Below are 144,179 nucleotides of genomic sequence, written 5' to 3' on the forward strand. Positions count from 1 at the left end.
GGTCTCCCTGGTTTCTGATGAGAAATCTGGTGTAATTGAAATTGTTTTTCTCCTGTAGGTAAGGTATCATCTCTTACTTGCTGCCCTCAAGAATTTTTGTCTTTAGTGTTCAGAAGTTTGATACAATGTGTCTGGTGTGGATTTCTTTGGGTTTGTTTGGAGTTCACTCAGATTTTTCTTTTCTTTTTAAATGTTAATTACTATTTATTAGACAACAGCTGTATACCAGCCATTGTGCTGGGCATTTTATGTACACTATTGCTAATCCCACCCACAAACTTGGGAGTTTTTATGTACACTATTGTTAATCCCACCCACAAACTTGGGAGTTAGGTGTTAGGTTAAACCATGTGAGACTGTCATGGCTTCATTAAACTTCTTTAATCTGTAGGTTTGTGGCTTTTGCCAAATTCAGAATGTTTAAACCATTATTTCTTTGGGCACTTTTTCAGCCTGTCCTCTCTCCTCTCCTTCTGAGACTCCTATGACACAAATGTTAGATCTTCTGTTATAGCCCCACAGGTCCCTAAGGCTCTGTTTTGTTTTGGGGGGTTTTTTTTTCAGTCTGTTTTCTCTCTGCTTTTCAGACCAGGTTAATTTCTATTGTTATGTCTCCCAGTTCACTGATTCTTTCCTCTGTTCCCTCCATTCTGCTGTTGGACCCATCCACTGAGTTTTTAAATTTCAGTTACTGTATTTTTCAGTCCTAAAATTTCCATCTAGTTCTTCTTTATATCTTGTTTCTTTACTGAGAATGTTTGTGCTTTCATTTGTTTCAAACACATTCCTCATTGCTCACGAAAGCATTTTTATGATGTCTGCTTTAAAATCTTTGTCAAATAATTTTAACATATCTGTCATTGTCTGTTTTGGCATCTACTGATTGTCTTTCTTCATTTAGTGTGAGATCTTCCTGGTTCTTGGAATGATGAATGATTTTTCAGTTGAAGCCTGGACATTTTGGAAATTATGAGACTCTGGATCTTATTGAAATCTCCTATTTTAGCCAGATTACTCTGAAACCATTCCAGCAGAGGAAGGCGTGGGCCACTGCCTCGATATTGCTAAATGGAGGTAGAAGTTCAGGTTCTCACCCAGCTTCTGGTGTCACCCAAGGGAGGGTCCACCTTGTCACTACTGAGGGGAGGTAGGAGTCTCAGCTTCCCACTAGGTCTCCACAGATACCTCCTTGGCTGGGAGGAGTAGGAATGCCTCATTACTGCCCCCTACATGGCCTTCACTGATACCACAGGGAAGGGTGGCTTTGTTACCACTGGGTGATAAAGTCCTACTGATCTGTCACTTGGCCTCTGACACCACCCAGCAGGGGCAGGGAGGGGCACCTTGTTACTGCCAGATGGGGTTTTAAGTACAGGCTCCTCACATGGTCTCCACTGATACTACTGGTGGGGAAGGGGAGTGATTGTTACTGCTGGACGGCTCCCTACTCAGCCTTTTCTGACACTACCCTGGCAATGGTGGTGGGGGACAGGGTGAGGGTGCCTTGCTACAACCTGGCAAGGGTGGAAGTCCAGGCTTCCCTCTCGACCTTTTGCTGGCTTGGGTGGAGGTGAGGGTTCCATAGTTTTTCTCTGTGGTGTTTGGCTGGGGTAAAGCACTTATTCTCTAAGTTTTATCTGGCTAGATTGTCTATTTCCCAGTCCTTTGGCTAGAGAGCAGCTTTTCTTGTTTTGTTTGTTTTTCATCTCTGCTCATGCTCATTGGTGCTTTCAGGTTGCTGGCTTCTTCAGCTAGAAGTCTGAGATGCATGAGGCAAAAGAAAATCCAGGGAATTCAGCACCATGTCATGCCTTGGGTCCTAAGGCCTCTAGCTGTTCTGCTTGTTTTATATATTATGTTCAGGGATTTTAGTTGTACTTAACTAAAGGAATAGGGAAGAATATGTCTATTCCATCTTCCCAGAAGTCAAAGTCTCCAAATATACTTACATTCTGTTTTTGATCATTTCAATATCCTAAAACCTTAGGGATGTAAATTTGTTTTTTCTGTTCTCATTCATAGTGTATCATTTTCCTTATTATTATCTTTTAAATTTTTAAGTGGAAAACCTGAGAACCTGAATTAGGATCGCTTTCTTCAGAGAGGATTTGCATCTATCTCTGCTGGGAGCCACCAGGCTTACTAACTGGGGACTGTTTTAGTTCTCTTCAAGGGTCCTGGTTTCATACAGAATTCTCAGGTTCAGTTTTCCTGTCCTGCAGCAGGAATGCTCAAGGGTTAGTCATCTAATTCTGGGGCTATTATTGGCAAGGACATCTGGGCCATTTGTTTACCATTACTGTCTAGCCTTTCAGCTCACTTTATCTTCTTTCTTTTTGTGGGAGAGGGATTGGTACAACTTCAAGATTTTCCTTATTTTCTCTCAAGCCCAGAAATGCTTTTCAAAAACTATGTTTGCTATAGTATATCCAGGAGCTGGTTGTATTGTGGTTAGAGGGCCAAAATCACTGGTAGAAATGGAAATTCCTTACATATGACATTTGCTAGTACTACCTTGAAAACAACCGGAAAAATAGGGATGATTAACAGATTTTTGTTAAAAGGCCAGACTTGAAGATTTTATTGTTAATGTTTTAAGTTCCTTAATGAAAGCTGCCATTTTAGGTAGGAGAGACAGATTTTGGAATAATATGCAATTTTTAGTACCTACAGCACAACTGAGCCTTGCTTACTATATTACCATAACTGTGTTCTGGGTCACAGACAAACTTGGTCTTTTTGGGAGGAGTTAACAACTATCGAAAACTGGAATACTGGAGGGTATACTTGAAAACAGTGAGGTGTAACAGCTATGAAACATGGTCAAACCTGTAGTCTATGGCTCAGCCTCACTACAGAATTGCAGCTGTAGCCGAGAAGTCCTTTGGTCCTTCTTCCCAAGAGTAAAAACCAAATCTTTGTTTTATGCCCCTGTGGCTTGTTCTCTCATTCTAATAAACTGTTTTGAAGGTCCAGCTCACTGCATCCCACAGAGACGTAAGAGATTTTTTGATAACCAGTGTTGTTTTATTCATGACTCTTCTTTCTTCCACTTATTCAGTAAGTAAATTTAAGAAGGTGACCATTTCTTAGTAAGCCAAGAATCAAATTTCAGCTTCCGGGAAACACTTTTCCCTCATAATCGTGACCCTTCTACTTTAAAATCTTGTTCCAAGGATAGCTCTGTACAAACTTAATTCTTCAGTAAGAACAATAATGATTGCTAATACTTATTATATGCCAGGCTCTGTTCTAAGCTTATATATATATATATACTCCTCAAAACAATCCTAAGGGCTTCCCTGGTGGCGCAGTGGTTGAAAGTCCGCCTGCCGATGCAGGGGACACGGGTTCGTGCCCCAGTCTGGGAAGATCCCACATGCCGCGGAGCGGCTAGGCCCGTGAGCCATGGCCGCTGAGCCTGCGCGTCCGGAGCCTGTGCTCTGCAACAGGAGAGGCCACAACAGTGAGAGGCCCACGTGCTGCAAAAAAAAAACAAAAAAAAACAATCCTAAGACATAGATATTTGGGCTGTCCTCAGCCTGCAGGCAAGGAAGATGAGGCACAGCCATATAACCCAGTTTCCCAGCTAGAAAGTGCTGGAACTGACAGTCAGTCCTCGGCTGTCTGGTTCCAGAGTCTTTGCAATTATCCTTTAGTATAGACTGGCTATAGACCAAGACCAGACCCAGTATGTGTGATGATATGAGTCTCTCTAACAAAATGAAATGTAGTATTTTAGTAGGGACTATAGGTTAAACCACAAATACATTTATTCCTCAAGGAACAGTATGCCATCTTTTAAATTTTGAAGTTGTTATAATCAATTGTCTCTGCAGTTTGCTTGCTCTTAGTAAGCTAAGAAAAAATCCCAGAGCAGAGTGATTTACCAGCACCATCCTTAAGTTGCAAATCTACCCTTTATCACAGAGCAAAAATACACTTCAGATCAACTCAATAAAATAACTTTAAGGGTTCAAAGAAGGAATACTCACATCTACTTGTCATGCATTCCAATGCCGCAAGGCCCCCTTTTCAATTGTCTAACTCCTATCCTGGTCTTTTTATAGCCTGAAAACAAGGAATCATCCAAGTGAGATACCCCTTCAGAACACTGTTGAAAATATATTAAACAGAGAGATATCCCAGATCCCTGCTCTAAATGTTAAAAATGTATTAGCATATAGAGAAAATATCTGTAGATGTATTCTATTAGGTTCTAATGAGTTTTTGCTTCCCCCTTTTTGATAATGTCTTCAATTTCTTCTGAGACCTTTCCTTTGTAGTCATTTGGTTCTATTGCGTTTAACTTCTTTTGATAGTCCAGTGGCAAACCATTCTCTTTTGCACCCAGGCAAATCACCTAGAAATGGGTAAAATAAACAAAAAGCCCTTTAGTTAGGAACATAATTTAATTTAGTATACCACAGCTTTATTTGTAGTATCAAAGTGTGAAATATTAGCTTTCAGATAACTCTAGAATAAACAATTCTAGAACAAAATGGAGGGATAGTCATTCCTCTCACAATGAGCATGAATGTGCAGGGAGTTTTCAAAGCCACAAGATCCACCCTTATGGAAGAGCAATTGTACTCAGTAATATGATTTAAAATTTTTTTTATATTAAGAGAAAAACTTATTGTACAGAATTTGCATGATTTTTTAAGAAACAAACACCATTCTCCAAAAAAATTTCCAGTTTACAGGTAGCAGCTGTAGTTGAATCCTGGAGTCTACTCTACCTCTGAATTAGACATGAGGGAATAAATAGCAAGTGTGTCCAGTGGTACTTCCCAGATCCATGCCAGACTTAATTCCTCTAGGTTCCTTTCTAGAAAATTCCAGATTAGGCCCAGGAACTGGGTCACCCTCTCCAGGTATCATGTCCTGATTGGGCCTGCCAACAGGTACCTAAGTTTGGGTTTCTGAAAAGGGATGTTGGACTCTCTATCCTGAATTCTTTTCTGGTGCTTGAGGGAGTGGTATCCCTGACTTTGAAAAGCAGTGTGACTTATTTTTCCCTCCATCTGGAAATGGAAAACATTTCAGCAGTAGTAAATATATTTTTTACCTACAAAAATGAATCCTGGTGTTCATGAAATACTGTTTTATGGAGGAAGAAAAAAATGATTACAAAAGCATGGGTATAGAATAATAAAATAATTAAGTTTTAGGGACATATTCTATCATTATAAATAAATCTGAACATTTAGTTATTTGGTAAATAAATACCATTTTTGTATTAAAAAACATTTTGCTTAAAATGAATTGTACACGTAGAATTTAAAACACACAAAGCCTTTTAAAAACAAGATATTCTTTAGTTTAGCTCAGTGAAAATTAACAAGGAATCACCAAAAGTCTTTGTAAGTAGTTAGTTGAAAGGATACCGTTTTATACTGGGGTGATGGGGGAACACGCTCATAATTTGTCATCTGATAACTTCGACAGGTTACTTCTTTTCCTTCTTGAGTAGAAACATGAACTTCTATTGGGACATACATTCCACTTTTAACCCCTTCTTGCCTGAAACCAGAACAGTCAAATTTTAATCATACTTGACTTAGCCAAGTTAGTTTACCAGATTAAAATTTTTAACTACTTATGGATGTACTTGCTCCCTGTATATTTTGGGATAGAACAGAAGTACCACCACATCAAAAGGAAGTTTAGCATTTCAATTAGAAAGCTGGAGACTTACTATTACTGGGTATGCTTCTAATAGATCTCTATATTTAGCCTATCTAAAAACATGCTTCAGTGTAGTTATTTCAAGCTTTGTAACCCTGAAACATTGCTCTCTAGGCTACAAAAATGACTATGTGTTCTGACAGCAAGAGAATATCCACCCAGAGAAAAGTAGAGAGGATGGCTCATTCCTGTCTGCAAGTGAAGTAAAGTATTAAGCATGTCAGATGCTTGTCTGCTCTTCTAAATCCTACTCTTTTCTGCCACTTTCTTTGCATTAAATGCTCTGCCACACAACTCTTGAGTTCTATTTATAAAGAGCATCAAAGCATTTCTAATATGTTTTGAAGTTTTTACAAATGATTATTACTGGTTTTACTGATTGAACTGCCACCTTAAAGAATTATTTTTTAAAAACTAATAAAAACTGAGCTGCTTTTGAAATCAATAAAAGTATGTAACAATTACAAAAATCTTCATGCCTTCTCACAATATGAAACTACAAAGACATTTTTATTAAAAAACAAATAGAATGAAAATAAGGACTTCCATCAATTATAGAAGAGATTACAAATGTCTCCCCAAATCTCAATCAGAGAGTGTGACCCTTCTAGGCTTTTCTTTTTAGGAATGAACATTATACCTTTTAGGTTAACTCTAAAGTATAAAGAATATGTCCATAGTATATCATTTTGAAAAACCAACACATATATACACATCCTTGCATATGATCCACTTTCTAAATTAGTAATTATTTAACTTATAATTAGAAGTCACCTACTTATCTAGAGAACTTAAATTGCTTTTGTTCATTTTCCATACTACTCCCCATACTTCATCACCAGGACTTTCAAAAATGGTGGCTGTACCTCCATGCCAAGTTTCACTAGTTTTGCCTTGGGGATTGCCAAAGTCAAGCTTAAAATCCTACAAAGGAAACCAAAGTGATATGATCAGTATCCACGTGAACCAAAATTTCCTTCCTCAAAATAAAGATTTACCTTGAACTCCATGCAACTAAAACAAACTTTGAGCTCCTTCTGTAAAAAATACAAAGATAAACAACCAAGGACCCAGATCTCAAGGACTATAATTTTTCATATTTTTCTTTAAAAATGAACTGTAGGGGCTTCCCTGGTGGCGCAGTGGTTGAGAGTCCGCCTGCCGATGCAGGGGACACGGGTTCGTGCCCCGGTCTGGGAGGATCCCACATGCCGCAGAATGGCTGGGCCCGTGAGCCATGGCCGCTGAGCCTGCGCGTCCAGAGCCTGTGCTCCGCAACGGGAGAGGCCACAACAGTGAGAGGCCCGCGTACCGCAAAAAAAAAAAAAAAAAAAGAACTGTATACTGAATATGTACACGTATCTTACCATAAACAAGAGACTTAAAAGGGAAAATAAATCCCATGATCCTGATGCCTTAACACAGCTATCTTTATTTTTGAAAACTACTTCCCAGCCCACTTACATACACATAGATTTTAACTTAGAGACAATCATAGTGTACATAACTGTTGAAGCTGGGTGATGGCTACATAAGGGTTATAACATTCTTTCCACTTTTATGTATGTAAGTGTATCCTATTAGCATATTTTTTTTGTCCTAAGGGAGCTGGCATTTTGAGGGTGATCTGTACACTTATAAATTTAATATTCCTGAATTGTATTAACATATTTATAATAATCATAAGAGCAGCTAACACTTACTGGAAAATTACTGGGTTCTATACACTGTGCTATGAGCTTTATATGGACTTTTTTTTAATCCTGTCAACAACTTTTTATACCCATTTAACAGAAAGGAAAACGATGGCTTAAAAAGATTAAGCAACTTGCCTAAGGTCTCACAACTATAAGTAATGGAGTCAAGGTTTCTAGTTTAGTTTCCTCCCTCACAGAGATGAGTAATCAAAGGACACAGCCAGGAAGATTAAAAATCCTTACTTGGCTATTTGGTCTAAGAAGATTTCTTTCCATCTTTCCAGAGCTTAGCTTCCTTAATGATAAAAAAAAAAAAAAGTTTAGACTAGATAATAAATCTAAGGTTTAAATTTTATCTCTATCACCTTTATTTTCTTAAAAACCTGTCAGAATTTCACAAAAAAGGTCGGTTTGAGTGACCAGTACCTTCAATTGGTATACTAGATGTTCTAGGACCAGGTATCCCTGACAGGACATCAGGAGATCTGATAAAAGTTATAACCACACTAGGAACTGGCTGTCTATTGTTAAATCCAATAGACAATTTTCATTTCTTGTCTTGCTCTACTTCTCAGCTGCTTCTGACATCGTTAACCATCCGGTCTTGATCTGTCTCCTTTCTTTTAGGCTGTTCCTTAATCTCAATTCCCTTTGCCAACTCCTTCTTCACTACCTGGTCTTTAAATGTTGGAGTTTCTGAGGGCTCAGTTTAGGCCCTTTTCTCTGTTCAGCAATTTGCTCAAGACAATCTCATCCCCTCCAATGGCTTCAAATACCATCCAATATTCCAGTCGTCTTCTAATCCAGCTCAGATCTCTCTTCTGAGCTTCAAAAGTGCTTAGAACATAATGAGTATTTAATGAATGTTCACTGATCTTTTCTGCTCACTTGAATTTACAACAAGCATCTCAAATAGTACAGCTGACCCTTGAATAACACGGGTTTGAACTACACAGGTCCACGTATACGTGAATTTTTTTCAATAAATACAGCATCTATATTTTCCTTTTACATATCATCAAATTAACTAAGTATGGGGAAAAGTTCGAGTAGAGATTAAAATAGAGAATATGTGGCATCAAAAGAACTAGGGTCTGAGTCCTGATTCTATCCAAACTTTTTCAGCTTCCTGCCCTTGGGTGAGTCATGTATCAATTCCTTTGTTTTTGAGGTAGAGATGGCAGTTCTGATTTTCCGCTGGGTGAAGGGTCGGCACCACTAACCCTGGCATTGTTTAAGGGCCAAATACATGTCCAAATTGAGCTTGATTTTCCCTCCCAAACTAATTCTCCTCTTCTTGTCACAAACATCACCGTCATCTACTCTGTTGCGTCAAAAACCTTAGTCATCCCCATTATCTCCTCTTCCTTTCACAAACAATCACCAAGGCCTAACAGTACTCACTCCTAAATATCTCCCAAACCCATCTACCCTCCACTGCTACCACTGCAGGGTACCATTATCTTTAGCATGAACTCCTGCAAAGGCTTCCTAACTGGGCTCCCTACATCCACTGCTGCCCCCACCCTTCCAATCCATTTTCCATAGCAACCAGAACCAGCTTTCAAAGATGTAAATCTGATGTTTCATTTGCTTAAATTTGGCAGAGGTCTTCTCATTGGTCTCAAGATAAAGACCCAAGCCTTCTCTGGCCTCTGTGGTCCTGTAAAATGTGGCCCTTCCCGACTTCTCTAGTCTTCATGCTACACCCTCCTCACACACTAGATTCCAGCCACACTAGCTGGAAGGTCCAGCCTTTTTCTTTCCTGAGGTCTTTTGTCCCTGCTGTTCATTCTATCTGTTTGCTATCCCCCTCCCCAGTCATTCAGGTCTCAGTTTAAAAGTCACATTTTCAGGAATGGCTTTACTGAGCATCCCAGTTAGGTCAGGTCCCCAAGTCATACATTTCCATAGCACCTTGAATGTCTCCTTTAAAAAAAAAAAAGATTTCACTTTTTTTTAGAGCAGTTTTAAGTTCAGAACAAAACAGAGAGTAAGGTATAATATGTCTCCTTTTAAGACTGACCATACCTGTGATGGAATAATCATTTGCTTGATAGCTCTTTGCTGCATTCCAGTTATAAACCATCTGAACTTCTTTCCCACGTTTGGGGAATTCCCTGCCTTATGAGTTTGGGGGTAGACAGTGTTCAGAGACTGACTCCCATTTTTGAAGTTTCAAATGCCAGAAGTTGGTTCTCCCAGCTTTTCTTTAAGTCAGGGCATGGGCACGTGGCCAAGACTTAGCCAATCAGGACACCCACCTAGGGCTTTGAATTAGAAACTAGTGACCCAGGGCAGCAAAAAGTCCACCTTGGTGGTGGCAACCATATTTGGGTTTCAGGAACTTGGAGATGTAGTGACAGTAGCAGGCAGGGTCCAGAGCAGGTGATGCACAATGCAACGTCCATGTTTACGAAGCTTAGCAGCGATGCAATAGTGGCCTCCTGGGCTGGTTCTGTTGGTGTGATATTGGTTGTTTTAGAGCTTCCCTTTTATGCCTGCTTGTTTTGTCAGCTTTGTGGTCCTACCTTCCTGGTCATTCTGTGAGCTCTTCAAACGGCCTTTCAACACAGTCTTTTTCTGCTTGAATCAGCCACTTCTGTTGCTTGCAACTAAGAACCCTGACAACGATAGCAGAGACCATGTTTGTTTGGTTCAACAATGTCAAAAGGCTTTGTACATAACTTGTTTGAGTGTCTCTCCTATAGACTGGGAGGTCCTGAAAGCAGCCAGCTTTACTCAATCATCTTTGTATCTCCAGGTAAGTGCTGGAAGAATACGCACTAAATGAATAAATGGACTGTACTAAGAGCAATGATTCTTACCAAGGCAAGCGAAGGTTCATCCAGCCACTTGATTTAACTGAGCACAGCCCTTACTGTGAATAAGACACGGCTCCAGCTTTCAGGACCTCTCAGATCGGGAGCAAAACGCAGGTAAATGGATTTTTACAAAACCAGGTGACAAGTCCTGGAGCAAAGTGGGGTACAAAACAGAAAGCAACCGATTCCCTGACTTGGGTCAGAGAAGGCTTCTCAGAGGGACCAACCGAATGGATTCTGTGATGATGCCTCTAAATCAGTGGCCATGGGAGAGGCGCTGGGATCTGGGCAGAACGCGCAGCTGGTGAGAACGTCAGGAGGGAGACCTCAGGGCAGCCTGGGAGACACAGGTGCCAGAGTAGCACAGCTCAGCAGGGGTCAAGCACAGGGCTGAGGGCGAGAGCGACCGGCCCGGGGTCGTGCAAGGAACCCTGATGTACTTTGAGCAGAAAGAGCTGCATTCCCGGCCCAGTGCTGCCAACAAGCGGCGCAGAGAAAGCGAGTTCTCGAAATCCTGGCTCCCTCGTCTGCAGAGGGGGGCAGAGGCCATCGCAGGGGCCGGGAGGAGAGCACTGACCTGCAGGCGGGCCACGCTGCAGAACACGGCCGAGGGGTTTCGGAGGTGGATCCGCTCCGTCAGCAGGTTGCTGCCATAGGCGAAGTAGAGAAAACTCTCCCCTTCCTGGCTCCGGAGGTCCTCGCCGCCCGAGTTCGCCATGTCCCACCGGACGCCTGCACGGACCTGGGATCTGTAGCAGGAGAGTGAGGAGAGGGCGAGGAGCATAGCGCGGTGGCCGACGACCCCAGCCCAGGAAGCGCGGCGCCGCGCAGCCTTAGAGGTTAGGGGAAAGGCGGGAAGCTAGGGCCGGGCGAGTCACTTCTGAGCACTCTTCTGACTGGCTGCCAGTACCCAACGCTGTGAGTTGCTCCCTCTGATTGGCCAGCCTACCGCCTCTTCTCCGCTCGCTGCTTGGACTTTGCAATACTCTGCCCTGAGGCGACCCGGGGCTGATTCCACATTGGACCCGCTCCTCTGTTGTCCCGCCCCCGTGTTCAAGGCTCCCTCTGATTGGCTCCCTCTACGCGGGGGCGGATCAGGTCCCCCATTTGTGGGTCGTAGCTCGCCGGTCCCGGCTAATTTTCTTGCCTTTGGGTGGCTCCTGCGTGGTTCACTGGCTGTGTGTGCTCTTTAGGGAATTTTCGGTCCATTTAAGATGAAACAGCAGCTCTGGCCATGCGCCCCACGGTCCATCACCCAGCAGGTCGCCCCTGTCCCGCTCTCTGCTTTTGGAGTCGGGACGTCTATTCACCCCCACACGCTGGTACCCGCACCCCTAGCTCTGATCACCTCCCTGATACCTTTTCTAAGAACCCTTGGCTTCCTGGAAAAGCTCCTCTGAGTGTCAGGGGCTCCCTTCCCTGGTGGAAGTAGCGTGCAGCGTTCAAATCACGACGCTTGCTGTTTACTTGGAAGCCTAACCTCCGGCACTTCTCGTCTCTGGTTCCTCCTTTTTTTTTTTTTTCTTTTTAAACATCTTTATTGGAGTATAATTGCTTTACAACGTTGTGTTAGTTGCTGCCGTATAACAAAGTGAATCAGCTATACGTGTACATATATCCCCATATCTCCTCCCTCTTGCATCTCCCTCCCTCCCACCCTCCCTATCCCACCCCTCTAGGTGGTCACAAAGCACCCAGCTGATCTCCCTGTGCCATGCGGCTGCTTCCCACTTGCTATCTGTTTTACATTTGGTAGTGTATATATGTCCATGCCACTCTCTCACTTCGTCCCAACTTCCCCTTCCCCCTCCCCGTGTCCTCAAGTCCATTCTCTACGTCTGTGTCTTTATTCCGGTCCTGCCCCTAGGTCCTTCAGACCATTTTTTCCTTTTTTTTTTTTTAAGATTCCATATATATGTGTTAGCATACGGTATTTGTTTTTCTCTTTCTGACTTACTTCACTCTGTATGACAGTCTCTAGGTCCATCCACCTCACTACAAGTAACTCAATTTCGTTTCTTGTTATGTCTGAGTAATAGTCCATTGTATGTATGTGCCACATCTTCTTTATCCATTCATCTGTCGATGGACACTTAGGTTGCTTCCATGTCCTGGCTATTGTAAATAGAGCTGCAATTATCTGGTTCCTCCTTTAAAATAGAGATTATAAGATGTTATGATCACAATTACATAAGTTATGATCACCTATCTCCTAGGGTTGGTGTAAGTATTAAAAGTAACTTTGTTAATGTTATTAGGTGCAAAAGCTCCAGTGTAAAGATATAGAAGTATTGTATAATAACAATGACATAAAAACTCTATATTGTTAACTTTGAAATGAAAATATGAACTCAGGGCCTAGAAGCAATGACTATCCTTGGCACTCAGATTTTGATCTCTAAATACCACTTTTCCACTAAAAGGTACCAGGGCTCCTTGGAGAAATGGCTGATGTCAGTCGGGTCAAGAGCTGAGAAATAATAGGAGCACTTAGAACATCATGTGACAGAAAGTCAGGAGGTATTAAAAAACGAGGTCCTTTGAAAAGAACACAGAAGCTAGCTTGAAGGAATGCCCACTGGCCAAAGTTAGAACAATTTGAGCATCAAAATTAATAACCGCAATTTATTTAAAATGTCAAACATAAAATTCATTTCCACTAAAGTGTAAAGCAAATCTTAAAAAACAACAGTGTTAAAAAACTTCCTTTGCCATACTACTGGCAGTGACTATTACACCAACTTTTTACTCTGAAAAGTGGTAATTTAAGAAAACTACCATTTATCCTGCTTTTCTAGTTGCAGCTGTATTTCAGGGTAATCAAATGGCCCCAGTTGATGAGGAAACAGTTCTCTTTACAAAAACATGCCACCTAAAAAATGTAAAATGAAGGATAGAATTAGAAATTCACCATTTTGCAGTCCCTAGTGGAATAATTGATTCATGCCAGGATCATCAATGAGACCAATTAGTGAAAGTGAGATAGGGAACAGGATATTCACATAGAGCCAGGGATTATGTGCCAGTCATCAGGGAAATCCATAATGACAATGGTGAAATCTGGCCCGCTCCCACCTTAACCTAGATCGATCTTATCATCAGTAAAATGGATCAACCTGACATTATGTGTCTCCTGATGTGATACAGTATGAAGCACCAGCATCATTTGAGAAGTATTGTTTCCAAAAATCTTTAACCTCAGTATAATCAAGCAGGAACTACAAGGATAGAAGTAGACAATCAGAAAAATCCAGAACAAATGGTGAAACATCCTGCAGAACAAATGGCTCAATTTCTTAAATTAACTCAGTGCCATAAAAAAAGAAAGAAAGAAAGAAGAAGAGAAATAAAGCAGTACTGAGGGAGGGCTGTTTTAGATTAAAAGAAACCTAAGAAACGTCATAACCAAATACAATGGCTTGTCCTCGGTTCTGATTTAATAAACCAGATATAAAAGGTATTTTGTGAGCAATTGGAGAATCTGAATACAGACTAAAACATTAGATGATATTAGACAGTTGTTTTTTTATTAGGTATGATAATGGCATTGTGCTTATGTAGAAAAATATCTCTTTTTAGATACACATATTGGTGTATTTGGGGTAAAATGTTTGCTATCTATACTTTTAAATAATTCAGAAAAATTAAAATATGGAAAGTGTTAAATGTTAAACTGAGTGCATATATGGATGCTTGTTTTATTATTCTTTTCTATATATTTGAATATTTTCATGTTAAAAATTCAAAACAGATAAATGGTGATATAGGTAAAGCACTTGACATAGTGAGCATTCAATAATAAATTTGTTGTTATATAATCTGCAAATAGGAAGGTTCATACCTTCTCCTGCCCCCCAAATATTAAGGCAGAACTTGACATACGTATTTGGTCATTTCAGTAAGAAAGTTGCCTTCCTTGACAAGATAGCCCTCTATTGCACCATGAATTCCCAAGGTCTCTGCTTCGGAGCACTACCATTTAAAACATGCTTCTGTGTTTTAAACTGCTTTCAACATTTAAAATGTATTTATTATTTAATTAATTATTTTTAAGGTATTTTACTTCTTTTCTCTTCCTACACTTCTCACTAATTGCTTAATTTTATGGTGACTGATTTTTATCAACACTATTCTGTGAAAATTTTCTGAAGTTAAACATTGATGTTTCCTCAGACACGGAAAATCTTTTCTTACCCCAGTGAAGCATTTTATTTAGCTTCCCCATGTTGGTTGCCATGTACTGACCCCTGTGAGCCAACAAGAGTCAGTAGGTAACAAGGGGTTTTGTCTTTTCAAATTTAACCAAAATAGATAACCAACAAGGAGCCACTGTATAGTACAAAGAACTATACTCAATATTTTGTAATAACCTATAAGGGAAAAGAATCTGAAAAAGAATAGATATATATGTATGTATAACTGAATCACTTTGCTGAACACCTGAAACTAACACAACATTATAAATCAACTATACTTCAATAAATATTTTTTTAATTTTAAAATTAAGAAAAGTTTTAAAACTTTTTTAAGAAAGCAAAGCACACTTAGAAAAAAAAGAACAAATTTAACCAAAGCCTGGTTAATATTAGTTAACATTCACTGAGTGCTTTAAAGTGCCAGTCTAAACTCTTACATATATTAGTTCATTTAATCCTGAAAGTGGCCCTTTGCAGAAATTACTAATATATCCTCATTTTACAGTTGAGGAAACAGATGTGCAGTAGGTCAACTAACTTGCCCCAGGCTGTAGTTAGCGATGACTGAAGCAGAGATTAAGCAATCTGATTCTAGAGTCATCACTGTGTGTTGCTTCCCAAATTTCTCATATTGTAAAGCCCTCGTGGTCTAGATATAACTGGTTATTAATAGCTTGCTTTCAAGTACAATCTCTATCATATCTATAAGGACACTATGAAATAACAGTACTAGCATTCAATTACTTGATAATAAAGGTAATGAGGTCAGATTTCTTCTAAATGCTATCTTTTAATCCAGTGGACTTAAAGTTTTTGGTTGTATCATTAAAATTTTTGAGCACATATTCTCTCTATATAATAATATATATAAAACTATATATATGATATAATATCCACAAAATAGAAATTTAAAAAATAACTATTTAACTGTCATATCAATACAAAACATACAAGTGGGCCAAAGTTAATTATAAATAATAGTGGATAAAAATCCATATTTCAAATAGTCCTCCTATAAATTTCCATTTTCTAGCTAACCTTGTCAAATCTTATTAGATCATCATTACTTTTATATCATTAGGTAGGTGATGAAGAGTTTGTCCCAGAAGTCAGAAATGTCAGCTCTGTCCCTTTCTTTTTTCTTTTCTTGTGCTTGCAATTTTAGTAAGAGCTTCAGTCCAGTTCTTGGCAGAAATCTTCTTTGTGAGAATTAGTTAGTTCTCTGGAAATCCACTTAACCAAGCAAATTACAGTAAATCACGAGCACAGAAAGTGAATGAAGGAGGGCTAGTGTCACTGTCAATCGCTCCTCAGGAAGGTACTCCCACCCCTCCCCCAGGGTACCTCATATCTCTTAAGAGACAGATGATGACTATCTGAAGGACTGTGGGTTCTAGTGTTAAAGGAAAATTCTTATATTAGTATAGATTTACTAAATATAGTAAAGGTAAAGCATAGTAAAAAATTCTAGGGAATTCCCTGGCATCCCAGTGGTTAGGACTCTGCGCTTTCACTGCTGAGGGCCTGGGTTCAATCCCTGGTAGGGGAACGAAGATTCCGCAAGCTGCAAGGCACGGCCACAGAATAAATAAATAAATGAATAAAAATTCTAACATTTCAGATTAAAAATAAAAATAGAATTTTAATCGTTTTCACACCTCAGTGGACCAACGCACTCATCCACTTTGAATACTGCTGTTGCCATCAATATCAGCGCTATCATTTTTAAAAGAACACTTCGAGGCAAAACATTTGCACCTCATGGCAAGTTTGAAGAGGTGTATGGTGAGAAGGCAGTGTGTCTGCTGAGGAAGGGCAGCTGGCTGCTTAGGCAAGGCCATTTGGGGCAGTAGAACTTCAGTGGGACAGAAAGGGACTGGGTGACATGAATCTATCTCTTAGTTCCGTGGGCTGAGAAATTTAATCTTGGCTCTGGGAGAAGATTCGCACAACCAGACTCATGAGAGTTGGATGTATACATCAGAAAGCCAATTTTTTGGTATAAGATGAGAACTGTAGCAGATAAACCAGATAGATACCTGTGTTCATTGATCAATGCATTTTCTTCCATGAGGAAAATAAAAGCCAAATGAGAAGGCTTCGGGTGTGAGTTTAGCATGTCTGAGGGACATCAAGGCGGTCAGCTGGTTAGAGTGGAAGGAATAAGAGAAGGAGTGGTAGGAGATGAGGTGGAGAAGTAGGCAAGGGCCAGCTCGTGTAACACCTTGAAGACCATGATATGGAGTCTGGATTTTATTCTAAGAAATCAAACGCTATTGGGGTGTTTTAGGCAGGCATATGATGTGACTTACTTTTTAATAGGATAATTCTGGATGCTGAGTGGAGAATCAATTCCAAAGGGATAAAAATGATAGTTAAGAGACAAAGAAGCTATTCCAGAAGTTTTGACAAGATGGTGGCTTTGGACTAGGGTGGTGAGAGTGAAGGTAGAAAGGACTGATACGGGTGCTTTTTTATGGCAGAGAAGACCGGACTGCTGAGGGATTGGAGGTGTGATTCCATGCCCACCAAACAACTTTCCAATTGTAATTTGCCTTTTGAGTAGATTTTCCTTCCAGAGAAGGAAGCACGGATCTGGGAACATAGGGATCTGGTTTTCCTGCTCATTGTCTTCCCTGAGAATTTGAACTTGAGTCTGAAAGGGTTAGGTTACTCTGTGGGTGCCAAGACTGTAGCTTGTAACACTCTGAGCTGGTCTCAGCCACGTTTACAACAGAAGGAATGAGAAGAGGAGGAAGGTGATCTGAGTGACAGAGAAGAGAGCAGACCACAGCCTAAGGGGAGAAGGGAGACAGAAAAATTTGAGTCCTGAGTTCTTTCCAGTGCCTGGCTCCAGCCTTACCAAGATCCAGTTGAGTTTCTCACTTCCGTTTTCACAAGGCAATCTCATCCACCGTGTACTCCAAACCACTCTGGTAATGAAATTAAAATTCTTATTAAATGCATATAGTTTATGGGAAAAGCAGCATATTTAATTCCACAACAATATTTTAGAGTGTATCTTGAAGACTTCTAGCTCCTTTGGGAGCTAAAGTATTTTGCCCTGCCTGTATTATGTTAAATAAATATATATTACTGACCTAAAGTATAGAGAAATCATGATTTTTTTTAAACAGGAGAAAATCAAACAAAAGTTTAATAACACGAATACATGGAAGAGACCCAGGAAAACTAAGAAACTTCAAGAAATTATTATTAATTATATGTGGTCCCAGGTTACACTGGCAGTATGAAATAAGTATGAACCTTCAACAACTACAAGGATGTGGAATAAGCAGTTACTGGGAAAGAATTCTATTCACTGCCTAAAACCTAAAATGAGTTACCTCTGACTGATCTCTGCTCTCCTTTGAAACCTATACCCAATCAGTCAGTAGATCTGTTACTATTCCCTTCGTTTCTGCCTTCCTCTGCATTCCCATGCTCCCCATCCTCGCCCTGGTGTCATCATCACACATCTGGACCCCTGCAACAGTTTCCTGGACTCTGCTTTTCTGTGGAGATGGGTTAAGGGTGCGAATCACATGAAGACAGCACAGACATGGGTTTGGGGAGTGGTGAGTAGTTCATTTTCAATAGCGCAATGGATTTCTATCAGGAAATGGGAGACAAGTCTGGAAGGAGATTAGCATAGTTGATGGGAGGGCCTTGAATTTTCACTCAGAAGTTCATACTATTTGGTGGTCAAAGGGGTGAATTTTTTTTACTTTTGAGCCCTCTCCTGCACCTTTGGAAACTCCTTGTGGCTGTATGTAGGATGGCCTGGGAGGGGGTAGGATGGGGAGATGGCTGAGTGCTGGATGTAAGTTCACTGCAGTAGGCAAGGTCATGAAAGCCTGAACTGAGGCAGTAATTATGGAGGGGAAATGAAGGGATGCAAGGGGGTAAAGACATAGTCTTTAAATTTTTTTTTTTTTAATTGTATCACTCCTTTGAGTAGAAACCTTCAGAGAATGCCTGCTATTTATCACTATCAAGTTCAAGCCCTTGTGCAAGCCTTTATTATCTGATTCCATTCTGTCTGGCTGGTCTGATTTCTCAGGTGATAGTAAATCCACTGGAGGTGGGGACCACACTTTGTATTTCTGTATACCTACAATGCTTACTACAGCAGAGATGAATAGTAAATACTTGCTGATTAATTGAACCAGAGTCAAAATCTCCCCTACCCTTTGCACAGGCTCCCAAATCTTTTTTTCTCTTTGATTTTTTCCAGCTTTCCTTGATTTACTGAGAGACACGTCAGCTCTGAGTTATTTTAAAATTTATACTAATGCTCTAACATATGGGATCCTGTGTAAATTTTATTAGCCATAGTAGTATTTATGTCTTCTCCCAGCTTATGGTCTGGCATATGACAGGGAAACATGTCAGAATATGTTAAACCCAAAATGTTTTTAGGGGTTTGTTTTTGTTTTTGTTTTTGTTTGTTTTTTACTTTTTGGCTGCACCTTGCAGCATGTGGGATCTTAGTTCCCTGACCAGGGATCGAACTCTCACCCCTTGCAGTGGAAGCTCAGAGTCCTAACTGCTGGACCGCCAGGGAAGTCCCCAAAATGGTTTTTTTGGGAAAAAAAGAATAGTAAAACTCCAGGAAGCAGTAATTTCTCAGTAATTTGATAGATTTGATTGATAGATTTGGTAGTTAATCTGTATTCTTGTTTTGAGATTAACCCTGAAAATTAGTTCCAATAAAGTTTATTATTTAGTGCTTGGGTAAATGGTCTCTTTTGATATCTATCTCTATGTCTATTTATATCTATAACAATACACTCTGGAAAGGCATCCACCAAACTGTTAACAGTGCTTACCTGTGGGAAGGGAAATGGCATTGGGAGGGGAGCAAGTTGAACAAAAAGCTTTCATCTTTTCATTCTGTATTCTTTTATTTTTTTTTGCATGTTTGAGCATGTATTCTTATATTTCTTTTATTATTTAAAAATACATATATTATTAATATTATTAAATTCACATCTTATGTAATTTTAGGTCAATATCTAGAGATCTCATGTCACAAGGATAAAAAGAGGGTAATGACTAAATAAATTGCCTAAAGAGAAAATTGATGCAGCAAATACATTTCCAAGTTGGCCTAACTCTCAACACATCAATCAGATAATTAGGCCAGATCAACTCAACCTTGCTCTATGGAAGGATATGATCTCATTCTGCAGGCCCCAAAGCTGTAGAATCTTACGATGCCTATCTGGATGTTCCCTCTTTGCTCTTTGAGATGTCAGTGGATACAAGAACAAGAATATTTCCCTAATCTGGCATTGAAGAAGGTCTCACATATGTTCTAGGATAATGATCTGTTAGATCCTACTGCCAACCTTAAATCAGTTACAGAAGGTCCTGGAAATATACAGCAATTCAGCTATCTCCATGTTATTTACTACAGGTATATTAGATCCAGAGGAACCATTCTCAAGATTTACTACTGTTAATGTTAAAGTCTGACAAACTGCATCATAATATATTCATTTTCTCAGCTTATATGTCCATGTTATTTCTAACACTTTAAATTCAGCTGAAATTAAAATGTAAAAAAAAATTTTGCTGCATGTTTTTACTGTTAATAACAGGAGTAATCTAAGTAATAACATTTTAGAATGTAGATTTACTTAAATGAAAATCCCAATATTTCCCTTGGTGATCGACCTCATTCTTTTCTTCCTAGAAAGAAATTTAAACTCAGAAAACTCTTAATACCATGCACAGTAATTAGATGAGAGACCAGCTTTTCTTAATGTCCCCATAAGAAGACTGACTTTGGACTGAGGCCTAGGTTAAGCATTTGGAAACATTTTTGGAAAGTGAGAACTATGCTTGGGTTCTCTGCTCCATTAATGTTCTTGGATTTCACGTTTTCAGTCTATTCAACAATATTTAATTGATAATTAACTCTTCTCAGAGACATATATGCAAGTGAAGCTGGTTTACCTGACTATAATACAACTCTGGATATTTCAAAATCTTTCCAGAAGAGCTGATCTAGTGCTGGTGTCAACCTTTTTTCTTCTTTATTATTTCTGCTTTCACATGGGTACCACACATTCCAATAATAGAGCTACCAAAAGGCATCTCTACTTATTGTCTTTGTTAAACGCTTATTGGCTGAGAAGACAACAGACACTCTATACAGCTGAGTAACACAAACTCAAATGGCTCACTGGAAATGAACGGTATTCATGGGAGAAATAGGTATGTTTTGTGTATAGAGAAGAAACTTGCTTCAGTAAGTCATTCTCTAAGCTTCCTGTGGGTAGTGCATTTTATATGCATGTTTTCCCAATGCATAAAAACTATGTCTCAAGCTAGCTAAATCATATGAACTGTTTGATTTGCCTTATGGTGCCACAAAATTGCAGTAGCAAAATTTTATTTCCATGACCCAACAATTCCACTCCAGGGTACATACCCAAATGAATTGAAAACAGATATTCAAATACATGAACATTCATAGCAGTACTATTCACAATAGTCAAAAGGTGGAAACAACCCAAAGTCCATCAAGGGATAAATGGATAAACACATGGTGATATATCCATACAGTAGGAAATCATTCAGGCACTACCAAATGTAAAACAGATAGCTAGTGGGAAGCAGCAGCATAGCACAGGGAGATCATGTTGGTGCTTTGCGACCACCTAGAGGGGTGGGGTAGGGAGGGTGGGAGGGAGGCTCAAGAGGGAAGGGACCTGGGGATATATGTATGCATATGGCTGATGTGCTGTTTTGTGCAACAGGAACTAACACAGTATTGTGAAGCAATTATACTACAATAAAGATGTATTTTAAAAAAGGAATGATGTAGATGCTACATCCACATGCTACAATGTGGGTAAATCTTAAAAAATATGATGGTGATTGAAAGAAGCCAGATACAAAAGGTCACGTATTGTATGATTCCATTTATATGAAATAGGTAAGTCCATAGAAACAGAAAGGTGATTGGTGGTTACCAGGGCTGCGGGGAGAGGGGAATGGGGAGTAACTTAATGGGTATGAGGTTTTGTTTTGGAACTGTCTTGTAACTAGAAAGAGGTGGCTGCACAACATTGTGAATGCACTGGATATTACATGCCACTGAAATGTTCATTTCGAATGGTTAATTATTATTATTATTATTTTTTTTTTGCAGTACACGGGCCTCTCACTCTTGTGGCCTCTCCCGTTGCGGAGCACAGGCTCCGGACGTGCAGGCTCAGCGGCCATGGCTCACGGGCCCAGCCGCTCCGCGGCATGTGGGATCTTCCTGGACCAGGGCACGAACCTGTGTCCCCCGCATCAGCAGGCGGACTCTCAACCACTGCGCCACCAGGGAAGCCCCTTGAATGGTTAATTTTATGTTGTGTGAATTTCACCTCAATAGAAAATATAGAAAATAAAAACTTTATTTCCAAGGGTTTCTAATTAGTGGTTGTGAGAGGTAACAGCAGAATATTGGTAGGTAACTTGGACATCAAATTCCTTTGATTTGAAGTGGGGGTGAAGAGGTTAAAGGATTTGACATGTCTCCCTAACAGGTCACTCCCATTCCCATATGCACTGTGCTCAAGGAGTGCAAGGCCCTTACTATTTTGAAAGGGATGGTGCCCCTAATAGGTAGTCAGTGGATGCTGTGGGAAGGGAAAGTCAGTCATTACTAATATGCTGCCCCTTCCTTGGAGTATCCTTCTTAGTGTGTCCACTGCTCTATTAACAATGTGGAGTGCTCGAGAATAACAAGTATACTTGAACAGCAATATTTCCCAAAGTATGCTCTGCGGGACACCAACCCCATCAGATGGTCTTGCATTCAAAAACAGCTTCTGGTGAGAGTAGCATCGACATATATACACTACCGAATGTAAAATAGCTGGCTGGTGGGAAGCAGCAGCACAGCACAGGGAGATCGGCTCAGTGCTTTGCCATGACCTAGAGGGGTGGGATAGGAAGGATGGGAGGGAGGCTCAAGCAGGAGGGGATATGGGGACATGTGTATGCATATGGCTGATTCACTTTGTTGTGCAACAGAAACTAACACAGTATTGTGAAGCAATTATACTCCAATACAGATTAAAAAACAAAAACAAAAACAAAAACAGCTTCTGTGGTCAAATGAGCTGGAAACCACTATATTCTATATTTCCTCCTGGAGATCCATGATGTCTGCTACCACACAAAGAAATCTGAGGGATGCCTGTAGTAAAGAAACCTTGTGAGCTCTGTTTACTCCTGACTTTCCCAAACCTTCTCTATCACAGAACCCCTTTGAAGTGGAGAGCATGGTACTGAGAGTGTGGGAAATGCTGCTCTGTGTTAATAATAGTCTGGCCTTGATTTGTTTAGGATGATTGTTCAGTTCTTGAAAAATCATATTAAATAAAATCCTAAATTATCCAGAAAATTGAAGACAAGCCATGGTATGTCAGCTAGAAAGGGAAGATTCTAAATCTTTGTACTGCTCTGGTTTCCCACTGCCTGGCTCAGCAGGTGATAATCCTTTCTCATGGGACTGACTCAGCGAAGCATTGCATGGCTTTGCTGGTTAAACACCTAAGAATCAGTCTGAAACCGCAGTTATGTATAAAAATACTCATCAACCATCAACCTCTATTAAATGCAGTAATGGTTGCAAGCTGTTGAAAATAAGAATTTGATGGCAAGGCTGAGTGCAAACGTGATAGAATCCAAAATTCTCAATTAAACTGGAAAAAGATTTGACTCCTTGGCTCTTTCTATTTCCCATCCTTCTTACTTTGTTCCTTGTTCATTCCTTTAAGATTGTCAAAGCAGTTCACAGGCTTAATAGAACAGGTTAGACCACTTCATGGAAATTATCTAATCAGCGTTGTAACAGTGGCAGGTGTTGTTAGGCCAGTAGCTTCTTGAGACAAAATGCTTGAGCTTAGTCATTAAAACATTTTACGAAGTGTCAGTATTGATTCATGTTTTCTGCTGCAAATAAGAGTTCTTTCTAAATTCCAATTTGGAGGACTCTGTGGGCTTAGCAAGTTCTACTCCCTGGTGTAATGTGATTTTCCATGCTGTCAAGTAATTAAAATTTTTCTCTATATATAATCACTAATGAATTGATGATGACCAATTTGGTTTTTATATTTGGCGGTTCCAAGTCCTTCTGCCAGTCTGGTGTACAATATCTGATGGGCTCCTAAGCTACTCCAAAGTGAGCAAATAACAGTAAACACTGGTCTGGCAAAGAACAAGGCGTGTTTTCTGGGTTCTCAGCCAGGTGTCAGAGAGGAAGGTTTAGCGGTAATAGACCATTTTTAGGAAGACTATCTTCCATCTGTCTTAGAAATTACAATAAATTAAAATATTTCTGAGGAAGAAACTTAAAATACATCTTTTTTTCCTTGAATTCATTTCAACCACTCTGTCAAAAATAATCTCTTCTGTATAATTGTTTTGCATCTAACTTTGCCAACCGATCATTGCCTAGGGAACAAAAGCAAAAATAAACTCAAAAGATTGAAACCCAGCAAAATATTGACTAATATGTATATTAGCAAATTAGGATTAGATTGGAGTGAAAAAAAATCCTGCTAAAAATAAGACCTGTGAATTTGGGGCTGCATGCAAAGACTTTTCCTACATTCCTTTCCTGGAAAAACTCTTATTTGTTCTTCAAGATCAAACAAATGTTACTTCCTTTATCAAACCATCCCTAACTTCCAGGTAGATACAGTCCTCTATATTTATAATACTGGAATTATTCCTTTACTATTGCACTAAAACCATTGTAATTGTTAACATGCTTCCCTCCCCCTACTAGACTAGGATGCCCATAGAGGGCAGGAATTATCATTCATTCAACACAAATTTATTGAGTGATACTCAATAAATATGATATATGTGCCAGCAGGCCATTTTGCTACTCCTCAGGAACATAGTATTCATCTTTTTATTCCCAACACTTAGTCCCATTATTGAGTAGGCACTCAATAATGAGTTGCTAAATAATTGAATAACTGAGTGAAAGGATGAATGAATGAATTGAATCAATTGTGTAATGTAGAAAAGGTACCAATTTTGCAGTACAGTTTAAGTTTCCCAATTTGCAAACAGAATCAGTACAAAGCGAAGTTAAGCTCCCAAGGAGAGCAGGAACTGTCACTCTGTAAGGAGACGCAGTGATTCAATTCCTGGTGGGCCTTTAGGGTTTAAAGAGACCCAGGCTATAAGGTGGTATAACTGGGAGAGGGCAGCCTTAACCTGGCCTCTTCTACGTGCTGGAGCTCCACCTTGTTCTGTGATAAAGATTGATAGCTGGCTCAATCAGGAGAATTCCCAGGGCTCCCTTGCTAATAACCAGAGAGGAGGGGTGGAGGGAAAATGGACCAAGGATGAAAGAATAATACAAATGAGATATTTAAAAGACTGTAGGGCTTTCCCTTTACTGCAATATGCTTGTAGCAGAATCCATAAGGCCTGTCGATTTTTCTCTTATATTTCCCTCTGATATTCTATCCCTCTTCATAAATAATATGCTAGGCTCTATATAGCTCTGGCTAATCATTCTTGACAGCAGGGAGTACTTTCCCAAGATGAGCCTGAGCCATACCTCAGTCCTGAACTCACTCATCAGCAGTTTGCCCACACAGGCAGTCTCTGGGGCTGGCTCAGGCTGCAATGCCTCTGAATTTCACACTTGAGATGAAGGCTCAGTGCATGGGGGCTGATCTAGTTCCAATATCAAGTGTGATTTCTGTGGTTGCATCTGGCATAAGGGAAGAGAGGCACGAAAGGGAATCATGAATCTTACTTGTGCTCCTAGTAGATTCCCTTGCCTATTTTCTGCCTGTCTCTTCTGCCAGTCTCATCAAGCTACCTCATGGTCAGCAAATAACATGTCCTGTATTTTAATCTTAAGAGAAAATAGAGACCATCAGGCACCTACCTTTTCTCCTTTCCATATCATGCCTGTCCTCACCTATCATTCTCCACTTTCTTTCTGTCTCAGAGAAAGAGGGAGTGTTCGTTTTCTATTGCTGTGTAACAAATCATCCTTAGATTTAGTAGCTTAAAAGTATGCTTATTATCTCAGAGGTCCCATGAGTCAGGAATTTTCAAGTAGCTTAATTGGGAGAGCCTGGCTCAGGGTCCTTCATGAGGTTTCAGTTAAGATGTCAGCTCAGGCTACACTCATGTGAAAGCTTAACTGGGGCTAGAAGACCACCTTCCAAGATGGATCACTCACCTGGCTGTTGGCAGAAGGCCTGAATCCCTTACCACATGGGCCTCTCCACTGAAATGCTTGCATGTTCTCATGAAATATCAGCTGGCTTCCCCCAGATTGAGTAATCCAAAGAACAAGTATGGAGGTCACAACACCTTTTTTTTTTTTTTTTTTTTTTTTTTTTGCAGTACGCGGGCCTCTCACTGTTGTGGCCACTCCCACTGCAGAGCACAGGCTCCGGACGCGCAGGCCCAGCGGCCATGGCTCACGGGCCCAGCCGCTCCGCGGCATGTGGGATCTTCCCAGACCGGGGCACGAACCCGTATCCCCTGCATCGGCAGGCGGACTCTCAACCACTGCGCCACCAGGGAAGCCCCACAACACCTTTTATAACTTACTCTCAAAGTTGCATACTGTCACTCCCACCACATTCTATTAGTTAGAGGTGATTCACCAAGTACTACCTACACTCAAGGGGAGGGTAATTAGGGTCCATTTTTTGAAGGAAAGGGGATCAAAGAATTTATGGACATCTTTTAGTACCACCACATAGGGATCCCTCCTCCTTTTCAGGGCTAATTCCTCCACCTATGAACTTGATTCCATCCTTTCCCACCTGCATTTGGCTAATCAATTATGTTCTTTCTTAATCTCTTTATAGTAGATCTCGTTTATTGAGCATTTAATACATCCTGGCCACTGTGCCAAACATTAAGTGGATAATCTCACTTAATACATACAACAACTTCATGAAGTAGGGGAATGATTACCCTGCTGTTACAAATGAGTAGACCAAGGCTCAGAAGGTCTAATTGAAATGTCCAGTGTCAGATAAATAGTAAGTAGGAAAGTGACTACTTAAACCCAGCCCCGACTGACTCCATAGCTGTACCCCCTCCACTAATCTACTCTATCCTGCCCAAACATGGACCTCTGATCTCTACCTCTCCATCAGCTGCTTCTTAGCTGTCAAAGAGGCTCAGTTCTTCTTCATACACAAATTACCTTCCTTTGTGTCCTGCCTCATTCAAGCTTCATCACATCTTCCCATTTGTAAAGTAGTGGTCAGCAGAGAGTTCCTACTTCCACACTCCCATTGGCTCCAACTCACAGCGATCCAGTTCTGCACTTACCAACTTAGTGAAATGGATTAACCAATGACTCCCTAATTTCCAAATCCAATGCCTCCTCTTCAGCCCACATTCTGCTGTATTTCATCAATGCTAAGATGCTCAATTTTCAACATTTCTGAAATAGAGATGTCTTAAAAGCAATGGCACTTCGTATGTGATCAAATAAATTGCTTTGCTCCTCTTTAATTTCATGGCATGGCCCAGTCCATCTTCTTTGCCTGTGCCTCTTCTTCAGACATCCCTCAGATGGTGGCATAGTTAATTGGTTGGTGTAGGAGAGCAAAATTGGCCACCCCAAAGTATCTCTTTGGCATGTGGATTATTTCGAGATGAAAACAATCAAGGCCCAAAAGACTCACGAAGAACCTTTGGCCGGTCCCCTAACTGCCTAAAGAATGTAGACAGAGGACCTGTTCCAGGAAAGGAACTATCACCATAGATAACTATAGTGTGAACTAGGTGTATAGACAGGGAGGAAGTTAACAAAGTCTGTTTGTTAGAATTTCTCTCTGTGTCCCAGTGTCTCTCTGTGGCCCAGCAAACATTTGTTTACCAAACACTTGCTTTCTCGTCTTCACGTAAATTGCCTTCTTCTCCTTTGAGGTCCGAAACAACAACCCCCAACATTCTCTTTTGTCTTTAGCTAAAAGTGGTATTTAAGGTGAGGGTTTCAGTCATTTTTGAGAGTTATTCAGTTTTCCTGGGCTCTCCCATGTATACATGTTATTAAACTTTTGTTTGATTTTCTCCTGTTAATCTGTCTCATGTCAATTTAATTCTTAGACCAACCAGAAGAACCTAGAGGGATAGAAGAAAATTTCTTCCTCTCAGACAGTGGTGACTCACCATTTTAACATTATGCACTACTGGGTAATCTATTACAAAATCTTCCGAACCACATCTGTGTTAATCACCTCTAATTTCTGCTTCAGCCTCCATCTTTCCTTTAATTAATTGTTTATCACCTGTATGTCCTTTACAAGTACCACAAACTCGGCATGTTCCAAACATTAACCCCTTTCCAGACTAACTTCCCTGCTTTTATTCCCTATCTTGGATGTTGACATCACCCTTGTTAAAGAACATCTCAGAGACATTAATTTAAAGCACAGCTGACATTTACTCATCTATTAGGGAGATTAGTTGTATACAGATTGCCATCCAATAGACAAAACAGGGTTTATGGAGGGAACACTCTCAGTCAGGGGAGAAATGACAAAACGTTTTGTTTTGTTTTGTCCTTGGGTGTGCTGATTAGCTAAAAACTATCAAGAGGGCAATTTGCATCCAAGCAGACTGCATTATTATCAGGGAAGGTAATTTTAGTTATTCGTCATTTTTCCAAGAAATCTTGTGACTCAGCTGTGGAGTAGGAAGGTGGTATGTTCTTCTTTCATATTTCCTGCTGATGTTCTTCCTTTGGTATCTACACCATAGTTGAGCTAGGACTTATTATAAATACTTACTCCCTTTTTGTGGTCAAATTCAGATCCAAGACCATGGTTGACCACGAAGAATTTTGTGTCTCTTGATGTGGTATCATCCACTAGATGTTGGTTTGAGATAACAGTTTATAGTAATATTTAAACACATATTGGAAGTGCTCAAGAAATAGAATAATTACAAATATAATTTAAAAATTTGGAACCATTTGTATCCAGTTTCCTAGTTGGTCTAAACCTAATCAGGAGAATTAGTCTCATGTCTCTTTATCCCTCAAATTCCTTGGATTCCTTTGAGGTCTTTGTACATTTTAGGAACAGCAGCTAACGGTTGGGGGCCTAGGTTCAGTGAAGACATATGAATATATGTTAGCAGGTCTTATTAGAGGAGTCTAAAGACAGATGGTAAAACCACTTGTTGGAAAAATTGGCAGCCATTACAATTGTTTGAGACAGGTAAATAAGGGAGTTCAGAGAGTTTATGGGAAAGAAGACAGCTGAGAGAAAGGCAAAAACAACTATGGCAGTTATTTTACAATCTAATACCTTGACCCATACAAAGGAAAGAAGTAATAAAAGGAGCCAAATGTTAAACTGTTATATCCTAATCACAGATCTTAATCTAAAAGTCTTATATAGGAAATTGAGTAGCTACCCACTTTCAGAGCTCTGTGATTCTAAAGCTTTTTACTGAGCCGTAGGTTTATACATCTCCATTGGGACTGGATGTCCAGGTTGTAGAATCCTTAGTGACTTCACACTGGGAATCATAAACCCATGAGTATATACCCTAGAGTTTAAGAGCATTATTTGTGGTTAAATATACCTGATATGACCTTTCCAAGGCTGACTTCTTGGCATCCTCAGTACATTTCTCTTTCTGACTTACTTCACTTAGTATGATGATCTCTAGTTGCATCCATTTTGCTGCAAATGGCATTATCTTTTTTTAATGGCTGAGTAGTATTCCATTACATATATATATATATATATATATATATATCTCACACCTTCTTTATGCATTCATCTGTCAATGGACATTTAGGTTGTTTCCATCTCTTGGCTATTGTAACTAGTACTGCTATGAACATTGGGGTTCATGTATCTTTTTGAATTACAGTTTTGTCTGGATATATGCACAGGGGTGGGATTGCTGGATCATATGGTAGTTCTATTTTTAGTTTTTTGAGGAACCCCCATACTGTTCTCCATAGTGGCTGTACCAATTTACATTCCCACCGACAGTGTAGGAGGGTTCCCTTTTCCCCACACCCTCTCCAGCCTTTATTATTTGTGGACTTTTTGATGATCGCCATTCTGATATATACCGGTGTGAGGTGGTACCTTATAGTTTTGATTTCCATTTCTCTAATAATTAGCGATGTTGAGCATCTTCAGCAAGTGGTTTTGAATCCTTAAATCTTTAACAAGGTGGCATGCTCTTGTTAAGAGGCAGAGAATTCAGAAGTTACAGCTTATGCAGCACAGAATGTACTTTATTTTAAAGATAAGAACTATGAAAAAATAATGTATCAGCATTGGCCAGGGGACAGAGAATGCTGAGTTTGAAGAGCTGTTCAGCAGTCGTGGGGTTCATTTTTATTAGGAGGGGGAGCTAGACTGGTTTCCTTAGGTTGGAAACTAAGGAAATAGATTACTATTTCCTAGGATGACTAGGAAAAAAAACCCTAGGATTACTTAGGTTGGAGTGGTTCTTGACAATTGTGTGGGAATTAGACAACGAAAAAATGCCATAGGTGAAATGTGACTATTGTGCATTGTTTTGAAGCAATTAGGTTTGAACAGCAAATCTTACGAGGGCAGTGAGTGAGAAGGGGAGCTAGAATAGTTCCCGCTGAGGCACCAACTAGCTTAATTGTTTCTGCCACAGCACCACGGCAATAAACAAGGTAGCTAAACCTACCTAAGGTAGACCGTAGGCTTGCAATGAGATTTTACCTTTTGCGTAAGCACTTTTAAAGCACAACTCGCCTTTTCTGTACGAACAATTATGAAGGATTCAGTATAGTCAGGCTGCCCAAAGTCAGGTGTTGCTCTTATGACTGAGTAGGAAAGAAAAAGGCCTATTTAACACTTGGCTCCCAAGGGAACATCTGTTTTAGTTTGCTTTTGTAGTGACTGAGCTAAAAGCAATATGGAAAAACCCAACATGCTAATGATCTCTAGGAGACAAACAGTGCTGCCCAGTGCCCTTCTGAGGAGGGTCAAGATTGCAAGAAGTATCTTAACAAATTTGCTATTTTCAAGTTAGGGCTTGAATATGGGAAAAGCAAAATAAAAGAGTTATCACAGGTGAGATATGAACATACATAAAGATCAGAGCATAAGTAATGGGTGTCTAAAGATAAGAAAATGGTTACAATCTTTGTAAGATGGACAATTTAAAATAAAATTTAAAAAGTAACAATAATTACCAGGAATCCTAACTTAGAAGTAAAGAATTTTTGTTTAAAAATGATTCAAATCATGACAAAAACCAAAAAAAAGAGGATATCCAAAGATCATTCTTTTTCTGAACTGTCATTCACAAACTCTTTTACTAATTCACATGCCATATATATATATATATATATACATACATACACACATGCACATATAATTAAATGATAAATTTATAGCTTTATAAGACATATATCACATTAAACTTACCATCTTAATAAAACTACAGCAATTTCCTTGAAAACCCAACAAAACATATCCATTACCTTACATATTTGTATGTCTTTGCAACTACTATTTGAGTACTCATTTAATTACAACTTTTAACCAAGGAAACTAACTTCTGTTCCCTCTCAGGCACAGAGAAAACTGGAAAGGAAGCAAAGGAGCACTGTCTACCATACTCAGGTACCTAGCAGCAGACCACAGCTCTACAAGGATGCCTGCTTGTGTACCACCAGCTCACATGCCACATTCATTCATTCTGCATGTCTGTAACATAGCAAATAGTACCCTCTATGCTAATATGACCCAAAGGCATTGGTATATCCTTATTAATTCACTAACTGATGGTCACTCTCTAAAGAATAAAAACAGGAGACAAGGGCAGATATATTAAAATTATGCTTGCTTGTTTTATATTCTTTTACTTTTTAGTTTTGATCTGCCAAGAAATTGGGCATCCAAAGGTTATTTATTAACTCAATTAGTCCAAGGTCTCTCTCAAAGCCAATTTAGGATCTTGGTATTATGATTTAAGTTGATGCTATAAAATAATAGTCACTGCTGATATCAAAAAGATTGCCAGACAGATGATATTATGAAATGTATATAGACAGTGGAAATAGAGTAACTAGTTTTTAACATTTTTTGAAATTCTTAAGAGCAAATACTTTTAAAAGATATAATTATAACTCAGTGTAGTTGGACATACAAATTTCTTACGCTTTTATGTTATTAAATAATTACTAATGTAAGCTTATCTGAAGAACAAGACTAGTAAAAGATTTAGGGAGTCCAGATTAATATGGATTTCTATGAATAAACAAATCCAGGTCTTGCAAAAGTTAGAATATTAGCTAACATTATTTTTTACCCTGTTAAAAACAGAGAAAACTTATTATTGTTTTCAAATCAAAATTGTCAAACCGATAGATTCAGAGTATATGGAATTAAATCTTTCTTTTCTTGAATTCTCTTCTATTTATATGAAAGAGGATTAGCTTCCTAAGTCAATCAAAATGGAAGCTCCTTTATTTTTAAAGGGCTTTATAATTTGTAAATTTATAAATTCTCTCTGGAGGTAGGCAAATATACACCAATCTATTTGTTTAGAAATTATTTATGCCCTAGATTTGTCAGAGTTCTCCAGAGAAACAGAGCCAATAGGATGTGGACCTATACGGAGATTTATTATATGGAATTGGCTCACACAATTATGGAAGCTGCAAGTACCAATCTGCAGTGTGGGGCAGCGGGCTGGAAACCCAGGAGAGCTGATTGTACAGACGAAGTCGGCAGACAGTCTGCTAGCAAACTTCCTCTTGCTCAGGGAGGCCAGTCTTTTGGCCTATTCAGGTCTTCAACTGATTGGATGTGGCCTACCCACATTATGATGGGCAATCCAGATTTAAATATTAATCTCATTCCAAAGCACCCTCCAAGACAACAGAAAATTAACCATTACATACCCATACAATGAGAAAATCTTACCAAACTCTCAGGAAAGCTAGGTAATTATAGAGGGATATAGAGCTGAATTTCTCCTTTATGATATGCTATTTTTCCATACTTTTCCATACATCTGTAAGTTGAGCTAGGGGTTCAGCTTTCAGATTTATTGACACCTTGCTGTTGGGTCACAAAGCTTTCCCTCATATCTTGATATTGCTCATTTGTATTTGTATGTTCTTCTGTAGAACTTCCCTATTTCTTTTACTAGAGAATGGAGGAATAGTCTTGTACTTAGAACCCTTTCAATTTCTTAGGATGTCATGAAGCTAAGGACAAGCCAGAAGCAATCATTCTTATTCCATCTGCGTTCCCAAAACACATGTTTAGATACATTTATACAATTGCTATACAATTAGAGTTCTTTATTTTTCAAGTCATAAAAAAAGTTTCAATTTTTTCTTTTTCTTTGCCAACGTTTCCCTCCCATTTGATAGCAGATGTGTCTGAGTTAGATATAACCTACGGTGTTCACAAATAACAAATTGCTGTGGCTAGTTAGTGTTCACAAATACCAAATTCCTGTGGCTAGTTAATCTCCAGTAATTAACAACAACAACCAAAGAAGCTGTCTGATGGGACTTCTGAGATGCTGGTGTGAGTAGCCAAATAAATTTGAAAAGAAGAACACAATTGGGAGAGTCACACTTTCTGATTTCAGAACTTATTACAAAGCATTAAGACAATGTGGTCCTGGCATAAAGAAAAACATACAGATCAATGAACTGAGAGTCTAGAAGCAAACCTTTGTGTTTATAGTCAATTGATTTTCAACAAAGGTAATTCAGAGGGGGAAAGAACAGGCTTTTCAACAAATGGTGCTGGGACAACTACGTATCGACATGCAAAAGAGTGTAGTTGGACTCTTCTCATATCATATACAAAAATTACCTCAAAATGGTCATAGACTGAAACATAAGGGTTAACACTATAAAATTCTTAGAAACATGGGGGTGAGTCTTCATTACCTTGGGTTAGACAAAACCTACTAAAATGTGACATTGAAAGCACAAGTGAAAAAGAAAAAAAGTAGATAAACTGAACTTTATCAAAATTAAGAACTTTTGTGCTTCAAAGGGCATCATCAAGAAAGTGAAAAGAAAACACACAGAGTGGGAGAAAGAAAAAAATCACGCAGTAGGTGAAACACTGAGCCTTGGATTTTGCCTTTGGACAAGTTGATTGCCTGAAAGCTACCAAGGAGAACAGTTTGCCCCAGAGGAGCAGAAGGGAATTTCAGTTATTTCTTGCTCTAGTTCAGGTCCCTATCATCGGCAGCCTCTTAACTGGGTGCCCCCATCCATCTGCCACATCAGTGCCAAAATTATCATAACAAAACACAGGTGTTTGCCATCCCTCTGTTTAGCAGGCTGGATGGACTCTATATTGCCAGTAGAATTAAATCCAAATGACTTATAAAAATGGCATTCAAGGCTCTTCACAATCTAGCCCCTATGAACTCAGGCAGCTACATCTCCACCAGAACTCCAGCCCCACCTGCCCTTCCCTGGATGCTATCACCTGAGCTCCTCCTCCTTCTATTACAGTTCCCTCTACCTGGATGCTCTCTCCTTCTCTGCAAGGAAAACCTCCACTCAGCCTTCAAATGTTACCTCTTCCGTGAAGCCTCCCCTGATTTGCTCATCAAAGCAAGTCACTTCCTTACTTGTGTTCCCAAAGCACTTCGTACTTACTTCCGTTCCATTACTTAGCACTTACCACATCGTATGGCAGTTATTTGGCTGCTTTGTTCTCACCCTGAGGCCAGGGGCAGTGACAGTTTTGTCTTTGTATCCTCTAGTGCCTATCTTCTGATTTGGCTCCGAGAAGCTTCTCAATAAGCATTTGGTGAATGAATGTGTCATCCATCACAGGGACACTGATCAGTGAGTGTTTTTCAGTGTCTATACTAACACTGCAGGTGATAAAAAAAAAAGACAGTTTATAGTCTGGCGGAGGTTAAAAGAAGTAAATATGAATATCATAAACTATACAGCAAGCTAAAAGCCATAAGAGAATTATGAACCAAATACTACAGGGGTCAGGTAAGGGAGAATGAATCCTAGAGAAAATTCTAAAGATTTCTACAGTTAGTGATGGGGGCCAGGTGATGGTAGGGAAGGGGCAGCTGAGGAGCTGTTTACAAATTTGACGCAAGCCAATGTTGACAAGTTCAATAACTTTCAGTGGCATACTCTATTGCTGAAGTTAAAAGTCGGGGTATTAGGGATTTTATAAAAGGGTTTCCCTCTCTGGGAACTCCCTCCACTTATACAGACGATATAACTGGAGTGCTTCCTTTGACGGTCAAGGTGACCTTCCACTTGTTGGGGAAGGGTTGTTCTCACTGAGACTCCTGAGTCTGTCCACACTGCAGCAGAGGCTTCCTCATTGTCCCCAAAACTTTCAGCTTTGGTAGTGGCAAAGCCTGGAACTTCTGGACCACTGTCCCCACCTTGATCTGATATGTCTATGACTACACTGGCCTGAGTAGAGGAAGGGAGCAAAGAAAGCTTCACTCCTACAGCTCCACCACCACTAGACTTTCAGGCTGAAACACCTCAAGCTTTTGTTGACTGAAATAAGGACGCACAGCATAAAAGTTGTGAGTCAAGTTTTATTTGGGGACCTTACGGAGGACTATAGCCTCAGAGACAGCCTCTCAGGTAGCCCTGAGGAACTGCTCTGAAGAAGTAAGGGAGGAACCAGGACGTATATGAATTTTTTTTGGCTGGAAAAAACATGTAGTTGAACTTCAAAAGATTACTGCAAATCACAAAGAACAGACATCTCAAGTTAATGATGTTAGTGCTTTTCTATATATGGGAATATGCAATAATCTAGGGTCATTTGAAATTCGTCCTTAGAGATGCATCTTAACTATCTAGGGGCCAGCACAGAATGCAGAATGCTTCCTGTTTTTCTCCATCTTGAATTCCTCTCAGGAATACAATAATAGTAGGAGACTTTAACACCCCACTCACATCAATGGACAGATCCTCTATACAGAAAATCAACAAGGCAACAGAGATCCTAAATGATACAATAGAACAGTTAGACTTAATTGATATTTTCAGGATGTTACATCCAAAAAAACCAGAATATACATTCTTTTCAAGTGCACATGAAACATTCTCTAGGACTGACCACAAAACAAACCTCAAGAAATTTAAGAGTATGGAAATTATTTCAAGCATCTTCTCTGACCACAACAACATGAAACGAGAAATCAACCACAGAAAAAGAAATGAGAAAAAAATGATTACATGGAGACTAAACAACATGCTACTAAAAAAAACAATGGGTCAATGAGGAAATCAAAAAGATAATTAAAAAATACCTTGAGACAAATGACAATGAAAACACAACCATACAAAATCTATGGGATGCAGCAAAAGCAGTTAGAGGGAAGTTCACAGTGAATTCCCCTCAGGTGCACTGTCAGTGGGCAACTCCAGTGGCTAATGGCTTTATCCTTGTAGAACTGGAATAGCAGGCAACATTTTTTTTGTTACAGTCTGGTAGTGAGAGACTGAATATACAAATGGACAATGGCCAGACCGTATGTAAAACAGAACTCTGACCCACAGTCTGCAGCAACCAGCCCAGGAAGCCAACCTACTATCTGCAAGTCAGACTTCTATCTCTAACAACTAGTCCAGGAAGTGAAACAATAACTCCTGTAACAATCGGTCCCAAATGGCCAGGACTTTATTAATATCTGATAGCCTCCCTAATTTTTGTTGCAGCTTCCAACTTGGGATCGACTGGAGAAAGCAAATATGTTCCCCTGACCAATCACATAGGATGCCATGCTTCTGGTTAGCCTGCCTGCAGCTTCCCATGTCAACAGCCTCCAATCAGGGCACACGTGCAGCCTTCCTCTTTGGCCAGTACAAAGCTTTCCCACTCCTCTGCCTGCCTTTGGGTGTCTGCCAAAACCTAAGTGATGTTGGCTGACTCTTGCTATAGCAAGCCCTGAATAAACAGCTTTTGCTTGATCTCAATCGGTTGGTATTTCTTTGCACAGTAGAAAAGGATTTTTAAAACCAGATGCTAAATATTATTCCCAGAATCAAAGTGGGGAAAATGGTAAATGATTTATAAGAGTTGTCTCATGGGATAACCAGCTTTCGCCTCACTTTTTTCTCAAATTTCACCACCTCGTCAATTCCCTAGGCTGTGTAGGGAAGCATACACAGGCTGATCTTGCCCTGGTATCTGTTCTTCCACCCTGAACAGCACAGTGGAGCGTGATAATCCACAGGAATCCCTTTCCCCAAGTATGAGTCTAGTTTAGAATCATATCACCAAGGAGCTCCAACAGAGGAGCATGGGGTAGGCATTGGCCCCCCACCCAGGGCAAGGTGAGGTCACAGCTCCTCATTTTCCCTATAATCTTCCTGCCCCTGAGGGTGACTCTTGGACGGAAGCCCACAGTTCGCATGATAAACAATGCTCAGAGACAGTACACTGGGGAGCCACATCAAGGAAGAAGAATATTTTCCTACAGCAGCATGATTGGAAAAGAATGTCCTCTTCCTTCTATATGACCTCGCAGGGAAGTTTTACTTGCACCGCCCCTCCTCCACTGCCCGGCCTGCCCTGGGTCCTCTTGCCCACAACGGTGTCCTGCTGTTTCCCCCTCCCAACAGCCGAGCCCCCTCACTCTGGGCGTCCTCACTAAAAGACACGGAGAATTAGAAGGAGATTTCTCAGTTGTTTTTCATTTCTAGTTTATATTCTGAGGCTCAGCTGTGTCTTCCTACCAGGCTGGATTAAGAAGAAAGGCAGGGGCTTCCCTGGTGGCGCAGTGGTTGAGAGTCCGCCTGCCGATGCAGGGGACACGGGTTCGTGCCCCGGTTCGGGAGGATCCCACATGCCGCAGAGCGGCTGGGCCCGTAAGCCATGGCCGCTGAGCCTGCGCGTCTGGAGCCCATGCTCCGCAACGGGAGAGGCCACAACAGTGAGAGGCCCACGTATGGGAAAAAAAAAAAAAAAGAAGAAAGGCAGTTGATAAGATTTGCTCTCCTTGTATCCAGAGCAAACCCCAGGGACTGGGGTGTGAGGAAGACGAAGGGGAGTTTTTCTTGTCAACCTTGTGTATGAACATACAATTTAAATGAATTAAATATTCCTGCTTTAAATTTTTTTTAATGTGGTAAAATACACATAAAATTTCCATCTTAACCATTTTAAGCATAGAGTTCAGTGGTGTTAAATACATTCACATCATTGTGCAAACAATGTCTAGAACTCTTTTCATCTTTTTTTTAGACATTCTTTTTTAATATTCTTTTCCATTATGGTTTATCACAGGATATTGAATAGAGTTCCCTGTACTATTGTTGTTTATCCGTCTTATATATAATAGTTTATATCTGCTAATCCCAAATTCCAGGTCCTTCCCTCCCCCAAACTCCTCCCCCTTGACAACCATAAGTCTGTTCTCTATGTCTATGAGTCTGTTTCTGTTTCATAGATAGGTTCACTTGTGCCATATTTTAGATTCCACATATAAGTGATATCATATGGTATTTGTCTTTCTCTTTCTGACTTACTTCACTTAGTATAATAATCTCTAGTTGCATCCATGTTGCTGCAAATGGCATTATTTCATTCCTTTTTATGGCTGAGTAGTATTCCACTGTATATATGTACCACCTCTTTATCCACTCATCTGTCAATGGACATTTAGGTTGTTCCCATATTTTGGCTATTGTGAATAGCACTGTGACGAACATAGGGAAACAATCCAGTGGGATTGATGGATCATATGGTAACTATTTTTAGTTTTCTGGGGAACCTCCACACTGTTTTCCATAGTGGCTGCACCAATTTACATTCCCACCAACAGTGTAGGAGGGTTCCCTTTTCTCCACACTCTCTCTAGTGTTTGTTATTTGTAGACTTTTTAATGATGGCCATTCTGACCGGTGTGAGGTGGTACCTCATTGTAGTTTTGATGTGCATTTCTCTAATAATTAGTGATGTTGAGCATCTTTTCATGTGCCTACTGGCCATCTGTATGTCTTCTTTGGAGAAATGTCTGTTTAGGTCTTCTGCCCATTGTTTGATTCGGTTGTTTGTTTTTTTGTTGTTGAGTTATATGAGCTGTTTGTATATTTTGGAGAAGAAGCCCTCGTCTGTCACATCATTTGCAAATATTTTCTCCCATTCTGTAGGTTGTTTTTTCATTTTTTTATGGTTTCCTTTGCTGTGCAAAAGGTTATAAGTTTGATTAGGTCCCATTTATTTTTGTTTTTATTGCTATTGCCTTGGGAGACTGACCTAAGAAAACATTGGTACGATTTATGTCAGAGAATGTTTTGTTTATGTTCTCTTCTAGGAGTAGAACTCTTTTCATCCTGAAAAACTGAAACCCGGTACCCAGGGTTAAACAACTCCCCATTCCCCCCACCCCTGCCCCTGGCAACCACCCTTCTACTTTCTGTCCCTGTGATTTTGACTACCCTAAGTACCACATATAAGTGCAGTGTCATACAGTATTTGTCTTTTTGAGACTGGCTTCTTTCACTCAGCATAATGTCCTAGAGGTCCATCCATGTTGTAGCATGTGTCAGAATCGCCTTCCTTTTTAAGGCTGAAAAATAGTCCATTGTATGTATTTACCACATTTGGTTTACCCATTCATCTGTCAATGGACACTAGGGTCGTTTCAGCCTTTTGGCTGTCGTGAATAATGCTGTTATGAATATGGATGTTATTTTCTTTATTCCTTTGTTCTTGACTCTGGCCAGAGATACTGATAGTACCTCAAGCAGTGTTATTAGGGTGAAAATAATCAATGTTCAGTTTTTAAACTTATTATATTGTTTTACTTCTGAAATACACTTTAAAGGAAAGTCTGAGGAGAACAGATCACAAGTTTATGCCAAACAATAGATTTTGAAAGAAAACAGAACAGAGCTTCTCGGCTCTGGCTGCACTGAGGAAATTTGAAAAAGCACCTATGCCCAGATCCTAGGCCCCTGAGAGTCTGCAAGAATTGATCTGGGCTTGTTAGAGTCACTGAGAGCTTTTAAATGGCACAATGCCCAGGCTCTACTTGAGACCCATTAAATTAGAACTTATGGGGGTGGGGTCCAGGCACTGATGTACTTTAAAGCTTCCCCAGGTGAGTTTATGCTAGCTGGGACTAAGAACCACTGGCATAGCCCACACCTTCACCCCTAGAGGGACTAAAGATGGGCCACTTGGACTGGAATGGAGTAGGGAGAGGGCTGGGGCATGAGCTTATAGAAAAGGGGACACCTGGGTGGGATTCAGGTGGAGGGAGGCCATCCCCTGAACCTATTCACGTCTGTATAAGTGTCCTTTCATTAAACTCTCCTCAATTACCTTGTTTGAGTGAGTCACCTTTTCCTGCTAGATCCTGACTGCTATAGTTGCCCTCACCTTGACAAGGTTGCAAAAATCACTGAAGGTCAGTTGGCCATGCGCAGATGCTCTAAGGCTACATCTGGAAAAGACCTGGGTCAGGAAAGCTGTCAAGAGCCAAGCATGTTGAGAGACAGCTACTCCAGCCACCCCCTCCCCTGAGCCTCTCTCACACTCTCATCTCTGCTGCTTCTGACTCTGCTCTCTCCTTGCTGCCCGCAAATCTGCAGCCCCAATGCCAGCAGAGGGCACCTGGTCAGCCTCCATCTCAGGTCCTGGCCGACCTGGTGCAGTGGCTGCCACCCCCCAACCCCACCCAGAGCAGCGCCTCGAGGTCCCCTGGGCAGAGGACTACAGGCAGGGCAGTGCCATCTAGAAGGGAGCACAAGACCAAACTGTGATTGACATTTCCGGGACACAGAGCCATCACTACCCGTTAGCCTGATGGATTTCAGACATTATTTTCTTTTTACTTTTTTGCAGATTAATAAATTACACAAAGTGCATAAAACTGGATGCAGATGAATACATTTTTACATATGTGTACACCTGTGTAACCACCACTCAGAAGATATCAAAATTTCCAGCGCCCCAGGAGGCTCTCTTATACCCCTCCCAGTCAACCTGCCCCCACAAGGGCAAACGCTATTTTGCCTTCTTTCACTAGAGATTAATTTTGCTTATTCTTGAACTCCACGTCAATGAAATCACACCCTATGTACTCTTTTGGGTCTGGCTTCTCTTGCTCAATATTACATCTGTGAGATTCAGCCACGTTAGTGAATGAAGCAGGAGTGTGTGTTTTTCATTGCTGTGTGGAATTTCATTTACAAATACGTCACAATTTATTTATCCATCCTACTCTTAATAGACGTTTGGGTTGTTAACAGATTGGGGACTCTCATGTATAAAGCTGCTATGAACATTTTCCAATGCATCGTTTGGTGAACATAAGCACTCATTTCTCTTGGGAATATACCCAGGAGTGGAACTGCTGGGTCATAGGGTAGACATAGAAGATGCTGCCAATTTTCCAAAATGACTGTACCGACTTATGCTCCCACCAGCAATATCTGAAAGTTCTAGTTGCGCCACACTCTCATTAATACTTGATATTATCACCCCTCCTAATTTTAGCCATTCTGGGAAGGGTATGGTTATACATCATTGCGGTTTTAATTCACATATTTAGTATACTATTAAAGAAACTAGTGAATTTATAAAACAGAGATATCAAGGAGTTTTTCATGTTGTTGCCACTGTCAGGGAGGAAGAAATTGTCCTCTATCCTTCTAGTTTCTTCTGGATGGTCTAAGAATTAAATTGACATGTGACAGATTAACAGGAGAAAATCAAATAGAAGTTTAATAACATCTATATATTGGGGCCCAGGGAAGCTCACCCCAAAATATGCAGCAATGGCATACTGATTATTTTGAATTAAAGTTACTTAAGAAACAGCCATTTCAAGAGGGACACTCTGACCCTCCTTTCTGTCTCCCCGAAAGCAGGAAATAATTCTCCCATGTGAAAGGTGCACCCCTGCATCTGGAGTTAGAAGGACACCCTTATCCCCAGAGATGGGGGAATTACAGGCCTAGAAGCCTCTGGAAACAAACCTTCTTACTTCTTTAATTTACGACCCCAAGCCCACATTCTGTTTTGATTCTTCACTAATTGGGCACCTAAAACCCAAGTTTCTTTGTCCTGTCAATTCCTCACAAATTTATTGTCTCTTTGTCTAAAAAGTATAAAAGCTGCCTGCTTTGGCCACTTCTTAGGTCCCATTTCCATGAGACCTCTGTGTGCACGAATTAAAATTTGTTGTTGTTTTTTCTCCTGTTAATCTGTCTTGCGTCGATTTTGTTATTAGTCCAGCCACAAGAACTCAAAGAGGGGTAGAGGGGGAAATTCCCCCTCCCCAACATACACATGGGAGAGACTCAGGAAAACTAACTCTCCAAGATGACCAAAACCCTTGCCTTAAATACCACCTGTGGTTAAAGACAAAAGAAGATGTTGGCGGGGAGTGGTTTAGAACTTCAGAAAGGAGAAAGGCACTCCATATGAAGATGCAAAAGAAAATGTTTGGTAAATAAACGTGTGCTGGGCCACGCAGGGACAATGGGACACAGAGTGGACTCTGATCTTTATGCTTTTACAATTCAAGTAAAAAAAAATGAGGGAGGCAGAGTCAAGATGGCGGTGTGGGAAGACACCCAGTTAGCGTCTCCCCACAACTAGGGCTCCTGCCGGCCACTGGGCGGGGTCTCTGATGCCCAAGGAACCTCAGAGTGAACTGGTAGGACGTAGCGGGACTGAGGGGGGGAGGAGAAGTGGAGGCCAGACAGGATCATTGCCCCTGAGGCCGGGGAGATCAGGAGAGGCAGGCAGGAGGGACTCTCCAGGAAGAGTGGGAGAGGAGCGGAGGGCGACTGCCCTGCCCACTTGGGCACGGGGAGCCTGCTGATCTCCCAGGCTGGTTCCCTGCCCTCCAAAGCCCCCTCCAGGCCTTGTGGGTCCTTGGGGGCATAGGAGGGAGGCCGGGGAGATCAGGAGAGGCAGGCGGGAGGGGCCCTCCCAGACCAGAAGAGCAGGAAAAGAGAGAAGGGCGTTTGCCCTGCCCACTCGAGCCCAGGAAGCCTGCTGGGCTCCCAGGTGAGGTCCCTTGCCCTCTGAGACCAGGGGTTGGGGGCATGCCTGGGCCCCTTCTGTTCCTTGAGCCTAAGCCCCACCATCCACAGCCCCCAGGGCCTTTTCCAGCCCTGTGGGTCCTGAGCATTGGCCGCACTCACCACCCAAACCCTCACCCTTTCTTAGTTCCCGCCCTCCACAGCCAAGGCCTCCCCTTTTTTTTTTCCTTTTCCTTTTCCCTCCTCCTCTTTTTTACTATTGTGGTACTGATGTACCTTCCGGTTGTTGATTCATCTATATTTTTATTTTTGTATTCTTCCTAACATATCTGCTGTTTCCCTAGTCTAATTTTATTTCTTACTTTGTTATTTTATTTTTTTTTTTTTGTCACCCCAGGTGGCTTGCAGGATCTTGGTTCATGAGCCCAGGGTTGGGCCGAAGCTCCTGCAGTGGGAGCTCCGAGTCCAAACCACTGGACTAACAGAGAATCTCAGACCCCAGGGAGTATTCATCGGAGTGAGGTTTCACGGAGTTCCTCCTCTCAGCTCCAAGACCAAGCTCTACCCAATAGCCTACAAACTCCAGTGTTGGAAGCCTCAGGCCAAACAACCAGTAAGACAGGAACACAATCCCACTCATAAAAAAAAAAAGAAAAGGGGGACGGCAAAAAAATATATCACAGATGAAGGAGCACGGTAAAAACCTACAAGACCAAATAAATGAAGAGGAAATAGGAAATCTACCTGAAAAAGAATTCAGAGTACTGATAGTAAAGATGATCCAGAATCTCAGAAATAGAATGGAGGCATGGACTGAGAAAATACAAGAAATGTTTAACAAAGATCTAGAAGAACTAAAGAATAAACAAACAGAGATGAACAACACAATAACTGAAATGAAAAATACACTAGAAGGAATCAATAACAGAATAATGGAGGCAGAAGAACAAATAAGTGAGCTGGGAGACAAAATGGTGGAAATAACTGCCAAGGAGCAGAATAAAGAGAAAAGAATGAAAAGAATTGAGGACAGTCTCAGAGACCTCTGGGACAACACTAAATGCACCAACATTCAAATTATAGGGGTCCGAGAAAAAGAAAGGGTCTGAGAAAATATTTGAATAGATTACAGTTGAAAACTTCCTTAATATGGGAAAGGAAATAGTCACCCAAGTCCAGGAAGCACAGAGAGTCCCATACAGGATAAAAACTAGGGAAAACACACCAAGACACATATTAATCAAACTAACAAAAATTAAATTCAAAGAAAAAATACTAAAAGCATCAAGGGAAAAACAAAAAATAACATACAAAGGAATCCCCATAAGCTTATCAGCTTATTTTTCAGCAGAAATTCTGCAGGTCAGAAGGGAGTGGCAGGATATACTTAAAGTGATTAAAGAGAAAAACTTACAACGAAGATTACTCTACCCAGAAAGGATCTCATTCAGATTCAATGGTGAAGTCAAAAGCTTTTCAGACAAGCAAAAGCTAAGAGAATTCAGCACCACCAAACCAGCTATACAACAAATGCTAAAGGAACTTCTCTAAGCAGGAAACACAAGAGAAGAGAAAGACCCACAAAAACAAACCCAAAACAATTAAGAAAATGGTAATAGGAACATACATATTGATAATAACCTTGAATGTAAATGGATTAAATGTCCCAACCAAAAGACACAGACTGGCTGAATGGATACAAAAACAAGACCCATATATATGCTGTCTACAAGAGACCCACTTCAGACCTAGGGACACATACAGACTGAAAGTGAGGGGATGGAAAAAGATATTCCATGCAAATAGAAATCAGAAGAAAGCTGGAGTAACAATACTCGTATCAGAAAAAATAGACTTTAACATAAAGACTGTTACAAGAGATAAGGAGGGACACTACATAATGATCAGGGGATCAATCCAAGAAGATATAACAATTATAATGTTTATGCACCCAACATAGGAGCACCTCAATACATAAGCAAATGCTAACAGCCATGAAAGGAGAAACTGACAGTAACACAATAATAGTAGGACTTTAACACCCAACTTACACCAATGGACAGATCATCCAAACAGAAAATAAATAAGGAAACACAAGCTTTAAATGACACAATAGGCCACACCGATCTAATTGATATTCATAGAATATTCCACCCAAAAGTGGCAGAATACATTTTCTTCTCAAATGCACATGGAACATTCTCCAGGATAGATCACATCTTGGGTCACAAATCAAGCCTCAGAAAATTTAAGAAAATTGAAATCATATCAAGCATGTTTTCTGACTACAACGCTATGAGACTGGAAATCAATTACAGGAAAAAAACTATAAAAAACACAATACATGGAGACTAAACAGTGCACTGCTAAATAACCAAGAGATCACTAAACAAATCAAAAAAGATATTTAAACAATACATAAAAACAAACAAACATAAAAACAACGAAAACACGACAATCCAAAACCTATGGGATGCAGCAAAAGCAGTTCTAAGAGGGAAGTTTATAGCAGTACAATCCTACCTCAAGAAACAAAAAAAGTCTCAAATAAACAATCTAACCCTACACTTAAAACAACTAGAGAAAGAATAACAAAGAAAACCCAAAGTCAGTAGAAGGAAAGAAATCATAAAGATCGGAGCAGAAATAAATGAAATAGAAATGAAGAAAACAATAGCAAAGATCAATAAAACTAAAAGCTGGTTCTTTGAGAAGATAAACAAAATTGATAAACCCTTAGCCAGACTCATCAAAAAAAAAAAGGGGGAGAGGACACAAATCAATAAAATTAGAAATGAGAAAGGAGAAATCACAACTGACACCGCAGAAATACAAAGGATTATAAGAGGCTACTACAAACAACTATATGCCAATAAAATTAACAACTACGAAGAAATGGACAAATTCTTGGAAAGGTACAATTTTCCAAGACTGAACCAGGAAGAATTAGAAAATATAAACAGACCTATCACAAGTAACAAAATTGAAATTTTAATTAAAAATCTTCCAACAAACAAAAGTCCAGGACCAGATGGCTGCACAGGCAAATTCTATCAAACATTTAGAGAAGAGCTAACACCGATCCTTCTTAAACTCTTCCAAAAAATTGCAGAGGGAGAAACACTCCCAAATTCATTCTATGAAGCCACCATCACCCTGATACCAAAACCAGGAAAAGATGTCACAAAAAAAGAAAATTATAGACCAATATCACTGATGAACATAGATGCAAAAATCCTGAAGAAAATACCAGCAAACAGAATCCAACAGCACATTAAAAGGATCATACACCATGATCAAGTGGGATTTATCCCAGGGATGCAAGGATTCTTCAATATACACAACTCAATCAATGGGATACACCATATTAACAAATTGAAGAATAAAAACCACATGATCATCTCAATAGATGCAGAAAAAGCTTTTGACAAAATTCAACACCTATTTATGATAAAAAACCCTCTAGAAAATGGGCATAGAGGGAACCTAACTCAACATAATAAAGGCCATATATGACAAACCCACAGTAAGCATCATACTCAATGGTGAAAAACTGAAAGCATTTCCACTAAGATCAAGAACAAGACAAGGATGTCCACTCTCGCCACTCTTAATCAACATAGTTTTGGAAGTCCTACCCATGACAATCAGAGAAGAAAAAGAAATAAAAGGAATACAAATTGGAAAAGAAGAAGTAAAACTGTCACTGTTTGTCGATGACATGATACTATACATAGAAAATCCTAAAGATGCCACCAGAAAACTACTAGAACTAATCAATGAATTTGGTAAGGTTTCAGGATACAAAATTAATGCACAAAAATCTCTGGCATTCCTATACACCAACAACGAAAATCAGAAAGAGAAATTAAGGAAACACTTCCATTTACCATTGCAACAAAAAGAATAAAATACCTAGGAATAAACCTGCCTAAGGAGGTGAAAACTTGTACTCAGAAAACAATAAAACACTGATGAAAGAAATCAAAGATGACATAAACAGATGGAGAAATATACCATGTTCTTGGATTGGAAGAATCAATACTGTGAAAATGACTATACTACCCAAAACAATCTACAGATTCAATGCAATCTCTATCAAACTGCCAATGGCATTCTTCACAGAATTAGAACAAAAAATTTTACAATTTGTATGGAAACACAAAAGACCCCAAATAGCCAAAGCAATCTTGAGAAAGAAAAACGGAGTTGGAGGAATCAGGCTCCCTGACTTCAAACTATACCACAAAGCTACAGTAATCAAGACAGTATGGTACTGGGACAAAAACAGAAATATAGATCAATGGTACAGGATAGAATGACCAGAGATAAACCCACATACATATGGGCACCTAATTTATGACAAAGGAGGCAAGAACATACAATGGAGAAAAGACAGTCTTTTCAATAAATGGTGCTGGGAAAACTGGACAGCTACATGTAAAAGAATGAAATTAGAACACTCCCTAACATCATGCACAAAAATAAACTCTGAATGGATTAAAGACTTAAATGTAATACCAGACACTATAAAACTCTTAGAGGAAAACATAAGAAAAACACTCTTTGACATAAACCACAGCAAGATCTTTTTTTGACCCACTTCCTAGAGTAATGGCAATAAAAACAAAAATAAACAAACGGGACTTAAAAGCTTTTGCACAGCAAAGGAAACCATAAACAAGACAAAAAGACAACCTTCAGAATGGGAGAAAATATTTGCAAATGAAACAACAGGCAAAGGATTAGTCTCCAAAATATACAAAAAGCTCATGGAGCTCAATATCAAAAAAACAATCCAGTTAAAAAATGGGTGGTAGACCTAAATAGACATTTCACCAAGGAAGACATACAGATGGCCAAGAGGCACATGAAAAGTTGCTCAACATCACTAATTATTAGAGAAATGCAAATCAAAACTACAGTGAGGTATCACTTCACGCCGGTCAGAATGGCCATTATCAAAAAATCTAGAAACAATAAATGCTGGAAAGGGTGTGGTGAAAAGGGAACCCTCCTGCACTGTTGGTGAGAATGTAAATTGATAGAACCACTATGGAAAACAGTATGGAGGTTCCTTAAAAAACTAAAAATAGAACTACCATATGACCCAGCAATCTCACTACTGGGCATATACCCTGAGAAAAGCATAATTCAAAAAGAGACATGTACCACAATGTTCATTGCAGCTCTATTTACAATAGCCAGGACATGGAAGCAACCTAAGTGTCCATCAACAGATGAATGGATAAAGCGGATGTGGCACATATATACAATGGAATATTACTCAGCCATAAAAAGAAATGAAGTTGAGTTATTTGTAGTGAGGTGGATGGACCTAGAGTCTGTCATACAGAGTGAAGTAAGTCAGAAAGAGAAAAACAAATACCGTATGCCAACACATATATATGGAATCTAAAAAAAAAAAAAAAAAAGAAAAAAATGGTCTGAAGGACCTAGGGGCAGGACAGGAATAAAGACGCAGATGCAGAGAATGGACTTGAGGACACGGGGAGGGGGAAGGGTAAGCTGGGACGAAGTGAGAGAGTGGCATGGAGATATATACACTACCAAATGTAAAATAGATAGCTAGTGGGAAGCAACCGCATAGCACAGGGAGATCGGCTCAGTGCTTTGAGACGACCTAGAGGGGTGGGATACGGAGGATGGGAGGGAGGCTCAAGAGGGAGGGGATATGGGGACATGAATAAGCATATGGCTGATTCGCTTTTTTGTGCAACAGGAACTAACACAGTATTGTGAAGCAATTATACTCCAATAAAGATCTATTTTTAAAAAATGAGGGGCTTCCCTGGTGGCGCAGTGGTTGAGAGCCCACCTGCCGATGCAGGGGACACGGGTTCGTGCCCCGGTCCGGGAAGATCCCACATGCCACGGAGCGGCTGGGCCCGTGAGCCATGGCTGCTGAGCCTGCGCGTCCGCAGCCTGTGCTCCGCACCGGGAGAGGCCACAACAGTGAGAGGCCTGTGTACCGCCAAAAAAAAAAAAAAAAAAAAAAAGCGGACTAGGGGAATTAAGCACCCAAAGTCACCAAGATTTTATGAGCAGAGCCAGGCTCAGAACGTAGGATCCCCTTACTGTCGCCCAGGGCCTCTGACACAGCTTCTGATGATCTGATTCTCACACAACCTCTGATGATCTTTAGTTCTGTCTGGAGGTCTCAAGGCTGAAAGGATAAAAGTCTGTCTGACCCGTGTCCGGTCTGACCCTTCATCACTTGTGGGATTCCTCAGGCAAAGCCGTGTAAATCAAAATGTTTATTTAAAAGTAAGTTATTTCAAATCAGTTTTAATGCTAATTATTTTAACAATAATTCATACTAATAGTGCATGTGGTGTGGATCATTGGAGTACCCCATAATAAGAAGGACCCTCTGAAGGGTTCCAGGCAACGATTGCGAACCTTCTCTTTGGGTAGGTATCATTTTCAGAAGTAGATGAAAACTCTCAAACTTCTCCCCAGGGGAAAAAAAGCACGCATTTTCTGACAAATTCCATCTTGCCTAATATTTCACGGGGCATACAGACTCCTTGAAGCCCAGCCCTGAACTTGAGATTGTGTTCTATAGCATGTATCTCCTCCCACAGACATCCTGGACAGGACTTTTCATCTACCTTTGACAGAGATCCAGATACCAAAAACTTTATAATTTTGGACATACATCTTTTTATTTTAAACTCCTTTTTATCTAATTAATAGAAATGTAAAACAATGATCACGATTCTCTAAGTTTTTATGTTAGAAAAGGGAATAATAAGGAGAATTGAGTCAAGTAGTCAGTATACATGGGTCCAATAGCAGGGGGGCTTTTGCTCTCATTAGTACCAGGATGACTAAGATCTCCTATCCTAGGCAAAGAGTAAGACGAACAAACCCAACGGATAGCACTTTTTTAAAAAATTATTTATTTTATTTTTGTCTGCGTTGGGTCTTCGTTGCTGCATGCGGGCTTTCTCTAGTTGCGGCGAGCGGGGGCCACTCCTCGTTGCGGTGCATGGGCTTCTCATTGTGGTGCCTTCTCGTATTGTGGAACACGGGCTCTAGGCGCACGGGCTCTAGGCTCGTGGGCTTCTGTAGTTGTGGCACGCGGGCTCAGTGTTGTGGCGCCTGGGCTTTGTTGCTCCGAGGCGTGTCAGATCTTCCCGGACTAGGGCTCGAACCTGTTGTCCCCTGCATTGGCAGGTGGATACTTAACCACTGCGCCACCAGGGAAGCCCCGCAGATAGCACTTTTTGATCACTTACTTTGTGCCCTGTTCTTGATGTTAGCTGCCAATCAAATGGCTCCTGATAATGACCTAGTATAATATTTGTTGTCATCTACTAAGCATTTAAGGTGTGTGAACATCAAAGGTAATTTCATTACAATAAAGTATAGGGAAAAAACATTTTAATTTAATTAGTACAGGGAAATATGCATAATCTGTTTTTCCAAGCCTGGTCAGGATGTGGTGAGAGTTACAGGGTCACGGTAGCAGTTACAACTCTTGTCCCTACCTGCTAGTGCAAGGCTTCCCACTTGCAAATTTCTCTCCAAATACTTCTTCTCCATCCCTGGGAATGTTTGTCTCTGAGGGCTGGTTTTGCGGGACACAGTGTCCTACACGACTTTCTCCACCAGGTGGCAGCACTACATTAGCAGGGACAGCCTTCAATTCACCGAGCCCTCCTCCCAGATTATGACAAAGAATTCCTTTCTCCCCTTTGCATTACTTTTAAAGAGTTCCCAAAGAGACCAAGTTTTACACCATTGTAAAGCAATTATACTCCAATAAAGATGTTAAAAAATAAAAAGAAACCAAGTTTTTTTGTTTTCTTTTTGTTTTTAGAGGATATAACTTTCTCAGCCCCTGTCTCTCCATACGAATCAGACATTAGTCCCCTGAAAGCCAAATCTGAGTCACAGCCATAGGGCTGTATTCAGAATAGCCTTGCCCCTCTAATAGTGAAGTCTTTGCCGCTGGGTCCTTCCAGTCCCTGGGCTGGTTGAGAGCTGGGGAATAAGACAGATCTCAAATGAGTCCTACCTCTTCCCATCCCTAACTATGAGATTTTGAGCAAATTAATCTCAAAACCTCTGTGTCCTCATCTGTAAAATGGAGACAATGATGGTACCCACTTCATCACGCTGGCGTGCAGATTAAGTGAGACTCTATCATAGTCCCTGGCACATGGAATGCATTGATCAGTGTTAGCACTTATTATAAACATATATACCCACAAAAAAGATATAAATTATTAACAGGGATTATTTCTGGTGGCGGGATCAGAGCGGATTTTTAATTTCTTCTTTGTTTTCCATATTCTTTTCACTAGGCATGTATTGTTTTTATAAGCAGGGAAAAAAGGCAATTAAAATATGATAGACTGTTAACTCAAGTTCCTGATGATTCCACTGAAACGTTGAAATACTTTCTCCACTGCTCAATGAGCTCTGGAGGGCTGGACCTATGTCTTATCTACTTTGGTATCTTTAACATTAAATATATCATTTGATGCCCAGTAGGTAGTCAATACTCATTTCCTGAACAAAATCTCCATGGTAATTGCTTCAGATTTTAATTTCTCAGTGTAACTGGACATCTTTTCCTTCTTCATGAATTTTTTTTCTTACTTAGGTCCAATTTCGAATCCTTTTACGAATTTAATTGAATCCTCTCCAAATTCTCCCCATCAAAATTCCTCTTAGGGCTTCCCTGGTGGCGCAGTGGTTGAGAGTCTGCCTGCTGATGCAGGGGACACGGGTTCGTGCCCCGGTCCGGGAAGATCCCACATGCTGCGGAGTGGCTGGGCCCGTGAGCCATGGCCGCTGAGCCTGCGGGTCCGGAGCCTGTGCTCCACAACGGGAGAGGCCACAACAGTGAGAGGCCCGCATACCACAAAAAAAAAAAAAAAATTCCTCTTAGACTGTTGAGTTGTTTTCAGGTGAGTTTTCAGAAAGCCTTTCACCTGAGCTCCACACAACTTTTACCAGGAAGGGATATGGATGCGGTCACTGAGTTGGGATCAATCTTTTTAGTAGCTAAACAAAGACACAAGGGCTGTTTCCTTCTTGCGAGAGCACAGGAATCACAACTAACTGCTGAACAATCATCGACAGGAAGACACTGGAACCCACCAAAAAAGATACCCTGCATCCAAAGACAAAGAAGAAGCTGCAATGAGACGGTAGGAGGGGTACAATCACAATAAAATCAAATCCCATAACCACTGTGTGGGTGACTCACAAACTAGAGAACACTTATACCACAGAAGTCCACCCACTGCAGTGAAGGTTCTGAGCCCCACATCATCCCAACCTGGGGGTCCAGCAATGGGAGAAGGAATTCCTAGAGAATCAGATTTTGAAGCCTAGTGGGATTTCATTGCAGGACTTTGACAGGACTGGGGGAAAAGGACATTTCACTCTTGGAGGGCACACACAAAGTAGTGTGCACATCGGGACCCAGGGGAAGGAGCAGTGACCCCATAGGAGACTGAACCAAACATACCTGCTAGTGTTGGAGGGTCTCCTGCACAGGCAGGGGTTGGCTGTGGCTCACCGTGGGGACAAGGACACTGGCAGCAGAACTTCTGGGAAGAACTCACTCCTTGGCATGAGCCCACCCAGAGTCTGCCATTAGCCCCACCAAAGAGCCAGGTAGGCTCCAGTGCTGGGTCATCTCAGGCTAAACAACCAACAGGGAGGGAACCCAGCCCCAACCATCAGCAGACAAGCGGATTAAAGTGTTGCTGAGCTCTGCCCACAAGAGCAACACCCACTTCTACCCACCACCAGTCGTTCCCATCAGGAAGCTTGCACAAGCCGCTTAGATAGCCTCATCCACCAGAGGGCAGACAGCAGAAGCAAGAAGAACTACAATTCTGTAGCCTGTGGAATGAAAACCACATTCACAGAAAGATAGACAAAATGAAAAGGCAGAGGACTAGGTACCAGATGAAGGAACAAGACAAAACCCCAGAAAAACAACTAAATGAAGTGGAGATAGGCAACCTTCCAGAAACAGAATTCAGAATAATGATAGTGAAGATGATCCAGGACCTCAGAAAAAGAATGGAGGCAAAGATCAAGAAGATGCAAGAAATGTTTAACAAAGACCTAGAAGAATTAAAGAACAAATAGATAGAAGAAATAAAGAACAAACAAACAGAGATGAATGATACAATAACTGAAATGAAAAATACACCAGAAGGAATCAATAGCAGAATAACTGAGGCAGAAGAACGGATAAGTGACCTGGAAGACAGAATGGTGGAATTCACTGCTGTGGAACAGAATAAAGAAAAAAGAATGAAAAGAAATGAAGACAGCCTAAGAGACTTCTGGGACAACATTAAGTGCACCAACATTCACATTGGGGTCCCAGAAGGAGAAGAGAGAGAGAAAGGACCAGAGAAAATATTTGAAGAGATTATAGTCAAAAACTTCCCTAACATGGGAAAGGAAATAGCTACGTAAGTCCAGGAAGCACAGAGAGTCCCAGGCAGGATAAACCCAAGGAGAAACATGCCAAGACACATGGTAATCAAATTGACAAAAATTAAAGACAAAGAAAAATTATTAAAAGCAACAAAGGAAAAATGACAAATAACATACAAGGGAACTCCCATAAGGTTAACAGCTGATTTCTCAGCAGAAACTGTACAAGCCAGAAGGGAGTGGCATGATATATTTAAAGTGATGAAAGGGAAGAACCTACAACCAAGATTACTCTACCCGGCAAGGATCTCATTCAGATTCTACAGAGAAATCAAAAGCTTTACAGACAAACAAAAGCTAAGAGAATTCAGCACCACCAAACCAGCTCTACAACAAATGCTAAAGGAACTTTTTAAAGTGGGAAACACAAGAGGAGAAAAGGACCTACAAAAACAAACCCAAAACAATTAAGAAAATGGTAATAGGAATATACATATTGATAATTACCTTAAATGTGAATGGATTAAATGCTCTAACCAAAAGACACAGGCTCACTGAATGGATACAAAAAAAAGACCCATATATATGCTGTCTACAAGAGACCCACTTCAGACCTAGGGACACATACAGACTGAAAGTGAGGGGATGGAAAAAGATATTCCATGCAAATGGAAATCAGAAGAAAACTGTAGCAGCAATACTCATATCAGATAAAATAGACTTTAAAATAAAGAATGCTACAAGAGACAAGAAGGACACTACATAATGATCAAGGGATCAACCCAAGACGAAGATATAACAATTATAAATATATATGCACCCGACATAGGAGCACCTCAATACATAAGGCAAATGCTAACAGCTACAAAAGAGGAAATGGACAGTAACACAATAATAGCGGGGGACTCTTAACAGCTCACTTACACAATGGACAGATCATCCAGACAGAAAATTAATAAGGAAACACAAGCTTTAAATGACACAATAGACCAGATAGATTTCATTGATACTTATAGGACATTCCATCCGAAAACAGCAGATTACACTTTCTTCTCAAGTGCACACGGAACATTCTCCAGGATAGATCTCATCTTGGATCACAAATCAAGCCTCAGTAAATTTAAGAAAATTGAAATCATATGAAGCAACTTTTCTGACCACAATGCTGTGAGATTAGAAATCAATTACAGGGAAAAAAACGTAAAAAACACAAACATATGGAGGCTAAAGAATACGTTACTAAATAACCAAGAGATCACTGAAGAAATCAAAGAGGAAATCAAAAAATACCAAGAGACAAATGACAATGAAAACACGACGATCCAAAACCTATGGGATGCAGCAAAAGCAGTTCTAAGAGGGAAGTTTATAGCAATACAATCCTACCTCAAGAAACAAGAAAAATCTCAAATAAACAATCTAACCTTACATCTAAAGGAACTAGAGAGAGAAGAACAAACAAAACCCAAAGTTGGTAGAAGGAAAGAAATCATCGAGATCAGAGCAGAAATAAATGAAACAGAATCACAGAAAACAACAGCAAAGATCAATAAAACTAAAAGCTTGTTCTTTGAGAAGATAAACAAAATTGATAAACCTTTAGCCAGACTCATTAAGAAAAAGAGGGAGAGGTTGGAAATCAATAAAATTAGAAATGAAAACAGAGAAGTTACAACGGACACTGCAGAAATACAAAGCATCATAAAGACTACTACAAGCAACTCTATGCCAATAAAATGGACAACCTGGAAGAAATGCACAAATTCTTAGAAAGGTATAACCTTCCAAGAATGAACCAGAAAGAAATAGAAAATATGAACAGACCAATCACAAGTAATGAAATTGAAACTGTGATTAAAAATCTTCCAACAAACAAAAGTCTAGGACCAGATGGCTTCACAGGTGAATTCTATCGAACATTAGGAGAAGAGCTAACACCCATCCTTCTCAAACTCTACCAAAAAATTGCAGAGGAAGAAACACTCTGAAACTCATTCCACAAGGCCACCATCACCCTGATACCAAAACCACACAGAGATACTACAAATAAAGAAAATTACAAACTAATATCACTGATGAATATAGATGCAAAATATCCTCAACAAAATACTAGCAAACAGAATCCAACAAGACATTGAAAGGATCATACACCATGATCAAGTGGGATTTATCCCAGGGATGCAAGGATTCTTCAATATATACAACTCAATCAACGTGATACATCATATTAACAAATTGAAGAATAAAAACCACATGATCATCTCAATAGATGCAGAAAAAGCTTTTGACAAAATTCAACACCCATTTATGATAAAAACCCTCCAGAAAGTGGGCATAGAGGGAACCTAACTCAACATAATAAAGGCCATATATGACAAACCCACAGCAAACATCATTCTCAATGGTGAAAAACTGAAAGCATTTCCTCTAAGATCAGGAACAAGACAAGGATGTCCACTCTCACCACTCTTAGTCAACATAGTTTTGGAAATCGTAGCCATGGCAATCAGAGAAGAAAAAGAAATAAAAGGAATACAAATTGGAAAAGAAAATGTAAAACTTTCACTTTGCAGATGACATGATACTATACATAGAAAATCCTAAAGATGCCACCAGAAAACTACTAGAACTAATCAATGAATTTGGTAAGGTTTCAGGATACAAAATTAATGCATGGAAATCTCTTGCATTCCTCTATACTAACAATGAAAATCAGAAAGAGAAATTAAGGAAACAATCCTATTCACCATTGCAACAAAAATAATAAACCACCTAGGAATAAACCTACCTAAGGAGGTAAAAGACCTGTACTCAGAAAACTATAAGACACTGATGAAAGAAATCAAAGATGACACAAACAGATGGAGAGATATACCATGCTCTTGGATTGGAAGAATCAATATTGTGAGAATGACTATACTGCCCAGAGCAATCTACAGATTCAGTGCAATCCCTATCAAATTACCAATGGCATTTTTTACAGAACTAGAATTAAAAATCTTAAAATTTGTATGGAGACACAAAAGAACCCAAATAGCCAAAGCAATCTTGAGGGGAAAAATACGGAGCTGGAGGAATCAGACTTCCTGACTTCAGACTATAGTACAAAGCTACAGTAATCAGGACAATACGGTACCAGCACAAAAACAGAAATATAGATCAATGGAACAGGATAGAAAGCCCAGAGATAAACCCACACACCTATGGTCAACTAATCTATGACAAAGGAGGCAAGGACATACAATGGAGAAAAGACAGTATCTTCAATAAGTGGTGCTGGGAAAACTGGACAGCTACTTGTAAAAGAATGAAATTAGAAAACTCCTTAACCCTATACACAAAAATAAACTCAAAGTGGATTAGAGACCTAAATGTAAGACCGGACATTATAAAACTCTTAGAGGAAAACATAGGCAGAACACTCTTTGACATAAATCACAGCAAGATCTTTTTTGAGCCACCTCCTCGAGTAATGGAAATAAAAACAAAAATAAACAAATGGGACCTAATGAAACTTAAAAGCTTTTGCACAGCAAAGGAAACTATAAACAAGACGAAAAGACAGCCCTCAGAATGGGAGAAAATATTTGCAAACAAATCAATGGACAAAGGATTAATCTCCAAAATATATAAACAGCTCATACAGCTCAATATTTAAAAAAACAAACAATCCAATCAAAAAATGGGCAGAAGACCTAAAGAGACATCTCTCCAAAGAAGACATACAGATGGCCAAGAAGCACATGAAAAGCTGCTCAACATCACTAATAATATATTAGAGAAATGCAAATCAAAAGTGCAATGAGGTATCACCTCACACCAGTTAGAATGGGTATCATCAGAAAATCTACAAACAACAAATGCTGGAGAGGGTGTGGAGAAAAGGGAACCCTCTTGCACTGTTGGTGGGAATGTAAATTGATACAGCCACTATGGAGAACAGTATGGAGGTTCCTTAAAAAACAAAAAATAGAATTACCATATGACCCAGTAATCCCACTACTGGGCATATACGCAGAGAAAACCATAATTCGAAAAGACACATGCACCCTAATGTTCATTGCAGCACCATTTACAATAGCCAGGTCATGGAAGCAACCTAAGTGTCCATCGACAGATGAGTGGATAAAGCAGATGTGGCACAAATATACAATGGACCATTACTCAGCCCTAGAAAGGAATCAAATTGGGTCATTTGTAGAGACGTGGATGGATCTAGAGACTGTCATACAGAGTGAAGTAAGTCAGAAAGAGAAAAACAAATATCGTATATTAATGTATAGATATGGAATCTAGAAAAATGGTACAGATGAACCGGTTTGCAAGGCAGAAATAGACACGGAGATGTAGAGAACAAACGTATGGACACCAAGGGGGGAAAGTGGCAGGGTGGGTGGTGGTGGTGGGATGAATTGGGAGATTGGGATTGACATGTATACACTAATATGTATAAAATAGTTAACTAATAAGAACCTGCTGTATTAAAAATAAATAAATAAAATGAAATTTTAGAAAAAGACATCAGGGCCAGGGTAACCTAGATCATGCAAAAAGATTTTAAAAGGAAATAGACTTTTCGAGAAACGTATCATATTTTAACTTGAAATCCATGGTGAAGAGGGTGGTTGTCTTTTACCTAGGGTAAAGAGTGAAGGGTTATTGATGATAAAGCTTGGCTGTTGCTCTCCTTTGGTTCCTTTGATCTTCACTTTGCATGAGTGGAACTGTCAGGATCTCTCTAGAGAGGACAGGTTCCGGCACAATACTGCACCGGCATTTCTTCTAGTGAAGCAAAAGCCAAATAGATGACATCAGGCTTTGGCAGCTGATTTTAGTTCTTTCCTCACATTGTTGATAAACCTTAGGTCCTCTCTTTCCAGGGAATTTGAATCTGATGGGGAGTCCAAAGATGATTATCACTGAGCCACCTGCAGCAGGGCCTCTGAGAGACATGGAAACTCTACAGCAGTCCCAGTCTCGATATTCAATCCCTCTTTTGACCCCTCGATCTACACTAGATTCTTCTTCGATTAAGATGTCCAAACACTTAGACTCCTAACTGGGTCTTAAAATATTCTAAGCCAGGCTTGGGTCCAGGGCCCACGTGGAGGTGGTGAGGGGTGTTGAGATGTGACAAGATGTGGCGATGGTGGCCCTGTCACTGACAGCTGCATGAAGACCATGTGAAAGGTGGAGGGAGAAAGGAAAGTTGGGTGCTTGCACACATTGGTCAGGCTGGTTTCTGTCCCCAGTAACCTAAGATTTCAGTTGACATGATGCCAAAGCAGGGCTGTGTTCCCTTTGGCCCCTGCACCTGAGCCCCCGATCTTGGCAGGAATGTGAAGAAGCTCTTGCCCCCTCTGCCATGCTCTTGCATCTCACCTGGGCATGTGGCCCCCTGACAAAACAGCTGTCTCTGCTGCCTGGCAGCTCCTCTCTGCAGACGGCTCAAACCTGGTCCTTGTGAGGCTGAAGTGCAGACACTGTCTTTCCACCCTCTGTCTCTGCCCCCAGGCAGTAGGACATAAATGTCCTCTCTCAGCATTTAGTCAACAAAGGAATAAATAAGTGAAAGTCAAATCATGCAAGTCTCCTTGACAGAAGCCAAGTATCTCTGGGTTGCCAAACTTGCCCTGACACGCCTGAGCTGAGAAGCAAAGGCCGATCAAACTCACATCTAAAACCCTGGATCATAAGGAAAATTCCAGCTAACAGGGAACGTTGCCCTGACCCCTCCCCTATGATGCTTCAGCAAAGAGCTGGTCTGGGAAAAACTCTACTCGTTCAAAGACGAGTCAGCAAAAAGGAAGCTGCAAAGGATCTCTCCAAGCAGAGGAAAGGGATAGGAAAAGCAAGTGGCAAATGCAGAATCCTCACCAGAAGCACTGCCTTAGAGCAGACAAGAGCTGTAACCAAACAACTGCCAGGCATTTTAAAAAACTTAATGAAATGGTTGCCTCTAAGAAGACAGAGTACAGGGAAAAGATGGTGAGACATCTGGAGGAGAAACATGAGCCCAGGAAAAAAAAAGTGGAAAAAGAAAAGAAAGTAGAAATTAGCCCAAGGAAGGAAAAACACTGCAGAAAATGTTGTAAGGACATAGAGGGCAGGAATAACAAAAAGTCAGCAAAACGAAATGGAAATAAAGGAGTTTAAAAGAATTAGATAGGCAAAGACACCTGATGTTTATTAACTGATTAAGCACCTATGATGTACCAGGCATTATTCTAGGCACTAGTGTAGCAGAGCAAAACTTGCCCCCCGCCCAAAATATCTCTTTGCCATGCATATTATTTTGAGCTGAAAACAATCAAGGCCCAAAAGACTCAGGAAGAGACTTTGATCTTCTCCTTAACTGTCTGAAAGAATTCAGATAGAGGCCCTGTTCCTGGAATAGAGCTATCACCAGGGATATCTGCAAAGAATATGGGCCAGGTATGGTGCGGGGAACTCAGCAGGGCCTAGAGATCAGAGTCCACTCTGTGTCCCATGGTGTCTGTGGCTCAGCAAACATCTGGTTACCAAACAGTTGCTTTTCCATCTCCATATGAATTGCCTTCCTCCCCTCTGTAGTCCCAAACCACTTCCCCCAACATGTCTTTTGTCTTTAGCTGAAGATAGTACTTAAGGTGAGGGTTTCACTCATTTTGGAGAGCCACTCAGTCTTCCTGGGGCTCACCCATGTATACATGTTATTAAACTTTTGTTTGATTTTCTCCTGTTAATCAGTCTCATGTCAATTTAACTCCTACACCAGCCAGAAGAACCTAAAAGGGTAGAGGAACATTTCTCCCTCCCCAACTCTGGGAATACAGCAGCTCCATAACTGACACTGGCCAGGCCCTTACGGCCCTTGGAACAAAATTAGGTCTTGTCTTCAGCTTTCTACACCATCTACAGTCGAAAATGCAAAGACCACTGTCGAAGGATCAAGGGAATGGAAAGTGCCCACTGAACTGAGAAGGTATCTTGAGACAAAAAAATAAGGCAGGCAGCTCCATATAATCAATGGATCAGTTGATTATAGGGTAACTTACTCACAGGGTTGGATCTGGATCAGGTGGACAACAATCCAGAGCATTTACAGCTGCGCTCCATACCACCAAGGGGCCACGGGGACAATTTTGTAGTTAACCTAAGTTATGGGGATAGGTGCTTGGAAACAGGACATGCATTCCTAAGGCAAGATTTATGAATGGGTAATTAGTCTCATGGGTGCTGGGAATAGGTCAGCAAAGGTTTTCATCATTGTTTGGGGACAAACTGAGCATAGAGGCCACCTGGTCTTAATGATTATTAAACAGTATCTACTAACTACAAAGCCCTTGATGACACAGAAGTGATCTACTGGACAGTACAGTCCTGGGTAGGGTCGGCAGAAGGAAAGGAAACTGTAAGGTCTCAAGATGGGGTCAGTTATGCTAATAGCCATACAACCACCCAACAGAGAATCCATAGTCAAGGTATTCCATGGGCCTCTCCTGCTCCCTCCCATTGACAGGCATCTGGTATGACCCAGCATTTGAATAGCCTCCTCAAAAATGAACTTTCCCTGGGCTTCCCTGGTGGTGCAGTGGTTGAGAGTCTGCCTGCTAAAGCAGGGGACGCGGGTTCTTGCCCTGGTCCAGGAGGATCCCACATGCCACAGAGCGGCTGGGCCTGTGAGCCATGGCGGCTGAGCCTGCACGTCCGGAGCCTGTGCTCCACAACGGGAGAGGCCACAACAGTGAGAGGCCTGCATACCGCCAAAAAAAAGAACTTTCCCAAGATTTCTAACTTTACCTTGTCATCTCCTCCAAACCTTGGTCACTGTTATGGGCTGAATTGTGTCCCCCCCACCACAGTTTATAGGATGAAGCTCTAATCTCCCCAATGTGACTGTCTTTGGAGATATGGCCTTTAGGGAGCTAATTAAGGTTAAATGAGGTCATAAGGGTGGGGCCCTGATCCAATACGACTGGTGTCCTTATAAGAAGAGGAAGAGACACAGGAATGGGTGCACACACAGAAGAGGCCAGGTGAGGACACTTTGAGAAGGAAGCCAGCTACAGGCCGGGAAGAGGCTCCTAGCTGAAACTGAATTTGTGGCACCTTGATCGTGGACCCCTAGCCTGCAGAACTGTGAGAAAGTAAATGTCTGTGATTGAAGCCACCCAGCCTGTGGTATTTTATTACTACAGCTCAAGCAATCTATGTAATACAGATGCCCAGAGAGGGACCATCTCCTCTTTTTGCTTCCTGGGTAATGATCAGAACAAAAGTGGTGGTGAGCCATATAAGCTTATTTTAAAATTTTGAGATTCTACCCTGACCATTCCTAGGCATGATGCTTCCTTTTTTGCCCTAGATGCAACACCAGGCCAGGCTGGTGTGTACCCTCCTGGTGGCAGATCAACCAAAAAGGGACTGAGGGGATCCAAACTGAATTCTGGTTCAGCCATGTAGATTCTCTATTTGGCTTGAGGTGGTCCTAGAGCATAAAGATAATAGCTACTTGGTCTACTTGGTTGAGAGCCCTGCTTGGGGCTCCTCCTGGAGCAGCCCATGTAAGCACTCTTATGGGTCTCCGTGAATTTGGTAAAAATGCCCTTGTCCCTCTCGTATGTGACCCTTCTGGATGGAAGGTCTGGGCAGGTTGTGGGGATGATTGAAGGAAAGATGAAGGTATAGGCACTGGAACAGGGTATGCCAATTTTGCAGTGGTAGAGCAAGAACAATAACCCTGGCATCCATGGAGGGCACGCCTTGGACCCTGGAGCTGTTGAGTTGCAGGGTCAGGGGTGCAATTAATGGCTCCTTGTCACAAGACCTGGCACAGTCACACTGTCTGCCTAGACCAGGCAGCAGCTATTACTACAACCTGCCCTTCTGTGGGGTTTGTCATCCTGGTCTGAATACAATGAAAATAGGAAAATTCATGTGGGCACGGCCGCTTCTAAAGTAGCCTTCTGTCCCTGATGCTGCCAGGCGCAGCCCCAGTCACGCCTCCCAGAGCCCCCCTCATACTGCTCAAACACCCGGACTGGTACAACCTCATCTCTATCTGATGGACACAAAATTCGCAGGCTCCTTCTGATGCCCAACTTGTTATGCCATATGTGGCAATCAAGGCTGCAACAACTTGGTGACCTGTTTATGTTCCTATCCAAACCACCACAGTGGTGACCCAAATCAAACTGAACAACTAATCCCAAACTGGAGTGACCTATGCCCCCTTGGATTATTTCTTTGTATGTGAGGGAGAATGGGTCACAGAATGTCTTTCCAATGGGGTCTGAGTCTCAGCCCTGGAAAAGGCCTTCTCCAAGGTGCTTTCTTCCTTGGGTACTCCTTCAGTCCTAGACCCACTCTTCCTGTACATTTTTTTTTCTGTTGCGGTAAAATGAACATAAATTGTACACTTAAAATGGTTAAAATGGTAAACTTTGTGTCATTATGATGACATTCATGACATTGGATTAACCATCACCATTACCTATTTCCAGACTTTTCCATCACCCCAAACTGAAACTCTGTACCCATTAAGCAATAACTCCCCATTCCCTCTCCATCAGCCCCTGGTAACCTCTACTCTTCTTTCTGTTTCCATGAATTCACCTCATATAAGTGGAACGATATGATATTTGTCCTTTTGTGCCTGGCTTATTTCACTTAGCAAAACGTTTTCAGGGTTCATCCATGTTGGTGCATGTGTCAGAATTTCCTCCCTTTCTTTGGCAGAATAATATTCTGTTGTATGTATATACCACATTTCGTTTATCCATTTATCTCTTTCTGTGCTCTTCAGAGTTCTTTACCCTTTAGTGGTTAACCCTCTGTTATCAGTTAATAATTATTCATATTAAATTTTCCTTGTTCACATAGTGTAGTTCCTGTCTCCTGACTTGGGACCCTGACCGACACACCTGCCTTTGGGAACTGCCTTTCTCTTCTCACTCAGTGTGACTTTGATGGGGCCAACCATGGAACCTTGTTTCCCTCATCATGAATCATACTGCCCCATCAATCTAGTAATGGTGATGAGTTTCAGGGCAGGAACACCACCCAATCAATGCCAATCAGAATCCTTCCCCAGGATGGATGGGTGAATATGGGAATCACTACGGGATTGCTTCTCTGGAGTTCTTGCAGCCACATTCCCAGACACGTACAGGAGGCTTATCTTGTGGTAGGATAATCTGAGACCAATATACAAAGAGAACTAGAGATGGAACTGAGAAATGAAGAGGTGTCTGATATGCCTAGAGGCAGTATAGCTGGAGAAGAAGGTCAGAATTTAAGGAAGTGGGGGAGTCAATAAGAATAGTGAGAAAGGGCAGCCAGACAGCAGAGGAAACATCAGGAGCTGGTGGTATCCTGCTATTGTGATCAAGACAGGATCTTTCCTTTTTCTTCTTTTTTTTTTAACATCTTTATTGGAGTAGGTGTTGTGTTAGTTTCTGCTGTATAACAAAGTGAATCAGCTATATGTATACATATATCCCCATATCCCCTCCCTCTTGCATCTCCTTCCCACCCTCCATATCCCACGCCTCTAGGTGGTCACAAAGCACCGAGCTGATCTCCCTGTGCTATGCAGCTGCTTCCCACTAGCTATCTATTTTACATTTGGTAGTGTATATATGTCCATGCCACTCTCTCACTCCGTCCCAGCTTACCCTTCCCCCTCCCTGTGTCCTCAAGTCCATTCTCTACGTCTGTGTCTTTATTCCAAGACAGGATCTTTTAAGAGAAAGGAGGGGGTGGGAGTTCCCTGGTGGTCCAGTGGCTAGGAGTTGGGCTTTCACTGCCATGGGCCTGGGGTTCAATCCCTGGTTGGGGAACTGAAATCCCGCAAGCCACGCAGCATAGCCAAAAAAAAAGAAAAAAAGAGAGAGAAGGAAGGGGGTTAAAAAATGGGCTGGAGAACGGCCCCTGGACTGGGCGCTAGCTGATGGTGGACCCCAGTGAGAGCAGTGTGGGCAGAGCACCCTGGTTTAGCACCGTGGGCCTCTCCCTGTCTCTGGGACCCTCGAGGGCCCTGGTCTCAGGCCATGCTTGCTGCTCCTTAAAGGTGCTCTCAAGCTTCCCCAGCTCATCCTTTTGACCAAGTCTGACTGATTCTTCCAAACTCAGCTCGAGCTCAGCTCTTCAGAGAGACCCAGCAGGCCAGCTTCTTGATCCCAAAGAGGAGGAGCGATTCCCGCGGCACTCGGTGTGTTCTTTCTTCGGTCAATCACTTATCACGCTGTTGCCTTCGCAGGCTTGTCTCCTGCTCCAGCCTGTGGACTCCTTTAAACCAGGGACTTTGGTTTATACATCTCTGTGTTCCAAGCACTCAGCACAGGGCCTGGCCTTGAAAGGAGCTCAGTGCACACAAATGGATCAATGTCTGCAGGGGCGCACTTGTGATTCTTCTGTGAGAGGAGAATGCGATCTGGTTGCCATGGTGCTGAGAGAGAGATTTCTCCACCTGCTGTTTTCAAAAGGAACAAGTCACAGTGAGCTGACTGCATTTGGGCATCTGGCCAGCAGGATCTGCAGAATCCAGCAGGATGGATGCCGTGCTAACCCTGAGATGGCCGAAACACTTTTCCAGCTCTGCAGACCTTTCTGCCCTTTTCTCCCAGGCAGGTAAGCTGTCAAGTACCAACAAAGAATTGCCTTCTTTCTGTCCTTGGCAGATTTAAAGGGCTCCTCTTTGGCCAATATTCCCTTAGCTCTCATGGCAGTTTTTTCTCTCCCCTTGCACTGTTCTTTCTACCTCCTTGCCCACTGCTACCCTAAGACAGGGGCTTCCAAACTATAGCCTGTGGGCCAAATCCTCAGAGGACCTCAGTCTTTTCCTAAAGGCTGTCTTCACCTGATTGGATGAGGCCCACCCACGTGGTGGAGATTTACTTTACTCGAAGTCGACTGATTTAAATGTTAATCTCATCTAAAAAATTCCTTCATAGCCATATCCAGATGTGTCTGACCAAATATCTGGACACTGTGGCCTAGCCAAGGTGACATAAAATTAAACATCACACTGTATGACCCAGTGCTGGTCAACGGGATATCAGCAGAAATTGTTGAGCAGGGAGGGCTCCTGAAGAGGGAGGCAGCTATGCTTGCCCACGTCCTGTTATTTCTTCCTCATCCTCCCTGCCCAAGAGGTGAGCCTGGTGATTGGCACTTCACGAGCCATCTTGAACTCACCCTGGAAAAGTCAAGAGAAGCTCAAAGAACTCAGTCCCAATATCCTCAAGCCTTGCATCTGCCCTGGACTTGTCACCTTTGGGCTTCTTCTTAGATGAGAGAAAAATAGAGCACTGTGTTATCATGCCTGTTTTTCATGTCTCTGTTACTTGCGGCCAGAAGCAATTCCTGACTAATACTCTCTGCTTCTTGGCCATTCAGACCTCTCTCAGGTCTGAGCATTCTTGAGCCTGGCCCCCAGGCTCCCACTGAGACTCCCGGATGCCCTTCCAGTAGGTGTCCTGTCATTTGGGCTAGCCTGAATGGGATCTTGTTTGTATCCAAGAACTCTCCCCGGTATAAAGCATAAGCCAGGTGGGAAGGACTAAGGGGATTAGGGGCATGATGGGGGTGAGGGGGCAGTGGAGATGAAAGAAAATGTTCCAGGTAGAGATATGAGTATGTGCAGAGGCCAAAGGTGAAAGACCATGCCTCCTGCAGGATAGTAAGGCTGGATCATAGAGTGCAAGGGAGGACTGGCTAGAGTGAGGCTGAGAGATAGGCTATGGTGAGAATGGATTTTCACCCCAAGGGTAAGGGGAGTCGTGGGCAGGTTTTATGTGTGTATGTATAGGTCACATGACCATATTTCCAAACTGGGAAGCTCACTGTAATTGTAGCAAGGAGAAAGGATTACAAGGGGCCAGTCTGAAGACAGCAACCTGTTGCAGGGATGCAGGTAGGGAATGATGGAGGCAGTGGGGAAAGAAGAAACTAATTTTAGAGAGGTTTGGAGATAAAAGAGTCAAGAACTATATTTGGAGGGTAAAGGAGAAAAAGATGTCAAGTTCAGAATCAAGAATTCTGTCCTGATGAATGGATAAAGAAGATGTGGTATATATACACGATGCAGTATTACTCAGCCATAAAAAAGAATGAAATATTGCCATTTGCAATAACATAAGTGGACTTATAGAATATCACACTAAGTTAAGTAAGACAAAGAAGGACAAGATTATATGATATCACTTATACATGGAATCTAAAAAATAATATGACTGAATTTATTGACAAAACAGACACAGACTCACAGAAAACAAACTTATGGTTACCAAAGGGGAAAGGTGGGGGGAGGGATAAATTAGGAGTTTGGGATTAACATACACACACGACTGTATATAAAATAGACAAATAACAAGGATTTACTGTATAGCACAGGGAACTCTACTCAGTATCTTATAAACTTACAATGGAAAAGAATTTGGAAAAATATATATATATATACACAACTGAATCACTTTGCTGTACACCTGAAACTAACATAATACTGTAAATCAACTATACGCCAATAAAAAAAAGAATTCTATCTTGAGCACCCAGATGGATACCATTTTTTCCCTCCAGCAGGCAGTTTATCATCCTCACACCACACCCCTGTACCTGTGGAAGTGTTCTCGGACCAAAGAACACACCATCTCTCATCTCTCCCCTGGAGTCACAATGGTCACAGCCTTTCAGATGGTCTCAGGCTGCATCATCAAAGGTATTGAGTTCAGAACAAGGCAGGTGATGCTCCTGCCCTCTTGACTCTGGTTAGAACATATACCAGGTGTATTGTGTCTAGTCTTGGTCCCTAACCACAAAGAGAAGTTTAACAACTGGAGCTTGTCCAGGTAAGGCGACGGTCAGGAAACCACAGCAATGAGCACGCTCTGAGGGACTGGGGACCAGACAACTTTTAAGGGGATGAGCCTCCTGTGTGTAAATGTCTAAAGGCGGAGGGAGCAGAGGGTTCTGGGTGGCCCTAGGACATAGCAAGGACTGCTGGGCCGAAGCTGTAGGGATGCAGATTTTTGCAACATAAAAACCTTCTCTGGGTCAGAGTTGCCCCGTGTGGACAGGAAGCCTGGGGACGGAATGAACAGCCCATCCTGAGAGGGGTCTGGAGGGCAGCCGAGGGGTTCCCCCTCCCAGATGCCAGGGACATGTGGAACAGGGACCACAGCTCAAATGCCCACAGGTGCCAGGTGAGGCACTCGGTGGAGCGGTCCAGCTAAAGGTACAAAAATTCAAAATGAAAACCAATGGCAGCAACAGCAAACACTGTGCATATGGAACAAAGTCTGCTGCAGAGGTGGGACTGAGTGGATGCACAGCCTCTGCCCAGGAATGTGGGGTGGCGTGTATTATTTCCTGGGGCTGCCATAACCAAGTACCCCCAAACTGGGTGGCTTCAGAGAAACTTATCATCTCTCAGTTCTGGAGGCTAGAAGTCCAAAATCAAAGTGATGGTGGGGTCGTGCTCCCTCTGAAGCTTCTGAGGAAGGATCCTTCCAGCTTCTAGCAGCCCCAGGTGTTTCTTGGCTTCTGGCAGCATGACTCCAATCTCTGCCTCCGTCTCCACGTGGCCATCTTCCCCCTGTGCTTCCCTCTTCTTACAGACACCAGTCACATTGGAGTAGACGTCCACCCTCCTCCAGTAGGAACGCATCTTAACTTAATGAGTTACACCTGCCCTGATCCTATTTCCAAATGAGGTCATATTCTGAGGTGACCTTGTCTTTTTGAGGGACACAATTCAAACCATAACTGGGAGTCTGAGGTCCCGTCCAGCTGGAGACATGTCAACCTAGAGGTAGCCGCTAGCTTTGGTGAATTTGTGTGGTTTTACTGTCTTGTCTTCCCAGCTTGCGTAAGCTTTCTCCTCCCCACCTAACTGGCAAGGCCAGAGCCCCACTGATATTTAGGGACTGACCCACCCTCTCTCCGCCGGACAGGTGTAGAGGGTCGGGATGCCTTAAGGAAGGGCTGAGAAGGGGCTCCAGGGTTTCCCTGAAGTCACTCTCTGGGGCCTGGATCTCTGGTGCTCAGAACTCTGGCTCAGAGGCTACTTCCTGCACAAAGGCCCCAGAAGGCTGGGCCTGCATAGGGCTGTCACAGCGCTCACTCTGCTTAGCTGCTGGTTTGTGGGGAGATGCTCCCCTCTGCTGGGCAGAGGGAAATCTGCTGTCCTTCCATTTCTTAGGGGTTTGTCTCCCTAAGTCACAAGTTCACAAACCCATAGTAAACACAGTCAGGGGCCAGAGGTCAGCAGGGCCAGTTCCCCCATTTTTCAGTGGGGGAGATTGAGGCTGGAGAGGGGAAAGGCCTTGTCTAAGGCCACACAGAGACCAGACATGTGCCGCTTCCCTCCCACACCAAGGTCTGGGAAGCATCTCTTAGGATCCTGGAGGCGCGGGCTGGAAGGAAGCCAGGGTGGGGCTCCTGGGAAGTCTGCATACAGCTGAGCTCGGAGGAAAAATGGCCAGATAAGGAGAAGGCAAAGAAGGTGGGCACCTTACTTCAAGTACAGGCATCAGAAAGCTGGACAGATACTGACCCGGCGAAGAGAACCAGGATCGCCAGTCAGTCCACTCACTCTGGATGATTCTCCATCAGCCTGTGTGAGTGATCCCAGCATAGCCTAACTCCATACTCCTAAGAAGTCATGTACATACAGAACTTTTGTAAATCAGATGCTCTTTTTACCCTCTCCCTCCTTCTCCTGTGTCCCAGATACCCTGACCATCTTTCTCATACGTGACCCAGTGGTAGCACAGTAGTTAGGGCAAGTTTACTGCTCTAACAGATAGGCCAGGAGGTATCATAGCTCAAACGCAATGGAAACTTACTTTTTGCTTGTGTCAACAGTTCACGGAGTTTATCAGAAAGGGTTGGGACGAGGGGGCTCTGTCCCCCATAGTCACTCAGGGACCAGGCTCTGCCGTCTTTAACATATGGACATCGAGAGACAATCAGCAGAAAAGGGAAGAGCGTAGAGGATGGCACACAGGAGTTCTCCTAAGCCAGGCTGGGAAGTGGTGTACAGTAAATTTTAGTCATGTTCCATAAGCTAGAACGCAAAGGATCCAGAAAGGACAAGAAAAACCCGGGTTACATGGTGATCTGTTGGGAGGTGTGGCAAGAATACACAAGATGGGGCTTCCCTGGTGGCGCAGTGGTTGGGAGTCCGCCTGCCGATGCAGGGGACACGGGTTCGTGCCCCGGTCCGGGAAGATCCCACATGCTGCAGAGTGGCTGGGCCCGTGAGCCATGGCCGCTGGGCCTGCACGTCTGGAGCCTGTGCTCCGCAACAGGAGAGGCCATGACAGTGAGAGGCCCACGTACTGCAAAAAAAAAAAAAAAAAAAAGAATACACCTCACAGACCTCCTACCACAGCTGCTGTTCTTTGGAATCCATGACAGAGCTTGTGCCAAAGTACGCCTCCTACAGGCTGCTCCTTGCCAGTAACTGAGTGTAGTTGATGCACTAAGGCAGCTGGTTTCTTGAAGTACAGCAGAATCCTGTATTGTCAACTTTCGTCCCAGAACTCCCAGTGGCTTTGCTGAACCTTCCTTAGACTATGTGGCAGGTTAGGATGCTTCACCCAACTGTCATTCCCTCTTTCCTTCCCTCGGGGTCAGACTTGCATCATGATCTGGTGGTTCTCCCAGTCTCCCTGGCTTCCTCCTGCTTTCCTTTCACATGGGTGTTTCTCTTAATAAAATCCTTGCTCACTCAATCCCATCTTGGTGTCTGCATCTTGGAGGACTCAGTCTAGCACAGGAGACTACTCCCTGGTATTCTGACTACCCCAACTCTTGTTGGGGTCATTTAACCCAGGTGGTGAAGATGGACCAGACTTGTTTGAATAAAAGATGCTCTGGGTAATCCCAGAACCTGCTAATTTCATATAGAGGTACCAGGGGTTAGGATTTCAACATACTTTTATGGGGGGAGGTGCAACTCAACTCATAACAGTCTCCACCTTTGGTTGGGCCTCCAGTACTGGCCTGACTCCTGTCCACATTTCCCCAACAGGGTTACTCTACTGTTCTTCACAAGGGCTTTTCCAAACCTTCTCCACCCTCTTCAACATTTCAGCCCTGCAACTTTCCCTTTCATATTCAACAAATGAATTTACCGACCCCTTCACAGAAAAACAAGACACCGACAGAAGGGGGGTCCCTTAACCTCACGCCGTGTCTGCCTCTCACTTTCTCCATCTGAAGGCTTTTCCTGTCCTCCTCACCATGTTCTTCCTCAAGTCTAATCTATGTTCTCTTTTTTGGATCCCTTTCCTCTGATGCGGGAACCCTGCACGTCTCCCAATTTTCTCCACATCAGGAAATGACACCACAATCTACCCCACTGGCTCATGCTAAAATATCTACAAGCCCATCTTTATTATTTGCTTTTCCTGACTCTCCTTCATCCTCCAACACAACTCATCGACAGCATGTCTGATTTGCTTTACCTTCAGAATATTTCCTAAATCCAACCCCTTTCAATATCACCACTATTACTACTCTGATCTAGGCAATCTAATGGGCAACTACGGGTAACTACCTCTTAACTGGTCTCACCACCTCCACTCTTGTCTTATTTCAGCCCAATCTCCACACACAGCCAGAATGATCCTCTTAAAAGACACATCAGACCATTCACTCCCCTGCTTCAAATGTTTCAATGACTTCCCTTTGCACTGAAAATAAATATATATATTTTTTAACCATGGCCAACAAGGTCTACATGATCTGGTCTCGGTTTACTTCTCTGATCTTATTTCATGCTTCTCTCCTCTTCATGCACAACATTCCAGGCACGTGGGTTTTCTTACTGTTCTTTACACAGGCCAAGTAGGTAATACTATTACCTCAGATCTTCTCGTGGCTGATCCCTTGTCATCGTTATAGCCTTCAAATGTCACCTCCTGAAAGAGGCCTGACCATCTATCTACAGACCACCTTTACCCCAGATCATGCTCTATACAATTTCTCCACTTTGTTATTTTTAGAGTCTTTACCACTGTCTGAAACTATTTACAAATCAGCTCATTTTTATCTTGCCAGTCTGGTCCCAAAGAACATAAGCTCCTTGTGAACAGGAAGTCTGTCTGCCTTGTTCATTGCTGTCCCTCCAGTGTCTAGAACAATGTCTGGCACCTAGTAGGCACTCTGTAAATGTCACTGAATGACTATGTGACAGGTGCCAGGGTTTTTAAGCGGCATGAAAGATTCAGGGAGGCCACTGTCTCACTGCTGGGACATTCACTGAACAAGTCCTAAGAAGTCCCTTGAAGGCCAATCGTTTGGTCACTTGCATGCCAAGCTGGAACACAGGAATCCTTTCAAAGGCTAGGAGTCCTGGCACTTGGATCCAGCCTCCCTAGGGGTGCTGCATAAGCGTTTCTCACCGAGACCCTGGCACTGTGGCCAGAACGGTGTTTCAGAACACTTGCTGCTCTCCGTTTCTTGAGATCCGCAGACCTTGGTTCCCTGTCTCAGAGAAAATCCTGCCACTCTAGCCACTTCTGCTCCTCACTTTCCAAGCCCCTGGTTGGCCATCTTTCCCCACGCCCCCTAATTTAACAGTGTTAGAAGATAAAAGTCTTCCTTTAACTATGCCCTGGGAATCAAGGAGGGAAGGAAAGGGAAGCAGTTTTCTTTCCTCCTGATGCTTCCACACCAGTAAAATCAAAATAGAAATTAATCTGATGATAAACTACTCTGCCTCAGCCATAGACAATTTCACTCAGGTTTCAAGGGACCTTGCCTCCTTATTTTTAGAGGACAGAAGCTGAAATAAACCTTTGCTAAGGCAGGCTGGAGGTTGAGGCAAAACTTTGTTAATGACCCAGGAGCCAGAAAAGAAAGTCAGTGAGAGAGAATCAAGGAAGCTAGATCAGCTGGATCACAGGGGGTGTTCACTCACCCTGCATTTAAAATCTTTTTCAGGCCATCTCCCTGCTTTAGCCCCCATTAGAGCTGCCTGCACCTAAGGGAAGAAGACCCAGAAAATCAAGCCTTGGAGACCTCTGCGTCTCAAGTAAAAGGTAAATGTTTATCGAACGACTGTATGACAGGTTCCTGGCTCTTCTGTACATAGTAACGAGATTCAAGGAGGACACTATTCTTTCTGCTGTGACACTGTCACTGTCAAAGCCCCACAAGGTCTCTTGAAGGCCAACAGTTTGGCCACTCACTTCTCAAGAAAAGGGACTGTATGGTCAATTCAGGGGAGAACCCTGTATTAGTTATCTATTTTTTGTGTAACAAATGACCCCAAAATCTATCAGCTTAAAAAACAACAAATATCGGGACTCCCCTGGCAGTCCAGGGGTTAGGACTCCACAGTTGCACTGCCGGGGCCTGGGTTCCATCCCTGGTCGGGGAACTGAGATCCCACAAGACATGGGGCGGGGCCAAAAAAAAGCCCCCAAACCCCCAAAAAACCAACAAAAAAGAAAACCAACAAATATTTATTACCTCACAGGTTTGTTTTTGTTTTTGTTTTTTTGGGGTACGCGGGCCTCTCACTGTTGTGGCCTCTCCCGCTGCGGAGCACAGGCTCCGGACGCGCAGGCTCAGCGGCCATGGCTCACGGGCCCAGCCGCTCCGCGGCATGTGGGATCCTCCCGGACCGCGGCATGAACCCGCGTCCCCTACATCGGCAGGCGGACTCTCAACCACTGTGCCACCAGGGAAGCCCTACCTCACAGTTTCTGTAGGTCAGAAATTTGGGAGCAGTTTAGCTGGGTGGTTCTGGATTAGGACCTTCCAGAAGGTTGGAGTCAAGATGTTGGCTGGTGCTGCAGTCTGCTGAAGGCCAGACTGGGGCTAGGAACTTGTTTCCTAGGTGGCTCACTCACTTGGCTTATGGTAGGAGGATTCAGCTCTGCATTGGTCATTGGCACTAATCATAAAAAAGCTGGAGAGCCTATACTCACGTGAGACTAAATAGGTTTAAAGATAAGAGGTATATTTAGAGATGAACATTTCATAATAACAAAAATGTCATTTGGCAAGAAGATGTAACAATTACAAATGTGTATGTGCTGAATAAATTCAAAATATGTGAACAAACGTGACAGAACTAAAGGGAGAAATAGACAAACTCACAATCATAGAGATTTTAACATCCTCTCAGTTATTGATAGAACCAGTAGACAAAAAAATTAATAATGAAGAAGATCTGAACAGCATCATGAACCACCTTGTCTAAATGACATTTATAAAACACTACACATAACAACTGCATAACGCACGTTCTTTTTAAGGCATGGAACGGTCACCAAGGTATGCCATATGTTGGGTCATAAAACTGATCAGAGTCAGCAAATTTCAAAAATTTTTCCCAGACCACAGAGGAATTAAACTAGAAAGTAATTCTAAAAATAATAAGATATGTTTAAAAGCCCCAACTATTTGGAAATTAAATAATGCTCCTCTCAAGAACTAATAGGTCAAAGACGAAATCATAAGGAAAATTAGAATTTTGGACTAAATGGAAATAAAAACAACAATCAAATTTTGGGGATTCAACTAGAACAGTACTTAGAGGCATATCTATAGTTTTAAATGTTTGATTTAGGAAAGAAGAAAGGCTTACAATAAATTATCTAGGTTTCTACCTTGAGAAGCCAGAAAAAGAAGGGCAATTTAGACCCAAATTAAGTAAAAGGAAAAATTATAAAGATAAAAGTAGAAATCAATGTAATAGAAAATGGACAAAACAATAGAGGGTATTAACAGAGCCCAGGAGGGAACTTTGTGAGGTGAGGGAAGTGCTCATTATCTTGTTTGGGATGTGGGTTATAAGTGGGAATTCCTTTGTTAAAATCCATTGAACTATGCTTAAGATTTGTGCATTACAATGTATGCAAATTTCACTCCTTCAAATAAAGAACTTTAATAAAGAAAGAAAAAAATATGACCATGTGTAGACAGTGCTAGGGCCTCTTCCAGAGCCGTGAGAGAGTGCATCCAAATGAGCAGGTTCCCATGCTCACTGAAAGCTTCACCAGCTTCATGAGTTGCATGGCAAAACTGCCACTCCCCTCCACTCCCTGCCCCAGCCTCATATTCTGGTCTCCACTCTCAGTAGTTGTGTGAGCATAGCTGTTTAATATCTTAGTGTCTTGAATCCTGAATTTGTAAAATGGGAATTATTATGTAGCCTGTCTCACTGGATTGGTGAGTAAATTACACAAGATAACTCAGAACACTAACTGGTACCTAGTAAGCGTTCAAAGAATATAAGCCATTATTACTGTCTTGCAGAAGTAGTTTCCTAAGGAAAACCACTTAGGAAATTCTACTAAGGGCCATGTGGACCTAATGGAGTGTCCTGAGCAGAGGTGCAACAAGCACAGCTTTGCCTTTTAGAAATACTCACTGAGGCAGCAGTGGGGAGGATGAACTGGAGCGGGGAAAGGATAGATTTGGAGACTAGTGATGAGACTATCCTCACACGAACATAGATGAGACATTACTGACCTAAAGAATTTTGAAAAAGATGTAACTATTCAAAGTGTACAGAATTTGAACATACATAAAAATGTAACTAAGAGTATGTGTAAAAATTTTAATTGCTTTTCATATAGAAAACTATTAATATAAATTCAAAATTACCTTTAAAATACAGCCAAGGGGCTTCCCTGGTGGCGCAGTGGTTGGGAATCCGCCTGCCAATGCAGGGGAAACACGTTCGAGCCCTGGTCTGGGAAGATCCCACATGCCGCGGAGCAACTGGGCCCGTGCGCCACAACTACTGAGCCTGCGCGTCTGGAGCTTGTGCTCCGCAACAAGAGAGGCCAGATAGTGAGAGGCCCGCGTACCGCGATAAAGAGTGGCCCCTGCTTGCCGCAACTAGAGAAAGCCCTCGCACAGAAACGAAGACCCAACACGGCCAAATATAATAAATAAATAAATTAATTAAAAAATACAGCCAAATAAAAATTACGCTTAATAAATATCAAATTTTGAAATGAAAGTTTTAAAAATGCAAATAATTGTAAAATTTGTATGGAAATACAAAAGACCCTGAATAACCAAAACGATCTTGAGAAAGAAAAACAGAGCTGGAGGAATCATGCTCCCTGACTTCAGACTTTACTATATAAAGCTACAGTAATCAAAATATAGTACTGGCACAAAAACAGAGAGATCAGTGGAACAGGATAGGGAGCCCAGAAATAAACCCACACACTTACGGTCAACTAATCTAAGACAAAGGGGGCAAGAATATACACTGGAAAAAAGACAGTCTCTTCAATAAATGGTTCTGGGAAAATCAGACAGCTATATATAAAAGAATGAAATTAGAACATTCCCTCACACCATATACAAAAATAAAATCAAAATGTATTAAAGACCTAAATGTAAGACCAGAAACCACAAAACTCCTAAAGGAAAACAGAGGCAGAACACTCTTTGACATAAATTGTAGCAATATTTTTTTTGGATCTGTCTCCTAAAGCAAAGGAAATAAAAGCAAAAACAAACAAATGGGACCTAATTAAACTTAAAAGCTTTTGCACAACAAAGGAAACCGTCGACAAAACAAAAAGAAACCTACTGAATAGGAGAAATATTTGCAATTATATAACTGTTAAAGGGTTAATATCCAACATATATAAACAGCTCATACAACTCAAGATCAAAAAAAAAAAAAGCAAAAACCCAAACAACCCTATTAAAAAAATGGGCAGAAGAACTGAATAGACATTTCTCCGAAGAGGAAAAGCAGATGGCCAACAGGCACTTGAAAAGATGCTCAACATCGCTAATCATCAGGGAAATGCAAACCAAAACCACACTGAGATATCACCTCTCACCTGCCAGAATGGTTATCATCAAAAAGAATACAGATAACAAATGTTGGCGAGGACGTGAAGAAAAGGGAACCCTCATATACTGCTTGTGGAAATGTAAATTGGTGCAGCCACTGTGGAAAATAGTATGGAGGTTTCTCAAAAAACTAAAGTATCACTTATATGTGGAATCTAAAAAAGTAAACAAACTAGTGACTATAAGAAAAGAAATAGACTCACAGATATAGAGAACAAACTATTGGTTACCAGTGGGGAGAGAGAAGGGGGAGGGGCAATATAGTGGCAAGGGATTAACAGGTACAAACTATTAGGTATAAAATAAGCTGCAAGGATATATTGTACAACACGGAAAACATAGCCAGTATTTTATAATAACTATAAATGGAGTATAACCTTTAAAAACTGTGAATCACTGTCTTGTACACCTGTAACTTATATAATATTGTATATCAACTATACTTCAATTAAAATTTTTTAAATTACCTATTAAAATAAAGCCAAATAAAAATTCTGACTAGTAAATATCAAATCTTGAAATAAAAGCTTTAAAAATACAAATTGTTTAATATTGCATAAGGTCCTTCTGTACCTGCTCTGCTTATGGTAAATTGTGTGTACTTCTCCAGAACCACAAACCGGAACAGGAAGAGAATATGAAATTTCACAGTTCTGGGAAAGGCGACTTCACTCTGTTGAGCTTGTCTACTCTTGTATACTCCTGGGGTGGAACTGCTGGCCACCCATAAGGTGTGTATGGTTGGCTTCAGTAGCTACTGTCAAAGAGTTCTCCAAAGCGGCTGTACAAATCCACATTCCTCTCAGCTGTGTGGGAGAGTCCCAGAGCATCACTTTGCACTTTCCATCATTTCCATTTTAGGCATTCTGGTGGGTGTGTGCAATGCTATTTCTATAACTAATACATTCTTTATTTTTCTATTCCCTCTGTAGAAAGGGAATCCAGCTTTTGCAGTCAACCCGCCCTTGGGGCAGGAGGGAGGGAAGAAGCCATTTCCGGAGGGTCCATCAGCGGGGGCCTAACTACAAGAGGGAGGTCAGCTGAAGCAAGGCCAGGCAGAGGGAATCCCAGGCACCTGGACGCTCATCTCCACTCTCCGGCACATTATCTTTCCCAGCCTTTTCTCATCTCTGCTGATTCAAATCTTGTTCGCCCTTCAAAGGCTGGTCAGCACTGATCTTCTCCAAAAAGCCCGTCATTCTTCCCCTTCCTTTCCCCAACGTTTGTCTTGACATTGGAAGGCATGGATGGGTGAAGGTGGGCAAATCATTAACCTCTCTTGATCTGTTTCCTTATCGGAGGTTCATCTGAGCTGAGCAACACTGAGTCTAAGTCCTTATCTGATGTGATGTCTAATGAGCCTTTAAGAACCAGGGGGCGAAAGAACACAAACAGAAGTGTGTACTCCCGTCGGTCAGCCAGGGCGTCAGTGCCCCTGTACAAGCCTGTGCTCTGAATGTCCTCGTGAGCTTCGGTCAGCATGTGTCGGATGGAGCTGCGTCCTTGAAGGCCCACTGACACATAATCGTGCAAATCTGTTCGTTGAGGGGGGTCTACCTGGGACCTCGCAGCCCTCCCGTACGCCCACAGTGGGGCAAGCCCTCTCGGGGTTCTGAGGGATGCCGGGTCCTTCCGGGATTTTGTGTCGAATCGGCTGGTGACGACCCGACGCCGCGTCGGGGGTGGGGAATGTGCGGCTGCGCGCGCACAGCGGCGTTTACGCGGCGATTTCATCATGCACTCGGCCGGCCGCGCGCGCCGCTTCCGCCGCCGCCCGCTCCGGACCTCCCAGGGCAGCGGTCTCATGCCCTCTCTGCGCCCGGCGCTGCTTAGAGCTGCCCGCGCCGCTCTGCTGCTGTCGCCGCCGCCCCGGCTCCCGGCCCGGCCTCCTCTTCTGCCCTGCCGGCCCATCAGCAAGCCAGCCCGCGCCCCGACCTCGTTCCCCGCTGCCGCATCCCGGAGCAGCATGGATGGTGCGGGGGCTGAGGAGGTGCTGGCACCTCTCAGGCTAGCGGTGCGCCAGCAGGTACCGGCATTCTTCGCCTTCCCCTCAGCCCCAGCTCTCCTCTCCCTGGTCCCCTCCTTCTGCCCCCCTCTCTCTCTCTTCCCCGGGCACCGGTCCACCTCACCGATTATCCCTCTCCTTCATTCTCTGGAAGCCCTTGGTTTCTAGGCATCTTCCTCGCCTTCCCCACGTTGGACCCAAGTCCCCGCGTGCGCCGGCCACCTTCCCTCCGGTGGACCCCTGTCCTCCCCTCTCCTGGGGTGACTTCCTCGGATCCCTCGACGTTCTGCCTCCCTCCTCATGCGATCTGTTCTCCCTTCCCAATCCTTGTTACTGCCCGTACCACTTGCTTCTCCGATGGGGCTGGGATCTGTGACCCTTTGCTTCTCCTCCTGTCCTAGCTCAATAGTCTCAACTGAAGATTTCCAGTCCCTGCTGTGTTCTTTGTGCTTTCTGGGTGGCGAGATTCCTAATTCTTCCCTGATCAATTACGAGCCGAAGCTGCGGGTTCTCTCTTCTCACTGCCTGACTCTTGTTTTTTAATCTTCAAGATGCTTTGAATAGTGTTAACTCCTTGACATCTTCCTTCATTCGGTGCTTAGTTAGCCGAATGGTCCGTTGAGGAAATAAAAATAGTTGAAACGTGGATGTGGGGAGGTGTTGAACTTTTTTTTTTTCTTTTCTAATAATGTGAGTTCATCGTCCTTCGCTTCTGTCACCTTTTCTGGGTTCCCCAGAATGAGTGAGCTTTCAGATCGTAAACGTGGGAAGCTGTAAATGTCCCTGAGTGACTCGGTGAAGTCAGCCATCCTTCGTATGGAACATTTTGAAATTTGACTTTGCGGAAGGGAGGGAGGTTTCATGGGCTGGAGAGCTTGGTGATTTAATACAGGCCTCCTTTTCCTAGGGCACTGCATGAATATCAGAATTTAGAGAGGACAAGGAAAAGATTATTTCCAAGGGATTCTCACATCCAGTCAGGTAGAGCCAGAAGCTCGGAATAGGACCCCGGGGATTGATGACCTAGTAGTGAACACCGAATGGGTTTCTCCTGCACGGGCGCCTGATGCAATAACTTGCCTTAGCTATGGAGGGTGGATCCCTCCCTCGGAAATAATTCATTGAGGCAGAGCTGCCGAAAATTCGGCAAATTCTGCCACTTTATGTACTTCTTTCTGGTTTGAGCCTGACTGATTCAGTAGTGTTTTATTCTGAAATTTCACTATGGGCTTAATTTTTTCTTTATTCTTGATACCAAAGCGCTGTGAATGCTTATTCTCCATGTCCCTCCACCCACCCTCCCCAAATGAAATTAGGTGTGGTTCCTTTGTCTTTTCTCTAACTCTCAACTTTTTTTTTTTTCCACTTCACTTTAGAAGGGAGAATACATCTAATTTGGAAAAACATACACCCAAACCCCTCCCTCTGCCACGTTAGCCTGGAACTGCAGTGCAAATTATCCATCTGTAGTAAGACTGTGGAACTAGTTAACTGAAGTAAACTTTGATGATGGAATAGCCTTCCGATGTTATTACTATCTTGTGTATTGTTTATGTTGGCTTGATTGTTAGTTTTTTGGTGCTTCAAGGTATTTTTTGAATATGTAAGTTAGTTTATGTAAGTTAGTTTTTGTTTTTTCCCCTAATTTTCCAGGACCACGCATATATTAGTTAACTACCTGGAACTTTGAATCGCACTGAGTCCAGGGTCAATTGGAAGGGAATTTAAAGATCATCTAGTTAAACCGGGTTTTTTTTTCATGGTTTTCTTGTTTGTTTGTTTTTTTGCTTATATGAGGAAATGAGACACACGGTCACTTCTACTCATTCTACATATTTCCACTGTGAAGTTTGTGCAATTGAAGGCATCCTTGGAGTGGGATTTTTTTTTTTTTTTTAGAAGATGTTGGGGGTAGGAGTTTATTAATTAATTTATTTATTTTTGCTGTGTTGGGTCTTCGTTTCTGTGCGAGGGCTTTCTCTAGTTGTGGCAAGCGGGGGCCACTCTTCATCGCGGTGCGCGGACTCTCACTATCGCGGCCTCTCTTTTTTTTTGCGGAGCACAGGCTCCAGACGCGCAGGCTCAGTAGTTGTGGCTCACGGGCCTAGTTGCTCCGCGGCATGTGGGATTCTCCCAGACCAGGGCTCGAACCCGTGTCTCCTGCATTAGCAGGCAGATTCTCAACCACTGCGCCACCAGGGAAGCCCCTGGAGTGGGATTTTTTAAGGTGCTTAATAACTGGTCTTGTTGGTGGCATGTGCTTCAGATAAATATGTATTTCATATAAATTTCCCAATCTGCTATGCTATGTAGATGCTGTTTTTTAATGATTTGGTTTGTTGATTGACTGAAATGTGTCAACAAACTACCACCTTATTTCCCCTTTCATTTCATAAAAGAAAGTATATTTTAATACCAAAGAAAGGACAAACCATAACTCAGAATAAAGAACAGTCTTTTATATTTAGCAGGTTTAGCTTTGAAAAAAGGTCTAACACATTGTCTTTTTTTTTCTTTTTTTCCCCCTTTTACTGCATATTGGTGAAAACTTTGTCCTGGAGTATCTTGTTTGGGAACTATTGCTCTAGGGCAGTGGTTCTTAAAGTGTGGTCTGCAAATTCTTGGAGGTCTCCAAGGTCAAAACCATTTTCATAATAAAACTAAGAATGTTATTTGCGTTTTTCACTGTGTTGACATTTGCACTGATGGTGCAAAGCATGGTGAGTAGAACTGCTGGCCCTGAGCACTAATCAAGTCAGGGATACTAAGCCAAGTCATTATATTCTCTGCCACACTCTCACATGTTTTAAAAAAAAACAAAACAACAAAACAAAACCTCAGTTTTGCTTTGGAGTATCCTTGAAAAAGCAGTAAGAATTATTATTATTATTATTTTAAATATATATTTATTTATTTATTTTTGGCTGTGTTGGGTCTTCGTTGCTGTGCGCGGGCTTTCTCTAGTTGCGGTGAGCTGGGGCTACTCTTCGTTGCAGTGCGCGGGCTTCTCATTGTGGTGGCTTCTCTTGTTGCGGAGCACAGCCTCTAGGTGAGTGGGCTTCAGTAGTTGTGGCGCACGGGCTTAGTTGCTCCGCGGCATGTGGGATCTTCCCGGACCAGGGATCGAACCCGTGTCCCCTGCATTGGCAGACGGATTCTTTTTTTTTTTTTTTTTTTTTGCGGTAGGCGGGCCTCTCACTGTTGTGGCCTCTCCCCTTGCGGAGCACAGGCTCCGGAGCACAGGCTCAGTGGCCATGGCTCACGGGCCCAGCCGCTCCGCGGCATGTGGGATCTTCCCAGACCGGGGCACGAACCCGTGTCCCCTGCATCGGCAGGCGGACTCTCAACCACTGCGCCACCAGGGAAGCCCGGCAGACGGATTCTTAACCACTGCACCACCAGGGAAGTCCCAATAAGAATTATTAATTTTATTAAATTCGGACCTTTGTGCACACATCTTTTTAATATTCTGTGTGACTAAATGGGAAGTATGCATAAAGCATACCCACATATGATGATTGTCTGAGGAAGAGCACTTATGATTGTTCGAGTTGCAAGAATGAAACACTCTTAAAATGTCTGACAAAAAATTGTTATTCAGTCTTGGATATTGGGCATTCATTCATTTTCCGGAAAATGAGTGAAGTGAGACTGTCACTTCAAAAAGCAACTGATAGTATTTGTGGCCAATAATAAAATTCAATTTTGGGAAATTTTAGAGCCCTAGATTTTTCTCTGCTTTGATTTTCTGAACTGAGAGTGCCCATTAGAACTGTTGCTTAATCCACAAAGGACAAATGATAAGTTTATGTCAATGGTTATAAAACTTGGAAATCTGAAATTAATTTTTTAATCTTAACAAGAACCCTCTAGGCCCATATGTGTAAGGCGAAACATCTTGAAAAGGTGAGGAAATGTTTTCTTGTTTTTCCTTGGTCAACTGAATATGCATCATGATATATATGAAGGATGCATGAAAAAGATCCCTTGAAATGATTTCTCACCTAGTAACTATTCTGCTTTATAATCACAGACTTAGTTCTAATATATGTCTTTATGATAAGAATTTATGCAGGAATTAAGCTTCTAGTTGATGTTTCTTAAAGGTAATTTAGAAATATTGATGATGTTTCACATCGGTTTCATTCAACACACACGGACTATAGTTGGTGGTGAAGAAAGAGGGAAGAAAATAATTAGAAATTAGGACCCCTTAAGTACTTACTTTCCATGTTTCGATCACCTCCAATTCTTTTGTTTACACAATTAAATCATTATAAATCATGGTTTTAATTATTCCATTATTCAGAATAAACACGATTATTTCCTTAATTCACTGAGATTTTTAGAGATGATTAACTCAGTGTAGGAATCCTCACTCTCCCACTGCTTCTGTTGATAGCTAGCCTATCCTTGAATGTATGTGTGCCTGATTCTATGCCTGAACTTTAAGAGACAGAAAAATGATTCAGGAAAACTAATTTTAATTTAAAAAATTTTAAATTCTTCCTACCTTTACCTTTACCTACTTGTGGCCTTGCTTGCCCAGCGTCCTTTGAAAAGCTCCAAAAGAAAATATGGGAGTGCCAATACTTGACACATAAGGGTAGGTATTCAAAAGAACTGCTTGCTTACTTCTTTAAGACATTCAAAAAGAACTGCTCGCTACTCTCTTTTCAGAACACAGACCCTCACAAGGTTCTTATCCCCATCAAAAAGCACTATTAGTGAACATTTATGAGATAAGTGTTCTGACGGGTAGAGGAAGGGAAAAGAACCACTGGATGAGTAAAGAATAAGCCAGTAGATATTTACCAAGTACTAAGTGCTTAGCGTTGTGCTAGGTTTAGGTTGTGATAGCAGGCAACAAATATTTGAGTGCCAGAATTGACATGCCGGAGTTCCTGTCTTAAAAGAGCCTGCTTTATAATGACAGGGACAGATAAAATGCATGTAAATAAATAAGCCAATCCATTGATAGGGTGATTTCAGGTATTGCACGTGTAATAAAGAAGTTAAAGTTAGAAGGTGACTGAGGATGTTGCTTTAGCTAGAGAGGTCAAGATAATAGAATAAAAACTGCTAGTGTAATAACAGACCAGATTTATTTGTACACAGTAAAGGACTGAGAGGAAGAACCAATTCAGTGGTTCTCAACTATATCAGACCCAGTGTACCCTTTTACACCAGATATTTTGGAATTCTCCATTACTACCCTGTAATGAAATTCATATGAAATATCTACATAAATTAAAGAAAGATATGTGGACGCATAATGCTCTAAATGTAATACAAATAAATAAAAAGTAATTTATAATAAAATAATATTATTTTAATATGTAGATTTGGGGGTATGACTCCACTGGAAGTTATATTGAATTAAGCAGATGCTTATACCTCTACGTAGATTTACTGTGAATGCAGTTGCTGTAAGTGCACATTGATAAAGGTATACTGTATTGTTTACTCAGGACGGCAGCATAGCCTGTGGTCACATGGTTTGTTTGTTTTTTATTTCAAATAATAACAACTTTGTAAAATTCTGAACAAAACAAGGTACAATTTTCCTTTTTTAAAAAAACTGAAGTATAGTTGATTTTAGTCTTCTTTTAAATTACATTTTCCTGGGTGCATTCCTGGAGAATTCAGTGTATGTTAAAACTGGGAAAATTCTTATCATTGTATATAAGCAGAGTTAGGCTCTAGGTTGAGATCATTTTAAACAGCTTTTTCACTTCCTAACTGGGATATTCTAAAGTAGAATGAATTGCAGGAGAGGGGGACTGTCATTGAATGAGGGAAAATAGGCAGGAGCTTAGAAAATATCAACAATAGGGGGAAAGGATGATGACAGGCTCCTCAAAGGAGCTGGAGTTTTAGAAGGAGAAAAGAGGAATTAGTTTGAAAGTACAGAGGGGAATAAGGAGGACATCTATCCCATTTCCATTCTCTTCTCTGTGTCTCATTACCTCATTTGTATTTTCAACTTTGTCTCTCTGCTACATTCCATGGGATGGAAATTATCCACGGATAATTTCTTTAGGTCGTTCTTCTAGGTCACTAATTCTCTCTTCAACTGTGTCTGATCTGCTATTTAAACTGTCCAGTGAGTTTTGAATTTCAGTGATTTATTTCCAGATGATCTGTGTGGTTCTTTTTCAAGTCCCCTGATTGTTTCTGATAGTCTCTTGTTCTTTGCTCATGTTGTTGATTCCTCCTTTTATTTTAGTTTAAACATCTTGAGCATTTAAAAAGTATATTTGGTCATTCTAAGACTTTTAAAGGATCTAATTTTGTTATTTGTCATTTCTGCTGAGTCTCATACGTGGTGGCTTCTTTCCTCATGGATTTTTAAATTTTGAGTTTAGTGCTTATTATTTTGGTAACCCTAATCTGTGAAAATCCTGAAAGGCCTATGGAAGGTCTACTCCTTTAGAGAGCAGTTGCTTCTGTTGGGCACCCAAGGGCTCTATTAATTTGATAACTTTAATTTCTCATCTTGAAGTTTCCCAGACCATGTGGTAGTGTTTTGTTTGTTTTCTCAGATTGCCTATTCCACCACATTACTGTAATAAAATCAGTGTACAGGGTTGTTGGAAGTGAATAAAGTAGTCTAAAGAAAGTAGCAAAGAAAAAATTCCAACAATAAAGGGCAGAGGAAGATTAGCCAGTAGTGACTGAGAAGAAATGGTCAGAGAAGTAAGCGGAAAACTAAGATAGTCATTTTTTTGTATGCAAGAAAGGAGAGGGATTCAAGGAGAGGGTAGTCTATTTTTTGGTTCTTCTGTGCTCTCAGTAGTTATATTGCTCTTTACTTTTTATCAATGCTTTTCTCTCCACCATCTGTCTCCTCCCCACAAAGAAAACAAACAAACAAACCAGTAATAATCACCCTGCAAGCATAGTTATTTATGTACTTGTATTTGGATATTCTGCTAGATTATAAATGCTGAGGGCAACGACCTACAGTTATTCATAATGACCTTTCACGTAATAAACATTTGAATTTCCTCATTCTTACATGTATACTTTTTAAAAGGCATGCTTAAAAACCCATTCCTGGGCTTCCCTGGTGGCGCAGTGGTTGGGAGTCCGCCTGCCGATGCAGGGGACACGGGTTCGTGCCCCGGTCCGGGGGGATCCCACATGCTGCGGAGCGGCTGGGCCCTTGAGCCATGGCCGTTGAGCCTGCGCGTCCGGAGCCTGTGCTCTGCAACGGGGGAGGCCACAGCGGTGAGAGGCCCGCGTACCGCAAAAGAAAAAAAAAAAAACCCATTCCTAACTTTTCTTGACTTCTGAAACCAGTTGTGAATACAGATTATCTTTGTTGGCTAGGGAGATCTTGTGCGAAAACTGAAAGAAGATAAAGCACCCCAGGTCGATGTAGACAAAGCAGTAGCTGAGCTCAAAGCCCGGAAGAGGGTTCTGGAAGCAAAGGTGAGTCTCAGGATCCTCAAAAAGGAATGTAAGTAGGTATAGGATTGTTTATCTTTATTTAGTCTCTTTGGGCAGGAGAGACCTAGAAAAGTTTCTGAACAAGTAACATTTGCCTTATCTCTGTTTATCCAGTATGCCTCCTCCTCCTCCTCTACTTGGCAGACTCCTTCCTCATCCTTTAAACATGTAATTCAAAATTTCTCTACAAAGCCTTCCTCAACCCTCACCTACCCCTTCTCCCCGCAGACTCAAATCCTAGACTGGTTATGTTCCATGAATTTCCCTGGAAGAAATTGTGTTCTTTATGAATTCTCCTATACCTGCAAATAATGGTTATGCTGTTTTAAATTATTTTATTTTAAGGAAAAGTTCTAGTCACCTGATACCTGCTCCCAAACTTTTCAAATTATAAACGTCCCATCAACAAACTGAAATCGTTCGGAGTTTTTTCTTTTTTGGCTGCACTGCATGGCTTGTGGGATCTTAGTTCCCCAACCAGGGATTGAACCCGGCCCCGGCAGTGAAAGCACCGAGTCCTAACCACTGGACCATCAGGGAATTTCCTGTTTGGAGTTTTAAGTCGCTATTTTGCTACAGTGATCCCCTAAAAATTCAGATATTGCTTATCAGTATCTGCATCTAAGTAAGCTTAGTCTTGTAATCTTGGAAATGATCGTATACTTTCCTAAATAATTAAGTAAACGTATCTTTTCTGTAACTCAAAGGGGAAAAAACCCTAAGGTTTCTTTTGTTTTAAGGGTATCAAAATCTTGTCTGATAAATTTTATAGTAAATTCTGCTGAGGAATAAAGTAAATTCACATGTATAAATTGAAATCCCCACTCACTCGTTCAATCACATTATTTTCTCTTTAAAAATCCCTTACAGGAGCTAGCGTTACAGCCCAAAGATGATGTTGTAGACAGAGCAAAAATGGAAGATACCCTGAAGAGGAGGTTTTTCTACGATCAAGCTTTTGCTATTTATGGAGGTAGGGGATTAATGAGAGAAAGAAAAATTGTGTTGTTAGTGACTTTAATATTGTTCTTAAAACCACAGCTTGCTTGATATCTAATAGTTTCAGGTCACACAAAGCAGAGGATAGGTAGCTTGCTTTCATTTGTTTAGAGTCATTCATTTGGCATGATATCAGTTTTTATTTCCCTCAACCCTATTTATTTTTGGAGATAGCGTTTTTCCATTAAGACTTAGGGTATTTGGAGAGCCCCAGATATTAAGCGTTTGATGTGTCCATGTACATATCAGACCCTTAAAATGCCAGTGAAGATCTGAGAGCAGTAGAGGGCCATTCTAGCACTGTCTGACTGTACTGTGCCGCTCCCCACAAGGGCAGTGGTAAGCCATAATTTCTAGATTATTCATTATGGCAACTGCCAGGAGAAAACGTTCTTCATGGCTATGCAGATAAATCTCTACATCTTTCTGAACACTATATGAATTTATGTAGACAACTATAATTCACTGATACTTTTCATAGTTAACAGAGATTACTGCAACAATATTAGACTTTCAGTACTTTGCCACTGAAACCTGATTTGAGTTTTAGTCTGAGCAGATCTCTAAATGTTTAACTTCTTGAGGTTTAAATAGTGGCTCAAATACCCAAGAATAAATTAGAGAATTGGGTGCTAAAATTTGAGATCATTGTTATTCAGCTGATGCAGCAAATTCTTTTCTAATTTCTATGGCAGAAAACTATAATCTGCTTTTTCATTTTGTTTCTTACATATGGAGGAACTTCTTTTTAGTTTTTTGCTAATCCTACTTGAAATTTCAAATATGGAAATACTGCAGTTAATGGAGTAACACCATTTTAGTTTTACTTCTGTCAGCTAGCTGGAAATAAGGCTCTTAAGTATTGAGGGATTTGAAGTGTTGACTTGAATACATTTTTAGGGAGTATGTGAAGTCTTAACAAGGATCAGTTTCTCACATCTGCTTGCTTTGATTCGTTCAGAGTCACAAGGTAAAGTACCCGTTTTCCTGTCATATTTTGCAGGTGTTAGTGGTCTCTATGATTTTGGGCCAGTTGGATGTGCTTTGAAAAACAATATTATTCAGACATGGAGGCAGCACTTTATCCAAGAGGAACAGATTCTGGAGATTGATTGCACCATGCTCACCCCTGAGCCAGTTTTAAAGTAAGGTCTCTACTTTGAGGGTTGACATTCTTTAATATGCATACTTAAGTAACTTTTTGATTCAGAAAACTACCCATGTTCATTGTGAAAATCTGGAAAATAAAGAAAAACAAAGAAAATATATACTCATTGCCCACAGGTAGCCATGTTAAAAATGTTGTATTTATCCTTTCTGTCTTTTTAAGTTCATATGCGTTTAGTAGCACAGTGATTTTTTTCACATAATATAGGTGAACATTATGTCATTAAGTATTCTTCTAAAGTATTTTTAATGACAGAATAGTATTCTCTTTTATGGATGTGCCATAATTTACTTAACTAGTGCATGCGTGTAGGCATTTAAGTTGTTTCTTATGTTTGATTACACTGAACATCCCAATAGATGAATTTTTATGTATATCCTGATTATTTCCATAGTATAAATTCATAGACGCTCTGGGCAAACGTGTGTATGTATTTTAAATCAAATGCTACTATTTGTATTGATGTTTCAATGCAGAAATTTAGATTATTCCTACCAACATTGTTGAAAGCAGGTCAGGATTTCTCAAATACGAAACTGAAAGAGGAATTCTTACATTTTGTATCTCATCACTTCATTCATTTAATGTTGCCTGTTAAAGAGCTAATTTTCACTATTTATATAGTTTAGGCTCTCTCCTAATAATTTCAGCCAATTAAAACAAGTTGAATTCTCGATGATGGATCAGGACAGCCTATTCTTTAGCTACTTGCCCTACTAATAGCTGTACAGAGATAATGCCAGTGTCCAACCAGGTTTCAGTGGCAGAAAACTCTTTCCTTAAGGTTCAGTGTCTATACTGAGTTATCACAAAGTCTTGGCTAGTCAAATTCCCCATGGTTTTGGCCTTTGCTTAGATCAGTAATAATAATGGGATAGGCACGGATTTATTGATTCTGCAAAGTAGCACAGACTTTATGACAATTTGTGGAAAAGTGTAATCTAGTTAGTATTTTTTTTCCTAAGGGGAGGAAGAAGTTGGGGAGAGGGTGGGAATAGATTTGAGGAAGAATTTTCTTTGGCGTACAATTTATCTACCGTGGGATATATCATAATAGATATGGGAGCTTCCATCTTTCAGATATACAGATGTAAACTTTGGATAAATATATAGAAGGGAGATTGTCTTATAAGGTAAAGTTTTTGGGTTAATTTGTATGAAAATGACTAATTGGCTTGGCATTTATTAACTTAGGACTTCTGGCCATGTAGACAAATTTGCTGACTTCATGGTGAAAGATGTAAAAAATGGAGAGTGTTTTCGTGCTGACCATCTATTGAAAGGTATGGTTCTTCATCTCAGATAAATAACCTTTCAAGTAGGACTGATCAAAACAAAGGGTTTGGATTAAACTTTTCTCTCAAGTTTTTAGATTTTTTCTTGGGACATAACATATAAAGAGTAAAGTGCACAGATCTTAAGTATACAGAACAAGTCCCTTATTGAAAAAAAAAGTTATATACAGATAATTAGAAGTTCTAAGTCATGGAAAGAATCAAGACAATATCATGACTGTCCCTGCAAAATCAACCATAGGATTCATATAAATTAAGAACATTATCCTTAGGTTCGTTTTTTTACCTGCCCACCATTGAAACTCAAACGTACATTGTCCTGGGGCTTCCCTGGTGGCGCAGTGGTTGAGAATCTGCCTGCCAATGCAGGGGACACGGGTTCGAGCCCTGGTCTGGGAAGATCCCACATGCCGCGGAGCAACTAGGCCCGTGAGCCACAACTACTGAGCCTGCGCGTCTGGAGCTTGTGCTCCACAACAAGAGAGGCCACGACAGTGAGAGGCCCACACACCGCGATGAAGAGTGGCCCCCACTCGCCGCAACTGGAGATAGCCCACGTGCAGAAACGAAGACCCAACACAGCCAAAAATAAATTAAAAAAAAAAAAAAGTACATTGACCTTTTTCCCATTGATTGAAATTGACATGTACTAACACTGTTGTTCTTATATAGCTCATTTACAGAAATTGATGTCTGATAAGAAGTGTTCTGCTGAGAAGAAATCAGAGATGGAAAGTGTCTTGGCCCAGGTGAGTACTTGAGAGATCGCAATAACCCAGGTAGGTGCTGTCTGTCTTTCAGCATTTGATAACTGTTGAATTCCATATTGTGCTGACCTGGTCACAGTAGTAAAAAAGGAGAGTTTACCTTCTGTCCCTCATATCATCTCTTTTTGCATTTTTATTTTCTTCTCTGTCAGCCTTTTGTGGCTAACCTTTATTTCTGTCAAACTAGCAAGTCAATGTAAATAGGCATGAAATTAGTTCTCTCTCCTCGGAAACCAGTTTTCTGGATTTAATAGCAAAAACCAGGACAGTGTCTAATGATGGATAGCGTTCAGTGTGGAGATTTAGGGCAGATATCTATATGAGCGCTGTCTCATCAGCCACTTGATCTGCTTCTGGTTGCACTGTCCCTGACTACATGCTATTCTTTTTAGAACCTGATGGAGCAGGCCCTCGCTTTTCCTGTAGACCTTTAGTTTTATAATTTGTATTGAAGTTGACAAGTTTTAGGAAAGGCATTGAGATCATCTATTCTGACTTTTACCAAGTGCAGAAATACCTTCTATATCAGAAGTAGTTCTTATCCTTTTTAGGTCACATACTACATTAAAAATATGATGAAAACTGCACACCTTTGCCTCAGGAAGTTGAACATGCCTGTATGTGAATGTTGCTGATTTCTCACCTCATCCATCATTTTAAGCAAAGTACATTTCTCCAGCACCATGTTTGATCATGAGGTCCACCAGGGCTCACCTCTTAAACTTTTTTTACTTCCTTGGATAAAAGAAAACAACAGCCAGTGCTGTGTTTATATATTTTTTCTTTACATTGGTATGTAAATGAGGCTGAATGTAGGACTCTAACTCTGCTTTTCTCTCATGAAAATTACTGGATACTTCTCCACTGTTGCCCTAATTTTTTTAAACATGCTGATTTTCCTCTGTGGTATCTAGCTTTCCAACATTAGCTGAGAAAATTTCTCCTTCCTTATTTAAATTGAAAAACCTCTTAATCTGGCTATTGACTCATCTGCCAATTTATTTTGAACCTTGTGAAGTATATTTGATCCCTTGCTTGAAGCTCATTGCTTTAGTGTTGTTACTGATGGTTTAGAAAATCAATTCTTGTTCTTTGATACTATTATGACCACACCCTCATTTCTCATTTCCTTCCTTTTCCAAAGGCATGACCTTTATAAGAAAGAAGAAATGAAAAGCACCTCAAATTACTCTTAAATTATTCTGTTTCCCATTCAGAATTTTAGACTTATTAAAGTTTTGTGTGCATGTGTCTTTGAGTGTCTTTGATCTTAAGTTTTGTTCATTTCCAAATAAATTGTCAGAAACAGGAAGTAATTAGTTGTTTTGTTAAGTCATAATTTATAGTTTGAGCACTTTCTGTTTCATCTCAGATACCTGTTCCAGGAGAACAGTTTGGGTTTTGATTTGCCATATTGTATCATTTGTTGACCCTTGAACAACGTGGGTTTGAACTGTGCAGGTCCACTTACACTCTGCTATTTTTCAGTAGCAAATACTACAGTACTACACGGTTTGTGGTTGGTTGAATCTGCAGATGCAGGGGAACTGCAGTTACAGAGGGCCAGCTATAAGTTTTATGTGTTGTTCAAGGGTCACTTGTATATAGCTGTCAATTTAATCTTTAGTGAAATGTTAGGAGCCCATGGAAACAGCCTGATACTCAGAAATGGCCTCAATGGATTCCCTGGCCAGAGGCGCATCTGTTGCTTCAGCACATAATGGCATTTTCTGGACCTGTTAGTGCCTGTGACTCCTTGTTAGCTTTATGAAGCATGATAGTTTATCTAAAAGGCCTTGAGGGGGCTTCTCTGGTGGCGCAGTGGTTAAGAATCCGCCTGCCAATGCAGGGGACATGGGTTTGAGCCCTGTTCTGGGACGATCCCATATGCCGCAGAGCAACTACTGAGCCTGCGCTCTAGAGCTTGCGTGCCACAACTACTGAAACCCATGCGCCTAGAGCCCGTGCTCCTCAACAAGAGAAGCCATCTCAATGAGAAGCCCGCCCATTGTGACGAAGAGTAGCCCCTGCTCGCTGCAACTAGAGAAAGCTGCACACAGCAACAAAGACCCAATGCAGTCAAAAATAAATAATAAACTTAAAAAAATTTTTTTTTAAATAAAAGGCATTGACGGACTTCCCTGGTGGTGCAGTGGTTAAGAATCCACCTGCCAATGCAGGGGACATGGGTTCGAGCCCTGGTCCGGTAAGATCCTACATGCTGCGGAGCAGCTAAGCCCCGTGTGCCACAACTATTGAGCCTGAGCTCTAGAGCCCGCGAGCCACAACTACTGAAGCCCGCGGGCCTAGAGCCTATGCTCTGCAGCAAGAGAAGCCACGGCAATGAGAAGCCTACACACCGCAACAAAGAGTAGCTCCCCACTCGCCGCAACTAGAGAAAGCCTGTGCACAGCAATGAAGGCCCAACGCAACCAAAAATAAATAGATAAATAAAAAAATTTTAAAAATAAATAAAAGGCATTGATTCACCCTCTGTGGTTAAGAAGTGAGGTAGAATCTGTTCTCCCCATTTTACAGATAAGCAAACTGAGGCTCAGAGAGATTAGGTTGGAGCTTGATCCTGAATCACAAAACCCATAAGTGGTAGAGTTGGGTGATTTACCCTGGTTTTTCTGACCCCACATGCCATCACTCATTAGTTGATTTATCTAATTATTTTATTTCTATTAGAAGTTTTTTTTTTTAAGTTTTAAATATTCTTTACTATTAGATGGTTTGTCATAGTCATTTGAAGGTTTTGAATTGGAGCTCATATATCATTTTAGAGGGTTTGGCATTGATCATCAATGTATAGGATGTGCAGTGCCCTGGAAAATGCAGAAGTGAATAAGACACAGCTTCTACCTTCAAGGAACTTAATATCTGGTGGGAAAGGAAAGTTACATGCACATTTAATTAATAGACAGGGAAGTGCACCTGGCTCTTAAGTGTACAGAGTAGTAAAATTCAACTGTGAAAACTTATTTATGTGATTCAGATTCTTGCCAACCAGTAGCTATTATAATTGAACAAGAGGTATTTTACCTTATCTTTCATTGTACCGTTGTATCTTTCAATGGTATGTGTGTGAATTTTAGGTCGGTCCCAGAAAGAGACTCCATTTCTCTGTTGGTAAAAGAAAGAGTATAAACTGTTTATGGGTTTAATGTAAATGTCTTGAAGGTTAGGTTAATTCTGATGGTTTTATTTTGGGTGAATTTTAATGATGGATGGAGTTTTATATTGTATGCCTTGTTTTTTTATTGTATGCCTTGTTTTTTCTGTCTTTTACACTGATCATTTTCTTGATGTATTCTTTAGCTTGAAAACTATGGACAGCAAGAACTGGGGGATCTTTTTGTGAACTATAATGTAAAATCCCCCACTACTGGAAATGATCTTTCCCCTCCAGTGCCTTTTAACTTAATGTTCAAGACCTTCATTGGGCCTGGAGGAAATATGCCTGGGTATGTATCACTTATTGTTTATGTAATGAAGTTATTAAAATTACTTGTAATAAAAGATAAATATCAATATCAGTCATGAAGGAAAATGTTTGAAAAGTGATTTGTAGAAAGTGTAGACAAATATATTAAGGAGAAATAATGACAGATGTATTCTTAAATTTTATTTCTTCTAATTCTTTCTGAATATAGTTTTTTTTTTTTTAGTATATATGATGATTTTTGTTTTGGTCACAAAATAAACACAGAAGTCTGTGATCATCACATCTTGTAGTTATAGCTGCATAGGGCAGGAGAGAGGGTTGAAGAATGATTTTGAAAGACATTGAACTTACTGTCGAAGGAGACTTTAGAAACCATTTGTTGTAGATCAGCACTGCCCAGTGGAGCTTTCTGCAGTGGTGGAAATATTCTATAATCTGTGCTATCCAATACGGTAGCCACTAGCCACATGGGGCTGTTGTATACTTGAAATGGGGCTAGTGCTTCTGAGAAACTGAATTTCTAAATTTATTTAATTTTAAGAATTTAAATAGACATGTGACTAGTGACCTACTATGTTGGACAGGATACGTTTAGTTTGTTGATTCAAGCTAAAGTGTGGTTTTCACAGATAGAGTAAAGAAAACCTGAACAGTTTACAGTATAATTCAGAAGAAGAATCTGTATGTCCAGATTCCTTGTCCATTGTTAACAAACTTAGTCAAAGTATTCCATTTCATAGCTTCAGATGTTTTTCTCATGGTCTCATTTTAGGGTAAGAGGATGGGTTTTGCTAGATGAAGCTAGATAGATCATATTTCCTGGAGTAGAAACTAAATAATAAAAATTAATTGTGACAGAATGTATTATTGGAATTATTTTAATAAGACAGTGGGTTGATTTAGGATATTTTGTGGGAAGAGGCCAAGGGTGAACCTTTCATTTTGGCAATACATACAGAGAGTCATAAAATGGGCCATGCCCTCTGACCTGCCTTCCCACTCCTGTGAATTTATCTAACGAAATAACTCAAAAGGACAGGAAGCTATACTTATCAAGAGTGTATAAATGAAAATTAGAAATAACTTATTTATCCCATAATTTCAGGACGGTTAAATAAATTATAGTAAAGTAAGTTATTTTAGTAGAATACTCTGCAACTGTTAAATATGAGAAAATTTTACGATTTTTTTAGAAAATAGAAAAGTATAAAGTATAATTTAGTACATTCTACTTAATAAATATATATATTAACTGTAACTATACTTATATTTGGATAAGAACCACAAAATGAAAAGAGCTGTTGAAGAGAAGAGTGAGACGAGAGTAAAATTTTAATTTTTCTTTACTTTAAAGTTGTTTTCATAAAACGTTTCTTTTGAAGTAGGCTGTTGGGAGTGCTTTCTTATGTGATGTTTTGTCCAGAATATTGTCTGTGAAATTGAGAAGAAAACAGTGGCTATCAGGGTGTTTTTGAGTGACTGTAACTTTTTAAAATGTGGAGAAATACAGAAGAGGCCTCTGGCTGAAGATATAAAGTACCACAAAGAGTTGATCTTTCTGGACTTCTCTATTTCTTTGTGTCTCTGGGTACAAAGATGAAAATGATATGAAAAACCCTGAAAATTGCCTGCCATGGTGTGATGATTGTGATGAGTGAGCTCTAAGGTTAAATGTCAGCCTATACCGGCTTCTTTTTAGCTCCACGGTTATGCTTTAATATGTAGGTTAACAGCAGAGGTATACTTACTTTATTTTCAAAAGGATCTAAAATTGTCATCTGCCTCCAAAGTAAATGATTAGTCAGGAGAATATCAGAGGTTTTAGAGATATTGTAAGAGAGGTCATGTGTGATTCACTGGAGTGATGAAATTAAATGACATATCTAACAGTGGTATTGCCCTGCCAATCACCTGATACCTTCTCTATTACCTGTTTGAGAATGTTTGCTACTGAGGAAAATTTCTATTTCTAAAACTTTTTTTTTTTTTAGGGCCCATACAGCTTTGTGTGAAGATAGTATATTTAGGACTTTTAGGATTTGTATCTAGAATTTCAGATTTATTGGAAAACATAATTTCCACCTTTATAACAGACTGATTTGTTTAAATTTCCAGATACTTGAGACCAGAAACTGCACAGGGGATTTTCCTGAATTTCAAACGACTTTTGGAATTCAACCAAGGAAAGTTGCCTTTTGCTGCTGCCCAGATTGGAAATTCTTTCAGAAATGAGATCTCCCCTCGATCTGGACTGATCCGAGTCAGGTACTGCCCATGTTATTCTTCTGGTGAAATTAGTAAATGATTTTGGCATTGAAGTGGAAACAAAAGCTTGCTGTTTTAACAGCCTTCTTCCTTCTTACATGATTATATACGTGTTGTTTGTTTGTTACCTCCAAATGTAATCTCTGGGATGATGGACAGTTTTGAGTGACTGAAGTGGACTTGAAGGGAAAGGAAGGAGGGTGAAGAATAGCTGAAGTTTCACATCTGATCCAAAATGATCTTTTCTCCTTGTTCATCTTACGTTTTGAGGATGGCAGGATCTTGATTTTCTACACCGAGGCATTTTCTGGCAGTGGTGGTATAGATGAGTGTAGGGTGAGGTGGGGAGGAAGTGATGGTTGGGGCTGGAGGGCCGTTCTAGGTGTCCAGGGCAGATGGCATTGCTGGTATTGGGGTGAGGGTGTTTCAGCAGCCAGATGGTGTTCCTCCAGATATTTGGGGCACCTTTATGACAGTGTTTAGCTAGCAAGCTTACCGCTATCTATGCTAGTTCAGATGCTGTCTTGTCTCTATTCTAATAACCTCCTTTTGTCAGGTGTATCCAGAATGTACGGGAAGGCATCCTGGCACTTCTGAGTTACATTTTTCTTTAGAAACTTATTATGACTTAGCTATTTATGACTTAAGTTTTTTGAGATTTCTATACATTTTCTTACTGATATCATCTCTTAAGGTAATAAATTAGATATAAAAATGGGATATATAGGTAAACTTAACTTTCTTAGACTCCAAAAGTATTTTCCACAGCCCCAGTGGCCCACCCATTTCCTCTCTTCTTTTCTTACTTGCTGTAATTACAGGCGTCAGTCATAGCATATCCCAGCCTGTGACTCTACATCAAAGCACCTGCCTAATCTTGTTAGTCCCCATGACACCCTCTGAGGAAATGCTCCTATGTTCTCACCAGACTGTATCTTTAGGCCTATAGTCCCTTCAGCTGAATGGTCTAGAAAAGGGAGGCTTCACGAGGAAGGAGCTTGCACAGCCTAGAGAAATGGAGTAGGGAGGACCCTCCTGGACCTTGCTGCAGAGAGAAGAGATAATCCTAAACTTTAACTAGGTGTTGTAACAATGAAAAACTTGTCAGACTTAAATCTGTTTTATTTCTCAATGTCTGGGTTTCTTCGTATCTTTTCTCGTCTTGCTTCTGGGCTTCCCCTCTGTCCCAGTAGTGTCTGCACTCATGCTTTCAGAATACTGAGGAAGCTGTGTGAGACTGAGCTTGTCTAAAGCCACTGTTTTGGAGACGATTTACATCAAGTAGAGTAGCTGTTGGATGATTATAAAGGACAGTGAAGTAAGGCAAAACCTGGGGCCTGTGGAATAAGAAGTGGTAAATAGGAAACCCAGCTCAGAACAGAGGAGCAATCCCAGGAGTTAACTGGGGAAAGTCCCTTGGGGCTTCCTGACATTTTATTCCTTGTTCACTTTCAGTTCAAAGTGTTCCATCTGGATTTTGGTTGGTTTTGTCTTGTCCCTCTGCAAGATCCTGGCTAGAAATCCACTCATCCTTCCACGAGTCAGTATCCCCATGGCTTTTGTTTCATGGTAGGGCTAGGACTTGTTTGTTTAGTGTTTCTTCTTGACATAGAGTTATCAGGTGATAAGTCTTCGTATAGCTATGATTCCTTTGGTTTAGGTTGGGAGCATTGGATTGTTCATGTGAAAATTTTTTTTTTTTTGCGGTACGCGGGCCTCTCACTGCTGTGGCCTCTCCCGTTGCGGAGCACAGGCTCCGGACGCGCAGGCCCAGCGGCCATGGCTCACGGGCCCAGCCGCTCCGCGGCATGTGGGATCTTCCTGGACCGGGGCACGAACCCGTGTCCCTTGCATCGGCAGGCGGACTCTCAACCACCACGCCACCAGGGAAGCCCTGAAATTTTTTTTTTTTATTTTTTTTATTTTTTATTTATTTATTTTTTTTTGCGGTATGCAGGCCTCTCACTGTTGTGGCCTCTCCCATTGCGGAGCACAGGCTCCGGACGCGCAGGCTCAGCGGCCATGGCTCACGGGCCCAGCCGCTCTGCGGCATGTGGGATCTTCCCGGACCGGGGCACGAACCCGTGTCCCCTGCATCGGCAGGCGGACTCTCAACCACTGCGCCACCAGGGAAGCCCCCTGAAATTTTTTAAAATTAAATTTTATCTTGATTGGCTGGCTCTGTCTTCTAGTCCTGTGTCTATTTTATGTCTCCAGAGTTCCAGGTAGAGTCTCTGAACTCAAAGACAACAGACAGCTGATACAATCAGTATTAGTGTTGATTTCTATCTCCTGTCTTTGAGCTGGGATTATTTGACAGAACAGATGGAAAGACTTTGGCAGCAGATTATTTGGGGATTCGGGACAAGGTCCTTATTTTGATCTGCCCTTCATTTTAGATGTTCTGTTGCTGTCATCCCACTTGGAAGCTGTGTGAGGACAGACATCATACTTCTCTCTCTCATATTTCTATGTGCACAGAAGATGTTTGATAGCTGTTGAAAGATAAGACATAGGTGCTGCTGGACCAAATAAGCGATACCATTAAAAAATAAAATTGAAAAAAAATCAAAGCTCTTTTGCAATGCATTTCATGTATTTTTAGGAACCATTTAAGCAATTTTTCATTACTTCTAGAACATCTGAGATAATCATGAAAGTGCACTAGTAAATTGTGTGTGTGTTTTAAAGAAGAGAGATTTGATTTTGACTCCTAAAATTAACTTAAAACTCGTTTCCACCCAATAGCTACTAAATTGCCATTCAGGGAAATCTCTTTGGAAAACCCTTACTATGTGCCTACTTATTTCATCATTATGCAGTTAGCTTGATGTTAGCTTTTTCAATTCATGCCTTATGTCCTCTGCCTTGAATAACACTTTATTTGAGAAGCTGCTACTCTAAAGACACCAGCTGTATGGTGCCATTAGCAGTCATTTACTTGTTCAGAGCAAGAAAAAGGAGGAAATCACACTGTTATAAAAGCTAAAGAATAATTTCAATTCACTTTTAATTTCCCATTCTATGAAAAGCAAATATCAGGAGCTTCATTTAGTGTACATCTATAAAGACTTGCTAATGCTTTACGGAAAATCATTTTATTTGGAAGCCATTATTCAGTATCTCAATTTTGTGTGTGTCTGATGTTTGCTCAGGTTTTCCTAACTTTAAAAAACTGTATCAATCTGTTCTCTAAAAACTATTTTCCATATCTTTCTGTATCATTGTAGAATGAAGTTGAAAATAATGGCTTTTGTTTATTGTTTTTTATAGTGAAGTGTGCAACTTTTATCCCTTATATTTTGGCTTTCAGAGAATTCACAATGGCAGAAATTGAGCACTTTGTAGATCCCACTGAGAAAGACCATCCCAAGTTCCAGAATGTGGCAGACCTCCACCTGTATTTGTATTCAGCGAAAGCCCAGGTCAGCGGACAGTCTGCTCGGAAAATGCGCCTAGGAGATGCTGTTGAACAGGTGAGATTCCATAGGTAACTTAATTTAGATTATACCTATTCCAGGTTTTCGGCACTTAGCAAATTCTGTGTACTGGATGACAAAATATTTTATTTTGGCAGGCATTTTATTTTGATACAGTATGTGTTTTTATACAGTATTTATTACACACTATTATTATAGTGGGAGGAAATTACCTGAACACGCCACCGTGTGGACCATTGGGGCTAATGTGAAAAATATGTTTAGCAGAGCGCTTGGAAAAAAGTTCTTGGTTTGAACTATGCCCCATCAATCTGACTTTTAACAGTGTATACTACTTTTGGGGAGACATTTTGACTCACAGAAAGCAAGCCCTCTGGATTTTAAACTCTTCTGCGTTACCCATAGCAATTGGGGTAAGGCCTTGCATGTAATAGAATTTCTCTAATTATTTGCTTGGAGAAATAAGTGAGTGAAAACATTCCAACAGTAGCTGCTGCCTAATAGTGGGATGAATTGCCCTGGGAACAATGAGCTTCCTGTCTGAAAATATTCAAGTAGAGGCTGAGTGATAACTTGCCAGTTGTTTTGCAGAAAAGAGCCCTGCAGGGACTAGGAGATGGGGCTAGACGATTTCTGAGATCCTTCTGTACTAAAAATATAAGATTACATATACTATATGGGATTCACAAATTTCAGTGGACAAGAGTACATTAAAATCCCCTCAATATGTCTTATGACTTTTGCTAATTCAGAAGGAATATATTTACAATTCCTTAGGATCATTATTATGAATGTCATTTTTAGCACTGTAGATTTAGAAGGTATGAGGTATTAGGCTGAATTTTTGCTGACCCAGTGAGTATGGTAGAGAGATTTTGAATGATGCTGTTATTATCTGCTTGTTATCTTGACAGTTAAAGCTTTTGAAAATAGCCAAGATCACATTTTGGGTACTTAAGATTGTTCTGAAAGCTGGATAAATTAGCTTACCTTGTGTTTCAAAAATTTTTCAGTAGATGATGAATAACTCAATGGAAAATGGTACCTTGGCCTTCAAAAGCATTAATGTTTGTGTGTGTTCGTTCCTCTATGCTTGCTTGCATGCTGCTTGCCTATTTATCTACTTATTTGTTTATTCATTTATTTTTAGGGCGTGATTAACAACTCAGTATTAGGCTATTTCATTGGCCGCATCTACCTCTACCTCGTGAAGGTTGGTATATCTCCAGATAAGCTCCGCTTCCGACAGCACATGGAGAATGAGATGGCCCATTATGCCTGTGACTGTTGGGATGCCGAATCCAAAACATCCTATGTAAGTAGAATGCAATGGTTTTTACCATGTGATTTTCACATTGTTAACCTAGAAGCATGGATATCAAAGTTGCCTTTTGTGTGCTTCATGTCAGAGTGGAACTAAAAGAAAAAAAAAGATTTCTTCCTGAGCTAAATAGAAAAAGTAGTTGCCCCCCTGCACTCTCATAAGTGGGGGGCTACTCTTGCGTCCCAGAAGCCCTTTGTAGACTTGGATGGGTTTTACAGAGAGAGTAAGAGTGAGAGAGAGTAAGAGAAGGCCACTGACGGGGCAGTGCTGGTGTGTCCTTTCCTGGTGTGGGCAGTGTGATTGGTAATATCTCTGAGTGCAGCTAAGATGGGGTGGCCTTCTTCCTGACAAGGACCCCAGCAAACGTTGAAAGTGGTGGTGAGGCTGAGTAAAGAAGGTCATAGTGCTCTTAGTTTAGATAGTTACTTGGTAGATTTGGGGGATAGACTAGTAGATTCTGATCTCTTGTTTAGGAATTACCTTTTCTCAAATCCTGTATATTTAATAATAATTCAGAGAAGACCTCCAGGTTACCTCTTCACTGTTGCTTCCCACCCCCAACCCTCAAACATGAACATTAGTGCTGAAGCTTAGGATTGAAAGGCATTTGGATATAGGAGATGCTTCCTGCACTGGTGGCAGTGGGAACAGGGTGGCATCCAAAACAAGGGGGCCAAAAGCCTTCTGGCATCTCCCTCATTTGGTGCTAGAGAGGCTTCTCACCCATATGGAGACTTTAGCCCAGGAGTCCGTGGTTCCCACATGTCCTTGGTTGCACGTTTTACTTTTTAAAGTGACTTTCTTTTAATAGATACATTTTTTTAATTAAAAATAAAAGTCATTAAAAAAATGATGACCCTTTTTTGTAAAACAGAAAGAAAAAATAATTCTTAAGTGTGTTATGTAGAAAGTGAAACTTCCTATTTGTATGCTCCCCAGAAGTGTTTCATGTCTCTTTTCTAGATCAGGCATGAACAAATGTTTTCTTTAGTAAATATAGTAAATATTTTAGGCTTTGTGGATCTCTGTTGCCTCTCTTCTTGGTTGGGGGGTTTTGTTTTTTGTTTTCGTTTAACAACGCTTTAAAAATCTAAAAACCATTCTTAGCCTATGAGCCTTGGTTTGTCAACCCCTATTCAAGATAATTTTGTATGCTTTACAAACATATACACATGTGTACATGTATAATGATATGCATATACCTGTAGTGGCTGTTACTGATATTGTTTTTAATATATTCTCTTTCTTTGTGGAATTAGGAAAGGATCTGTTAGGTTTTTCTTGTTACTTTACTTTCTTCACAAGCTTACTTGACATATGCTAAAATGATAGTGGTAATTATTTTTGGATTGTAGGTGATCATTATCTTCAAAATGTATTACATTTTCTGGAATTTCTTTTCATTTTCAAATTAAGCCAATAAACTATTTTCTGTTTTGTATGAGAAGATTTCAAGTTAAACTGGACACAAATTCTTTTTTCTTAATAGATTTATTTTTTATTTTATTTATTTATTTGTTTATTTATTTATTTATTGGCTGCATTGGGTCTTCGTTGCTGTGTGCGGGCTTTTCTCTAGTTGCGGCGAGCGGGGCTACTCTTCATTGCAGTGCACGGGCTTCTCATTGCGATGGCTTCTCTTGTAGCAGAGCACGGGCTCTACGCGCGCGGGCTTCAGTAGTTTTGGCATGTTGGCTCAGTAGTTGTGGCTCACGGGCTCTAGAGTGCAGGCTCAGTAGTTATGGCACACGGGCTTAGTTGCTCCGCGGCGTGTGAGATCTTCCCGGACCAGGGCTCAAACCTGTGTCCCCTGTGTTGGCAGTCAGATTCTTAACCACTGCGCCACCAGGGAAGTCCTGGACACAAATTCTTGCTATCTCAATTTAGATTCTGAATCTGGCCTGGATTACATTTCATTTGTTTGTTCATTTAATATTTGGAACTGTTAAGGGCTGTATACCGTTCTAAGTGTATTATTATCTTATGTAATCCTCACAGTAATTCTGTGCATTGGTCCTATTTCTGAGGAAACTGGAGTGCTGAGAGGTTAGGTAATTTGCCCGAGTCTCACAGCTAGTGAGTGGTGGATCTGGGATGTGAACCAGGGCTATCTGACTCCAGGCTCTGCTCTTAACCATTGTGCTATACTGCTTTCATAAACCCTGCTGCACTCCTGCTCATCCTTTCCTGAGTGTCACTGTGAGCTGTGGCCAAACCCTCAAGGATGAGAGATAGAATATGTGAGCCTAATAGGTCCTGAGGACGTAATGTACAGCATGGTAACTATAGTTAATAGTACTGTATTACATATTTGAAATTTGCTTAGAGAGTAGGTCTTAAAAGGTCTCATCACACGAAAAAAAAAATTGTAACTGTGTGTGGTGATGGTTGTTACCCAGACTTGTTGTGGTGATCATTTTGCAGTATATACAAATATCGAATCATTATGCTGTACACCTGAGACTAATATAATCTTATATGTTAATTATACCTAAATCTAAAAGAATTAAGAAAAATATTTAAAAACAGAAATGTGGGCCTAGCCTTGAGATTAGGCTACAATGTTTTGTGTAAGGTCATTGGAAGACCGGACTAAAACAAAACCAGAAGCTCCGAAGTAACAGACTTTTAAGGAGAGGGGAGAACTCCTTTAAAGCCTTTAATATTTTCTTTTTGTGTGCTTCATATTTTATTTTTTTAATAAAAAAGTTACTGATACAGCTAATGTTCCACCCTTTTCCTCTCTCTGCTCAGAGGTAACCACGATCCCAAAGTTGTTGTCTACCATTCTTAGGCGTGTTTTTGTAGTGTCACCTTTCAGTACATAAATATGTTCATTGACATCTTTAGTAAATGATAATGAGCAAGTTTGTATGTTTAAGGCATAGATATACTAGTTGACGTCTTTAGTGACTGTCAGATGATCAAGTTACATGTTTTTAAGTTTTTTTCTTTAATTCCTATTTTTCTGTTGTTGTTAAGTGTTGGGGTTTCTGAGCTTATATGAGTTTTATATTTGCCTCTTTATTTGAAGTACCCCGTGCGGTAGCTTGTGCTTGGAAAGCTTAGTAGTTGTGATGGCTGAATTTTCCCAAACTCTTTTGATTAAAGGCAAAAGTAAGTATTCATGAGAAGGACTAACTAGATATCTACTTAACTAAGCTTTTTATTTTACCTCTTTTTTTCTTATTCAAATAACAGGTTCTTAAGAATTTTTGAAAACACTTTGCTTTTGAAAAGTAACTTAGGCGTTAACAGGAAATGGAACCTGCCACCCCTGTGGTAGTAATGCTGTTATTAAGTTTTATTCTGTGACCAAAACAGCACCTGTTCTTTACTGAGTTTTCTTTTGTTGGGTAGGAAACTGATTTGAGCACAAATGCCCACATTTGTGGCCGGCTGAGCTGTGTGTTTAGTACAGCTATATGATGCCAAGTTTTGAGAGCAGTAGACACTTCATACAGAGGGAATACCATCATCCCTTGGTGTCTGCTGAGGCTTGGTTCCACAATCCCCACAGACACCAAAATCCTGGATGCTCAAGTCTCTTATATAAAATGGCTTCGTATCTGCATAGACCCTATGCACATCCTCCCGTATACTTTAAATCATCTTTAGGTTACTTATAATACTGAACGAAATGTAAATGCTACACCAATAGTTGCCAGATTTGCAGCAAATTTAGGTTTTGCTTTTTGGAACTTTCTGGAATTTTTTTTTCTGAATATGTTTCATTCACAGTTGGTTGAATTCGCAGATGCGGAACCCACAGATACAGAGGGCTGGCTGTATTATTGGGTGTTAACACTTAAATATACCCTTCAGAATCTACTTAACAGTTTTTTCAAAACTTTTTAGAGGGAGAAAGTCAATAAAACAATGAAATAGCAACATAGAAAAAGTTCCTTTTTCCTCTTTGAGCATCTGTCCTCTGTCCATTCTGTTTACCCTTCAAGGCTGATGGGATGCGTTAGCACTCTATTCATTTCCTCCTTCTTGTGATACATCATAATCTATTATTTTTCTTTTTCTTTCCTTTTTTTTTTTAAATTAAAATTTTTTTTTTGGCCACGCAGCGTGGTTTGAGGGATCTCAGTTCCCCAACCAGGGATTGACCTGGGCCCCGGCAGTGAAAGCCCAGAATCCTAACCACTAGGCCACCAGAGAACCACCTTTCTTTACTTTTTTTTTTTTTAAATTAATTAATTAATTTATTTATTTATTTTTGGCTATGTTGGGTCTTCATTTCTGTGCGAGGGCTTTCTCTAGTTGCGGCGAGCGGGGGCCACTCTTCATCATGGTACGCGGGCCTCTCACTATCTCGGCCTCTCTTGTTGCAGAGCACACGCTCCAGACGCGCAGGCTCAGTAGTTGTGGCTCACGGGCCCAATTGCTCTGCTGCATGTGGGATCTTCCCAGACCAGGGCTCGAACCCGTGTCCCCTGAATTGGCAGGCAGATTCTCAACCACTGCGCCACCAGGGAAGCCCCTCTTTCCTTTTTAATGGTTCAGAAAAATGCATACACACTATATTATTTTCTTTGTAATTTCTCTTAAGACTCTTCCGGCGAAGAGTTATGAACCTGACTGACGTAGGTGCGGGGCATGCTGTGATATAACTAACTCCCGACAGATTTCCCCACACACGTGTTATCCTTCGTAACTTTGTCACCTGTGTTCAGACTTACCATCACCACAGCATCATAATAGCATGTTCTTATTTCTGCTGCTCTTTTATTGTAATGTCATGATTTCTGTTGTAATATCTCCTCTTCTCATGTTGTTAATCCCCTTGGTGAATCCTTGCCTTCCCACCTGCTGCTGTTGACCTTATTTTTTGTCACCTGTGTTGGTCTCTGAACCCTAAAGGGATTTTCAGGTGGCTAATGGCGTCACTGACCCATGAACTGTTGTTACCTATGGTAAAGACTGGTGAAGTACTTCCTCCTCTTAACTATCTTCCATGCTTTTAAAAGATCATGAAAGTTTTTCTTCCTGTTTTCCTTCTCCACAAACTTTTTTTTGAGGTGAGCACCAGGTTTAGATTTGTGGGTGCCTATGTTCTGTGTGGACTCACAAAAGGGATCTTGGTTGACCCCTCAACCCTTCGTGTGTGTGGCGCTAGGAAGTCTCTGGGAATGTGCTGTTGTGTGCGCTCTGTGGAATTCAGGAGGTCGAATTCTGGCCAGGGATGTTATTTACTTGCCTAGTGTAGGGCTCCTCCGAAATAGTCATGCCCTTCTCTTTGGCCGTTCTTAAAAATGCACAGAGAATAATGACTTTGCAGGTTTTACTTCTTTGATTTGAGCCAGAGTTTTAACAACATAAATGTATGAGTGTGAGGGGGGAAGAACCATTACAGTGGTCCCTTGGTATCTGCTGGGGATTGTTATCCAGGAACCCCCCTGCAAGGCTGCCAAAATCCATGGATGCTAAAGCCCCTTATGTAATACAGCGTTGTACTAGCGGTTTCTGCCAGATTCATTTTGAATCCTGGTCACAAATTTGAAACAGATCTGCCAGTTTTGTCTTGGTTCACATTTTATTTCCATAACTAAATCCTAGAAAATATTAGTTTACCCCACATTCACAATATGGCAAAATAATTCTGTCCAGAAAATAAAAAGACTACTTTGTGTACGTGTGTGAATTATATTTCGTAAGGGTGTTACTACCCGATGTATAAAACTGTTCCCATTTCAAACATTTATAAAAGTTGAGTGGAGATTCTATAATTGAATTATTCTTGAGTATGTGAAAGAGTTACCTATAATCCACATGCATTTGTGAACGAACCTTGTGTGACTTACAAATGTTTTTCTCTATTATGTCTTCTTAGGGCTGGATTGAGATTGTCGGATGTGCTGACCGTTCCTGTTATGACCTTTCTTGTCATGCGAGAGCCACCAAAGTCCCACTTGTAGCTGAGAAGCCTCTGAAAGAGCCCATATCCTTTCTGGTCACTTCAACAGCTCAGGACTACAGTGTAAACATCTTGGATATGGATAAGTCCAAGTCTATACCTTGTTCTATGGATAAACTGAGATGTTTGAGCACTATTTAAACCTATTATTTTACCCATCTCATTGTTCCTTTCCTATTCTCTTTACTTGTAATCTGACATGTGCCCACTCACTGTCTGGTCCTTGAAAGAAAAATGCTCTGTATGTCTTTCAGGATGTTGACCAATTTTTCTCAGCCATTTCCCACATCTTCATCTACATACATGCTCTTTAATTAAAGGGTGCCTGGTGAATACTTTCTCTGTTAAAAGATGAGTGCCTTTTATGGTAGATGGAAATAATTTAGTTCACTTGATCTGTAGATCATCAAAGGAGAAATTTTCTTATTTTACCAGCCAATGAGATTGTGAGCTGATCTAAGGGCTAGGCCAGTGACAGGAAATAGATCCTGTCGTGTTGAGACATTTGAGAAATGAATGAATTGTTTTCAGAGGTTATTATGCTATGTATTGGGTTATACTGCTGATTAGATAATATCCCTTTATCTCACTGTAACTTTGAAAAAGTCTTTCTTGATGATGTTTACTTATTTTGACTGAGGTTTATCTGAATGATTTTGTGGGTGGTTTCATCTTGCACTGGAAATCAGCATATAGAGGATCTCAGACACCAGTAGGGAACTGATAGTTGTTTTAAGTCAATGATGGCTTGTCCTCAAGATCATTTCCCAAAATACTAAGGCAGTTCTGTAGTTTTGTATTCCTTGACTACTTCATACGAAACAGTCAATGTTGTTCAGTTTGAACCTAATAAGGGAGCAATTGGCAAGGCGTATAAGAAGGATGCAAAGCTGGTGATGGACTACCTTGCCATTTGTGATGAGTGTTACATTACAGAAATGGAGGAACTACTGAATGAAAAAGGGTAAGATTTAAGATGTGTACTTTTTACATGGGCTCCAGTCAGCTATGTCTTTTCTGCCAGGTTTTGAAAGTTAGGGTGAGATGAGTTTCTTTAGAAATGTTTTGCAGGTAAGTACTATCTCTTGGCTACATTTAAAGGACTGTGTTTGTCGAGATTTTGGCATTATGGCCTGGAAATAGACTTGATACGGACTATAAAGATTTTTTTTTTCCCCCAATAACTTTCTTAGAGGAGGAGACTTATCCAAGGTAATTAGAAACTACATCTATCTCTTAAGTCAGTGCCCTTTTTTTGAACTTTGGAGTCGTCTGTGTAATTGTTGTAAGTATAAATGTAAAAACGATAGAGAAGAATCTTTAAAGGAATTCAACAAAATCCAGCACTAAACAATGTAAAATTTACTGTCTGGCAAACAATAAAAAAATTTCTAGACATATGAGAAAGCATGAAAATATGACTCATAAAGAGGAGAAACATCAGTCAAAAGAAACACCCAGAAATGACAAACGTGATGAAAGTAATACAGAAGGATGTTAAAACAGTTATTATAGGGGCTTCCCTGGTGGCACAGTGGTTGAGAATCCGCCTGCCAGTGCAAGGGAGACAGGTTTGACCCCTGGTCCAGGAAGATCCCACATGCCGTGGAGCAGGTAAGCCTGTGAGCCACAACTATTGAGCCCTCGTTCCACAACTACTAAAGCCTGTGCACCTAGAACCTGTGCTCCACAACAAGAGAAGCCACTACAATGAGAAGAACGCGCACCACAGTGAAGAGTAGCCCCTGCTCACCGCAACTAGAGAAAGCCTACCCATAGCAATGAAGACCCAACACAGCCAAAAATAAATAAATTTTTTTAAAAAAGTTACTATAAATATGCTTCCTGTGCTCAAGGATGTTAAGAGAAAACATGAACATATGAGGAGAGAAATGGGAATGTATATGTAAAAAAGAACCAAATAGAACATCTTAGAGGCAGTATCTCAAACGAAATTGTGTGTACCTACCCACAATACAATAGAATGAAATCTTTTTAAGTGCTTACAGACAAAAGCCATATACCCAGCAAAAGTATCTTTCAAAAATGAAGAGAAAATATTTTCAGACAAAAAACTTAAGAGGATACATTGCCAGCCAGACCTACACTGCAAGAAATGTTAAAGGAAGTCCTTCAGGCAGAAGTGTGGAAATTTAGATCTACCCAAAGAAATTAAGAGCTCTAGAAATGATAAATATGTGGGTGAATATGAGTAACATTTTCTTTAAAATGACATCTCTTAATTTCTTTAGAAGATAATGGGTTGTTTAAAGCAAAAACAATAACAATGTACTGTGAAATTTATGTGTAGAAGTAAAGTGTATGACATCAGTAGCCCAAAGGATGGAGTGAAGACTTGGGAATACGTAAGAATATGTATACTGTTTTGAGATGTGTACATTACGTGTGGAGGTACACCATGGTAAGTTTAGAAAAGGACATACCGTAAACTCCAGAGCAATTGTCTGGATAAAACACACAGAAACCAAAGGGATATAACTAATAACCCAATGAGAGGGCTAAAATAGAATACTAAAAAATGCTCCAGAAAAAGACAGGAGAAGAGGAAAAATGAACCACGAGCAGATGAGACCAATAGAAAATAACTCAGGAAATGGTAGATTTCAACTCAACAATATTGATAGTTATATTAAATATAATGATGTAAACACTCAATAGCTTTTAACTGTCAAACTGGTTAAAAAATTCGAGACCCAGTTAAATGCTGTTTCCAGGAAACTGTAACTGTAATATACGGGCATACCTCGGACATATTGTGGGTTCGGTTCCAGACCACTGCAATAAAGTGAATGTTGCAATAAAGTGAGTCACACACATTTTTTTTGGTTTCCCAAGGCATGTAAAATTTATGTTTACACTGTAACCTACTCTATCAAGTGTGCAATAGCCGTTATATTTTAAAAATAGGGAATTCCCTGGTGGTCCCGTGGTTAGGGCTCCATGCTTCCACTGCCGGGAGCATGGGCTTGATCCCTGGTCAGGGAACTAAGATCCCACATGCCGTGCAGCGTGGCCAAAAGAATAAAAAATAAAAACCAATGTACATACCTTAATTAAAAAATACTTCATTGCTGAAAAATGCTGACAACCATCTGAGCCTTCAGCAAGTTGAAATCTTTAGTGACATCAAAGACCACTGATCATAGATCACCGTAACAAATATAATAATGATGAAAAAGTTTGAAATTCTGTGAGAATTACCAAAATATGACTCAGAGACATGAAGTGAGCAAATGCTGTTGGAGAAATAGCACTGAGAGATTTATCGATGCTGGGTGGCCATAAACCTTCAATTTGCAAAAAATGCGATATCAGTGAAGCACAATAAAACAAGGTATGCCTGTACACAAATGGGCTTAAAAGGAAAAGAATTTTAAAATATTTCCCATACAAACATTAATCAAGAAAGTGGAGTGGGGGGCTTCCCTGGTGGCGCAGTGGTTGAGAGCCTGCCTGCCGATGCAGGGGACACGGGTTCGTGCCCCGGTCTGGGAGGATCCCACATGCCGCAGAGCGGCTGGGCCCGTGAGCCATGGCCGCTGAGCCTGCGCTCTGCAACGGGAGAGGCCACAACAGTGAGAGGCCCATGTACCGCTTAAAAATAAATAAATAAATAAAAATAAATAAAAGAAAGTGGAGTGACTTATTTTTTTTTTTTTTTTTTTTTTTTTTGTGGTACGCGGGCCTCTCACTGTTGTGGCCTCTCCCATTGCGGAGCACAGGCTCCGGACGCGCAGGCTCAGCGGCCATGGCTCACGGGCCCAGCCGCTCCGCGGCATGTGGGATCCTCCCAGACCGGGGCACGAACCCGCTTCCCCTGCATCGGCAGGCGGACTCTCAACCACTGCGCCACCAGGGAAGCCCTGGAGTGACTTATTAACATCAGGCAAAGTAAACTTCACAACAAGGAAAATTACCAGGTTGCATTTCATAATGGTAAAGGGATCAATTCATCAAGAAGGCACATCACCTCTAACCTTGTATGCCACTAAAAACAACCTCAAAATATATGAAGCAAACTTAACAGAACTGAAAGGAAAGTTAGACAAATCTACCATCACAGTTGGCAATTTCTACACCCCTGTCTCAGTGATCAGTAGAGCAAGCAGACAAAAAAGAATCAATAGGAATTTGAAGATATAAACACTGTTAAACAACTTACTCGCCATTTATAGAATACCTGATAACCAAAGAGTATACATTTTAAGTGTGCTTGAAACATCTTTCATACTGTTTTTTGTACCACTATCTAGCTAAGAATGACTTGCATTTTCAAAGCATTGTTTAAAAAAAGAGTATGAGAGTCTGCATATGTCCTGCAAACCCTGAATATTTCATACACAGAAATTTTGCCAAACCCCTTTTACACAAAGGATTATACGCCAAATTCTAGGAAAGACAAATCTAGCTTATAGCGATAGAATCAGTGGAGGGGATTGAAGGAGAAGGGACTTAGGGGAACCTTTGGGGCGATGGTGGTTGCATGTGTATGTGTATTTGTCAAAAGAACTATCATAAGATGAACTCTTGTAAGTTAAAGATAAAATTTACAAGAAATTTAAAAACATTTCTGGTCTCCCAGAATTAATGTCTGTTTATGCTAAAATAACATCAAATGCCAATAAAGTAAACATAGGTTACTAGCAGATATCATTATCTACAAACAAGACAGGTTTTAAAAAATTATTCTCAAATAATGGCTATCTCCTTGCTAATTTCAGCTTTTTTTATAATTATTACCTACACTTAGATTGTGCTCACAGAGACAATATATATACTGTTTATATGGAGTCTTTAATGCATGTGTGCACAGACTTCAGACAGAACAGTAAAAATGGAGGCAATCAATGAATGAAAACCATTCATATGATGCATGAGATTATCACTGCTAGAAACTAGCAAAATGCAGTGTACCATGTATCAGCTATACAGCTTCAAGGACAACCACATGAGGGCACTCTTTTCCCTGCCCTGAGCTGCTTGTGAGATAAGACACATCCAAATTGATCTTCATAATGTGAGGAAATACTTCATAAGCTGAAATACAGGTATTACACAAAGTGCTTTATAAAGGTGAATTCTTATAACCTGAAATGGAATGGGCGTATCTCAGGATGTGAACATATGGCACGCAGGCAGTGATTTTTGTGGGCATAGTATTTTATATTGACATGTCAAGCAGAATCTTTAAACTTCTTTTAAGCTGAACTTCATCAACGTAAGTGTCAAAGTTTATTTTGGAAATAGTATGGGAGTTTTAAATTTTCTTTCTGTAAGATGACAAGTTGGTCATTTTTACATCTGTTGGGACAGTAGTGAGAACAGTGGTCTTTTTGCCAGCAGGCCTGTTTTTGACAAATTTATTGTAATTATTCTAAAACTGAATTCTAAAAAATTTTTCTTTGGTTTTACCTTGATCTCAAAACCAAAAGAATTGGTCATGAGTCACTTGTGGAATTTTATAAGACTAACCACATTTTTGGGTGCCTCCCAAAATACTGTTTGGTGCCATTGTTAGAATAATTAATTTGGTATTCCTTATGAAATAATTTAAATTTGACTTCAGCTGTTATATCTGGATTGTTGACCAAGTTGTATTACACTTAAAATGAAAAACAGTTTAGCAATCTGTAAAACTTCTTTAAATTAAGGCATGGGGTATGTGTTTTCACCAATATGTAATGTGCCTTGTTTCTTTGTAGGGAATTTACTATTGAAACTGAAGGGAAAACATTTCAGTTGACAAAAGACATGGTCAATGTGAAGAGGTTCCAGAAAACACTATATGGTAAATTTGTAAAAATAGTTAAGGAACAAACAAACAAAAATCATTACTCCTTAAAGGCCTTTTTTTTTAAAAAGTTTTGTAGCATAACCATTTTATGGAAAATTTGAAGAAAAATAAATCCTTAATGCTATAACCCTAAATTTGATGAATATGTTCAAGGTATTATCTCGGGTTTTGTTTTTTTTTTTTAAACATAATTGTACTCATACTGAAGAATAATTTATAATGCCACCTTTATGTTTCCTGTGACCTGAGGTACATATGAAGAATATCTCTTTGATTAAAAACATCTCTTTTTTTTTCTCACTTTAAGGAAAAGTCCTTTTGTTTCTTAAGGAAAAGAGAGAACTCATCCCTTCTGTCTATTTTGGAAAATTAACTTGTTAAAAGTAGTTTAGATTAGTGATCTTTCATGCTTTTTTTAAAGCCAAGGAGATGATTATTTTTGGTAGAACAAATTCCATGAATTGGGAAGTGACTATTTTGGAGAATATACGAAGGATGCTTGTGGTTAACTGGCTGAATTGAAGCTTCTGAAAACTAAGAGTAGGGTATTTGAGATGCTACTGCCCATGGAGCAAGCAGGCCTCCTTTTCCATTTGTTTTTGGCCTGCATCGTTGTCACCAGGCTGCAATGAGCTGTAAAAGGAGTCTGAAAAGTGATAGGAGGAAGCAGGGGATCCTTCTTCATGCTCTGGGGCTTTTTAGCCACTATCCTGGCAGCTGGCTCAGAGCTGTACTTCACCGTTGCTTGGATGCCAGGAAAGGATGAGCAGGAAATGCCTTGATCATATTTCTGAAATGTTATTCTCATGTGTAAGTTTTTGGTTCCAATTATCTCATTTCTCTTGAAACATAAATTCTCCAAGGTTAGGGTCAGTTACCTTAGACCTGGATAGTGCTTAGCCATGCTTCCTTTCTGAATAATAAGTAATAATGAAGACAGTTCCTGTGTATACCACAGGCATAGCCTCACCCATGGGAAGAGCTGTGGCACCCCAGGTAAATGTATTGGTTGAGTGCTGGTCCCTGAGCCGACTCTTCTTTGAGGGGCTCCTGACCCCAGAACCTTAGAAATACGATGGCAGTAACTTGGCTCTCTTAAGGAGTTCTCATCCAGATAGCAAGATAAAGAGTAAAACACAAATCACATGATACTTGTTGTATGTAGGAGTTGTTTTTGTTAATTTTGCCAGCTGTGGTGGTAGACTTTTTAATTCTAGCAAAGTCTTACAGGTGCTCTAGAGTTTTAATGCTTTCTGCATAGCCGAGGCAGATGATAGAGTGTGGCTGCTATTGTCCATAGCTTACCAACTGGGGAAGGAATACCCTGGTATCTTGTTTCATTCTTATGCTGTATAAACAAAATTAAATTTGGTAAAAAAAATTTTCACTCCAGTTTTCTCTTTAAAGGCATTGTGTTTTCTACCAGGAAATAGTTTTTAGGATTGTTCTGATTTCTTTGTCCTGATGTACAAGGTCGATCACAATCTATCTAGAATAGAGATATTTTTAGGGCCAGTAAGAATTGTTTAGAGAGGACCTGAAATGCATTATGTGAGGTTTGAGAGAGTGTTACTGAATTTCTCTCTCTCTTGCAGTGGAAGAAGTTGTTCCAAGTGTAATTGAACCCTCATTTGGCCTGGGTAGGATCATGTATACAGTATTTGAACATACGTTCCAAATACGCGAGGGAGATGAACAGAGAACGGTGAGTTGTCATGTACAGTGTACTGTTTGTTCTCTTACAGTGTCAGAGAGCAACATTTACTGAGTGATGTTAAGACAACTCTGAAACAATCAGTTGTTATTTACTGTAATGTTAACACCTTTGCTTAACTGTTTACAAAGCAAAGCACTTTTTTATCTCATTTGAGCTTGGATGTGTAGGTTATTCTAGATGCCATTGTTTTAGTTGCATTTGAGTTCTGAGACAGAACATATTGCTTTGGGAGAACTGTCTGTATTGCATCAATGGACGGAATGGTACTTTCTGGATATACTCGTGTTTTCAGAAAATTGGGAAGGAGGAGATAATTCATAGAATTTGGTCAGACCAAAAAACTGTATTTATACATTGGTAAAGCATTGAAAGGAACCTTCTCAAACTGCATAAAATAGTCTGGGGTATGTTGGGGGTAAAAGATGTAAATTCCTAGGTTCTATTCCAGAGATACTGATTCTCACTAGGTCTGAGACTCAGGGATCTGGTTTTTTGGTTCTTTTCTAAATAAGAACCCCAGGTGATTCCAGTGTGGGAGATTGACAGATAATAAATTGGGCAGTAGTATGTGAGGTGTAGCCTTTCCTAACATTCAAGCCTAGCTAAAGATAAATGTTTTTAAGAAGTTTTCATCCACTCCCTCAAGTTTTCTTTTGGCTCGGATGCTTTTGAATCACTGCTGCATGCCTTCCACGTATCTCTTCATTCTGGCTAATTTCACCTTTCTCACCTCGCCTCTGCCTGTGGAAATCATACTCCTTTAATTTATAGCTTCAGGTTTCCAGGAAAGGCACTCAGAAGAAGAATGCTAGGGAGGAGAGGTTGTATAGGTCAAATTAACTGAAAGAAGCATTCTTACCTGCATGACCAGCTGAAGCTGAGTGTGTACCCAATGTTGGACATGAGCTCTGTAGTTCTTCCTAGGGTGTTTCATCTTGAAAACGGACTGATGAGTTCTTGGCACCAGTATTTTTAAAAGTCTGACGTACCATGGGTAATGTGTAGCTAATAAAGCTACTCTTTTATTCTCTGCCATAAAGTTATATCTTCATTTCCTGACATTTAAGGAGCAGCTTTTCATTCATTAACAGATAGTAAGAACCTGAGCCGGACACCAGACATGCAAACATAAGGCATGGTTCTTCCTGAGGAATGATGTCATACCTAACGGAATGTGCTCTTTTTAGAGGTCAAGTTTGCTTCAAGCTTTTCCTGCTATTTTTCTAATGAAAAGTTTTTAATAAAATCTTTTAGCTATTCCTTTGAATCTAATGGTATTGATATAACTAGAGTTTTAATAAAAATTTCATAAAGGCTAGGCAAGAATAAATTAGTTACAGTGTTTTATGAGTTGCATAGAGATTCTCTTCATGGAGAGAAATTTGATTAGGCTGTGAGAAGCCAAATATGTTTCTGAATTGTTAGCACATAGTCCCTCGATCCATCTTCCTGTAAATTTGGTATAAAAGCATTGCTGGTGAGATAAAAAAATTAATTTTCTATAAAGGCAGGTCCCCACTTCTCTCTCACATTAAATGAAATTATCACAAGATGGAGGAGAGGAGTGGGATTCTGAGTGTTCCATGATCCAGGTGCTATGTTGGTAGAGTCTAGGGTTTACTTACAGTGGAATATTCACCATTGCTTGGCATTTAAGATTAATTAGCCTTTTGGGAGCTAAACTGGACCCTGTGTCATTCATTATTTTACTGGGACCTATTCATTCTGAGTCTCATATTCTGGCCTTCAAGTGAACCTTTTTTACAGATATTATTTAAAAACTATCTTCAGCTCTCATTTCCAGCCCCAAATGGTAGACTAGTTTGCCTTCAACAGAATATCTTTGTTTTATTTCTGAATAAATCTGAAACCTGTTTCAGGAGCAGTTTAGGAGGGCTGTACTTTTCTATGGGTATACAGAGCATCTTTCTTGTTTGATTTCTACTATTTCTTTGGGACACACATTTGTGAGCTAATTAAGCTTTTCTGTTTTACTTAGTCACTAAGGCTCAGAGAGCCTTCAGCTATGCTGAATCTCTTTTTTTTTTTTTTTTTTTTTTTTTTTTGCGGTACACGGGCCTCTCACTGTTGTGGCCTCTCCCGTTGCGGAGCACAGGCTCCCGATGCGCAGGCTCAGCGGCCATGGCTCACGGGCCCAGCTGCTCCGCGGCATGTGGGATCTTCCCAGACCAGGGCACGAACCCGCATACCCTACATCGGCAGGCGGACTCTCAACCACTGCGCCAGCAGGGAAGCCCCTATGCTGAATCTCTTAAAGGACAGAATGGAATTTTGTCTTTTGACACTACTTCTCTGATGAATTGAGGGGAGGTTCTTTAGGGATCTCCACAGAAAGAAGTAAGGCTTCTAAGTGGTACCAAATAATTACCATCTTAGATGGTAGCTTTCAGAATGCCTTTACATCATTTAACTTTCTTACAATAGACCTGCCAAGTAAGCAGAGCAGAACAGATGGTAGAGATCTACTTTTTAGATGGAGAAACTAAGGTCCAGAGAGGAAGAGTTCACTGAGTTGGTTCAAATTCAGAACTGAGAACGAGATCTTTCTGATTCTAGTTGTGGTTATCCTGCTTTCTGTGTTTTGTCACACTGCTTTTTCATATCATGTTTTCTAGTATTTTGATAGTGAAGATTGGACATTAATGTTTAGATCTTTATACACTAACATATTTGGATTTCTTTCTTTTCAAACCATCTAGTTCTTCAGTTTCCCTGCTGTAGTAGCTCCATTCAAATGTTCCGTCCTTCCACTGAGCCAAAACCAGGAGTTCATGCCGTTTGTCAAGGAATTATGTAAGCAAATCCAGTTGGGTAATCTCCATGGGAATACTGTCAAGTAGACTGAATTTTAGGAAATGTCTCTCTTTTTTATATATAAAAATTTATTTATTTATTTATTTGTGGCTATGTTGGGTCTTCATTGCTGCGCGCGGGCTTTCTCTAGTTGCGGCGAGTGGGGGCTACTCTTCATTGTGGTGCGCGGGCTTCTCACTGCGGTGGCTTCTCTTGTTGTGGAGCACAGGCTCTAGGCATGTGGGCTCGGTAGTTGTGGCTCGCGGGCTCTAGAGCGCAGGCTAGGTAGTTACGGCACACGGGCTTAGTTGCTCTGCGGCATGTGGGATCTTCCTGGACTGGGGCTCGAACCTGTGTCCCCTGCATTGGCAGGTGGATTCTTAACCACTGCGCCACCAGGGAAGCCCCAGAAATGTCCCTTTTCTTCAATAAAAATACATATTGAATAAAGAATAAATCTAAGGGATTTTAGCATCTGCTCTGATTTCTAAGAGAGAGAGTATGCTTGCTCGGGATGTTTTCTCTTGCATTTGAATGAGTCAGCGTAGGACCCAAGAGTCAGATTTCAAACATGCTTGCTTCTCCTATTGACCCTGCTGCTTGCTTCATCAGGAACCCTAGTGGAGGGTAACATCCCTAGTGGATCTACAGCCACTGGACCCACAGCACTGAAAGGGATCCTAGTGGCCACCTGGTGTGGCCCACATATTTCAGAGTTGGGAAACAGGAAGCGTTCACTGAGCTGCTCAGGGTCATGCAAGCCTCCTGGCCTTGGCTCTTAGTCTGAAGCTCGTTCCCCTGCAGCTGAATGAGATGTAGGTATGAGTGAGGGGTTGGGCGCCAGCAAGGGATTATACTTTTGGAATTTTTCTTTCTCTTGCAACTGCAACTTACTGCTCTTTTGTGTTAGTCCCTTTTATAAGTGTCCTGAGCTTGTACGACATTTAGATGACATTTCTCATTTAAAAATTTTTAATTTACTTAATTTATTTTGGATAGCGGAAGCCTTGACCAGGCACGGCATCTCTCACAAAGTAGACGATTCCTCGGGGTCCATCGGAAGACGCTACGCCAGGACTGATGAGATCGGCGTGGCTTTCGGCATCACCATTGACTTTGATACAGTGAACAAGGCCCCTCACACGGCAACCCTGCGGGACCGAGACTCCATGCGGCAGATAAGAGCAGAGGTGGCTGCCTTCTCTTTGGCATTTTTAATCTTAGAAATGTGTACTGGTTCCTTCTAATTTGAGATGGATTTTGTTGTGTTCATGCTCCCGCTTTTTTTTCTTTTTAATTTTAATTATAAGTTACTATCAGAGCACAGATTCTAAATCTCCTCGGCTTAATTATGAAAATATTCATTAACACTTCTCTAATATTTTATAGCCATTTAGATCACTCTGGGCTCATTCTCTGACAGTTCCCTTTTATAGTTATTTATTTGGACAAGGGAAATATATGATCTCCGGTGGTTGTTGCCATAGTTTTATTGGTAGGCTTTGGGGGGCTTAGACAGTTTTATCTTTATATTTCTATATAAATGTACACATGAGTATGTATAAACTTTTTCATGTTAATCAATTCAAAACAGTGAATAATGTTTCAGTAATTTTACTTGATGGGAAGGGAACAGTGGAGATGGGAAAAGTACAGGAGGGAAAGGAAAGAGTGGCCACTTTAATTGACAGCCGCCTGACTATTTTGAGCAGGTTTTTATTTAGAGTACCTATCATGTGCTCTGCTTGTTACAGAGACTTAGTAATAGGGGAAACAGAAGTGAAAGACTGCTTTTTTCCAAGGGAATTTTTAGTCTACTACAGAGGTCACAGATTTCTGGCTCATCTTTTTACAGAACCAGATCTGGCTACTCTGAACCGATGTTCCCATCGGGCAGGGGTTCTCAAAGTGTGGTCCCTGGACCAGCAGCATCTGCATCACCTGGGAACCTGTCAGGAAGGAGAAATCTCCACCCCAGACCTACTAAATCAGAAACTGGGATGGGCTTTCAGTTTGGAGAGAGAGAGAGGTCGGGAGAACTGGTTTAACAAGCCCTCCAGGTGATTCTGATGGTTACTCAAGTTTGAGAACCCCTGCTGTGTGGCAGCCAATGTTTGGTTCTGGCTGAGGAACAGCTGGCCCCCTTAATGGGGGCTCTCCAGTTTCCCAGCTCCCTTCACTCATGTTACTTGATTGACCCCAGTTCTAAGAGTTAAATTTTATACACATGAAGTAACTTCAAGTGGCACAGAGATTTGGAATAATTAGGAAAGGCTCTGTGGGAGAATTGAGTTATCCAGGGAGCAGGCAGGCATTCTGGGTGGGAGGAAGAGCATGAACCCAGGCCTGGGAAGGAGGTGAGTGTAACTAGGTAAAGAGGATTCAGTGGGAGTCACAAGAAACATGCTGCCGGGACCAGTGTGTAGAGGGATCCTGTCATTGTGTAGACACTGGCTTGGCTCTCTGTATAGTTTCCTGAGTTCAGGGTAAATCCTCTTTTTGACAATCTAATCGAGTTGATTGATTCTGGGACTTCTCTTTCCTCTTACCCCAGGTCTCTGAACTGCCCAGTGTAGTTCGCGATCTGGCCAATGGCAGCATCACGTGGGCTGATGTGGAGGCCAGATATCCTCTCTTTGAAGGTCAAGAAACTGGGAAAAAAGAGACAATCGAAGAATGAGGACAGTTTTGGCAACTTTTGCACTAATAAAAGAATAATTCTCATCATGTCCACTTTACAAAAAAAAAACAGCATTGCATCTCCTCCCGGGGACTGCATTTTACCCTCAGTGGCTGCCTGATCTTACTCCCACAATTAAAGCTGAAGAATTCTGAACAAACCTGTAATCCACTTGCTCATCTTTCCGCGTTTTCAGCAAAGCTATTTCTCCTACCTTTGGGTAGACACTCATGGCTTAATGTTAAACACAGTTAATACGTTTTAAAATTAACTTTATTCATAGAGCAGTAAAGTTCACCTGTTTGAAGCTTACAATTTGATGGCGTTTAGTATATTTACAGAGCTGTGTAACTGCCTTCCAATTTTAGAACATGTCCGTCGCTCCAAAAGGAGCTCTCATGCGCATCCCAGCCCCAGCTGCAAGCAACCACTCATCTGTCTTCTGTCTGTGGATTTGCCTTTTCTATGCTTTCTCTTTCTCCGAGAAGGTGGTCATGCACTGTGCCAAAGAGGCAGCAGTCTCTGAGTAGGTGGGCGGCTTCTGGGAGGAGCTGAGGTGCGGAGGAGGCTTGCTGGGGTGGGGTCAGGGCTGCTGACCCTATTGTCCTGCTGACAGAGTCTCCGGGAGGGGGTGCCTTGACAGAAAACCTCTATTTGAATTTTAAGACGTGCTTGTACTTGGCTTCCCAGGTAGCCCTGGAAATCACTGAACTCCTGATGCTAGAGGAACCCCATCTGCCTTGTCTGACTTGGCACTTCTTGGCCATCACAGCGTCTTGATTCTAGCCTAGTAGTTTTTAGCTCAGCTTTTGAGGGACTTTACTTCTATGATGTTTTTGTACAGGACACTCAGAACACAGATGTTTTTTGTTAGGAAAAAATTCAAGGATGTGCCAATTTGAGCAGCTCTTTATTTACAGACCTAAGACTGGCTTCCCATCTTCCTCTCAGACAGTAGAGGGGAGGGGAGGGGCCCTTTCCAGAATGTTTTCCTTTGTCTTGAGTGTGAAGAGCAGTTGAAGAATGCCCCAGGGGTTCTCTCATCTTTATCTCATCTCTGATGACGCCTACCACAGTACTGCACATAGTAGGTAGTCAATAAATAGACTTCGGATGAGTCTTGAAGTTTTGAACAAATCTCTGGGGAAGAAAGCCTTTCACTGAAACTTATTTCTCTTCTACCCAGTGCTTTTCAAAGTATTCATTATTAAATTAGAAGGAACTAGCTTTTAAATAAACTGAGTTTTTATTTTCTAGGGATTCTTTTCACCTCAGATTCCTAATAATATAGCTCTTCACTTGGGGTATACTCCAGCATTGTCACATTGGGGCTGGAGTGGGGGTGGGGGGCAGTTGTCTTTACTTCTTCCCATTTATTTAACTTCCTTTTACAGGGGGCACCTCCATAGTCAGACAGTCACCACCACCTCAGACATTGTTATGAGCTCCTTGATGGGAAAAGATATATTAAACACATAGTGGGGTTTACCTACTTTGGATCATAAAGGGATTGGAACCCAAGCGCTCTTCGCTTTTCATTGGAAAATACATTTGCCATGAGTTAGATGCTGGATATTAATTCTACCAGCCCTGCTTTCTCTGTTCTTTCCTCTATGCGCAATGCATGATTTCTCCTGAGAGAACACCCAGTGTCTCTGAAGCGACTGATTGCCTGAGTGGGGAAGATGGGCCAGTGGCAGAGCCCTCTGGTTCTGTGTCACATGTGCTTGATTCTGAGCACAAGCAGCGAAAGAGTTGTTTTCTAAACAAAGAGGCTCTTTACACACAGGAGTTGTGTGCACACACACCTCTCCTCTGTTCAAGCCCAATGTGTATTTAAAGCCAGGGTCTTTCTGGCTTGACAGACTGTAAGGCCCTTATTATTTATGTATTTGTATGTAGCAAACTGGGCTATAGCTCAAGAGCTGGGTAAGTAGCACTGCCTCTCAAGGAAGCCACACCTGTTCTTCACTGTCCTGAAAAAACAGGGATGGGGGAGGGTCAGATTCTAACTGGTTTCCATGGAATGTACATAGGAACACAGGAGTTTCTTTAAAACTTCAGTTGGAATTCAGGAGTTGAGTCTAGAGAGGTGTTCTGTGCCTGAGTTCTGCAGGAGTCCAGAACCTTAATACTGCTTAGTAGCTCACAGTAGTAAAGTATACTGAATATAGATGAGTGTTCCAGAAAAGGAAATCATTGCCAAGTCATGCAAATACAGAAATGATCTTACTAATTGGGTAAGATGGTACTAGAGATGTCTGATGTCCAAAGGTCTTTGTGACAACAATTTGCAAAATTATTTTGTTCAATAAATCACTTGAAACACATTCACTCTAGACCTTTATTTATTATTGGTCCCTTAACCAGTATAAACTTAGGGTGATGGTAGTGACTGTCTTAGCCAGCGGAGTCTATTCACAAGAGAACCAGATCACCTGAAAATAAATCCAAATTATCTCTGGATACAGCTGACCTCCTGTCACCAGAGAAAACTATTAATCTGTGTCTCTTGGTGGGGGGGCAGCTAGGATGGAGAGATTTTGATAGCATCATTCATGTGAAAGAGCCTTGCACCAGCATCTTTGCTGATAGTCTGACTATGTGTAAGGCATAGTAGGTAGGCAGGTTTTGTTTGTTTGGCATTTGGCCTACAGCACAAAGAAATTTAGCTGAAGATTCAGCAAATGAATGGATGATGAATTTTGCTGTGCCTCAAAATTGGCCTCTTGTTGTCTCTTCAATAATTCTTGGTTATTGGGCTGTGTCTAACCAATAATTGTGTTAAGACCTTGTGGAAGGGATTAATATCTCTTCCGGAAATTGGGGTATAATTGGGATATAATTTGGGAGCTTCACCAGGAAATGCAGTAGCCTGTGGCCCTGCCCTCCTGCCAGGAGCTCCTCTGGTGCTGGTGACTTCTGTTCTCCCAGCTGGGATGGTCTACCTTCCTTGCATGTTTCAGGACACATCTTTTTAAACCTGTTGCAGCAGTGAAAGAGTTAGTTCTCAACCCTGACTGCACACTGGAGACACTGGAGCTTTAAAAATTGCTCACATCTCTGCTTCCCTCAAACCAGTTTATTGAGTTCTGTTGCCCGGGCATCAGTATTTTGAAAGCACCTTAGGAAAACCTCTGCTATAACGGAAGCTTCAGCTCAAGCCATAAAGAGCCTGAACTCCGCCCCCCTCACTCCGGGGTGGGGAAGGGTCTTCTGAACAAAGTTTCTAATGATAACAGGGGTCAAAAGTTGTCAACACCAAAGTTCCCAGAAAAGATGGATTTAGCGCAAATGGAAAACATTGTTTTCATGTGGCTCCACTGAGGTGACTAAATGTGCGCTCACAAACCCTCTACAGCTCACATCCTGCTTCCCTTGCCCGGTGTTGGGGGTGAATTCCCCTCCTCGGCCCCATAGGCTGGCCTGCCCCATTCCCCAGGACTTCAGTGGTTGGAGCACAGTGTTTCCAGGGAGAAGGGCACATTTGCTGGGTGCCTACCACATGCCAGGCTGTTCTAAGAGAGGTCCCTTGCGCTCTCTCTTTCTACCTTTAAAATAATTTAAGTATCATTTTCGTCGTTGTACATAAAAGAAAAAGGAAGCAGGAGCTTTACAGGTTCACTCAGCTAGTAGGGGGCAGAACCAGTTTTGAACCAAGTTCAAAGTACACGATCATATCACACTATGCTGCCATCTGTGCTCTGCTAGTTTCTACCTTTGTGGCTGGGGATGAAGATGACTAGAGGAAGGGTGCCTTGAAGGGTCCGAAGAAATCTTTCCTTTAAGAAGAGAAGTGCTCCAGCGTATTCAGCCTCAGAGAATGAGGAAATCCGTGTGTTCTCTGACAGCCGTGGAAACTTACCTTCTCAAATGCTGGGGAAGCTTGAGCTTTTGCAATCCAAATGGCTGACCTTGAGCTTAATCACTCGGTACCATAGAGTCGTGGAGTTGGCTTTGTAACTAACTGGACAGGTTCGTAGGTCTGTAAGGGATGGGGCCCCTGGAGGAGCCTACAACTTACTTCCCGTCCTTGTCACTATCCTAACTGCACCTAAGCCTTATGCAGTCGCTTTTTTTTTTTTTTTTTTTTTTTGCAGTGTGCGGGCCTCTCACTGTTGCGGCCTCTCCTGTTGGGAGCACAGGCTCCGGACGCGCAGGCTCAGCGGCCATGGCTCACGGGCCCAGCCGCTCTGCGGCATGTGGGATCTTCCCGGACCGGGGCACAAACCCATGTCCCCTGCATCAGCAGGCGGACTCTCAACCACTGCACCACCAGGGAAGCCCTCAGTCACTTTTTACAAAGCTTAGACAGTTTGTTGCCATCCGGAAATTCTTACTTGTATACAACCTCGCCCTGCAACTCAAGACCTTTCCTTCTTGTCCCACACTTTGGAGTTTGTAGAAGCAGATTCTCAGCCACGTTAGGAAGTCTAGTTTTCTCAGCCATGACTCATTTCACGAGAAGCTGTGCCTTCCCTCATCTTCCTCTCTTTGTTGCCCGCACTAGAGAGGAAGATGAGGGAAGTGGCAAGAAGACTGTCCACAGGCTCACTGGTGGACTATAGCACTGACATTCTCTGTCTCCACGAACCCATTTCTGTCCTCAACCACCAATTTGGCTTAATGCCCTATCAAGCTAAAATTTTCCTCTTCGCATCTCTCTCTTGCCCTTGCTCATCTTCCTACTTTTATCTCTTGTCCACTGTTCAACATTTGCCCATTTGGGTATTTCCCATAAAATGCATACAGTTTTTACTTGGCATCAGGATGTTCACAGCATTCCTGTTCGCCTTGATATATAGATTTACCAAAACCATTTAGGCATCATTTGTGAAGCCATTTAAGATTCTTTGCCCAGGTTAGGGCATGTGTCAGAACTGAGTCATCAGGGACTTCCCTGGTGGCACAGTGGTTAAGAATCTGCCTGTCAATGCAGGGGACACGGGTTCGAGCCCTCGTCCGGGAAGATCCCACATGTGGAGCAACTAAGCCCATGCACCACAACTACTGAGCCTGCACTCTAGAGCCCGCAAGCCACAACTACTGAAGCCCGCGCGCCTACAGCCCGTGCGCCTAGAGCCCATGCTCCACAATAAAAGACACCGCAGTGAGAAGCCCATGCACCGCAACGAGGAATGGCCCCCGCTCGCCGCAACTAGAGAAAGCCCGCGCGCAGCAACGAAGACCCAGCGCAGCCAAAAATAAATAAATAAATAAATTTATTTAAAAAAAAAAGAACTGAGACATCAGTGCAAGCAGCTAGGGCATAAACATACGCACAGCTGTCTGCCGTCTGCATCTATGAGGAGTGCTAAGAGTTATTACACGGGAACCATAAGAGGCTCTCACCTGGAGAGGGGAGAGCTGTCATCTGAGTCACTTGTTCCTTTTTCTCCTCCCCTTGAGGGTTCGTTTCCTTTTCTGAAAGCTGGTTGAACAGAATGATTTAAGTTTTTAGTAGGTCTGTCCATAAACAGCTGAGTAATACCTTTCCCCTCACTCCTGCGAGTTGCACCGGAGCCAGCTGAGTGGGAGGTGTCTGTCTTTGGCCTGACTGCTCTGTGCTTGTTGATACTTGGGTCCGGAACCTATGACCATTCTCGTTTTCCTGCCCGATGTCATTTCCTGCTGGTGAGGTATTATCATAGTCAAGGGTAGACTCTGGAGGCAGACACTTCCACAAGTGAATCAACTCAGACACACAGGCAGTGTTACCATGGGCCATGTGTATAACCTAAAGCTGACAATTCTTTACTATTAAAGAACCTGTGTCCTCATTTAGAACGCAAGAAAGAAGAAAGCCCTCCATCAGCACAATTTTAGGCAGGTGAACCTGTGTTGGGCCCTGTGGGGTGGGGTTGGGGGGTGACCCTTGAGTTAAATGCGAAAGGCTTGATTTTTTATTTTTTAATTCTAAGCCCACTCCAAACTGGCCAGAGAGGAGATTGCAAAACTGCAGCTGTGGACACTGGATGGAGAGACCCAGTCCTGGGTCATGGGCAGTTGGATTAGTTGGATTTCAAAGAGAAAGGGTCTGTTTGAATGAGCAAATGTGCAGTCTGTCTCCTTTGTGGGAGCCCAGATGCTGTGGACTGTACGTGTTGGGGACAGGGACAGTGTAGTCAAGAGGAGCCTTAGGGGCTCCCTCAGAGGGGGCGTCGTTCCTCTTGTTCCTTTCAGTGTTTTCCCTACTCTTTTTTTTTTTTTTACAACTTTATTGGAGTATAATTGCTTCACAGTGGTGTATTAGTTTCTGCTTTATAACAAAGTGAATCAGTTATACATATACATCTATTCCCATATCCCTTCCCTCTTGCATCTCCTTCCCTCCCACCCTCCCTATCCCACCCCTCCAGTCGGTCACAAAGCACCGAGCTGATCTCCCTGTGCTATGCGGCTGCTTCCCACTAGTTATCTATTTTACGCTTGGTAGTGTATATATGTCCATGCCTCTCTCTCGCTTTGTCACAGCTTACCCTTCCCCCTCCCCATATCCTCAAGTCCATTCTCAAGTAGGTCTGTGTCTTTATTCCTGTTTTACCCCTAGAAATGTCTTCATGACTTTTTTTTCCCTTAAATTCCATATATATGTGTTAGCATACGGTATTTGTCTTTCTCTTTCTGACTTACTTCACTCTGACAGACTCTAGGTCCATCCACCTCATTACAAATAGCTCAATTTCGTTTCTCATTTCCCTTCTCTTGCACCGTTGTGCACTTTCTTGCCATGTGAAGTGCTGGACCCATTACTCTCCCGAAAGGAGCTTCTCTTTGACAATGTGAATTTAAAAGAAACTTGTATCCAGTGACACAATTAGACAAGCAGGTGTGGGGATGGGGAAGTGGGATTTCGGTTTCCCCGGGTGATTTACCCCGGGTGATCTTGCTGGATGGGGGTGGATGCAGCTGTGAGCTCTGTGTTGGAAACCCTGCAAAGTGGATTCCAGTCCTGACTCTTCCAGAATCTAGCTGTGATAGCCCTGCTCTAACCCTCCACACCTCTGTCCCAGGCCACAGCCTGAGCCTGAACCTAATGGAAGTTTCTTGAGCTTGGGGCTGGGAAGAGAGAGCCCTTCTCTCTTTGGGAACCAAAGCTCTCTGCCCTCCTCTTTTACCATATTCAGGACTTGGTGCAGAAGTGAGCCGAAGTAGAATTTTTCCAGCCCATGTCTGCATTTGTTGGGTCTTAAAACTCAATCACCAGCAATTAGTGCAGAAGCAGTTATGCCAACTCAAACATTTCAGGCTAATTAAAACCTTCTTTGGCTCATCAAAACCCACTGTTCTGCATCTGAGGACGAGTTAATTGACAGTGAGATTAAGCAGGATGAGATTATGGGAAAGAAAAAAAGCACTGACAAGCTTTAAAAAATCTTTATGAACATTCTTCTTTAAATTGAGGCCAGAGCTCCCACCTTTCTAAGAAGAATTCTGAAGCAAGCTTGCAAACTGGTCCACTCCATTAACCTGTCCTCTGGGTTAGTGACAACAGATGCCGGTCTTGATTTTTCTCTCTTATGTGCCACATCCAGGCCATCAGATCCATCTTCACTAGCTATTCAGAACTGGGCCACCACCCTGGTCCAAGGCACTGCCATCTCCCACCTGGTCTATAGCCAAAGACTCTTACCCGAACTCTTTGCTGTACCTGCACCCCTTCACCATCTGTGTCACACCCAGCAGCCAAAGTGATCCCATTCAACCTAAAAACTCAGTGGCTTTTCTTGTCACTCAAGAATAACACCTGCGTGGCCCCCATCCCCCTCCCCACCAACACACACACACACACACACACACACACACACACACACACACGCTGATTTCTGTCCTGTTTGCCCAGCACACACAGAAGCAGGCCCTTGGCCCTCTCCGTTCATCTGCCTGCAATGCTTTCCATCCCAATCCTTCTCCCTCACTTCCCCCAGGACTTTGTTCAGCCATCACCCCAGTGAACACTCCCCAAGCCGTTCCATCTACAGTTTCAACACTGAGCCACACCCTTTCCCCATCAGGCACGTTAAGATCCATACACCCTTCATACCCCCATTTCTTGTCTTCTTTTCCTCTTTAGAGCTTCACACTTCATAACATATTTTGCTTGTTTGTCTTGTATAATTTTCAGTCTCCCCATCAGAATGTAAGTTCCATGAGGACAAGGATTTGAGTCACTTCATTCAAGGCTATATCCTCCATTATGCCCAGCGGAGTAACTGGCACTCAGTAGGTGCTCAAGAAATATCAATACTTGAATGACTTCTGAAAGCATCTTCTCCAGGGCAGCTGCCACGTTCAGTGTTTTGGTGTAAAAACTGGCTTACTTCAAGATGACTTCCCTGGACATACATACGTAGATCAACACTTGGCTCAAAACACCTGCCCCACTTGGCAAAAACCCCACAGCCTCTGAGTCGTTCTGACCAAGGCAGTTTCTCAAACTTGGTATTGTAGTGGACTTTGTAGAAGAAACAGATCTCTAAACCCCCTGGAATACATCAGGGAATCCTCAGTCTGAGAAACTTGAGCTAAAGTTTGGTACTGTTAAACTGTCTTTCAATTGATCCTATGAAAAAGGTGTTTTAAGGTAAAATATGTTTTACTAAATTTTTTAGATTATAACCAAAATGAAAGTAGTAAATTTAAAATTTTTTATAAAACTTGTAGACCTAAGAAGAGATTCCAGACAGAGAAACTCTTAAGATTCCAAGGCCTTTTAATTTTTTAATTAATTAATTAATTTTTTTTTGGCGGTACGTGGGCCTCTCACTGTTGTGGCCTCTCCCATTGCGGAGCACAGGCTCCGGACGCGCAGGCTCAGCGGCCATGGCTCACAGGCCCAGCCGCTCCGCGGCATGTGGGATCTTCCCGGACCGGGGCACGAACCTGTGTCCCCTGCATCGGCAGGTGGACTCTCAACCACTGTGCCACCAGGAAAGCCCCCCAAGGCCTTTTAGAGACAAGAGTTCCTGGATCTGGATGAGGCCCCCTAAAAGGAACTGGTAACTCATGGTAGCTACCTTTTTTTTTCTTTTTTAACTGAGTTTTCTATATTGCAGGATTTAAAAAAAAATTTTTTTTTTATTTTTTGGCCACACTGTGTGGCATATGGGATCTTAGTTCCCCGACCAGGGATTGAACCTGCGCCCCCTGCATTGGAAGTGTGGAGTCCTAAGCACTGGACTGCCAGAGAAGTTCCCGTATTGCAGGATTTTTAAGAGGATTAAATGAGAAAGTACATGGAAAAACTTTTCGTCCAATCTGCCATGCAGAGCCATGCAATGTTCACGTCTTCCTTCCTTTCTCCACATTCAATGCACTGATCCATCTGGACCTACAATTTCTACAAATTTCTGTACTGTCTTTTTTCTTTTCTTTTTTTTTTTTTTTTTTGTGGTACGCGGTCCTCTCACTGTTGTGGCCTCTCCTGTTGCGGAGCACAGGCTCCGGACACGCAGGCCCAGCGGCCATGGCTCACAGGCCCAGCTGCTCCGCGGCATGTGGGATCTTCCCGGACCGGGGCACGAACCGGTGTCCCCTGCATCGGCAGGCGGACTCTTAACCACTGCACCACCAGGGAAGCCCTGTACTGTCTTTTTTCATTCCATTGTGCCTCAGTAGAAGGTCCCTCCAGCAATCTCACTTAGAAAACTACTTCCTACCCCGCAGGGCACCAGAAGGAAAGAGGCCAAGGTTGAGATAGGCTGGGGGACTTGGGGCAATTATGAACAATAAGATACAAAAACGCCACAAACCGTCATTTCTGAGGTGCTGGGGGCAAAAGCAGGGTACTGGGCGTGCCCCCTGCACACAGCGCCACCAAGCAGGGGGGCAGACCACCTAAGCCACCCCAGCTTCCCAGCCCACCAATTCACCCCTATGCATTTAAGGGACCAGCTTGTCACCCTCCCCCGCTTGGGGAGCAATCGAGGGCACCTGTTACTTGGTTTCGCTCCCTCGTGCTGCAGCATGAATCCCAGTAAAGACTTGCCTGAATTTCTCGTCTGACCTCCTATCAATTTCTACTGATTAAAGAATCCAAGGACCCAGGTCGGTAACAAAGGCACTAAAATTGTGCAAATTCAATGGTTTTCAGATTCATGCTTTTGGAACCCTTAGTTCAAATGAAATCTCTCCTGAAACCCTGACATTTCCTGGGTACTGGCAGTTCAGGGCTGGGGCAGACAAGCCCCTGCCCTCATGCCCTTCATGACCTGCTGGAGGAGATCCAACCTTACATACGTACTGTAGGTGAGTGTGGCCACTGAGGAGGATCCGGGAAAGAGTTGCCCACTGCCAGGGCAGGTGGGCACAGTGGGAGACACAGCACAGGACACACCTTGTGTGCTGGTGGCTCCCAGGGCCCTCCTGTGTGAGGATGCTTGTTAAAAGTGCGAGTTTCCACCTCCCGGGATCGTGTTTCGGGAGGTCTGGAGTGGGCTCAGAAACCTGTGCGGCTTTAAATGCCCTGGTGCTTCTAACACACACCACCAACACAGGGAATTCTTATTAGCTAAATCAGAGCATTTAAATTTTATCCGGAGGTCAGGGGCTTTTAAACTTGGATCCGTGGTTCCTTTGACGGTTTCTGTAGACATTTCGTATGCTATTGAATACACTGTATTTTTGCACATTATACATCTATACTTTTCTAGCGAAGAGAATCCATCACATTTCCAAGGAAGGACTTCTTTCTTCTCATTCCTTCAGATGCAGACTTTACCATTCAAGTGTGCCTGTTGATGGTGCTGGGGAGAGCCCAGACTCTGTGTCAGGCAGAGGAATGAGATGGATTTAGAGACACAGGGCTGGGGGAGTTCATTTGCTTAGGAACTAGCGACACAGACCCCGTAGTGCACCCTTTGGAAAGCCCTGAAAGGACGATGTATTTGGGGCTGAGCTGGAAGAATAAGAAGGAAAGGAGGCAGCTGCAGGGTCGCTCGCAGGTCGACCACCAGCCTTCCCCAGAGAACTGGAGGCCAGAACTGGAGGAGGCAGGAAGAAATGGCAGGTCTTTGAATTTCTTCACCTTCTTGGGCAGAAGGGCCTCCATGGGGATCCATGATGCCGGATTGTTTATCGCCAGTTGGGCCTCAGGGAACCAGAGGGAGCCTTACTCAGTGCCCTGAAGAGCTAATTAAGAATCACAATTAATTACTTTGTTGTATCACAACAGAGGCTGAGGGATGAATTTCGTTCTTCCAGATCTAGAATCAGCTCCTCTCTGCCCCTCCGTGCTCAGGCATTTGTCCAACAAGCAGATACCCAGAGTGGACATGGGACTCTACCTCAGAGGGTCCCTTCTACACAGGCTCTCCTTCCAAAGCGTAGTAGCTAACATTTGGAAGTTTCTGGGGATCTGGCTCTCATTCATTTATTCAAGCAGGATTTGTGGCCCCTACTATGAACTCAGACAAACGTGGGGTTTAAGTAGGGTGATCATACAGAGTTGACTATTGAACAAAACAGGTTTGAACTGCATGGGTCCACATGGGCAGATTTTTTCCCACTAAATGTGAGCTCCAGAACTTCACAGTACGAGGTTAGCTGAATCCCTGGATGTGAACAGCAACTATGGAGAGCCAACCATAAGTTCTAAGTGGATTTTTTTTTTTGATGTGGACCATTTTTAAAGTCTTTATTGAATTTGTTACAATATTGCTTCTGTTTTACGTTTTGCTTTTTTGGCCACGAGGCATGTGGGAACTTAGCTCCCCGACCAGGGATCGAACCCGCACCCCCTGCATTGGAAGGCGAGGTCTTAACCACTGGACCACCAGGGAAGTCCCTATAAGTGGATTTTTGACTGCCCGGGGTTGGCACCCCACTCCCCAGCATCGTTCAAGGGTCAACTGTAGTTTATTGTCCAAATCAGGACACTTGTGAGAGTAAGAGGGATGCCTTTAATGACACCAGGACAATAGGCGTAAACCTAGGTGAGCTGGGGCAGGCCCGGTCTGGTCACCCTACCTGGTGAAGGACAGGCTCACCGTCCACCCAGCAGGACGTCAGGACCCACACAGGCGTGGGGCCCCTCGGGTGGGATGAATCTGTGGACACCCGCAGGAAAGTCTTGGAAGGATGTGGAGGCTTAGCTCCTCCAGTTTTCTGTCTACATGTGAAGTGGAGAAGAGAGGATGCCCTCAGTCAGGGCCTGGCCTCTGGGGTCTGTTGGTGGTGAGGTATGGAGCCAGAGAATGGATTTTTGCCTCGTGCAAAGCTAATAGACCTCTGGGAATCTTTGTGCCTCTGGTCTGTCTTGCTAGCACTGAACTCTAGCCTGTGAGTTAACCAGCTCTGGGAGGAACAAATAGAAAAGGCCAGTTTATTGATTGCATGTTTCTAGAGTGCCTACCGGGCGCAGAGTTCTAGCTATGGGCATAAGTAACAACACATGACTCCAGCAATTCCAGCCCAGTGGTGGAGCCTGGCGGGGATTTTGTTAGCTCCCAGCGGGGACATGTCCTACTGATGCTATCAGGAAGGCTTCCTGGAAGAGAGGCTCTTTGACTCTGGTCCTGTAGGACAGGATTTGCCAGATGCAAGCCACTGTGATAGTTCTGTGGTGGGGAAGGCACATTACAGCTCTGTGGGATGGCCGTAAGCTCTGGGAAGAACTCCCTAACAAGAAATCTGGAGGAAACTCAATCCACACACGGCATGATCTCAGCTCACACTCCTCCCATTCCTCCTGCTAATTACCATCTGTAAGCGGGCGCCCCCTCCGGAGAATTAGTGGCACCTTAGGGGCAGAGCCTGGAAACCATACTGAGCATACTGATGCACAAATTTACTTTTTTTTTTTTTTGTGGTATGCGGGCCTCTCACTGTTGTGGCCTCTCCCGTTGCGGAGCACAGGCTCCGGACGCGCAGGCTCAGCGGCCATGGCTCACGGGCCCAGCCGCTCCGCGACGTGTGGGATCTTCCCGGACCAGGGCACGAACCGTCGTCCCCTGCATCGGCAGGCGGACTCTCAACCACTGCGCCACCAGGGAAGCCCCCAAATTTACATGTTTTAAACCTGCCTCTTTCCCTCCTGCTGCAGCTGCCCCTCCTTCGAGGTTTCCAGAAAAGCAGATCACTCACTTTCTCTTTCTATAGTACACAAACGTGTGTGTGTGTGTGTGCGTGTGTGTGTTGTAAAGAAGAGACAAGAGATGTTCCCTTGTTCAGTGACTCCCACACCAGACAGCAACCGAAACATTGTTGAAAGCGCTGATTCCTAGATCCCACCCAGTCTGGAAATAAAGTTTCCCCAAGTCTGCTCTCCATTGGTTCTGGGTGTCCTCGGAGCAGTGGGTCCCTAACCAGGCTCCCGGGCTGGAGGGACAGCTCTTGTCCACCAAACTCTCCCTGACCCTGGATGAAAATGTCACTCTAGGAAATGACTCCCCCGGGGCCTCGCAGACCCCCAGAACTGCCTCACGATGGCGCCAGGCATGTAAAGGGGACGACTGGTTCTGAGGGTGCCCTTCACCTGTCTCTCCTGTAACAGCTCCCTTCTCATCCAGCTGCCTCACTGCCCCTGCGCCCCATCTGCCCACGGGGCTCTGGAGACACTCAGGAAGGAAGAGCAGCGAACTGGGTCTGTGTCTGTCAGTCCAGGGAGCTCCCGGGCCTGGATGGAGGGAAGTGGGAAAGAAACAGGGGAGGGTGGCTGAGGTTTTGTGTCCCGTAAACCTTGTCTGGCTTGAGGCCACCATGGGCACGGGCTCAGAGATGTGGAAAAAGCAGGGGGCTGAAGAAGGTGGCGACTGCAGAGGCTGACTGACCCCTGTTCCCCACGAGGACAGACAGAAACGGACACTGAGAAATCCACCCAGGGAGAGATGCCGAGCACCGATCCTTTTTCCTGTTTTTACCTTGTACTGTTTGGGAGTTGTTTCTTCTCAACTAGATTTTGAGTTTCTTGAAATGGAAGGCTTGTCTTATTTAGAGTGTTATTTCTAACACACAGTGGGCACACAATGGTGCTCAGTAAATGGGGAATGACTGGCTGATGGACGTGTGTGTGTCTCATGTCTGGGTCTACCTCTGTGCGTCCCTAGGAGTCTCTCTGTGTCCATCTGGGCCCCCCTCTGTGGCCCCAGGGCCCCCCTCTGTGCCATGTCTGCCTCCACGCCTGTAAGCCTCTGTGTGTGCCTCCTTCTCTATGTAAGTCCACGTGCTGGTGGTCACTTTCTGCATCTTAGCTCCACCTTAAGTCCCTTTTCTGTTCTTCTGCTAGTTAGTCTCCTCCACAGGAAACCAGGTCTAGAGGCTTCAGCCTCGCTGGGTAGCACCTTACATGGACCCTCCCAGCAGGGAAATGTCAGACTTGTGTTTCACTTCCCAGCATCACCTGCCATGCTTGCTGACGTATGTGTTGTTTACGGGCTCATACCCCAGCAGGCACTTTGTGGCCTGACTCTGATGATGAGCTGGGGGTGGCAGCCGTGCTGGGGACAGGGCTCTTTCTGTGGTCTCTCACTGTCAGTGGGGCCAGAAGGCTGGTGTGAGGACTACCCTTGTGGTCTCAAGTCTACCCCAGCTTTATAAATCAGGGGGCTGAAAGGGTTAAACAGGAGACCCTAAGGGCACAGGGGTCTGGGAACTTGCCTGCTAAAGAGGAGAGTCTGTTAATGAGGCCACTTTCCAGGAAGGCCAGCAGGCCAGGGGCTGTCTACAGGGAAGCAGACGCTAACGAGTGGGCTTGGCTGCGAGGAACGGGGCGGAACGACGTTAATGAGTGTAGGACCCAGAGAGAGGGCCTAATGGCTCTGGTGGCATTTCAAAGCCAGAGCTCAGCGGGGCCGTGACCAGGGGCCCCGGTGATGAGGAGATGCATGGTCAGCACAGGGCCGAGAAGGGGCCTCTCCTAACTGCAGAGGGAGCCGGTCAAACTGCCCCCTCTTGCTAGCCCTGCTGCACGAGGGTTAGCGACTTCGGGGCGCTCCAGGGCAGGCCCTCCAGGGAGCAGGCCCGTGCGGTAATGAGTGGCCAGGACTTGGCGCTGAGGCTGTGCGGAGGCCTGAGTTCTCTGCGCTGCTCCAGTTAGCACTCAGCTCCTCCGGCAGCAGGGCTCTCCAAGTGGCCTACCGGGGCCGAGCCATTTGCAAGAGCCCCCGAATGGAAGCGGCCATCGTGTTGCCTCTGAGGGTGCAGGAAGATTTTCCAAGACCCGCAAAGGTTCTGTATCCGGGGGACGCACGAAGTCAGGGCGCCCCACCCCTCTCAGACGCACAGGTGTGAAACGGCGCTGTGTATCTCACACGTGCACCGCCCGGCCCAAGCGCCAGAGGGCACCCAGGTGCCCCGGGTGAACCACCAAAGGAGCTTGTTCTCCAGACAACAAAGCCCTTCGCAAGTCTGAGATTTTTCATTTCATTTTTCCCAGCCAAATTTAAAGAGGACTTAATCAAGTGGCCAGTTGACAGATAATTTTTGATGATAAATCACTATGCAATTTTGGGCACACATCTCGGAAGGAATTCAGAGAATTGGGTGACATCTCCTTATTTGTGTGAAAGGCTTCTCAGCATGTAGAGCTATAAAAGTGGAAAAAGAAAATGATGCTGAATCCCGATTCATCCATAGATACACAAATAATTAATTTCTTATCTGTTTCACTAAGATGTGTTTTCAGTATTTTCCTTTTTAGGTTTAACAATTATAAAAATTTTTAGTATCTATGTTGTTTTAATCAACTGTACATTATATTTTACATCAAAAATTAGTTGTAATAACTCAAACCAGAAGACTTTCTAAAAAACTTAGAATCTTTGGTCACAGGAAATTATTTCAATTCCGATTTCTAAATATATATTTGTGGCAGAGAAGTATGATAAGGTGAGCGATAAAAAACTTGCAACGGTAAAAAATGCTGCATTAGCAAAAACCATTCTGTAGGGGGAACGGAGTGAAAATACAGGTTCAAAGAGAAAAGGAACCACCTAAAATTTCCAACTGTTAAAGAAGAGCAGGTTGTGGGTTTTGTTTTTTTGTTTTTAAATAGATGAGAGTATTAAATCACTGCTGTGTTTGGATTTCATAAGATGAACTTTAAAGGGTTGGGGCAGTTTTATTTTAAAATGTCAATATTTACCAAATGCTAGAAATCACATCCCTCACAAGTTTTAAAAAGTATGTGAAAAATATTAGATGTCAACTTAAAAATGTGCAAGATGGGACACATAATTTTTAAAAAATGGGGGAGGGGGCATACTTAGAGCGAAAGCCCTTTTGAATCCCAGCCTGGTGGCTCCTCTGGCCCCTTGACTCCCACCTTCTCCTGCAGGGAAAGGCAGATGGAGGCCAGGATGGAGATGGCCCTGGCTGTGGCTCACGGAGACTGCAGTGGCGGGGAGAAGGGCTGCTCTACACTTCCATCCAGATTCCAGAACAGGCCATGGCCTGCTTGGGGAGCTGGGCCTCTCCTTCACGGTGAATTAAACTGCCTTCAGCTGGGAAGGAGGGGCAGCTATTGGCCTGGGCAAACCCGCAGGCACAGGTGGAGAGGGAGAACCGGCCCTAGGCCAGGGCGAGAGTCTCTGCAAATGATGATGGACCCAGCCCACCACTGCCCTTGGCCCACAGCACGCCTTCAAACCTGAGGGAAGGCCGCGTTTCCACAGAGGCACAGTTTATTTCACAGACAAGTGGAGATGTTGTTTCTGAAGGGGAGGCCGAAGCCCAGTCTCGGGTGTGGGCTGAGGGACTCGTTCCAGTCACCAAAGACGTACTTTGGTTTCTGCTATTTCTACCCAACTCCTCCTCCCAGCCTGTTGTCCCCCACGCGTCTCCTCCCCGTTTCGTCCTACACCGTGCATCTGGTTGGCCTAAGCATGTACGGCTGCCCTGGCAACGTCTTCCTCCCCACCTGCCCCTCCCCAAGGCCCTGAATCGGTGGACCAGGCTGAGAAGAGGGCTCTCAGGAAAGGAGGCAGCATCCTTCCAAGGGTCCGAGGGGCAGGAGGATGGGGTGCAGGTGAGGCTTCTCTAAGTGAGAGTCCCAGGGACGAAGCCAGTGGAATGAATCTCTTACTCCAGTTGCTGTGCCTCCCTCCAACTGCAGAGGGCGCCACAAAACTTAGAGGCAGAAGGCTGGGGGTGGGACCAACCATCACCCCGCCGCTGGTGGGAAGACCCTTGCCATGAGTGGGGCAAAGGAGCCCCAGGTCTGTCATGAACTAGCTGTGTGACTTGGGCAGGCCCTCCCTGGCTCTGGGCCTCAGTTTCCTCATCTGTGAACAGGGTGACAGTGAGGATCTAGCCAGAGAGGCTGGCGCGGGCAATGCCTGAAGACCTGTGACCCGCTCTCCTCCGGGGGTTCCCGTGACTTCCCGGCTCAGCTCCTTCTCGCACTGAGACTTGGGGTCCAGCCGGCCCTGGTTCCCGAGAGCCCCTCGTGCTGCCTGCATAGCCTCCCTCCTGCCGGCCTGGAGAGCTGGTCTCCCCACTCCCTCTGCCCCCATCAGAGCCTGCGCAGCCAGGAGAACCCAGAGAAAGGTGCTGGAGGAGGATGGGGAGGCTGTCCCGATGGTGGATTGATGGGCGAGGTGAGGGTACTGAGGGGTCATACAGCGGCCGTCTGCTTGATGCTGTGGAAGCTGATCCGCGTGGGTGACGTGGGGATGGACACGGCCCGGGCCCTGGGGACTCGGAGGGAGTGATGGTCCTGCCAGCGGTGCCACTTCTTCCTCACAGCCGAGCGCACCTGCGGGGAGGAGGAGGCTCAACTGGGCCTGTGGAGGCCAATCCTGGGTCCCCACCAGTCCTCTCCCCTGCTTCCTGCCCCTTGCAGGGCCACCAAGGGAGGCTGGGGCGGCCCCCCTGACTGCCACCCTCACATCCAGAGACCGGCTGTTTCCAAAAGCAGGGTCCTTCTCACCTCCTCTGCAGCCCTGACCTCCTCTACCTCCTGAAAGACCTGCATTGCTTACCACAGCACGCAGCTGAGATGGAGAGCTAGTCATTTCAAGACCTGACCGTCACTGGTGCTGTTCTATTCTCATTTGTATTGCAATGGAAGAAGTTTTTCTGCAAACTGGATCATGTCCCCCACATGCCAGCCTGGCACATGGTTGAACAGAATAACTGTTCCGTAAGCACTCATTGCTTGCTTGCTTTAGTGGCTCCTTCTCTCCCTGCCCTCCAGCACATGCCGGTCTCCACTGTTGGACTTTCCTATCTGGGGTCTGCTTTGACAGACCCAGGCATGCAGACCCCACCACTGCCCTGTGCACGGGCAGGTGAAGAGGCCTCAGGATGGCTCTGGCATTCCTCTGGGGTGTCTGGAAGCTCTCGGGCCCTGGGAGGGTGTCTGCTCTTTGCCCCAGCACCCACTGTGTGTCCTCAGCCAACACAGGCCTGAGTGAACATCTCCCCCAAGTCCGCCGCGCTGGGATTCTGGGCCTTGTAAGCTAACCAAGCTTCACCAGAGCCTGGCTCCCTGGAGCCCACCCAAAGGCGTGTGGCCTTCTCTGCGGCGGTAGGGGACAGGAGAGGACGCGCTGGTGTCTTTCTGCTCCCTGGGTCCATAAAGGCCTGGATGCACAGCTCACACCTGACTTGCTCCTGGAAAGCGCTCTCCCGTCATCACCTGTGTTCTGGCTTCCTTCTTCTGTGAGCCCCTGTGGCCTGGGCTCCTGCCCACCCAGCTCTCCGAGTGCAATGGGAGAGTCGGTATATCGTTTCTGACCTGCAGAGTCAACCTTCTAAACTGGTTGGAGTCCCTCAGGCAGGATTCCTGTCTCCCCAGAGCTGGATGGTTTCTCCAGACTTCCCCTCCCTTCTCCAGAGCAGAGCTGAGCAGAGCCAGGGACGCCCAAAAGGCTGGGGGGCTCCCCTCGAACTTCCCTGGAGTGGGGTCTGAGGACAGGCCTCCCGGGCCTGGTGTCATACCTCTCCATTGAAGAAGCAGTAGAAGACAGACACAAAGAAACCCTGGGAAGGAAGAGGGAGAGGTCAGTGACCTGCTCAGGGAGCCACTCTGCCTGGGGGGTCGGGGGGTGAAGAGGGGACAGGATGACTGGGGGAACGCTCTGACTCAGGACCCCGGAGGCTCAGAGCTGGGTAGGCACCCCCATCGTGGAGCAGGTGTGCCGGGGTCCACCGCGAGTGACAGGCTGCCATGAGTCCTCAGAGCAGGGGCTGGGCCGGCAGGAGGTGCAGGCTAGGGTGACCCTGACCCGGTCGGGGATGGGCCCACCTGGGCCCTGGGGTGGGAGTGACGGGGCCAGGGCCTGGGTTCAGGGTGTGCACACGCTTGTATTTCAGCGCATACGAACTAAACCAAGCCAGCGAGGGCACGGGTGCCTGAGCACGCCAGGTCAGGGGCGCTCACTGTGGCCGAATCCCACTATGTGCCCCACCTGGAACGACTGCAGGAAGGAGTTGAAATAGATGAACACGATCTGTGACAGCTCGTCCTCCCCAGGGTTGACGAAGAAGAGCATGTAGGTGACACCCAGAAGGGGCAAGAGAACCAGGGTGGCCTTCACCGCCTTCCTGGGGAGGGGGGGAAGGGTGACAAGACCCATCTGAGCCCCTGAGGCAGGTGGGGCCTCACTCGCTGGCATTTCTTCTGGGAGCCTGAGCGAGGGCCCTGGGTGAGGACTCAGAGGACCCTGCCCAGAGGCAGGGGAATGGCCCAGATGGCCCCCTCATTCCTCCCCTGCTGAGGGTCAAGGCACCCCTCACTCACCTGTACTGGATCGTCTCCGATGTGGTGGATGCTCGTAACTTTGTCATTAGGATCCGGACGATGTTGAACAGAAATACAAAATTGACCTGGAGGGACAGGGGGCAGAGAGGGAAAAAGGAAGGACCACGAGGTGGGGATGAGAGGAGAGGCAACCACCTCCCCTGTAACCCACTGAGAATCCACGTCCCACTCCACTCACCCAGCACCTGCCTGGGGTCCCAAGGCCTCTGCTCCTCCCTCACCGGGGCAGGCAGGTACCCCACTTGCCGGGTCCCCTGTCACCGGAGGGCTCCAGAGCCTGCTTCTCCACACCCTGACCCGAGGGAGGAAAAGCAGCCTTGGAGGCCGTGCACAAGGGCGCAAAGGTCACTCCTTCCTGAGGCGCCCAGAGCTCTGCCCGGCCCGCCCCCGCTGCTGCAGGGCCCCCACTTGTCAACTGAGGGTCTCCCTGAGGCCCTGTGGACAGAGGACAGCCCTGCCCCGGTGGAGCAGACCCGGCCAGATGGAGTGATTAATCTCTCACCATTCGTCCCCTGCACCCAGGAAAACTCTAGATTCTTCGCAGACACGCCTGAGGCAATGGAGATGAACAGGCTGCTGGGCTGACTCCAGCAGTTGGCTCCTGGAAAGGCCTCATTTATCTTCATTCTGAGCCTTCTCTCAGCATCGGAGCCTGCCGCTCCCAGCCTCTCCCCGGGACCTGCCCGTGTGGCCTCCCGGGGCAGCCCTGTGCTGCATGTGGTCTCTGTGAGTGTGCTAGTGTCCTGTTAACCCGTGTCGGCTTGTCTGTGTGCCTGTGTGCTGCCTTCTCAATGCTCCCCGTGGGTCTGTGCTCTGTGCTTGTGTGTGTGCCTTGGTGTGTTCCTGTGTGAGTGTGGACCTGGGGACAGGGACACACCTGTGTCTCTCTTCATCCACCTCCAAGTGCGAGTAGACAGGAGAGTGAGTGTTGTATGCCTGACACCCTGGGGATCTCTCACAGGAAAGTACCCATGGGTCAGAAGGAGATACATATTAGCCCAGGGGTGTCTGCTGGCTCACGTGTGTGCACATGTCTGAGTATGTGCGTGTGTTTATGCACACACACACATGCCCCTCCCAAGTCCTGGTCCTGAGACTCCGTCATTTCTGAAGCCTCCTAAGTTCTGAGGCTTGGGGACACAGGCAGACATCACAGGACGCACATCCCTGTGGCCTCTGGGTCACCCCTAAGCTTGAGGATGCTCTGGGGCCCTGGGGGGCTCCCTCCTCAGCCACGGCCTGCTGCTCCAGTGACCAAACTGGCACAGCCTGGTGAATCCAGGGTGAGGGGCGGTGGAAGCGTTCAGCCAGGGCTGCCCACGGCCTGCTGCGCCTTGCTTCCTCTTAAGACCTAATAATTTCCAGCTCCTGGGTTTCTGGTCTATTCCCTTGGATCATGAGGTCACTTTAACACATAGGCCGATCCTAATTTCCTCATACAAGTGATACAACATACTTGACCTTTTCCGATTCTTCATGACTTCTGTGAGAATAGAGGTGGTTGGAGTCAAAATATATTCTCATTTCTTCCACATTTCCCTGCATTAAATCTTATTCACTAATCAATCGTCCATAAACCCACTAACCAATTCACTCAGTTATCCACCCACTTATCCATCTATCCATCCATCCATTAATGCATCCAAATATTACTCAACCATCCATTTTATCTACCCACCCACCCACCCACTTATTTAACGTGTAACATCCATCCATCCATCCATCGAAATATCTACTCAACATTCATCAGTTTATCTACCCACCCACCCACTCACCCACTTATTCAACAGGTAACGTACATACATCCACCCATCTAGTCAATAAGCAATTGCTGAGCACCTCTGGGCTACAGGGCGCTGTTCCATGTGCTGAGGCAAGAGCAGGGACAGGGGCTGGTGTGGAGGGTCTGGGAGACAAGGCCTTATCCCCTCTGCTCACCCTAGGCAGGAGCTGGTGATGCTGCCCACACCCCACCTCAGGCTGGTCTGTGCAGCCCCAAAGTCACTCTTTCCTTTTGGGCTTGGTTCCCAGCCTCCCCCTTTACAACATCTTCTCCACCTCACTTCACTGCAGGCACCTTCCCCCCTTCCCCAGGGAGCCGCTGACACCGCCCTCCCACCTGGTTTCCAAACCCTCCCCATCTGCGCATGTGCAGAGGCGGGCGCGGGGAGGGAGGAAGGAGGACTGACATCTCTTCCTCCTTGGCTTCAGACACGGTTCCTCCTGTCCTTTAAACCCAGGCTGGGAGAGGTAGTCCCAGCCCTTGGGGGTGTCCTCCGCTCCCCTCCAGCTCTGGGTATTGGGGTGCTGCCATCACATCTCAGCTCCTTGCAGCGCACATTCACCAAGTCCAGCGACATAGCTAGCCTGCTTGTCTACCTGGACCTGTGGAGCCTGGTGAGTCTCAAAGGCCCAAGTCCTGAGTCCTACTGCGTTCAGGGCCCTGGCTGGGCCACAGAGAAAGCCCAGACAACTCACATCCCTGCTCACAAGGCCCCTGGACACCAGGGTTCTCCCACTAGAGTATGCACATCAAAGGCGCTTGTTCCAAATGCAGCTCTTGGACACACCCCAGAGATTCCCAGTGGCAGGTGGAGGCCCTGGGATCTACATTTGGGGCAGCTGGGATATTGCTGGGGAAGATACCACCCATGGAACAAAGAGTCAAGGCTTTCACCGGACAGACCTCATGTGCCACACACCATTCACCTGTAGCTGCAGGGGACAGTTCTCAGCTTGGGGCTTTCTCTGGTGCCAGGGGAGCTATCTCAGCCTGAAAACGGGGAGGGGGGAGCTGGAAGTGTGGGGATTCAAGGTCCCCAGGGCAACCTCCACTGATGGGGCATGAAGCATATGGGTAAGTAACCCTGCTTCCCGACCAGCGGTCAATTCTGAGGCTCTTCTATGTGTTGCCCCATCACTTGATGGGGTGATGAAGCCTGCTCATCACTTAACCTTTATCGGTTTCCTCCCTTCCTTGTCTTCTACTCCCACCCCTCGTTGTGTTTCCTGGGACCAGCTCCCACATGAACACCTGGCGCCAAGTCCTTGTCGCATGGCTCTAATTCCAGCTATTCCAATTGGCATCTGCGTGGCCTTGGGCAAATTACTTAATTAACGTTTCTGAGCTTCTGCTTCCTCGTCCATCCAGTGGGGAAAGCCATGGAGCCCGTCTGGGAAGGTTGGCACAGGTTCAAATACTCATGGAAAGCACTGAGCTCATGCCTTTCCCATGCGAACAACAGTGACAACAGCTTCCTGCAAACCCAACCAGCCAACTCACTTCCCAGAACCCAGAAATGAGCACGGGTCTCTCAGACAGCTGTGGACCCCTGGGGGAGGCCAGGGGTGGCAGGGTATCCAAAGGAAAGGATGGCGGGAGGCGGTGGGTAACCGGCCCTCCAGTCTCAGCTCAGCTAGCTATTAGTGATGACCTTGGGCAGCTGTTTCATCTCCCAGGTTCTTCATCTGTGAAACGGGGAGCATCATCCCTACTTCCGGGCATCGAGGATGTGAGGACTGGGAGTAATGAAGGTAGAGCTTCTGGAAGGGCTGAGCTTGGAACCTGGAAGCCCAGCTGGGTGTGGGCCGGGTCCAAAGGGAAAGACAAGCATGGGGCTCTTGGTGAGGATGGAACCGGAGAAGGGGGCATGGAGAGGAGGCGGGAGTGGGGTATTGTCACTGGGCCTTCCAAGCCTGTCCCCCTTCTCTGTTCATTTCCTCACTGCTGTCCAACATCTTTGCAGAGGGGGCTCGCTTCCCACCCAAGCCAGCCTTCCTTGCCTGAGTCCCAGGCTCATCAGAAGCCCTCTCCCTCCAGGATGGGCTCTCAGCAGGTGGCAGGGGGGGGATGGGTCTCATGGGGTTTCTGTTCACACTGGCGGAGGGGGGAATCAGTGACTCATTGCAGCTAGGACTCCAAGGACAATGATTCCCCCCTCTGACTGCTGACAAGGACTGGCTTCTGTCTTTGAAATGAATGGAGCCCTGATGGTGGAATTTCAGGCAGTGGGTAAAAAACCTTCCTAGTCATCTCCGGTTTGTATACATCAAGGACACTCCAAAGATGGGGGGTCAAATGAATCCCTGAGGAAGTTACAAAAGGGAGGGAAGTAAGGAAGTAAAAAGAGATAAACAGTCATTGTCTCCAGGGTAGAACAAAGAAACCCCCATTAGGCACCTGCTGTGTGCAAGAGCGGGGTGGTGCTCCCTCTCAAGCTTCGCACAGGGAGCAGGTGGCCCTTTAAGGAGCCTGAAATAAACAAGCCTGAAATAAGTCTTACGTAAATGCCAGTTTCTTATGGGGCTTTTTTGTATGTCTTTTTTTTAGCGTATGATATATAATGGGTTCGATTTTTTTTGCAGAATGCAGCCTCTACTTAAACTCTACCTTAATTAAAGCTCGCTGTGGTTGAGACATGGCGGCAATTATACCTTAGATGTTAATACATTTGGCAAAGGGCGGGGAGCTGGAGGAGGAATAATTGCTCATTACGCTTCCATTGTCCCACTGCTCCAGGCTGGGGGCGGTGGGCTGGGCTCTGGAGGGGGTCGCTGCGGGTAGAGGGAGATGTAGGTCTGGGCTGAACAAAATCCCGCGGACCCTTCTCTTGCCACCAGCTGCCCCCTTGCCTGGCTTTTACCTGGCAAGGGGATGTCAGATGTCGGAGGCACTAGAAATCTGCCAGTCAGATTTTCTCTGCCCAAAACCTGAGGGCCAGAGAGGGGAGAGGGCTGCATCAGGGCATGGAGCGTGAGGAAGGGAGAGCTGGGAGCGGTATGCCAGGCAGCGGGGTGGTGCATACAGAGTGTGTGCGGGGGCGCCGATCCAGACCCTGTCCCTCCCCAGCATCTCTGCTGGGTGGGTCCTCTGCTGTCCTCCTGGTGCCCAGCCCTGTCCCATTTCCCACTGAGGACCTACCAAGAGCACGAGGATGATGGGGCCCTGGTAGATGTAGTCCACCAGGTCGCCGGGCTCCTTGCCAAACCAGCACCTGCAAAGATGGAGTGGCTGTAAGTGGCCTGCTGAACCACAGCCTGGGGACCACTGCAGCCTCGGGGCCAGGGTTCTCTGCTTGACTCTTTCTGAGATCCAATCTCCATGGCTGTTCCTTCCCCCGAAGCCTGGGTGGACAGCCCCAGCCCCACTGACCACCCTGGCTCATACATGGGCTGCCTTTCGCCCTACGTGGAGGGTCTGGTCTCCCCAGGCAGACTGAGGCAAGCCCCGGGTCTCCTCCCCCTTCTCCTTGCTCCCTCGCCCCATCCCAGGATGCTGGGCCCAGGGCTGGACATGCAGGAGGCTCATGAATGGAGAGCTGGGCTCCCCCTCGCTGGCCAGGGCCCAACCGCCTGTACCACCTGTTCCCGCATTGCTTGGAGCCCACCTCTCCTTGTGCCAGGCACTCAGACGCACAAAGCAGCAGATGTGGAGGCGGGAGCCTTCGATCCCTGGCCTCATTCACCCAGGGAAGGAAGCTTGCTGCTATTAGAGGCTTGGTTATTCTTTGGGGATGCTGGGGGTGAAGAAGCTTCAGGGTCTGGGGGAAGGGCTGGCCCAGGACCCAGTCTGGCTCTGCCAGCAACTCCTACTGGACCTCAGAAAGGGCCCCACAGAGTTCAGGAAATTCTGTGTCTTCTGCAACTTCAGAGGTCATCCAGTGCACATTGCCTCAGG

General features: G+C 42.8%; 3 protein-coding genes across 8 annotated transcripts in view; 1 reads left to right on the plus strand and 2 right to left on the minus strand.

The window, feature by feature from the left end:
• Positions 1 to 3,755: 3,755 nt before the first annotated feature.
• GGCT (gamma-glutamylcyclotransferase) lies at positions 3,756 to 10,946 on the minus strand. Its single transcript, XM_079711646.1, has 4 exons — positions 10,791 to 10,946; positions 6,470 to 6,615; positions 5,391 to 5,526; positions 3,756 to 4,363 (listed from the first exon to the last, which is right to left on the minus strand). Exons 1-4 carry the CDS (start codon positions 10,929 to 10,931, stop codon positions 4,220 to 4,222), a joined length of 567 nt encoding a protein of 188 aa, XP_079567772.1. The 5' UTR covers positions 10,932 to 10,946; the 3' UTR covers positions 3,756 to 4,219.
• A 66,543-nt stretch (positions 10,947 to 77,489) lies between these two features.
• On the plus strand, positions 77,490 to 118,954 carry GARS1 (glycyl-tRNA synthetase 1; the record flags this gene model as incomplete). The annotated part of the gene is made up of 17 exons (XM_079711509.1): positions 77,490 to 77,711; positions 85,026 to 85,127; positions 86,016 to 86,118; positions 87,148 to 87,289; positions 88,507 to 88,595; positions 89,280 to 89,356; positions 92,696 to 92,841; positions 94,938 to 95,087; positions 98,401 to 98,563; positions 99,678 to 99,842; positions 105,691 to 105,835; positions 106,600 to 106,738; positions 111,498 to 111,583; positions 113,185 to 113,294; positions 116,027 to 116,120; positions 117,120 to 117,310; positions 118,675 to 118,954. The coding sequence occupies 17 exons, from the start codon at positions 77,490 to 77,492 to the stop codon at positions 118,798 to 118,800; spliced, it is 2,250 nt and encodes a 749-aa protein (XP_079567635.1). The 3' UTR covers positions 118,801 to 118,954.
• A 16,463-nt stretch (positions 118,955 to 135,417) lies between these two features.
• CRHR2 (corticotropin releasing hormone receptor 2) overlaps positions 135,418 to 144,179 on the minus strand; it is a gene marked incomplete at its 5' end in the record, with an annotated part of 43,116 nt that continues 34,354 nt past the window's right edge. For all 6 annotated transcript variants that reach the window (XM_079711333.1, XM_079711332.1, XM_079711336.1 and 3 more), the window contains 5 exons: positions 135,418 to 136,492; positions 137,680 to 137,721; positions 138,150 to 138,285; positions 138,482 to 138,567; positions 143,424 to 143,496. In XM_079711333.1, coding sequence (XP_079567459.1) covers positions 136,352 to 136,492; positions 137,680 to 137,721; positions 138,150 to 138,285; positions 138,482 to 138,567; positions 143,424 to 143,496 — 478 coding nt within the window. In that variant the 3' untranslated portion in view covers positions 135,418 to 136,351. The remainder of the gene's footprint in view (positions 136,493 to 137,679; positions 137,722 to 138,149; positions 138,286 to 138,481; positions 138,568 to 143,423; positions 143,497 to 144,179) is intronic.

This window comes from Hyperoodon ampullatus (genome assembly GCF_949752795.1).
Source record: "Hyperoodon ampullatus genome assembly, chromosome: 9".
Taxonomy (NCBI): Eukaryota; Metazoa; Chordata; class Mammalia; order Artiodactyla; family Ziphiidae; genus Hyperoodon; species Hyperoodon ampullatus.

Coding starts and splice junctions, on each gene's coding strand:
- GGCT (XM_079711646.1), bottom strand. CDS start 10,931: ATGGCGAACTCGGGCGGCGAGGACCTCCGGAGCCAGGAAGGGGAGAGT. Junction 6,616..10,790: donor GCAGCGTGGCCCGCCTGCAG/GTCAGTGCTCTC, acceptor TTTCCTTTGTAG/GATTTTAAGCTTGACTTTGG. Junction 5,527..6,469: donor AATTTAAGTTCTCTAGATAA/GTAGGTGACTTC, acceptor TTCTGGTTTCAG/GCAAGAAGGGGTTAAAAGTG.